Source organism: Podarcis filfolensis (genome assembly GCF_964270895.1).
Source record: "Podarcis filfolensis genome assembly, chromosome: 10".
In the NCBI taxonomy this organism is placed as follows: domain Eukaryota; kingdom Metazoa; phylum Chordata; class Lepidosauria; order Squamata; family Lacertidae; genus Podarcis; species Podarcis filfolensis.
Window position 1 is genome coordinate 38,726,170 of NC_139612.1, and position 144,179 is coordinate 38,870,348.

Below are 144,179 nucleotides of genomic sequence, written 5' to 3' on the forward strand. Positions count from 1 at the left end.
CCATACTTATATACTTTGTAAGAAAGCAACTATGTGTTCAGCTAGTTATATTAAATTGTTTTCATGTTATTTTATTTCTATGGAGGATCCAAATAATTGAATCTACTTAGAAGCCTATTCTGGCATTAAGCTACATATAGACATAGAATAACAGTAACAAAACAATAACAATAAATTAATCATCATCATAATATTATTAGTTGTATATACCCTGTGTTTCAGAGAACATAGTAGCTTCTAAATACCACAGACTTATTGATCTGTCATTAGAGGCCACATAAAAACAGAAGTTTAGTTTAGCTTCAGAGACCTGTGATGCTCTCCTTTCTGCATAACATTTAGAGAACAAAAAAAGGTTGTTGTAGGTCATTCCCCTCCCCCCAACATATTTCTTTTCTCCTTTTTTTGTACTTTAAGAATGCTTCAGAAGCTGGTATTTCCTGATAGTGTGTGGGTGGTACTGTTTCAGCGACATAAGCAATGGCACTCACAGCCTGAATATCAGAAAAAGGAGAAGCAACTTCACTCATAACCAAATTGATTAATTTTTATAGAAAGAGCTAAAAGGTAAAGGTAAAGGTAAAGGTAAAGGTACCCCTGCCCATACGGACCAGTCGTGTCCGACTCTAGGGTTGTGCGCCCATCTCACTCAAGAGGCCGGGGGCCAGCGCTGTCCGGAGACACTTCCGGGTCACGTGGCCAGCATGACGAAGCTGCTCTGGAGAGCCAGCACCAGCGCAGCACACGGAAACGCTATTTACCTTCCCGCTATAAAGCGGTACCTATTTATCTACTTGCACTTAAGGGTGCTTTCGAACTGCTAGGTGGGCAGGAGCTGGGACCAAACGACGGGAGCTCACCCTGCCGCGGGGATTTGAACCGCCGACCATGCGATCAGCAAGTCCTAGGCACTGAGGTTTTACCCACAGCACCACATGCGTCCCTCATAGAAAGAGCTCCCTGTTATCAAATCTCTTTCTCTTTCTCTCTCCTGTTGTCACTGACTCCTCAGATTGAACTAATTCTGCTGATTAACTTAATTCTGTCCTGGGAATTATATATTCATTTATTTTGCTTTCCCTGGGGGAGGTAAATAAGGCCAGGGTCCAGGTGAAAACATGGAATCCTTTGAAGGGCAAACTATATTCTCTGCTGCTCCAGAAGGTCAAATCTAATGGGTTAAAGTTACAGGAGAGATTCTGTTGGCATGTTAGTGGACCCTCTCAGGGATAGCAGCAGTTGGGCAATGGAAGCAAGTCTGCAGAGAGGTGACTGGGATCTCCCTCACTAGAGGTCTATTGGATTGTTGGACACCCATGTATTCTAGCTCTCGGTTTCCCCCAAAACAATCATTTATTATTATTGATTGTAAGCCATTTTGAATATGGCAGGATATGAATTATTATTGGTAATAAATAAATAAATAAAGTGGCTAGACATGATGGCTTATCTCTAATGGTGGTGGAATGGCTTCTACTTACACCATGGAGGGCACCTGAATTCCACCCATTCTTCCTTTCTGATGCAGAACTCCCATTGCCCAAGCTTCTCCTTGGCACTGTGAGATCTGCTGAAACAGCATGGAGTATGGCACAGAGCAGGGGGGGCCAACTCCCAAGAGACTGCGATCTACTCACAGAGTTAAAGACTGGCCGTGATCTACCCCCTTTTGGGGGGTTAAGGTCAACGTTTTTGAGCTCTTTTTTTAAGGAAGGAAAGCCCTGTTATGTGGGTGTCAGGGAACTGCCATTGGAGCTAGAGGTGGAGGGAAGGCTCCAGAGGGATGCCGGAGAGGGTCCCAGTAGGGAGAGAGGCAGCCCATCTGCTGGGGAAGGAAATCAGTGTAACACCAGTGGAGAAGGGGGGCAGATGGGGGAATCGGAGAGGAGGCTCCAAGACTCCTCGCCGGAGACCAGCGGAGAGAGTACGGGTACTCCGCTGCCCACACCCTCCCTGCGCAGAAGACTTCCGCGCAGGGAGAGTAGGAGGAGACTTGGCGTCAAAGAACTTCTTTGCTGGAAGAAGTTCAAGAAACGCCCACTGACGGATTCTGCCAGCGACTGAAACAGCCATAAAGTGAAGGGCTGTCCAGACAGAAAGGGTTCAACCAGGTAACCTAGCCAGGAGTGGCGGCAACTTACGCACGAGCAACCCCTAGAACCATTACAGTGGGGTTCAGGTCAAACTTTTTGAACTTCTTTTAGGGAGGAGGGAAGGCCCGTTTTGGGGGTTGAAGGGCCAAAATGTTGAGCTTTTTTTAGGGGAGCCAAAGTTGTTCAGCTTCTTTAGGGGGAGCCAGTGATCTACCAATGATCTACCACAGACATCCAGTAATCTACCGGTAGATCATGATCTACCTGTTGGACATGCCTGGCATAGAGGACTACAAGTGCTAGGGGCATTGATGGAAAGAGGCTACAGCTCTTTTATTAAAAAAACCCCAAAAACGCAATTGTGCACCAGAATACCTTTATCAACCAGATCTTCATGGCTCAGGTAAAGTCCTTTTACTTTGTTTTTTTTATTCATTTAAAGCGCGCTAATATCATAGCTGCACACCCACGCTGCCCAACTTTAAGCAGTGCCAATCACAAGCACCAGAAGTAGTAAAGGCAGGCACAATGGGACTAACGCTCTTATGGCAATTTGGAGCAAATAAAATATTTGGAATCAGCTATGAAATAAGAGCTTGAAAAATGTGCAGCCATGGTCACAAGCGTTTTGTGTCTTGATGTCTCAATGTGCCCGTGAATCACCCAAATGATCTTCAGCTTATAGAGCATTGCTTGATATATTCAGAAGTACATCCTGCTGTATTCAATCCAGCTTACTCCCACTGGTGGAGGAAGAGGGGTGCGGGGGGAGCGCACCAGCCCCGCTCCCACCTGCTCTCCATGCCCCCCCCCCCCGCCAGAGCATGAAACTCTGCCACTGCTTACTGCCAGGTAAGTGTGCAGAGGATTGCAGCCATTATTACCTTGAGTTTCGCCAGGCAAAGGGGACCTATTTTTTTTTACCTACAGCTCTGGAAGAGATAGAAAGAGCTGTTGAAGGGAGAAATTGGTCATTTATTTCAATTTAATGCAAAGTGCTAAGATGACTTTCTTTGTAAATAGCAAGTACCCACTTGACATTTATCTAAGGGAATTCAAAGAATGCAGAGAACAGAACCGAGTTTGACTAAGAAGAACGCAAACCATCCGTAGGACTTTTGTTTAAAGTGGATTAAAGTGATTGCAGCTTGGCTGCTCTCTCTTTCTATGCTAATAAAACTATAGCGCAAATTCATACCTTCTCTGTAGCTCAATATATGGTGTTGAGTCAGTGCCCAGGTGTCATCTAGTACAAATTTGCAACACAGACTTCCTTCCCCGCCCCTGTCCCAGGGCAGGCTGCAGCAGCAATCTTGACCCCCCAGTCTGCGATGCTGCAAAATAGTCCGGTGAGAATGCTGCACAGGGCCGGCTCAGCCAAGAGGCAAGCTGAGGCAACTACTTCAGGTCACAGGATCCACAGGGGCAGCAGGCCGCAATGTTCTTCCGATTCTTCCCTGGTAGGGAGGGGGCCCACCTCAGATTCCAAAATGCCTGATATTGCAGGTCAGGGGTCAGACCAACATGGGTATCTCAAAACCATACATAATTTCATAAACATCATAACACATTCTCCTTGTATAACATTCCCCCCCATACCATATATACAGCCTGATCCTATGCATGTTTACTGGGTGTCAGGGAACTGCCATCGGCTCAGGGGCGAGAGGGGAAAAGGCGGATGGATTACAGAGAGCCCCCAAAGATCATGGGAAGCAGCACCTCCTCAGCGGAGGAAGGAAGCCACGCCTCTAGTGGGGAGGAGATGCAGGGCTCGGAGGATGCAAGGCAGTGCCAGGATACCTTGCCTGAGCAAAGCAGGGAGGAGGGAGGTCCTCCTTTACCCAAGCCTTCCTTGCGCAGTAGGCTTTCGTGTCGAGAGGGGAGGCGCAGACTGGGGGTCAAGAAGCTACTCTGCTGGGGAAGATTTAAGGACCGCCCACTCTCAGATTCTGCCAGTGAATGAGCAAGACGTGGAATAGAGGCACTCTGCATTGTAAAGCTTTTTTTAGCACCAATAAGAACAGACTAGTGAGGCATCTTGCCTGATTCTCTCGAGCAACCACCCGATACCCTTAACACTTGGAATAAATCACAGTTATTTAAAAGGGGCTTCCTCCCTACCAAGCACATTTTGGATTGATGCCTAACCCCCCCCCCAAATATATACATTTCAATGAGGGGAAGATACTTCAATTCCCCAGTTATCCAAGTTGCTCCTTTCTGTACCTTTTCCAGGTGTTATTGATGTTATCCCATCATCCCTGACATGGCCATACTGGGAGGTAGGTGAACCCACTTGGGGTTGAGCCCTGAGTCCAGAGAGTATCTCCCTACCCCCACCCAACCCCCTGCTCTATAGTATCATTTTTGAGGTGGGGCACTGAGAACAGGAGTATTCAAAATACAGCTGCACTCTACATTTTTTATAAAGGGACCATGACATTGGCAGGTTCCAACCCCCCACCCCCACCCCTTTCTTAACAATTCCCGATATCAAACTTCCTTTCTTTCCCTGCAACTGTTCTCTGAGTTGCCATTTTCAGTAAGCTGTCTGTCACAACCTCAGTATCTCTCTCCTGGGTAATCATAGCCAGTTTGGAGTCAAACTGGTATATATGAAGTTGGCATGTTTTGACCAAACCTTGTACTGTACTATATGCCTGCTAGACTGAATGGATTTTGCCAGGTGTTTATCAGTTGGGTTTATAACAGTAACAATGTAAATTTCCTTCTTATCTGGTGAAACTGTTGGGACTGCTTCTTGCTGGGTAGATGGGAAAGAATCAATATGATCAAGATTACTGCAGTGAGACTCCAGTTTCCATCAGTAGTGATTTTATTGGTACTTCCCCAATATTCAATCTACTTAGATATTGTCTTTGCAGCTTTGGCAAGGCGCTGCAATGTTATCTTTATGATGAAAGTGATGCATTATTTTTACATTTGTCAAGGGGAAAATATAACTCAATCGTTACTAGAAATTGGGCAACCCAATATTTTCAAATTTTCTAAACAGCTTTAAGGAAGGGCATAACAATTCCATATAATATAATACTTTTAAGCAGTACAAATTGAATTATGCATACTTTTTAATGAAATGAATAATAGGAATAATTATTCTACTGCTGCCCAGACTGCTCTTTTGTTTCTACTGTAGTGTTTTGTTTTGTTTTGAAGCAGAGTTTGTGCATTCCAAAGTTTTCTTTATTTGAACAAGTCTTGCACTTTTCAAAAGATGCAATCCTTTTATGGCTTCTTTAATGCCACTGTTTAACCACACTGGTGTCTTCTGGGCTTGTTCATACTCTCTCTAATCAATTGTCTCCATTTGTAGCTGAAGCTCTTTTATAGTGGTTTAAAATAGTACCCAGCCTCCCTGAAGGGAATGGACTTTCCTGACTCCTCCCTCCACCTACTTTTTAAACAAAGCCCCTCAGTTTAAAGGATTCTTTCTTCTGAAATTGGATACAACTCTGTCAGACTTTTAAGGCAATTTTCCACTTGTATGTTCGTTAAACCGTGCATCGTTGGGGTCACAGTTCCCAAACTGTTTTATAACTGTTGGAATTTTTGTTTTGTATTTGGCTAAGAGGAAATAATACAATATAATGGTATGATAAAAGGAGGATTCCCTGGTTGCATAAATCCAGGTTGGGGCAAGTACTCTTTGGTGACAGATGTTCCAGGAGAGATGTAAAATCACAAAACATGCAGCAAAGTAAAGCATGAAAATATAGGCTGGTAAAGTAAAGTAAAGCAAAGCATGAAAATATAGACCTCAAAATATTCCCTTCTAAGTTGCTTCCAAAGTACCTCACTTCTCTGAGCATAGAAAGAAACCACGTTTGGTGTTTGGTCAGTTAAAATGGTTTGCTTCAAATGGTTTCTGGGAGACAGTGGGGGAAAGCAGACGTCTCTGAATTAAGGAATGGCTTGTTAAAATGATGTTCCCCGGGGTCGAATTTACCTCTCCTCCTGTGCCTTGTAGCCACTGTGTCTGGGGCAACAGACACTTAACAATAGTTAATGTTTGAAAGGTACAATATGTTCTGTGTAACCAGACTGCTCGTTTCCTCTTCCTAATAGCTTGATTGCTATTGCAGGACGTTGAAGATTTTTATTTACCTCATTAGACCACAAGAAACAATGCCATTAATATTTAAGCCCTGACACATTTTTAAAGTAAAGACAAAAAACCCTTAAGCCTTAGTAACCCATTAACTATACTTTTTCTTTTTTTTAAGGTCAACGTATTTGATTCTAGTGTGAAACAAAGGATGTTGGAAGCACTTCATCCTTGATCACCAGTAGATACACAAGCAGGTCCTTCAAAAGGTTTCAGGGTGGAGAGCTCCTATCCAGGGTCCTAGCCAAGCAGCCTTGCCCATTTCCAGGATACTCCATTCTGCCACCTTCCCTCTCATTTCCCCAATTTCTCTCTCCAAAGTGACACTTGGCATTCCATGCCCATTCAGCATGCTCATTCTTCATTGAACTGTTTGGAGGATTTGCTCTCTTAGGTCTCCCAGCGGGGGGGAAATCTGCAAAGCTTTGGGTTTTCATGACCCTGCTGCTATCTTCTTCTTTTGTATCTTAGACATCTTAGTGGACCACAAGCTTCACATGAATCAACAGTGTGATGCAGCAGCAAAGCAAGCTAATGCTATTCTAGACTGCATCAACAGAACTATAGTGTCTAGATCAAGGGAAGTGACAGTACCACTTTTTTCTGCGTTGCTCAGACTACATCCGGAATACTGAGTCCAGTTCTACGCGCCGCAATTTAAGAAGGCTATTGACAAGCTGAAACGTGTGCAGAGGATGACAACCAAGATGATCAAGGGTCTGGAAACCAAGCCTTATGAGGAATGGTTGAGGGAGCTGGGCATGTTTAGCCTGGAAAAGAGGAGAATGAAAGCCATCTTTAAATATCTTAAGGGCTGTCACATGGAAGATGGAGCAAGCTTGTTTTCTCATGCTCTCGACCTGAACCAATGGTTTCAAGTAACAAGATCTGAAATTCTGACTAAACATCAGGAATAACTTTCTGACAGCAAGAGCTGTTTGACAGTGGGACTCTCCTTCCTTGGAGGTTTTTAAGCAGAGGTTGGATGGCCATCTGTCTTGGATGCTTTAGTTGAGATTCCTGTATTCTAGGAGTTTGGACTAGATGCCTCTTTGGGGTCTCAACTCTACAATTATATGATTCTGGCTACAAAAGGAGCTGCCCTCAGACAACTGATTATGTTATTAGTATACAGTGGTACCTCAGGTTAAGTACTTAATTTGTTCCGGAGGTCCGTACTTAACCTGAAACTGTTCTTAACCTGAAGCACCACTTTAGCTAATGGGGCCTCCCGCTGCTGCTGCACCGCCGGAGCACAATTTCTGTTCTCATCCTGAAGCAAAGTTCTTAACCTGAAGCACTATTTCTGGGTTAGCGGAGTCTGTAACCTGAAGCATATGTAACTGAAGGTACCACTGTACATGACAAAGTATGCACACAAGTTTATTTTGTTGCTAATGGCCTGCACCATCCTCAAGGTTTAAGAATGAGCATCTGCTACCACAGGGTTTCTGCGTCTCTCTGCCAAATGAGGCCTATTTCTCAGTTTGTGTATTCAAGGGGAGCTGTCACTTATCACTTGGACAGGGGCCAACTTACAGGCACAGGCAGGCATAAAGCAGACCTGTGTTATGTGTCACAAGTCCAGATGTCATGCTAACATGCATCACCAGTGGCTTCTCCATGTACAAAATTGCTGTATCATCGTTTAGCATCATGGACATTTATCGGATAGCATGGGATTAACATTCTAGTACTGTCATTTCAATTCATTGGGCTGTGAATTTACCTCCTGAAAATGGAAGCATGATCAAAAGTGGGCTTTAAGAATAAGCTTGTGAGAGGAGGCTCGCTTACATATCGTGGAAGATTCCCGCTAATTGAAACATATTCTGCTAATTAATACCACCATAAAAGTGGCATAGCTGCACTCAACTTAATGAGCCTCCTCTGGTTACATTGGGCGAGCTGGCCCATTTCGATGAACCTTAAAAATACTTCTCTTGTTAAGAGCACTGTCTGTGGCAAGGAAAGTGCTCACGGGAGAGCACTAGGAAATATTCTATTGCCATATGTTTACTAGTATGGGGCTTCCTGAACATTGTTTTCTGTTACATTAGAGAATCCCATCTCGAATAATTGCCTGAGCACGTCCTAAATGGTTGGTTAAAGCAGAAGAGCGCAACAGATACAGCAGGTAATTAAAGGTTTATTTCTTGTTAACCCAATCCAACCGCAGCACAACTGGGGAATGGCTTCTAAACAGCTTTTAATAATCTTACAACAGGAGACATGTTATTCCCTTCTTCTGTATGCCCCAAATAGCTGAAGCCAAAGACTGAGGAGAGTGAGTTTGTCAGAGGCCTCTACTAAACTTGTGACATATAAAGGTTGTGTTGTCATGAAGATCAATACAGTCTACCATGTCTTAATGCCCCTCTGAGATAAATTATGATACACTATAGCCTGAGTTTGCTCCATGGGTGGGGGAGTATGAAAAAACATGTAGAGAATCCCAGCTTATGGCACAAGACTGAAGAAGACGACTTTCCAATCCTTCCACCCTATAATTCTGCGCATGATGGTCACAGCATTACCGGATCTGCTTCAGAAAAATGGCAAGAGCCATTTCTCTCATTTTTCACTCCAGCGAGCAAATGGGTTTTGACAAGATGCAGAATTTGTAGTTCACTGAGCAGATTGTTTGCAAGGATGAAAATAGCCACCGGAGGCAGATGTTCCAAATACTCTCCAACATTCATTCATACCTACTTCCAAAACAGAGACTCTCATTTCCTTCCATCGTGTCTCAAGGCATAGAGGATTGAAAAGAAAAAAAACCCCGAAACCCTACAGTCATTCTAACTTAAGATGGCAAACCAAATACTCTGCCAATCCGACAGAAACTAGAGGTCTAGGTCATAGGTAAAGGTAAAGGGGCCCCTGACCATTAGGTCCAGTCGTGACCGACTCTGGGGTTGCGGCGCTCATCTCGCTTTATTGGCCGAGGGAGCCGGCGTACAGCTTCCAGGTCATGTGGCCAGCATGACTAAGCTGCTTCTGTCAGACCAGAGCAGTGCACAGAAACGCTGTTTACCTTCCCACTGGAGTGGTAGCTATTTATCTACTTCCACTTTGACATGCTTTCGAACTGCTCGGTTGGCAGGAGCAGGGACTGAGCAACAGGAGCTCACCCTGTCGCGGGGATTCGAACCACCGACCATCTGATCAGCAAGTCCTAGGCTCTGTGGTTTAACCCACAGTGACACCCGCGTCCCGTCTAGGTCATATACTTGACTAAATAATTCCATCTACAAGTGTGGACGGAATGCTCACAAGCTCCAGGCACACCTACCAAGCAATGTAGCCATGTGTCTGCAGGATTCACATAGGCTTACCATACGTCTGGGTGTTCAAAGGTGGAATTGATGTTCGGGGGAAATTTCCGAAAGGCGGCACTTTGTTCTGGATCTTAAATCAGAAAATTGCATTTTTTTGGTGTTTTTGAAAGGAAAAAAAAAGCTCAACAACTTTCAGGGTGTTGTGCGTGCACACACAACATATATGTGATAATGCATTAATGCTTTCCCTCCACAGCTATGGTCAGCGGTGAACTAGGCCATAGCATTATAGAGATGGAACGGATTATGGACACAAACCTAATTTTCTACAATGGATGAATTTGCTTGACCTCAAGAGCATCTCCTCATAAGAAGGTGGCAACTAAAAACCAACTCTTGTTGTTGTATTAGGATCTAATGATGGGGAGAAATTACAATTACAAATTAAAGCATTTCCACAGCAAAGTCCCCAAATCTGCCCACTGTATACAACTGCAAATCCAGCTTCACTCAATCAATTTACTCCTTGGGCGCAACTGAATTAGTATTTGGCAGTCAATTGGGAATATTACATTTTATTTCTGCATTTGAAAAACAAAACTTCTATCCAAGCCTGATGATCCTTCTAGTCATAATAATATGCCCCAAAATTTATTCAAAAAACAAAACAAAACTGCAAGCGTGACAGATGTTTTCATCAAGAAAGAAATACTACCTGCCACAGTCTGTCCTGTTTCCTGCCTCAAAGGGGCCGGCAGCTTTAATGTTTTGTTGACAGAGATGTGAGAGGAGGGAAGGGAACATGAAGCAGCAGGCCTGCTCCATGTGCCTCCACTGGAGTTTACCTGCTTAAAAAAAAACCCCAGCTTACAGATGCTTTAGCACCTTTTGAACTTCACGGAACTTTTTCCCTGACACAATTGCTCCCAGAAACAACCGTCTGGTGCGAACATGCTTTGCTGTGCTTTCTAAATGATTTATCTTGCCACAGACCTTGATATTCAATACAGGTGAAGCAATAAAGACAGTAAAGCTTTCAGGTTCGACCATCAAGGGTTGGAAAAGCTTCAATGGAAATTAAATAGCATCAAGGTGGTTCCTGAGCCTTTCCTCTTTTGTTTCCCCCCCTTTATCTCTTCTCAAAGAAAAAAGGATTTACACAGGGGATTTGGGAAACAACCTTAGCTGGAGGTACCTTTGCTTTGCAAGATAAAGCACAACCCTATGAAAAGATGACTCAGTCGCTGCTCCTGGCATTGTCTCTGATTTCTTAAAGTTGGATAGGAGTTTATGGGATTCATTTATCTCCCTGATCCATTTTCTATGGCCTCCTTATTGAAGCTTCTTCATGGTAACATCTGGAAACTGATAAGCGTCCTAAGTGGCTGAAAGCAAGGGTTGAACTACACATTACATACAAATGGCAGCGATGGGTGCTTCTGGACATTGTCAAATGGATTTTTTGCAATGTGCTTCACGTGGGGCTGTCCCTTGGTCTTGGTGCAGAAGCTGCAACCAGCGCAGAATATTGTGGTAAAGCTGGTGAGTAGCAGCTAGTGGCAAATACGGTACAGTGGTACCTCGGGTTACATACGCTTCAGGTTACAGACTCCGCTAACCCAGAAATAGTACCTCGGGTTAAGAACTTTGCTTCAGGATGAGAACAGAAATCGTGCTCTGGCGGCGCGGCAGCAGCAGGAGACCCCATTAGCTAAAGTGGTGCTTCAGGTTAAGAACAGTTTCAGGTTAAGAATGAACCTCCGGAACGAATTAAATACTTAACCCGAGGTACCACTGTACAACAGTTTGATGAATTGCACCGGTTGCCAAGAACAGCTGGCGGGAAGGCATGCTGCCATGGACCTGGCCTCCTGGAAGTGCTGCTGCTTACTGGAGTGGTGTGGGAGCAATGTGGCAGCAAGGTTGCGCGGGGCGCATCTGTAGGATGAACTCCGCCAGGGCGTCCCTACCGCCTTGCCCTCGCCACACTACCCCAGAACTGCTATTGTTGGAGGCAAGGCCTGCAGCGCTGCTCCTCCCCCCTGGCCTCTTCTGCTTGCTGCCAGTTAACTATCAAGCCATGTGTTGATCCGTAAATGGCTTAGGGCCCAGGAAGGCAGTTGCTGCATCACCTCCTCCTCCCCTATATATGCCAGCCTACTCCTTGAGATCAAGTGGACTGGAGACACCCTCTAACAATGCCATTGGGGTGACATAGGAGAAGATATTCTTAATAGTGGCACCCCAACAGTGGAACGCCCTCCCCTCGCAGTTTGGTTGGTTCCAACAGTGATGAGCTTTAAGTAACTTGTAGAGACATAACAGGGCTTTTTTTCCAGGGGGAACTCACAATAACTCAGTTCCGGCACTTCTCAGGTGGGCACGATTGCCATTCTTAGAGAACAAGGGAGGCATTCATGGTGAGTTCCAGCACCTCTTTTTCTAGAAAAATAGCACTGGACATACTGAGGCATTTCCTTAAGTTGACTGGAGAAGTTTTGTCGCTCTCCTGGTGCTGCAATGCAAGCTGACGCATTGTTGCCATTTGATTCTTCAGATTTGATTATGTATTATATATTTTATGTTGCATCCCAATCTGTGAGGGGGTTATAAAACCTTCAAGACTGCTGCTTTCCCACTACCATTGCCCTCTGCCATAAAACAGAAGCTGCTGCTTCTATGGGTGGCAATGCAGCTACAGAAGGAAAGTGGTCATGATGAAACCACCCTCACTTCTCTGCTGACAACCATTCCTATTGAAGCCACTGGCACTTTGTTGAGCACAGGTCTGAACTTTAGTGTATCCAGGCAGAAGCCCAACACACACCCCTTATTCTACAATATCTTCTCTTTACAATGCCTCCAGGCCCAAACAAACAAACCCAAAGGAATACATACATAATTTGTGCATGTGTGATAAGAAGAATCTGGGGGCATATGCAAAGAATCTCAGCTTTAGAACACAAAAGGGCACTTTTCTAGCCCGTAAGGTTTCAAATAATTAAGAAGTTGATACAGATTTCAGTTTCTTGTAGTCAGTGAGTGTGATTTCCATGCAACTTGTACAGCCTTTCCAGGCAAGCTCCTTTTAGTCTGGTGGCGCCCAGCCCAAGGACTTTTCCGTTGACCCTATGTGCAATAATTATCCTTGAATTAAAGACCATTTATCCAGTTCCTCTTGAATACTTTAGTCTTTAGGGGAATGAAAGAAATTTGGGGAGGCAAGAATTATGGCCAATGTTCCAGCTAACAACCTGGTATGAAGTCTTGTCTTATTTTGCTCCTCTTTAAGGCAGACAAGGGGAAAGAGAAAACACTCGATTTGGTGCAGAAATGATGTCACTGCAGCATTCTTGCATGCCACGTTGTTCCTGCTCTTATACCATAGCTAGGCAAACTAAGGCCCAGGGGCCGGATCCGGCCCAATCGCCGTCTAAATCCGGCCCGCAGACAGTCCGGGAATCGGCGTGTTTTTACATGAGTAGAATGTGTCCTTTTAATTAAAATGCATCTCTGGGTTATTTGTGGGGCATTCATTCATTTTCCCCCCTCCAAAATATAGTCCGGTCCTCCACAAGATCTGAGGGATAGTGGACCGGCCCCCTGCTGAAAAAGTTTGCTGACCCCTGTCTTATACTAACTCAGATCTGCTTGTGCATCTAGCTCAGTATTCACTAGTAGTGTCTTCCCAGGGTTTCCTACCTGACAATGCTGGGTATAGAATATGGCACCTTCTGCTGCCAGATGCAACCTTGTTTTTCCCGTGAGTTAAGGAATGCCCTACATACATCAACGAGAACGCACACCATGATGCATGGGAAACGAATGGGGCAGATACTGTGGCGGCACCTGGAGAACATGCATACTGGAGATCAGCAGAGTTTTGAACTATGCTCAGCATGTAAAGGATGGGCAAATATCAGAAAACAGATTGGATATTCAGAAAAACACAAATATATATTTAATAAACGCACACACACAAAATTACATGTTCAAAATGTTATCAATGATTTTTAGGGAAATCACTTACACCAAAGAGGCACATTTTATTTGCTTCATGTCACTGTTTTGTCTTCCTGAGAATGCATTTGCATTGTTTATTTTCAATCTCTGACAGAGAGTAACAGTTTCTCTTGGTTCTCTAAGCACTCTTTCAGTTTATCTTCCGTCAAAGTCAGGCGCTGCTCCAAGATTGAGACAGTCTGTTAGGAGCACAGGGCAACAAGTGCTTGTTATTGATCGTAATGTTTTATTTACAAAATAACTTCTCTTAATACACTAAAGAAACCAGAGAACTGCAAGATTTGATTCAGATATTCCACCATTTCAGTAGCTCATGGAAACTTTAAAAATACATGGGTTTTTTTTGCCGTGCTAAACACATCATGGTCTCGGCATCAAAATAAAACCAACTATTGGAGAAGAACTCTAAACTCCAATTTATTTTTTTCTGGCAGAGCATCCCTGTATGTGCTGTGTATTCAGTTGTATCAGACTAGAGTACTGATTCGGAGAATAAAGCCTCCAGCTTCTACAACTCTGGAAACTAAAGTGTTGAGAGTTCCCCTTTCAAAGCTGATACCCAAAGGGCCGCATGAGATGTTCTGCACACACACCAGGGTTTTTCCAAATCTCTCCCTTCCCCCAAACAGGTGTAGCCCTAAACAGCTGCAGGTAAGGCATGTGATGTGGAGACTGCAGCTGGGGAAGAATGAGTGACACACCCCTCCGTACCCTTGGAAGCGCCTTCTCAGGGGGACCTCAGGTCTTGGCACGTAAATATTGTGAGTTATGAAGGGACTTCAGAAAGGGCTTGGATGGACATCACAAATGTCTGAAATACTTTGTTGTATCAGATCCAACTTTTCAGTGATCTGCTTTCAAATATATTCTCCACTCTATTGTGGAACACATTAAATTGATAGGAATGGTGTTACTGAGAAGTGTTGAGCAAGTTTTTGTGGATCTGAACACACCATGTAAGACACGTTCTGTGTTTCTCGGGTACTAGTAGAAATTGGGTAATGCTCTGATAGACCTTAATTACATCAACAATAACAAAAATTATTTTTTTTGTTAATGTATTTTTTTCTTTTTCTTGGTCATAATTGTTTTTCTTTTCACAAGTTTTACAAATTTACTTAAGTTTCAAAATACGTTTTTCTTAAAATTTTGACTTCTCACCCTTACCACAATGATGTATTTTATTCCTACCTTATACCTACTGCTTTATATAACATACTTTTATCTAATACAATTATCCTCTATTTCACCTATTATTGTTTTCATTCTGCAGTTGATGTATTTTTTCTAGGAGCTCAAAGTACTTCACATATAAAGCAGTTTGTTTTAAATCAGTAGATCAATCTACTAAGGCATTTGCTAATTGGGGTGGGGAGGAATTTGTTATCCGTTGGGCTGAGCAATTTTTTTTTATTGAGGAAAACTTTTTCGACACTATTTTAACTCAGGTATGTTAATTATGGTGGCATATCCATCTGATAAAGAGTAGCAACTTTTATTAAATTTAAAGTGCTTCTACTTCCTTCAATATCTCAGAAAGACATATATACTGGCATTGACATATGATATGCAATTTCTTTCGCTGACTAATCAAAAGTCCTACTTCACAAACATAATATTGGTAATTATTACAACTCTGTAGATAGTATTATTATGCATTTATGATCGACGAAGGGCTGAGGCAGAGAGACCGAGTGTAGCCTGCCTCAGGTCAATGAACTTGTGAAGGAGTAACCATTTGTGTAGGCCCACCTGAGAAAGTTTTTGAATAGAAAGTTTCTGATGTCAATCTTTAAAATAGATAAATGTTGAATTGAGGGCCCAGAGGCGTAAGGAGACAGGAAGAGTCCTGCTAGACCAAACACAAGGCCCAGCTGGCCCCTGAAGGAGGAACAGGGCTATTTGTCGCTTCACCACTAGCCCCAAGAAGCCTAGTGATTTATTATTTATTTGCAGGCAATCCAGTACATGCAATGGTGTTGGGGATTTACTCACAAGAGTAAGAACATCCAGCTGCTCCACAATGTGTTCCAAGGCATTAGTCAAAACTGGAGAAATGCCTACTGGCTCATCCATGGCGTGCGCAATGTATTTACTTCCGTCTTCCAAACTTGTACTTGTTGCTCTTGGTGAGGATAAAACTGAATGCTGCTGCATGTCTTGGCTGTTCATTCCATCTTGCTGCATGATCACTCTCTCTTGTTGCATGGAAGGTTGAGCTAAAGGGATACTTGGCTTTGTCTTTGATTAAAAGGAAAAGCAGAGGGTGGTAAGCTTGAAAATATTCAGCATCCTCTTTTCCCTTTCGGGAAGCAAAGATGAGTACTGCAGTTGTTACCCTGCCATACCTGTTCTCACAAAAAAACAGAGGAGGTTCCTCCTCAGCCTACATCTTTTCTCTCTCACATTTCCCCAAAAGGACTTACCAGTTTTAATAACTCGTATTCATTTTTCTTTTATTCTCTGCTGTTCTGGAAGCTCCCAGAAGTATTTTACTTGTAGCCTTTCACTATCATGAAGTGGTTTACAAAATAAATCTCCCTGGTGACTGCTAGCAGGAAGACTCACCATGAGACTGAACTCACACACGGTGATTAGAAGCCTAGTTTTGCATGCCCTTGAGGGTTGGTTCCCAAGGCCGCAAAGCAAGTTCTTTATGAGTTGGAGGGGCCTACTAGGCAAGCCCAAGCTCTCAGGGCCACCTAAAGTAGCTCTTTAGTTCTCAGCCACAGTTAGAAGTGTTACTGCACCGAAGCAGTTTTTCCTGCATGGAAGCAGTTTCAGCAGATTCCAGTCTTGAGTGTGGCAACATTTGAACCTGCAAAGTAGGCTGAGGTTATTACAGACTCCAAATCAAAATAAAATAAAAGCAGGACTGTGCTTAAATAAGGTTGTAGGGGTGGGGGGCTGAGGCATTCTGTATGTATGTTGAAACACATATGGAAATAAAAGGAACATAAAGTGAATTCTCTGTAGCTTAAATGATGAAAGCTAAAAAGATAGAGCCAAGTATTTAGCATCACAAAGCATCACAGAGAAACAAATTCTCTTCTCCATTAAACCAAGGCTAAGTTCTTATTTATTTGTTTGTTTGTTTTGTAAAAGTGATATACGGCTTGATTGTAGAAAAAACCTCAGTACAGCAGTCCTGCACGAAGCTTGTTATAGTCAGTGTCCCTGCCATTTGACAGATACAACAAGCAGGCCTAGTCAAAGAGACCAGGTGCTGCTCTCTCTGAATCTAGGCAAGAAGGAATTTCTTCCATGTAGATCTGCTATATAGCTAATGACATCAAACACTGGTACAATTCAAAGGCAAAAGCACATCCTTCACAGAATCTATTTAACTCCAAAGTACTGTATCAGTTGTAAGAATTTTGCCTGCAAATAAACTAAGTCAGTGTTTTGAAGAAAGTTCATGCCATGTTATCCGACTCAAAAACCATCTGCATTTAATCTCTGGCCAGGCATCACACACATAAAGCATATCTGACAGCTTCCTGTGGAATACCAGGAATGATCTCATGACAAACAAGGATTTGAAGATAGGCTTTCTAATGAATCATGACGTTGGTGAGGCATGTACTTTAAAAATAGGATGGCCAGCTCCCAGTTTGCCTTCTGATGTTGAACTTTTTTGCACTGCTCTGTTGCATGCAAGGTGAAAAACACACACTCTACCTCTTATTTAAGAACAGACTAGATACGTAATATGGGAGTTCATTAAGAACTAGATCTTCACAGTGATATATGCTTAAGGAGTAGCTATTATAGAAATAAATATCAGTATATCTGACTGCATTGTTTGGGAGGAAACTTATGCATTTTACTCGACAGTCCAATAGTTTATTAAATCACAAAACCAGATGATGATAATTGAATTGAATTTTGTTCAAGCAAAATAAATACAAATAGCCAGTTTGTAATCATTTATTATTACTCCTACCATATTACTTCTTTTGTAGCCATTTGGTTCTAGTCCTTTGATATTACTTTCTTTTTTCACACATTTGAAGTGTCCAAACCAACCATATCTTTATTATAGTGCCATCTGAATTCATGACAGCTTACAAAGAATGAGACAGCAGGTCTCTATCTTCAAGGCATATACAATCATACCTTGGTTTTCAAACAGCCTAGTTCTCAAACGTTTTGGCTCCCGAAAAAATCAAAACTTGGAAATGAGTGTTCCGGTTTTTTAATGTTCTTTTGGAAGCCGAACATCCGACGGGGCTTCCGCGGGCTTCTGATTGGCTGCAGCTGCTTCCTGCAGCCATTCAGAAGCTGCACTTTGGTTTTCAAATGTTTTGGAAGTCAAATAGAATTCCGGAACAGATTCCATTCGACTTCCAAGGTATGACTCTGTGTGTGTGTGTGTGTGTGTGTGTGCGCGCCATGTGACTGTGAAAGAAAGCAATTACTATATACGTTTTATGTATTCCATCCCAGCAACCCTATCAAACCTACTGGAATCAGCAATGGAAGCAAGACTTGGTGGGCTGCACCCTAAGCAGGTTAGGCTTTTAGTTGATGTCTGGCTTTTGTACAATGTTACCCAGGGATGGGACACGCCAGTTTCTGAAGTATAACACAGAGTTTTCAATTAAAGTTCATATTCCCTTGATTGATACAGAGTTCAGAAAAGTGCCTGGATATACAGAATAATAAAATGTTAGTAATAATTTCAATTTATAAAAAAGAAGTGATAAAAACTACTCTCTTAAGGTTAGGCATTTTAATATGTTCAATTTCTTGTTCGACAGACCGATCCTATGATTCAAGAAAAGGCCAAGCCTAAGGATGTTTCTACTAGCTTTACACTACAAAGATTGTTTGGCGAAGGACAACAGAGGACTCGAGAGTCCTCCTTGCACATTACAGCAGTCATACACAGCAAAGTTTGTATTGCTTTGGGGAAAGGGAGGAGAGAACATGACCAACTTTTAAAATGTGCACTGCCTTCTATTCACCTTCACAATCCACAGAAGCTCAAAGTCTGGCACAAATGTACCCTGCCTAATTCTATAAAACAGGGACTGGATAAGTACTCAAGGAAAGCTTCCCAGGGAGACAGAAGTAGAAGTCACCTCATATATTCTTGCAGCTTAAGCCCTAGGAATGAGCTGTAAATCTGTGGCAATGCAGGGACCCCCCCCCCAACCCACAAGGGGCAAGACTAACAGGATTACCAGCTCCCTTAATGAAACCAACATTTTCACAGCTCACTTTGTTATTATTACTAATTTAGCATGGTCAAGCTTCTGGAGGGCACTAGGTCATTTCAGAACAAGAAAAAAATAAAAATAAAACCTCATCGACTTGATTATATGATAACATATGCAAGGGAAATAAATTCAGCTCCCCAGTTGCTGCCTTTGCAGCTGTGGTTGGGGAAGCCGGTTTTATTTATTTACCGTATTTTTCGCTCGATAACACGCACCTGACCATAACACGCACATCGTTTTTAGAGGAGGAAAACAAGGGAAAAAACATTCTGAATGAAACAGTGGATGTATCATTTTTGTGCTTCATGCTGTGGCCACAGACATGTGATCTGATGGTGAATTTGGGGTGACCCAATGCAAAAATCCTGAGAATCCCTGTGGATCCATGCTTTGTAACCACGTTTTTGCACCATTGCAGCCCCAGGCAACAGTGGGTGTGTGATTTTGGGGGGGGCAGGCTGTAGCCATGGACATGCTATGTGCTCTGATGGTGAATTTGGGGTGACCCAATGCAAAGATCCTGAGGATCCATGTTTTGTAACCACGTTTTTGCACCATTGCAGCCCCAGGCAACAGTGGGTGCGTGATTTGGGGGGGGGGGCAGGCTGTAGCCATGGACATGCTATGTGATCTGATGGTGAATTTGGGGTGACCCAATGCAAAGATCCTGAGGATCCATGTGGATCCATGCTTTTTAACCACATTTTTGCACCATTGCAGCCCCAGGCAACAGTGCGTGTGTGATTTTTGGGGGGCAGGCTGTAGCCATGGACATGCTATGTGATCTGATGGTGAATTTGGGGTGACCCAATGCAAAGATCCTGAGGATCCATGTGGATCCATGCTTTTTAACCACATTTTAAGTGGGGAAGGAAGGAAAAATACAGAATGGACAAGGAGCACGAGAGGGGTGTGCAGAGAAGCAGCTGGCTAAGAATGCAGGAGAGGGGTATAACGGGAGGGAGGAAAGGAAGGCAAAAGTTTTCCCTCACCTACCCACCCAAGCCAGCCAGCTCTCTCTCTCTCTCTCTCTCTCTCTCTCTCTCTCTCTCTCTCTCCCTCCTGCATGTTTTCAGCAGCACCGGAGCACAGAGACGACACTCTGCTTTCCCCTCTGCTTGCCTGGAGGGGAGGGGCTTTCCCTGCTCTTTGTTCCGTTTGAGCAAACACAGCAAGGAAACAGAGGTGGGTGGGCAGTAAGACCCTGAGGCAGAATGCAGGAAAGCAGCCACTTCCTCTTTTCAGGTTTCCCTTCTCCGAGACGCGCGATTTGATTTTTGCCTGATTTTTTTTGCCATTTGGCTCCAGGGACCACACATTCGCTCAATAACACGCACAGACATTTCCCCTTCCTTTTTAGGAGAAAAAATCTGCGTGTTATAGAGGGAAAAATACGGTATTTGCTGAGGTTGACAGCTGTGCTATATTTAGCACAACTACAATGGCATTAAACAGCAGCTGCTTTTCAGCCATGGTCGATCGGAACAGTAAGTGGGTCTATATGGTCTGTTTGACAGATCTGGGTTTGGGGTGCGAAATATGGAATGCCCCATGAGTGTTGTGCTTCAGATTGCAAATGGTCTTAAAGGCAGCTTCCTGAATAGCTCATAAATCAATGGTTGTAGCTTAGCATTTTTAACACAGGAAAAAAGATCTAGCCTATTACAGGTGTGTGCAAGGGCTGTAGATGCGCACAACAGGAAATGCCAATATTCACTAGTTCTGTGAGCTTGATTAACCTGTCCCATCCTCTTCAGTGTCAAGATATGCCCCAAATATGAGACGTTGGAGAGAACAAGGCATTTTCTACCCCAGTGAAGAAATGTGCTCTATTAGAGCAATGTGTAGGTATTGGTTGCATATAATCACTTGCATAAAATTATACTTCTGTGTAGATATGAATGTTAAAACATTGCATTTTTATATTAAGCCAATGTTTTCCATGACCTTTTCATATGCTAAATTTAATTTACATTTAAGAATGCAAGCTGAATTTTCATCTATCAGCAAAACAGGTTGAGTTTAAAAAGAAAAAAGGGGGGAAAAGAGGGCACCACCAGAGACTAAAATCATCAGGCTCTGGGCTCCCAAAGGTGAGAAATTCCCTGACAGGAAGTCAACTCTAAATATAAATGCTTCAGGAAGGAGAACATACAAGTGCCTTCATAAACTACAAAAATTCTTGTGAAGACCAGAGGCGCCAAAAATAACAATATGATCTCTACAGAGAGGGGTAAAGAAATGTCATAAAGGCTGGTTTTCAGTGTCCCTGCAAACAGCTGCTGCAGGAAGCTCTTAAAATGAGAAGGACAAATAACTCAAAACCGCTGAAACATTCCCACTATTTGCTATCAAAATAAAAATGAGCCAAGTTTTATTTGCAGCAAGTTTTTTCAGACCATAGTTAAGACCTTATAGTGAGGCCTTTTGGCAAAGGTGCAGAGCAACCTATCTCTTTCCTGGTGTGGAGTTCTAGCACCTTCTCCCAAAACAGCTTAACAAGCTCTACCCCTCCTTCCTGCCTTCCCTATCTTGTCTTTGATGTACAAGAGGACATGCCACCATCTTTGTCAACTGGATTTTCAGTCTGAAATGGTGCAGAACTGATATATATGGAATCTACTCCAAGCTAAACAGTTCACCAATGCTGACTGAACATTTCCTTTCCTTACAAAAATGATTAGTTGTGGTCCACTTGAAACACAGAGAATACTTAGGAAGCAATTTCACACTCTCTTAATAGTGAGCCATCTTGGTTGCAAGTCCTGAAAGACCTGCTCCCTGCCTTGCAGGCTTTCCCTCACCTGGCCTGGGAGGGCAGCACCTGGACTGACTCCAGCTACAAAAGCTGAGTGTTGGACCTTCTTTTGTTAGCATAATGGTTCCATGATGGCCGCATGCAAGCTTGTATTCAGAATGGCTTTGTTCACAAGGAATATTAAACTTTAAGCTTCTTCCTTCCCCCCCAGCAGTCTCACCAGACTAATTTTCTGCAGTCTGCTGCAATATATATATATATATATGTACCAAAATCTAGCAGCAAGGAATGTTGAGTGTCATTTGGAAATTTTAAAAAAAGGAAAAGGTGGAGTGAAGAGTGTTAAATTGTTTGCTCAAGTTCCTAACAGTTCATAAAAAGGTACAGTAGTACCTGGGGTTAAGTACTTAATTCATTCCGGAGGTCTGTTCTTAACCTGAAACTGTTCTTAACCTGAAGCACCATTTTAGCTAATGGGGCCTCCTGGTGCTGCCACACTGCCGGAGCATGATTTCTGTTCTCATCCTGAAGCAAAGTTCTTAACCCAAGGTACTATTTCTGGGTTAGCGGAGTCTGTAACCTGAAGCGTATGTAACCTAAGGTACCATTGTACTCTGAACAGAACACTACCACTGTGGGGTGAAGAGATGATATGCTGTAATATTTTGTTGTAGGTTGAAATAATATTTTGCACAGATATGGATTTTGAATGGTCACACTGTTTTGCATCTAATCATCCTGCTAAAGCTTGCAATAGCTCTGTAAGACTGGGAGCCACAATACTAACCTTATTGCAAATTGTGGGAGGACAAGATGGAGATGGGCAAACAATAAGGCACAAGGAGAAGGAAAACTCTAGATGTACATTACAAAAACACCGCGACTCTATGATGGAAAGCAAACATATTGTTGTCATGTGTGGGAATAAGCTCAGAAGGAACAAGTTCTGCTAGTCTGAAGGACAAGGGACAGTGAAGAGCACCGACTATCTCGGTGCCTGAGATATCACAGGTGATGTTTTCTAGATTGTACAAGCTTTCTTTAAGAAAAGCGATTTAAACATGTGTTTCTTTGAAGGCATAAATGTGCAAATTGCAGATAGCTCTTCAGAGGCCTGGGGAAGACAATAGTGTGTTGAGGAAATGAGCGTCCACTACAGGGTCAGGTATGCATGGCATCTGGAGAGTGACAGCAAGGGAAAGGTCACCCTTCAGAAGCTAAATACTTTGTGAGCTTCTGCTTTGATGTAGGTCTGTCAAACCCCTGGTGATTTTTGAGCCAGAGGCAAGATTTGAATCCAGCACCTCCAGATTCACAGGCTCAGCTTGGTTTCTTTCCTGCTACACCATAAAAGATTGCAGTTTGTCTGAACCAGTTTTCAATTGTAATTCTGGCCCTACTCTAGAACCACTGAATTTCTATGCCTTAGCTTTATTGTGACCCAGAATCTTACCACTCTCTCCCACATCCTTCATAACACCACAGTGTGTGTGTGGGGGGGCCCTCTTAGATTCCAAGAGCCTTTTGGCCTTTTGTTCAAACAAGTGCATGTCTCTCATTTACCAAACACAGACTGCATGTCTTTCCTCAAGGCTGCATTCTTAACATAGGGACACAATCCAGCCAGAGAGTTTAAACTGCCATGCTGATTTCAATGGGTTGACTTCAGAGGAAAACAGGCATAGAATCGTTCTGTTAAAGTGCTCAGCTTTAGCTGGAACATGCACAAGGGGGGAATGCAACAGGTTTTTGCACCTTGAAGGCATGGGCGTAGCCACGATTTTTGTTAGGGGGGCAGGCCTTTTGTTAGTGGGGGGGCGGCAGAACTTCTGTTTGCTATGTATTTTTATTGAATTTTATTGATGGGAGGCAGCTGCCCCTCTCCCACCCCCAGCTGCGCCCACGCTTGTAGGTCAAGTTAACACACACATTCCTGTTTTGACTCTGCCCAGTTTCAGGGGATGGGTGTTTTTGGTGGCATAATTTGCAAGGGCGGGGGTGGGGGGGGAGCCTCCCGCTCCCCATCATGTGTGTGACATTTATCCTTGGCTCAGCTATATCCTATTCATTTTTAAATTATCTGAAGGCTGTGCACTCTTATATGCGGTGTGTAATGCACATATATCTAAGATTTTAAAAAGGAGAGCAGGCAGGCAGACATACACATGGTTATTCTGCAATGGCAAGGTCATTTTCCTTATCACCACCCATCTATCACCACCACCCCATTATGTGTGGGTAGGTAGGGAGGCGGGTGGCGCTGTGGTCTGAACCACAGAGCCTAGGGCTTGCTGATCAGAAGGTTGGCGGTTCGAATCCCCACGATGGGGTGAGCTCCTGTTGCTCAGTCCCTGCTCCTGCCAACCTAGCAGTTCGAAAGCATGTCAAAGTGCAAGTAGATAAATAGGTACCACTCCAGCGGGAAGGTAAACAGTGTTTCCATGCGCTGCTCTGGTTTGCCAGAAGCAGCTTTGTCATGCTTCTGACCCGGAAGCTGTCTGCAGACAAACGCCGGCTCCCTTGGCCAGTAAAGCGAGATGAACGCCGCAACCCCAGAGTCATTCCGCGACTGGACCTAATGGTCAGGGGTCCCTTTACCTTTACCTAGGTAGGGTACTGTACTATTGTCACTGAAGAGAAAAGCATGGGCTGTTGTGGAGAGGCTCATGCTTCGATTTCCCCAGAAAAATGGGCCTTACAAATATTCCTAACAGTTAACTATACAAATAGGGCAAGGGCAATGCTCCAGATTCAGATCCAGCACTGCTTCTCTCTGACTTCCTTTCATTTCAATGGGGCACATCAAGATGGCTGATGGAAGCCTTCTGTGTCCTCTTTCAACTATTTGTGCTATAGGCATCGAATGCTTAAAAAAGAAATCGTTTACATTTAATGTTAAAAAAGTAAAATTGTTTGTAAAGGGTTCCGTGATTCGCAACAATATTTTCCACTTTGGAAAGCAGGCACAATTTGCTTCCTAACCATACTTGATGGAATCTGAACAAGCTCGGCCAAAGATATGTGTGCCTACCGCATTCAAGTTTAAAGCAGGGCAGTTACAGATTTACAGAACTGCTGATTGCCAGCTTCATTAGCCGCTGGTTATGCTTACGGACTGGCAAAGGCATTGAGATCAGTAGTAAATCATCTTGTAGGTCAGCAGGAAGCTCATTATGGGCAGACAGTCCAAGTGACAGAAGCACTTTCTGAGAGTGCTAGAGTAGTAATTTCCTGTGTGAAAGGCCTGCCGCTGTTTCTGCATTCCTCAGGGTACAGCTCTCAGAGAATGTTGCTTTTCCACAGGAAGAGGAAGGAAGCAGTTGTTCGTGATGGCTGTGAGGAATTTTATATATGCCTCAGAATCAGCTGTGAGAATAATGGTCACAGCTTAGATTCCCAGAAAAATGGGGGAAATGAGAAGGTGTGAAGGAGAGAATTGGTGATGGAGGCAGGATGTCACAAGTAAAATACCCTATGAAGCTACTATGGGAAAGGAATACAGAATGAGCGTCCATGCCCAAATCCCACAGAGCCACTGAGGTGTTAATGCAGCGACAAATAAATCCCCCTGTCACACAAAGAGCTTGGTAAAGACTATTCATGAACAACACAATGGTGCATATGTTCACTTAATTTCAGAACACATATTCTAGATCTCTAAAATCTATTGGTTGCTATAACACATACTGAACTATTATTTGTCTTTTCAAAGTGACACCTTTGGTCAAGAAAATACTCCCTAGCTGCAGTATACAAAGGGGAGGTCTCACCCAGAAAAGCGGAGCAGATCTTTACAGTGGTACCTCGGGTTAAGAACTTAATTAGTTCTGGAGGTCTGTTCTTAACCTGAAACTGTTCTTAACCTGAGGTACCACTTTAGCTAATGGGACCTCCTCCTACCGCTGCGCCGCCGCCAAGCAATTTCTGTTCTCATCCTGAGGTAAAGTTCATAACCCGAGGTACTATTTTTGGGTTAGCGGAGTCTGTAACCTGAAGCGTCTGTAACCCGAGGTACCACTGTACTTGCAGTTCACTGAACCAGAGTAGCCACCAACAGCTCTTGCCCTGGCATCTTTGGCAACAGTCTCACAGGGCTGAATTAAAAACCCTAGCATGCAGCATTTATTGGTGATGGTCTACAAAAATCACATAATAAGAAATCTGAAAATAATACACCCAAAGTTTGAAATATATAGTTGCTGAGGCATGGACATCGGAAGTCAAAGTATTTAGGAAGCAGCAACATCAAAACAGAAGGAGAGCCTTTGGGCATAAGGTAATCTGTAGCGCTGGATACCCTTGTAATTTGGCTGTAATTAAATAAATAAGGCGTGAGCACCAGATGCTGTGCAGGATTTGGAAGTCAACCCTATCCAAACATATGTACAGCTTTTTAATTGCTCTGGATTAAAAAAAAAGTATTAGAATCAATGTTTGGATTATATTTTAGTTTGTAATTCATCCTTGGAAAACTTACCAGTAAAACAGAAGGTGAGGTAATATCTACGACAGGAGGGTCAAGTGTTTGCATATCTGTGACGTCATAGCTGGGATCTATCTGTTGAAAATCAGAGTTGAAAATATTATGACTGTTTCATCTACAGAAAATGGACACATGATGAAACCCTCAAAAACCACATGTCAAGATAATATTCCCCTTGTCAAACTATTAAATGTGTATCAAAATCACAGAATTGAAGAGTTGGAAGGGACCCCCTTTAATGTAGGAATCTCAACTAGTAATCCCAGTTAGTAGGAGCCATTTACATACAGAACAATTTTATTCCATATGGCTTGGTTTCTGCCAAGGTAACTGGATTTCTCCTCAAGGTGTTTTGAGCAATTACTAGTTATAAGCCACATTCTTACTTCTAAGATGAACCAGTGCTTTTAAAAACGGCAAGTAAAAAAAAGGTCTGTTGGAAGCCTTATCCACAAATGCAGAGTGCTAACAGCAGGACTCTCACCATGACAAAGCATCCTAAAATCACACAAAGCACACTAAAATATATCTGGGACAGTCAAGAACAGATCAGTCACAATCAATGACATGATGTTAAAATATCCCTCTGTCACATCAAAGCCTTTAAAAAGCTTGCTGACATAAATTTTTAAACATCAACAATTATTTGCAGATGCACACCTCACTATCAGTGCAGCAATCGGCCTGGAAAGCCCCATTCTATCCTGACATTGTTTCAACTTCTTCCATGGATGGGACTTCAAGCAAGGCCTCACAAAGCCTAGAGGAATCTAGTGCAGTAGCTTCTGGATAACTGCCAAACAGGGTCCATGTGCGCCTGTCTTCATTTAACTTGTCAGGAGAGGGGCTAAGGCAGTTGGTACCAACCGAAGCTTCCAAATTTTAGCAGCTTCTGGATCATAAAGCTATTTTAACTCTCTTTTCCAAGTCACCAGATTTAAAACAGTTTTACAAAACTGGTGTGTGCATGTGGGTGCAAAATAAAGAATGGCAGAAGGAAACTGAACAGTTTAGGAAATTGAGGCCCAGAGAACTTTTTATGGTAATCTCTTGCCTGTGGCTGTAAAATTAATCCATATCCTGATCCTTCATCACATACTATTGCCCAGGTAAGATTGAAACTATAGGACACAGTGTGACATTTCCAGTATTTAAAAACATATTCATTCTGGAAAAAAATATATTTCATACTGGGCTGTGCAAACTATTCTTAAATTTTAGTGCCATCTAGTGTCTGTTTGCCTTAGATGACAACTATTGATTTAAATTTTTTTATAGAAAGCATATAGAGCAGGGGTCATCAAACTTTTTCGGGGGGGCAGTCCACTGTCCCTCAGACCTTGGGGGGGCCCCACAAATAACCCAGAGATGCATTTTAAATAAAAGCACACATTCTACTCATGTAAAAACACACTGATTCCTGGACGGTCCGCGGGCCAGATTTAGAAGGTGGTTGGGCCAGATCCGGCCCCTGGGCCTTAGTTTGCCTACCAATGATATAGAGCTATCCTATACTGTACAGAATCTTGGATGATGATACAATGATAACATGACCTGGCCTATCAGCATTATCACTCGGCATCAAGAAGATGACTGAGAGTATTATAAACCATCTATAGTTGGTAAATATAGAATAGCTATATTAAAAGGTGTTATTTTTCATTAATGGGAATACTTAATAAACCCAACAATTATGGTGACTGCCTTTCTCTGTATGACACTGTTCCCTTCTTTTTGCATGTGTGCATGTATTTCTGTCCTTCTCTGTCTACACCTGTGCACAAATATTTATTTAGTTGATAAAGATAAGTACTGATCTATTGACTCCTAGTAAGTTAGCTCGGTCCCAGCTCCTGCCCACCTAGCAGTTCTAAAGCACGTCAAGGTGCAAGTAGATAAATAGGTACCGCTCCAGCAGGAGGTAAACGGCATTTCCATGCGCTGCTCTGGTTCACCAGAAGCAGCTTGGTCATGCTGGCCACATGACCCGGAAGCTGTCTGCGGACAAACGCCGGCTCCCTCGTCCTTTAGAGTGAGATGAGTGCACAACCCCAGAGTCATCAGTGACTGGACCTAACGGTCAGGGATACCTTTACCTTTACCTGAGTTAGCAAAAACGTATAAGACAAGTACATATACCTGCTGGAAATGTAAAGAAAAAGAAGGTACCATTTACCATATGGTCGTGTAAAGTAATAAAAGCATTCTGGGAAATGATATATAATGAAATGAAAAAAATGTTTTAAAAATGTTTAAAATGTTTAAAATAACTTTTATTTTAAAAACCAGAAGCTTTTTTTTTATTAGGAATTATAGGTACTGACATCCCAAAGGACCAGAAAAGACTTTGTTTGTATGCGACGACAGCTGTGCGGATGCTACTAGCCCAGAGATGGAAAGAAAACAAAGTCCCAAACAAAGAGGAATGGCAAACTAAGCTGGTGGACTACACCAAAGTGGCAAAACCGACCAGAAAGCTCAGGAATCAAGAAGACAAAAACTTTAAGAAAGAATGGGAAAAAAATTGTAATATATCTAGGAGGCCACTGTAAGCAGATGAAAACATTAGCAGGATTTTAATAACACTTGTAACGTAACAATCGCTATGGACAATATGGGCAGATACAAAACATGGATCACGAAATTATATGACGTTGAAAATGTTGACACTAAGACCCAAGGAGGGAATGGGGGGGTGGGGAGTCAGGCGATTCAGAGAAATCTCAAAATGTGGACATTCATTTGGTATTTTTATAACTTTATGTTTGTAAAACCAAATAAAAATTATTTTCAAAAGGAAAAAACCAGACTTGAACTGATGTACATTTCTGCATTAAAGGTAGGGATGAATATTGGGGTCTGTGCTGGTACTGATTAAACGATTACAGATTTGAGTTCCCGGGTGAACACATTAATTCTTTACTGATTTGATAACAAGCTAGTTTTTGTTGGGCTTATTTAGGAACATGGGGAAATGGACCATATAAAACCTCAGGGTCTGCAAAAGAGTAGATTGAGAGGGAACGGAATGGAATAGCCTGGAAGAGAGACTGCTTGGCTGACATTCCAGAAAGCAATATTTTGCTGCAGGTCTCACTTGCAGGCAACTATTTGTTAACTTGTAAATAGTTAGATGTTAGAAGCCATAATGTTTACCTCAACAGACTGTGGTTTTGCATCATGGCGATGAGGTGATCGAGGGTAAATATCAAGAAGGTGAGGGGGTTCATCCCCATGTAATTTTCGCATGTGATTTTTAAGAACTTTCTTGTATTCAAATGCATCAAAGTTTGTTTTCCAGAACAACACCTGTAAAAAGTCATAAATAAAAATATTGACTGACGTTTAACTCACACTTACTTTTTTGGTTTTGCGGTCCTTGCATTTGGCACGAGGACACAGGAGAGATACTGCAAAATACTGCAAGACCTCGCAGATGCGCAAACAAAGGGGCAGGGGCTCAAATTATAATAATGTCAGTAAGACTGTTAAGAAAGTATTAATAAAACACAGTAAACTCTTAATTGTTTAGAGCATCTAATAAAATTATGTTTCACATTAAGAAATCAAAATCGTTAACAAACCTGTGCATCCACACCACCAGAGACAAATGTTTCCCCACCTTTTGAAAAGGCTACAGAGAGAACAGGTCCCTAGTCAAAAAGAAGAAAAGAAGCCAGATTAAAAATAAAATTAAAAGACTTCATATTGTTTATAATTTTAATATATTTTCCTCCTCCCCCCCATAATAATGCCTATCCTTTTCTTGCCCATCATCTTTCCTATTCCTGTATACGAGTGTCTCTGCCCCCATCGTTCAGCCCGGACACTGAGGTCTAGTGCTGAGGGCCTTCTGGCCCTCACAGAAATAAGTGAAAGGACAGAGAACCAGGCAGAGGGCCTTCTCGGCAGTTGTGTCCGCACTGTGGGACACCCTCCCATCAGATGTCAAAGAGATAAACAACTATATGACTTTTAGAAGACATCTGAAGGGAAGCTTTAAATGTTTGAGGTTGATGTCTCATCTCAACTTGTCAACTCAAAGCAAAAAAAAATAAATAAAATGGAATTTTTGATTAATGTTGCCTGTGTCACAGGCAGAAATTACATTTAAGCCCCTCTCTTCTTCTACAATACAGTTTAATTGAGGCCGTAACATTGTTAGCCATTCATTAGCATGGCCTTTTGCTCCCTTTTAAACAAAAATATAAAACACGGATGATGTTCATTACCCTATCCCCTGTGAAGTCCTACTGAGCTTCATTCTAAGCTCCAGGCCTGTTTCAAAAGATATACAGAACTGAGCAAGACTGCATACAAATTGGAAGCTCAGATAAACACATTGATAACACCCAGCTTCACTTTTTCTATCCCTCCAACTCTGTTTAGGCTGTCTCTGGACTGTTTCAAGCTAAGCAGATACCACTCCAAATTGCACGGTGGCTGCATCCCTGTGATAGCGGCTCATCTCTCAAGTCATGTGTGAACTAATGCAGTCATGGCTGGCTGTGGCAGGTAGTATAAAAAAACTACAGGGCACCAGGTTGGTGAAATCCAGGCCACTAAGTAGGATAGAAATTTAATAAATGATTAAGCCCAGGTTCTGTTTCCCAGCAGAAGCGAAGTGCCTGCAGAATCAGCAACCTGCACTAGCACACTGCTCATTCATTCACATAAAACCAAACTTTATCTTCCCTTTGGCTTCACTTGATGTGTGAACTAGGCCTGTGTAACTCAGTTCAGTTCTCTTAGCCTCAATTCAGTGTTGGAAATCAGTTTTATTGTAACATGTGAAGCAAAACAGCCAGAGATACGCCTATTGAACATTTTGTGTTTTCTGAACGGTTGTATTCACAGCCCAAGCACATACATTGCCACACTTTTCACATTCCACATTCTGCTCGAAACAATTATGTCTTGCAAGAAAGCAGCAATGTATGAGGTGGTCCTTAGAAGCCCAAACAAGCAAGAAGGTAGAAGAAAGAACAACATGCTACCTCATGCCCATGAAGCGTGTACAAGAGCCTTCCTCCTAAAAGATCCAAAATCTTAACAGTACTGTCGCTGGAAGCTGTGAGGAGATAGTTGCCAGAAGGATGGAAAGACGTGCAGTTCACGCCGGCTCTGTGAACTGATTTAAGTAAAAAAGAATTCAGATTTTGATGGCAAAGAAAGGAGCCAATATCTGCACTGGCTAACACCGCAATCCACAGCATGCTTACTGAGAATTGTTTTGAAAGGCACTTACTCCCAGATACATGTTCAGAAGAGTGCAGCTGAAAACTGATTCATCAATATAAATGAAGTTCATTCTCTAATGAACAACACCTTTTGTTTTAATTCTGCAGTAATCATTAAAATATTTTCTACCTATCCCTGCCTCAAACCTTCCTGACTTATAGCCACTCTATTATCCCTAAACCAGGCATTGCCAAACTTGGCCCTCCAGCTGTTTTGGGACTACAATTCCCATCATCCCTAGCTAACAGGACCAGTGGTCAGGAATGATGGGAATTCCAGTCCCAAAAACAGCTGGAGGGCCAAGTTTGGCCATGCCTGCCCTAAACTGTGCCTATAGTTCCCCCTCAGCTGCTTTTCCTTTGTGTTGCATTGTGGTTAGGACTACTTCATTCTATTGAGCAAAACCCAGCAGAATTGCACATAAAGTTGTTAACAGATGCACTTAACAGTGCCGCTTAAGATGGAGGCATATGATCATCAACTGAGGCCCTTCTCCTTATGCCTCCTCTGCGAGAGGTCGGCAACACAAGAACAGGGCCTTTTCTACAGTGGCTCCCTTCTTGTGGAATGCTCTGGCTTGCGTGGCACCTTTGTTACATATATTTAGGAAAAAGCATTCCTCTTCTCCTAGGCCCTTGGGATACCTAAACATCCCATGGCCTTTTAAACTGTTTGTGTCATGAAGGGGGGCGGTATTGTTTCATTTGTTACTATGTTTAGCATTTTTGTGTTTTTAAATTGTAAACCTCCCTGCAATCCTTGGATGAAGGGCAGTAAATAATAATAATAATAATAATAATAATAATAATAATAATAATAATATAGCTTTGTGACTCACATCCAAAGTATTCAAGAGGTAGGCTGGGAACAGAAGGCACAGAGTTATCTAGTCCTTGGGCATGGCCTTCAAAGAAGATGCTGCCTTGCTTGCTATACTCCAGGGCAGGGATAATCAATGTGGTGCTCACCTGATGCTATTGGTCCACAAATCCCACCATTCATGTTCACTGGCTATACTGGCTAAGACTGATGGGAACTGGAGTCTGTCAACATCTGGAGGGGAAAATGTTGCTTACTGTTCTAGGGTAAAAGTCCAGAACTTACAGCTGAATCCCTGAACCAGCTGTCTAGAAACAATTTTTAAGAAAGCTAGTTAAATGAATGATTTGGAAAACCACCCATTTTCAAGGGGTTTCAAACCATCTGTAAGGGATCTGACATGGGTTTCTGAGAGAATGGCTGTACTTTCGGATTTTCCTGCCCTGGTTTTAACTGAAAGAGCCTGTAGACCAAGGTGAGGAACTTTTGGGGTTCCATGGGAAGTATCCATATTAGATCTAGCCTTGTGGACCCACCTGTCAATCACCTGACATCCCAATGCCATCAGGTGATTGGGACCTTTGAAGCATCAAAGTTGAGACTTCAAAGCACCACACAGAGCTTGCAAAGAGACCTGCAGTGCTTTAAAGTGCCTGAGGCTTCAGCTTTCTGGTTATGCAAAAGAGATCCAGACAGTTCCAGCTCTGCTACCCATCCGCTGGTGGTGGAGCCGACATCAGCTGTGTGAGCCAATCCTATAGGCTTTGGCTCTGCTGCAGGTAGTACACAATAAAATGCATCGTATAACATGAGTAAACAAGAGCTTTTGGCTTCTGAAAAAAATGAATCTCCACACACTAACAGTGAATGATTACAGGGTTAGGGATGGGTCTTTGGGTACAGAGAATCTGAACCCCTTCAACAACCAAATGCAAGAAAAGCAGAGCATAGAAACACAAGCTGATTTTATTTTTCCCTCCTAGGTCAAGCTCAAAGTATCTACTTTATTAGGGGATTGAAAAAGATACTTGTGATTTTTATCTACACTACTGTGCTGCCATCCTGTGGCTTAAAGTAGCAAGAACATTTAGTTCTTATTGAGGGAAAGCAGATGGATTCTTTTAAAGCCTTGATCAACAAGACTAAGGGCTCATCCAGACTTCTGCTTGTGCTGCCACTTTTGCCTGGGAAACTCCGATCTCTAGCACGGAATTGGAGCAAACACCAACCGGGTTTTTTGCAAGCTGGTGTTTGCTCCGATTTAGCGCAAAAGAGCAAATTTTCTAGGGGGAAACGGCAAGACAAGCAGAAAACAACTCCGACCCATGCTTTCTAGGTGCAGTATTGAGGAAGCTTGGGTGAGCCCTGAAGTTTCAGAAAGAACACGTTGGTCAAAAAGGAACGTTTCACTAAAACAAACAGCAATATCCAGACTATGCACCACTTTAAACTATAAGCAGAACCATAACTAATTTTACAAAGGCATGTTACTTACTACTTGGCTACACGTTTTAATTTTTGTTTTTGTTTTTCTTATTTACAATGCAGGACCGTATGAGAAAAATGGAGTGTATTTTTATATTTATATCTTGCCATTCCTCCAAGATGAGTGATCCACAAATTCACAAAACACATTGGGTAGCCCTCCCTGTTGTGGCATGTTTGGCAAGCTCCTGTCCTCCCCCTGAACTTCAATCTGGAGAGGAGAAGGAGAAGTTCTCCCTATGGTTGAACCGTGCATTGGAGGCACTCCAAGTTACAGCACAGTGTATCACAGACAAGCCCCCACCTTTCTCCTGCTTTTGGAGTTAGGAAGGGGTGTGTGGGATTGTTCCTGCATATGGACTGTGCTTCTCTAAAGCTCAGGGTAGCATCAGAGGGAGCTGGGGGAAGGGCATGGTTGTTTCTGCAAGTTTTTGCTAGCTACCAAGACCAGCCAAAAATCTGGGGACCACTGACACTAGAAGCATACAATGGGTTATCCTATAAAGTAAAATAGGGTTGAGAGGTTGCAGATTTTACATGGCCACAGAATGAGCTTAAGAAGAGAGCTGGGATATTAATTCCAGTCATTGTGGTCCTCTATTGTTTATCACTGCTATAGAGTTGCCATCTTTTCATATTTACACACTCAATGCTTTGGGGATCGTCATTTACTATGGTCCTAAAGTGGAAAGTGTGTCAGCATTTTGACATTGCTAAATGTGAATTTACTAGAATGGTACACTGGGCAGTCTACAGATTGAACTAATATGTTTCTCAAGAAGATTTAGTGGGCAAGAAAAAGCCCATACTGATTCAAGGACAGTGTTGACACCAAATAAAACCAAAGCAACAGCATAAATGGAACATAAGGGAACATACTTTTAAAATGGCTCATGCAATTTATATAATTACACGCTGCTATATTAGCCATATGCTTATCAAACAGTCCTCTTTTAAAATATTAGTTTTGCATTAATGTATGCTTTCAGATGCTCAGAATGCCAGATTTAAATTCCTTCTGAAATATTTAGGCCAAGTCTGTAACATAGGCTTGCTTTATTATCCCCAAGTAAAAGATAAGAGACAAAGGCTTGGCTAGTGAAGTTAGCAGCAGAGATATGATTGTAACTGGAAACTTTCTGGGACACAGCCGGCATTCTTAGTTACTAAGACCTCTACTAGCTTTTAGAGAAATTACGAAAGGAAGAGGTTTAGTAACCTTTTACCTCGGTGCTGTTGCAATAATTTGTTTATTCGAATGTCCCAGATCTTCACTGCGTGATCGGAGCCTGCGCAAGCTATACACGTACCATCAGGACTGAAATCCACATAGTTGGCAAATCTACAAGGAAACATTAAAAATAACGATTTGTCATTTGTTACAAGAACAATGCCATCCACTTGGCTTACTTTATTGGCCCATGTTTTTTAATGAGTTTTCCATCACATCCTAAGGACTCAGAGCCATGCTGTCTGCCCTCACTATTGCCCTGTGAGGTAGGCCACACTGAGATACATTTATTTATTTCATAGTACTTATACAGTGGTACCTCGGGTTAAGAACTTAATTCATTCTGGAGGTCTGTTCTTAACCTGAAACTGTTCTTAACCTGAAGCACTACTTTAGCTAATGGGGTCTCCAGCTGCTGCCGTGCTGCCGGAGCACGATTTCTGTTCTCATCCTGAAGCAAAGTTCTTAACCTGAGGTAATATTTCTGGGTTAGCGGAGTCTGTAACCTGAAGCGTATGTAACCCGAGGTACCACTGTATTATGATTGTAAAAAAACCAAAAAAACCTCAAAGCAGTTTCCATAAAGAATAAAATGAAGTTGTTAGCAGATACTGAGCAGGATTTGAACCTAGATACCCCTTGCCAAGATACAATACTTTCTCTTGACAGCCATGCTGGGGTCACTTGCATGCCAGAAAGTCCCTCTTTTCACAGCAGTGATGGGATGTTGCTTCCCTGACTTTCTGGCCTGCTTAAACTCCTATCTCCTGCTTCCCAAACTCATGTCCCACTGAGTGAGCCCCTGGAGCCTACTACTGTCAGTGTTTTTCTGTGGCTGCCTTTGTCATATTTCCTACCCCTTTCTCTTGGTTGCCTGGCCAAAGAGTCTGAATCTCAGATGCTACCCCGGGATGGCTGTGTGCACTCTCAGCTTGCCTCCTGTTCAGGGAGTAATGTCCTCTCCTTTCTTTCTTTGTGCACTAGGTTGCATGCAAACACAGTTTTGGAGCTCGAGGAAATTTGAACTCCTGCCTAGGAAGTGGCAGAAGAGGAATTGTTGATACTGGCTGTATCAGTGGGGCTGATGGTTAGAAGCACAGTGCACGCCTAGCCTGGGCTCATCATTGTGAGTTTACTGACTCCCTCCATCTATGGGGTGGCATGTGCATGTTGTCACCAAGAGTTTCTGACTGGTGAGTGTCATGCTAAGCTAAGTAGACTCTGCATGCCTCTAAGAAATCCTACTGCTGCCGCAGAGATTTTCTTCTCCATCACAGAGGCACAAACACAGATTGCATTTCCTGCACGTCACCTCCACCCACAAGGACAAGGCTAAAGTCTGTTTAGTCTTGCCCAATGGAAAATGGCCCTGATTCTAACCACTCCTTTCTGCCCACCTCTTAAGGTGCCCTGAATTTCACAAATATGTGAAACATATGCTTTTGATCCCCTGCCATCTTTCCAATGGCTGAGCTCCTCAAGCTGTCAAACATTCACCTCTCAAGTCCCACAACAAAAATGGAACAGTTTTGGCGATGTTTTTGCTTTCACTGTTGGAAACCCAAGCGATCTCCACCATGTAAGAGAATTTAGCTTGTGCAGTCTATGCTAGCTTAACGATACTTGGTGTTTCATTTTGGCCTGTACTCTGCTTATTTCTTTCCTAAGCTTTTTATTTTTAAAACAAACTCTAATTAGGAAAGCTAGGGATTGGCTTACTACTTGGCATCATCCAAATTATTATATGTTCCATATCTAAACAGCGTACCTTCCAGGAAAGAGAAGTAGGAAAGGAAGGTATCTAAACACAGCAGACTGGATTGTACTAGGTTTACATTATCTGAGACCAAGGGCTTTTCATTATAGCCCAAACATGGCTATAGAGCAGAATGGAAAACTAAAGCACACCAGAAGCACATCTAATACGTTACAGCACAGTAGATTACTCCGAAGAGCCTTAAAATACAGTGACAAACATAGTTACAAACCTTGTTTCTGAGTTTGGAAGATTGGTCGTGGAGATAGTGCAAATGGCGCTGCACCTCCGACACTCTGCTTTTCACAACAACTGAACAGGCCTCTAGCAGATCTGCAAGTGTCACTACAACACTACCACATTTCCTTTCATATATGAAGACTGCTTACCCTTCATGATCTATTATATCATCAACACAGGTTTTGTTTCTCAGATCCCAGATTTTAACAGTTTTATCATCGCTGCAAGAAACTATTAATCTTCCATCTGGTGAGTATCTAGAAAGGAAAGAAATATACCGCAGCTTTAAAAACACCGACATCCAGCATCTAAATCAATTGCCGCTTGCAAAGTTAGTGACCATTTTATCCTGAATTGAACAGACATGTGAAGCTGTTTTAAAAAGACAAAAAAAAGTTACTGCTTTTCAAACACCAAGAAGGCAAAGCATGCAAACACTCACTTGGCACAGCGCACCCAGTGTGTGTGCTGGAATAAGGTAAACAAAAGACGTTGGCTGTAAACACTCCAGACTTTTACAGACTTGTCGTTGGATGCAGTAGCTAGAAATTGACTGTCGTACGAGAAGTTCACGCTACGGACTGCTGATGTATGGCCTTTTAATGGTGTGGATTCACCGTGACTGTATATAAAATATGTTGCACGTGCATTAGTCCCACAACCACATAACAGATTAATCCAATTTCCCCGCCCCTCAACCCAAATCAAACCTAGTTTGTATCCTCAAAGAGACAGCTTCCCTTGCTTCTTTGTCCCAGCACAAAACGCAAAACCTTTTGCACAAAGTACAGAAGACGAGATCAAAGCTGGGGGACTCAAGGGCCAAATCAAGTCCTCCAGAACTTTCTGTCTAGCCCTTGGGACTCTTAGGCCGCACCCGGTCCTTTGCCTCCCCGGCCCAACAGCCTCTTTGGCTGCTTTTCCCTGGCTGGAATGTGTCTGCAAACTGTCATAATGCATTTTGCTTGCCTCAATGGAGATGTGTGTGGGGTGGAATATAGAAGCCTCTGACTTCTATGTGGATAGAACACAGCCTATTGTAGAAAGGTAAGAATAACATCCATGGCTCCACCCATATTTGCCTCTGGCCCCACCCACCACTTGCATATAACCTCCAGAAGGTTTCCCTTGAAGGAATCCAAGTGGATAGCTCAGTTGGTTAGAGTGTGGCACTGATAATGCCAAGGTCGTAGATTCGATTCCTGTATGGGACACCTGCATATTCCTACATTGCAGGGTACCTTCCCAACTATGATTATATGAATCTGGCCTCTCTGAACTAGAGGAAGCAGTACTATGCCTAAGCCCAACATCCCTTCAGAAACCAAAAACTCTGGAAATATTTAATTTTCAGTAATACTTACATACATGGAATCCATAGCCTGGCTGTCCTATCTTGAGAAGCAGATGCCAGCAAGTTTCCATCTGGTGAAAACTGTACACTGGTTACACCTTCCAAGTGACCCACAAATCGGAAGGCTTTGGTGTTTGGCTTCAAGTTCCATATCATAAGAAACCTATCCAAAGAAGAGGTAGCTGGCAAGAAATAATTATAAAGCTCCACACTTAGCTATCAATTTTGTGTTCCAACATAAAGGTCTCAGTTACTTTTACTACCAATTTCATGAACGGATATAAAAATAAGATACAGAATCTAATGAAGTCCAATCATTCTAGTTTGAGATCTAGGACAATAATTCCACAGAGAATTCAGCCAAATAACAAACCATGTTACCTATTTAGTGTTTGGATGAAGCATGGAAATGGGTAAGCAAATAAGATTGTCACCACTTATTTGCATATTTTACAAAGACATTATTGTAAGGTGACCATTGTTAAATGCACTGTTAAATCCTCTTGTCATGGAGCTGTGATACCATAAGCTTATCCTTGGTTAGATCACCACCCAAAAGGCATTAAGAGGCCTGGAGCTGCAAAACGCTCAGAAGTGTTGGGGTCTTGCCTTAAGTTGCCAGAGAAGGTGGAGGGCATCAAAGCAAAACCAGTGCAACTGAAACTAAGCCTGCAATTCTGTGTGCATTTCCTTGAACTCAACTGAGCTTATTGTTTCTCAGTAAACAGGGTGTGGCACACATTGCAGAGCAGCAATCCTATGCATGCTTATTCCAATAAGGGATTCACCCTCAAATAAAATGTGCATGGCCTTACAGCCTTACAGCCTTACAGCGCATTCTCAAGGTCACCCATAGTGCAATCCTAAAAACATCTACCAACAATAAGTCCTCCTGAGTTCAATGGGACTAACTCCGAGAAGTGTGTACAGTATTACAGCCTTAAAAGACTAGTTACCCAACACTTGCACTACCCTCCCAAACTTGCAATCAAGGCAAATAAAAGTACCCCAATAAATGCAGAGGGAGGGCTCTCATTTTGATACCTAGTGTTTTTGTTGGGAAATATATATTTGCTGTTAATACAGTCCTTAACTCTGAAGTGTTGAAGACAAATCATTTGGGGCAGAATTCCAAGGCATTCAGCCTCAGATTTACAACTGCCCAACAGGCAAAAGCTGAATAAGTAACTTATGGAATATCCAAGAGACCACACAAATCATTTGTTCATTTATGCTTCAACAAGTAAGCTTACCAAGTGCTCTAGTAGTTGGATTGAAGGCAACACAGGTGACTGCATCTTTATGGCCTTTAAAATGACGGATCAAGACCGGATCCTCCTAGAGGAGAAGAAAACCTTCTGTAGTTTTCAAAGTTTATTTTAAAGTCACCTAATCTGATCATTGAATTGCTTAAATCAATCAATCAAATAGCACAATCAAGCTGCTAGTGCCACAAGAGTTGAAGACCAGGTTTGCACATAACACTTAGCACAAATATGAAAGCTCCTGGAAATGAGATTGCAGCTGTTTTGTCCTCTTCCATGCCTGCTGCTGCAAGCTCACCTGTGGTTTGGCTTAGTGCGTTGTCTAAACCCAGGGCTCATAGTTATAGCCAAGCCTTGTTCTACGGCTTCTCACTCTGCTATTTTTAAACAAGCCAGCTATAGAAACAGAACAATGATACCTTGTAACAATAAACTTAATACATGAAATAAATGTGTTAACCTCTGTAGAAGCATGTTTTCTATTCTGTAAAAAAATCAATAAAGGTGTCTGTTCTATTCATCGTCTCCCTTCTCTTACTCTCTAATTGTCCGGTCAAGTCATTTTTGAAGATACAGTAGTGCGATCCTAACAGAACTTTCTAAAGAGTAATGTTTGAAGCATGTGTCGGACTACACTGTTAGGCACACACTATCAATGCACCTTTCCAGTCAGCCGGGTACAAGATTCTGCCCAGCAAGGCTTTCTGTATCTGTCCAGGTGGTCATGTGCAATAAGAACTGAGGTGTGCATGGGGTGTGTGGGATGGAAGAGCACAGTTCTGGGACTCCCCAACGCACTTCAAGCAACAGCAGTGACATAATAGGACCGGCCCTCCTTCCTCTGGCTAGTGAGTGAAAGGATAATGAATATTTCAAGTTAGCATAAGAGCATAATGGCCCCTCAGGATCAGGCCAGTGTCCCATTTAGACCAGCACCCTGTTTTCATAGTGACCAACCAAATGCCCACCGGGAAGCCTGCAAGCAGGACCTGAGCACAACAACACCCTTCCTGCGGTTTCCAGCAGCTGGTTTTCAGAAGCATTATAGCCTTCTCCTCCTTGAGCTAGCCCAATCCTCTTTCAAGAGCCATCCAAGTTGGTGGGCCATCACCACTTTGTGTTCACTTCTTGCAGGGAAGCATGGAGGAAGCCAGAGGGTGAGCGAGGGGGGCGGGGTGACAGCCATCCATCAAGGGCTAGGCGCTCCTTCCTTTTGGTGCAACTCCTACCCCAAGCTAGCAGCTGAAGCCGCACCACTTCTTTTGCAAGGTCGCTCGCATTGATTTTCTTCTTCAATAGTTTTTATCGAAGATTTTGTGTGTGTGTCTTAAAAAATAAAACAAATAGGTCGTTCGCATTTTTTATCAAAAGATGCGCTTCAGCTGGCTGCAGATCTTTGTTTTTGTTTATATATATATATAATTTTTATTAAATTTTCTGTTTTACAATTTAGAATACTCATTTAAACATCCTTAAAATATCAACGACTTCTCTTTCCACGGTTCATTTTCCAAATCATAAATCCCTGCGTATTTTACATGAAATAAACCATTCAGTATTCCATTATTACATCCATCACAATTCATTTACACTGTTGAATTTATCTTAATGCTGCGTTTTCAATGGCTGGAGATCTTTGTATGCGTCTCCATGCTGCACCTCCTACAAGCAACGAAGAAAGCACCGAGGGTTTTCCCTCTCAGCTCATCGCAGCCAGCAGCTCTGCTAACATCGGGGGATGGGGGGTGGGATTGAACCCAGGGCTTCCCGTGAGCCCCCGCGCTTCGTTCACTACACTCGCCGACGGAACTCCCCGCGACAAGAGAAACAACTACGGGGAAGAGGAGCCGCGCCCTGAATGGCCAGCGTCGCTGCCGGCTCCCCAGGGGACCCGCCCTAGACTCTCCTACCAGCGCCGCCGCCGCCATCGGGCTCCCGGGGCCTCCGCTCTCCCGGCCAACCACCTTCCGCGGCCCTGTCAAAATCCCCGCTCTCCAGACCATATCAGTCGAGTCCCGACCCAAGGCTGGCCCAGCCTCACCCGCGGAGATACGCGGGCGCTCGAGGCGGGGAAGGGAGCAGGAAGGAGGAGGAGAGCGAAGAAGCGCCGCTCGGCCTCCTTTCGAAGCCGAGCTAGTCCATCCATGCCATCGGCGTTCGACGCGCCCTTAAAGGGGCCGGCTCTCTCCGAGGCAGCGGAGGCGGTTGCCTAGTGACGGCGCGCGCGTCGCGGAGCTTTCGCAATGGGAGGGAGAAGAACGCAAAGAGGAAAGGGAGAAACGTCACCTAGAACTACGGAGAGAAGCGAAGGGAAGAGTTGTAGGCCCCGACTAAAGGGGGTTTCTGGCGGGTGCGCTTCGTGAGAGTGACGTTAGGTCAGTTAAGAAGTTCAGAAAAATCGTACTTCATGGATCTGGGAAGGGGGGCAACTTTTTCTCAGCTCCCCGCTGGGGAAATGCAGACGCATCTATGCATATATGTGCATATGCACATCTATGTCTACATGCAGAGGAAGCTGGAGAAGTTAAAAGGTATGGTATGACGGATGTGCAAGGCTTTTTTCTCTCTTTGCCTTAAGCATGCAAACACCACCCTACAACCTACTTCTGATATGTGCGAAGAGCCTGGAATCTCTTGCATGCAAAGCGGTTGCTGTGCCATTGAGCTTAACAATGTGGCTGTCCAGTCTAGAATTATAAGGGAGAAATTCACCTTGACCAGTCCCCCCCCCCCCCCAGAAAAAGCACCAGCTCTTTAGTTCTTGGCGCAGAAGTTTGCAAACAGGGATTGGGGAGAGGGAGTGGCAATCTCCCCCCCCACACACACACTGAAACTCTATGTCCATTATGTGTTAAATCGAATTAACATTTATATTTTCCATTTCCATGCTAAGCTGGGTAAAGTTCACCACAAAATCATTTTCTGAAAGAACAAGGGCTTTGACACTAAGAAAAAAGTGATCGCAACAGCGGCATGCTTTGGCCACCACGATGCATGCAGGGTTTAGATTAAGATTTGTTATTTCCAGCTCATTATATAAGCTTTTAAAACTTAAAACTGTAGTGTAGTTAGCCTACCCAAGTGTCTTGCCATCTAGAAAAGCTGAATTGGTGTTCATCCTCAGAGACTCACTACAGCAAGAACAGTGATACTAGGGGAACCAGAGGCAATCTGCTTGTGGGGCATGACAAAGAGCTCACTCACACCAATCCTGTGAGGTGGGGCAAGCTGGGAGGCACAGCTTCTTATATTTAGTCCTTGATAGGCTAAAAGGAAAGGTGGTGTAGAGATCCAGACTTCGCGTAGTTATAATGATCTGAGCTGCTGGTGGAGATACTATCCCAAATTCCTGACTTGTTACAAGTAGCCAGAGCCCAATCTTCAACTCCCAGCATCTCTCCTTGAAAGTTTGGAGGGTGGGAAAGCAAATTTGTTGGGTAACATTAACATGAGCAGCTCCTGCAGCTGGACAAAATGTCAGAGTTCAAATAGAAAGATTGTGTTTATTTAAAACAGTAGAAGAGTAGAAGAAAGGGGAACAAGCTTTAAAAGAAAGCACATATAACTAAAGCAGTCCAAACTATTTACGAAAAATATATATTTATGCAAAAGCAGCATAGGTTCATCCTACGCAAGTTAAGGCAGTCTTCTTCAACCTTTCGTTCGGTCCCCAGACGATGATGCAGCACAACTTCTTTTTATCTCTGACCATTGGCTGAGTTGGCTGGGAATGATGGGAGTTACAGCCCAGCAATATCTGGGGATCCAAGGTTAAAAAAGGGAAAGACAAAAAAGCATTGGATCCTCACTCCTTTTATCACAGGAAATATCTGTGGCAGGATCGGACTGGTAGGGTCCAGGATCCCAGCAGCAGGTGGAACTAGAGCAAATGGCAGGCAGAGCCAACTAATTCTGGCTTTGTCCACATCTTCCTCCATGGTGAGTTTTACAGGGATTGAGGAGGAGGAAGCTGACAGCCAGGCATCCCACCCCCCAACTGCTTGCAGGAAAGAAGGCAGGTAGGGGGCAGGCTCAAGATATTTTGAAGGTGTGGCAGTACCGTATCTGCCCTTGTGGACAGGGCAGAACCCCACTGGGTTCCATTGAAAGGCGTTATAATTTCCCTACAATTCCTGAAAATTCTCAGCTTGGTGTCCAACATCTTGTAGCAGCAAGTCATGTGAAATAGCTTGGCCAAGTTCCACCACTCTGTCAGCTTACACAGAAGACTCCTGTACTCACTTCTTCCTTCTACTGACAATCATCAGCATGGGATTTTGATGAGGTGACTCTGCTCCTTTAGGAACAGCACCGTTCAAAACTTGAGTCACCATCTCAGCAGGAAAACTTTCCTCCAGTGCTCAGATGTCATTTGACAACATTTGCCTTAAATTAATACATCATGAAATTGTAAAGAATTGCACACTTCCACCTCTTTCCACGCCACCAATTCTTTTGTACAGATTGTGGACAATTTCAGGGTGCCCATTCTGAATGGAGAATTGCCAGAAAGAAGTATGCTGCTTTCTGTACACACATGACTGCAATGGCAATGCATCTACAGCAAAATTTTGTTTCAAACGAACTTAACATTAGGAGATTGATGTCTATGCAACTGAAGTAAGAGGTCCTAATATAATGATTCTCTCCCTCCCCCAAAAAACACCTGGGCACAAAGTAAAAAGAGTACCCATTTTACTGCAAGTTCCCTAAAGCATGCTGGATAAAAACCCTAGAGAATTTACACTGATTTAATCATCATCGTTATTAAATTTATTACCCACCCTTCACCAACAGGTTCCATAGCAATGCATACCTAGTCCCATTGACTATTCCCTGCTTCATACATTGTTAACCTAAGATCATGAAACATCTGAGAACTGCTGCTGCTGCAGATATACCTGCCTGTACCAAGCTTGCCAGCAAACACTGCCCACAGACCTCCTGCATGTTAGGGAGATAGGCATCCTGTTTTCGCCACATGGTCTCCTTCCACCTCCTCAGATGTCTCACAAGGAAGGGAGTTCAGGCAACACGGGTCTATAAAGGTTCATTCTAGACTGAAGCAAGAAACCACTCAGACAGGCACCCTAAGGTGATCAGAGGGAAACAGTATATAACTGCATCATAAAATGACATTGCGCCTTTCACAGACTTTACAGTCAGGAAAGACAGCTTCAAATGATTCATTTCTGGTGTCAACTCATTTGTTGCACAGAGCATTTGTAAGCCAAAGAAGAAGAAAAACAGCCTGTGTTCAAATATTATTATTTTATAGATCCCCACCATTCCTGACCAAGTACTGTGAATGAAAAACCAGTATGTATTCTTGTGTTGTGATAAGAACTAGAAGTTTACATTCTGTAAATGTGCAGTTCATTTTATAAAAAAGTGCAATTAATATTCATCACATAGTTTCTTTTATTTGCCATACATGCGATAACTTCAAAAAGAAGAGTGAATCAGGGGGGGAAATGCAGCTCTTTCATGCCAAGATGCAAGAGGATTCCTTGTGAACAAAACTGTGTTCACCACTATGCATTATTTTTAACTTACTGGTATATGTAATGAAATGGGACAACAGCAAGCACCCTCTGTTTCAGTATTTCTAAATTATAATTTCTGAGAGATCCAACAAAATTTGAAAATGTAGTGACAAAATGGACAAAAGCAACAACTTCTAAGTAAAGATGTAAGATATGTATGAATATAGATACAAATTATTTGTATCAAAGTAACAGCAAAAATGGGACAGAATATTCTGATGAATACGGCAATCTGTGCCATCGAAGACATTATGCATGTTTAAAAGAAAGTTCCCTTAAACTGTTATTTAAACACCTGTGTACTTTAGTCACACAATATAATTTTGCAGTTAATCTTTGTTACTACAACTTCTGTTACTACTTTTTTTAGTTGTGTACCAAAATAGAGATATTTGGAAATTAAACTAAATTGGTAACAGGGTACAAATCTGCAAAATATCCCTTAATAAATGTATTTGGATATGTCAAAGATATAGTAGGATTAGTGGATGCAGAGCAAGTAAATATACTTGCAATAAATATACATTTAATCTGTTACAATTAGAAGAATTAATTTATTCTCAAGATGGGTAAATAAGTAGATTATAAGAATTTGGGAACTGGTCCACAGGGTAAAGTTAACATTGGGAGGGTACTTGAAGGTAAACAGATTACTTCATTTTTACTAGTGTAAATAATAATCAGATATTCATCCATACAGGCTATTAGAAACAAGTTAGTGGTTTATAGAATAATTCGTTTGCTTAGCAGTTTTTATGGTTCCTTTTACGTTCCTTTTGTTGTTGTTATAAAAACTAATTATACATACTTGAAAACTTTTTTTTTATACTTGTATGTTATACCAATAAAAAACCCCACTAATTTGAATAAAGCTGCAAGGTTTTTGTTATTTAAAATCTAGGTTTAAAAATAAAGTTCTCCTGAATTAATATCCATGTTTTCCCCCTTCAACGTGCTCCCACATTTCTGAGAGATGAAAATTTCCAGGGGTAATACTACAATATTTTGTTTCCTTTGGATGAGAATGTGCTAGAGACTTGGGGCAACGTTATTATTTATTTACTAATTTACGGGACAAGCATATCAGAAACACACAACAAGTAGCTAATCTTCTAGCCCTACAAAAGGTTTTCAGATCATGCCCTTGCATTCAAAATCGCTTCACTTTTAGCCAGTTTATAGCTCCTTTCTCCCCAAATATAAAATTGCAGCAACTTGTTTCAAAGTTTTTTCCTATCTTTTCTCCAACCAGGTTGGTGAGTATTTGCATTATTTGTCATTTGGGTTCTATTCATGGAACATCATTTGCCATTAGACAAAAAGCAGAGACATCACCTTGCCAACAAAGGTCCGTATAGTTAAAGCCATGGTTTTCCCAGTAGTGATGTATGGAAGTGAGAGCTGGACCATAAAGAAGGCTGATTGCCGAAGAATTGATGCTTTTGAATTATGGTGAAGAAGGAGACTCTTGAGAGTCCCATGAACTGCAAGAAGATCAAACCTATCCATTCTTAAGGAAATCAGCTCTGAGTGCTCACTGGAAGGACAGATCCTGAAGCTGAACCTGAAGCCACCTCATGAGAAGAGAAGACTCCCTGGAAAAGACCCTGATGTTGGGAAAGATGGAGGGCACAAGGAGAAGGGGACGACAGAGGACAAGATGGTTGGACAGTGTTCTCGAAGCTACTAGCATGAGTTTGACCAAACTGCGGGAGGCAGTGGAAGACAGGAGTGCCTGGTGTGCTCTGGTCCATGGGGTCACGAAGAGTCGGCCACGATTAAACGACTGAACAACAACAACATCCATAATACAGCTATGTCCATATATGAAATACAGGACAAGGAAGAACTGCATTTACACCAAATGATAAATGACCTGGGAAAGATAATGATGAGAATCTACTGAGGTTTTAACAAGAGGAAGAGTAGGATGTAAACATCAAACTGCCAGTGTCTTCTCTAAAGTGTGGTGCAATAGAGAGGGCAATTCCAAAAGGCTTCAGAAAGTGATTAAGGGAGTTGAGCAACTCCCCCATGAGGAACAGTTATAACATTTGGAACTTGCTCTCTAAAACTTAGTAGAAGTGCCAGTTATCCAAATAAGCTGAATTGCACCATATGAACAGGGCCACAATTGTTAATATAGCCTTCTTCAAGATTCTGGCTCTTTCTCTCACATCGTAATTTCTGTTTCTGTGCCCCTACAAATCCAGTTTATTTTCCCTTGCCACCCTCAATTCCAAGGCAAATATTCAACATTTCCCCATCCCCCCAACTTCAATAACCCCAAACACATGCACACAACAGAGTGCATCCTGTCCTGCTATACCCAAACATCCCAACTGATCCCAAACTTGTCAGAGAGTAGCTCCTAAGTATGTGCTACTGATCTGGTTCAGAGGAGATTAATAGTAGAAATCGCCAACATGGTGCCCTCCAGAAGTTGTGAGCTATAACTCCAGTCACTCCCAAGCATTGGTCATGCAGGCTGGGACTGATGGGGATTGTAATTCACAACATCTGGAGGGCACCATGTTGGCCACCGTTTCTGTAGCACAAATGTAGGCAATGTCTAGGAAACCTAAGGCCAGGTGCCAATATTTTCCAGTGTCTAGGGACAGAGATGACTGAACCTGACTTTGACAGGGCAATAAACACTGAGGATGATTGCTTTTAAACTTGTGGAAGTTAGGTTTAGCCAGTGCGGCGTAATGGTTAAGGTGTTGGACTATGACTTGGGAAACCAAGATTTGAATCCCCACTGGGTGACCTTGGGCCAGTCACTGTCTACGCCAACAGGTGCAGGTAACTCACTGGAACTCGCTGATCCCCAATTATGATGGGGATCAGGGATTACAATTATTCCCCATGAACAAGGAATTCCCAGGAAGTGTGGGTCATAAGCTCACATTAAGTCCCTGCCCTGACAGGATTGAAATGGGGAGGTGGAGCATGTAACACCTTAACACAGTTGGTGGTATGAACTACTCTTGGCCACTGATCAAAGAGGAGTAAACCACCCACACTCTCAGAATGTTTCCAGTTTTGCTTAAAATCTGAAAGCTGTCTAGCCTACAAATTTTTAAAATTAGCTGACAAGTCCAAACATTGACCCACCAGGTTCAAGCTTCTGTAAAGTTACTTGATGTTGCTACACCATCTAAGTGTATTGTGTCCATTTCATGGCTGTGCGAGACCAATTTATAGGTGACTATCACACACATAACCTGGAGCATCAAAGTAAACCACTGATGCTTTTTTTTTTTTTGTAATTACCAGAACGATTCTGCAAAACAAGAATATGCCTAAGATGTGAAATTATTCTAAGAGCTGGAGAAGAATGGTTATTAGCAAAGCCAGATAAAAATAAACATGGTTTTCACCTGAACAGAAATGCAAATGCATCTGCCCACACTTAGCTGGAATCTTCTTATAAAGACAAGATTAATGATGGCCAAGTACGGCGGTTTGATGAAATATATGAAATTCCAAGGCAAATAATTAAGAATTCTGGATAACAAAAGTACACAAAACAGAAGTGGCATGTTTCAAGAGGGACTATTAAAGGGAAAGCATAATATCTACTGAAAATAATAAAAAAGCAATGGCTATGCTAAGTGAAAATAACATTCATTGGTCAAATTCATTTGGACCCTAAACATAGGATTCACAGTAAATACAAGTGGGTCCAGCAAGGAAGTCTTCTAGTGTGGAATTTTCCTGTTTAAAGGTTCCATCCACAAAGGCTCCTTTCCAAGATACTCCATTCCACCGCCACCCCTCCAATAGCCAGCATTCTATGGCCACAGCATGCTCAGACCTCATTAGGGATGGACAAATCTGCCAGTTTAGGTTTCTCTCGGTTTCTCATTTTCCCCCATCTCAGATTCAGTTCTTCACATTTCCACAGCAATTTCTGAATTTTCTTTTTTAAAAAATCTTCACAAAAATCCAGAACACATTTCTGCAACAATTTCACCTTGTAAATGCTGTACGTTGCCTTCACTAAAGTCTGCAATGACACACACATTATTTGGCTGTAGAACTGCATTGTAAAAATCAGAGAAATGCAAATTTCAAAGGACGGCTTCACAATCTAGTGCGGAAGGTACAAATTAGGTAGTTTCTCATTAAAATGCAAACAAAATTGAATTTCTAACCCTAACCCTCATTGCACTGTTTGGGTTTTGTTTTGCTTTTTGGGGGTCTCCTCAGAGTTTCTCAAGTATTTTGCTTCCCCCGCCACCTTGTTTATAGCCCCTCTTGTGCATGAATTATCTGTAAAAATGATTCACACTCTGAGAATGAGTTTGGTAGATAAAATGGCTTATGTTATAAAGTGTCCTACGCTTCCTGCAAGGATCACTTCTGCTAACGGGCGAATGTAAGATACAACCAATTTCCACCCAGTCCTTCTCAGTGACAACCCCCCTCAATGCAACATTACAAGGGGATTTCCTGATCCTTAGAAGCAGATTGAAAGCATGAGATGTCTCATGGGAAGGAAGCAGAAATGCCCGTGAATGAAATTCTTTGGAACCAAGGCACTAGTTACTAATTTATATACCATAAGTGGGGTTGACGCTTACTGCTGTTTTAGACATAGTTTAGGTGTCTAAAGTTCAATGGGCAGGTCTAATGAGTTTATCTCATACTGATGTTAAGGGAACTAAATCTGTGAGATTTTAGAATATGATGCCACGGGAGACAAGGATCATTCCGTCAGCCGAGGCCTTAAAAGCATAGACTAACTACAAACACCAATACAGTCAACTAAAGTAAGATTACCTGCAAGACTGCCTGCCCCCATATACACCTGTAAGAAATTCTGTTTGTGGTGAACTATCATACGACAATGACTCCAAAACAGGCATTTCCTTCTGTTGTTCCTGTACTAGGGATACCTTCCCTCTGCCATATGTGAAGCAACAACTACCAGTTGCTTCAGATGTCTTGTAAATATCTCTTTTTACCCAGGCTGTTCCTGATCCATATGATTGGGCTCCTTTTTTTGTTTGAATTTTTGCCTGTATATGTTTATGTATGTTTTGCTGGTTTTATATTGTATTTTTGTATCAAGAAGATATTGTTTACTGTTTTATGTTGTACTTCTTGAAATATGTTTTTAAAGGCTTTTAAATAATAAATAAAAGGTAAGTGGTGCATCAGCAAAATTGAAATATTTCCGAATTCTATCAGACCATTATTTGGAGAAATGAAATACATCCTCAACCAATACTGTGGGACATTGCCCACATCTGGCCCAGATATATAGGAAGCGACACTAAGCCAAGGTTACAAGAGTTTAGAATCATACCCTCCAACATTGCAGAAGGTTGGACTAGATGACCCAACCAGGTCCTTTCAACTCTACTGTTCTGTGATTCTATGATAGTTTGATTTCAAAGTGTGAGTAATTCAGACGAACAGAGTATGTCTGTAGCTGTGATGCTCTGCATTGTGGCCTGCAGTGTTTTATTTGCAAATTACTTAAGCTACTACAAAAAAGCAAGAATGTGGTTTCAGAGAAAATACATTGCTGTTTTTGAGCAGTGACAAATGACAATGACAAATTAAGCAGCTTATGTGGGACTATAACTGGATTAATGGTACTTGGATAAATTCTATCTGTTATGATCCTAAATCAAGCTTCCACAACCTCGGCCCTCGACGTTTTTGACCTACAACTCCCATGATCCCTAGCTAGCAGGACCAGTGGTCAGGGATAATGGGAATTGTAGTCTCAAAACATCTGAAGGGCTGAGGTTGAGGAAGCCTATCCTAAATCAAAGACTAGTTGTCTATGAAAAGTGCTAGAATTTCTAAACACTGCAAGAAAAGAACAAGAGGAAAAATTATCTATCTTATGGAGAAAGCACAAATGAGAAGGTCAATGCAGAGACAACTGAGTGAAAGTTGTCATGAGTTTTACCCTTTTCTATTGGAACTACCTTATAGTCTTAATGTACACAATTAGTTTTGCTCTTTATGTACAAAGAAAAACAATTCTGCTGCAGAAAAGAATTCTGCTGAAAAACCAAGGAACAGTGCTCTAAATTATAGTCATTACTGGAGCCCACAGGTGTCATATCACTATAAGTTCATTTTGCATGGCATGTTTACAGTATTGCATGACATATTTACAATAGATAAAACACTCAGCTGGAGAAATCCAGCTTCTTGTCTGCTGAGCAACTGGATATTGTAACCATATCCATGTAGCTCACCTGTGCTGGAGGAGTCTTCTAATTTCTATTCCAATGATGGTGCAGCAGAAGAATTCTTGTATGGGGACATACCTGGAAAAATGAGTTGCCTATGTTCTAAGTTCCTAGAATGTCAATTTGACCCTTTCAAGCATGAGACACGTGCAACAACTTTCACTGAGTTCAATTAGTTCTGGTGCTAAACCTGAATCGGAGGCTTCACCAGATTTTGTGGGTCTAAAATTATGTGGATTGAGTTCTCCAACCCACTCACAAAAGAATAAAATATTTACATAAAATTTGGATATGCTGTGCGTGAGATGCAAATTTGTGTCTTCTTTTGTGAGGAGTGGAGAGTCGAAACATAAATCTGTGGTAACTCCTGTACTAAAATGTTTGACGCAATGTGAACAGGTGAAACTTTCCTCACAATTCTATTTCCATACTAGTAAATGCTTAACCTGTTTAATTATGGCCTGCCACACAGCTGTTAAAGGCATAATAATTTGCCTCTGATGCCAACCATAAACCAAAGCCTAGGCTGCAATCCTGTACCCATTTACCTGAAAATAAGCCCATGAAACACAGAAACGTACTTATGTGAAAATATGTATGCTGTACCCCATTGTACTGTAGGATCAACTATGCAGTGAATTCTGGGCTGCTTTGGGAGAAATGTAATAAAATAAATGAGTGTGTGTGTGTGTGTGTGTGTGTGTGTGTGTGTGTGTGTGAGTGCCTGGTGGTTTGGCTAAGTAGGAGATATGCCAAAGCAACTTTGCAAAGTTTTCACATTTTGTACTTTCCGTTGGGTGAGTAGAGATTATTTAACAGCCACAGAAGTATTTGCAGAAAATCACTTATTGTGAGTACCTGATGTCTCACGAACTCACCACAGCAAAACTGCATCCTGGTTGAAAAGGGGGGGGGGGAGAGGAATGGCCAACTACAGAGATTCAGAGGACTATGAGTATGAGACAGAAGCAGAAGAAATGCAGTAAAGGAGAGGAAAAACAGCAGCTCTTTAGGACTCTAGGAATCCTCCTATTGCCCTATTGCCTATCCAAACAACTCACTTGTTAGTCATAGCTCTGACTTTACTCATAAGCTAAAACACTGAAAGGCAGCAGCAGCCAGGCTGGTTCATCTCACAGAAATCACTAAGTACTTACTTACTTTGTAAACTTTCTTTGTAGAAGAGCTAGAGACTTGATAAAAAAGAAAACTTGTACACCAGTACCTCTTTGCCTGTCTCGTGGTGGGCCTGAATGTGGCTCCATTATTTAGTCAGCATTCATAAGTCATTAAAAAACTTCTGCAAACAGAAATTCTGTACAAGTTTCCATATTATAAAAATAACACAGTACACATCGCACACAACTCTTAAGAAACAGATGCAAAGCTGGTTGCTTATTTAGAATAAAGTTATATATTTCAAATAAAATAAATACTTTCAAAAATTTCAGTCCCCATCCAGAGACAGATAAACAGCACATTTATTTATTTAAGTTACATTGAGCAAGCTAAAAAAACCTTACAACCAGAGAAAGCAATGTGGGGCTCAGCAGTTGAAAAGCGGCAACGATAGTTTGATAACTAACATGTTATGGTATGTTGCTTTCACAGTAGTAATGTTATTGAACAAGTAGTCCCAATTTCAGATTACACTTACACTTGCTATAAGACTCAATGTACTGTTGGTCAACAGGATCAAAATGGATAATTTGTACACAAAGTCTACAGTTCCTCAAAAAAAGGTCTGAAATGTATAATTCACAGTAGATTTTTGGACAGTAGAGTGCAATCATGACTACCATTCAGACAGAAAAAACCCCAGGATTGTGTTCAAATAGCAAGGTAAAAATGTAACAAGTACTATTACACTGAATCTGGACAGTTAAATTTCACTTATCTATATCTGTTGCAGGAACACTCTCCTCCTGGTTACAAGATTGTCACCTTCCCAAACTGTATTTCCTCTCCACTTACAAGAAGGAACCTCTGGAATAGCTGTTACATAAAAGTACAAATGTAGTGTGACTATATAGTGAATTTTCCAGAAGGGACTAGGAGAAACCATTCATAAAATTTGAATGAGTGGTTGACAGTGGGATACAATGTGCAAAACCTTAAGGATGGCTATATATGCCCACTGAAGAGAGTTGGTCCGATACCAAAATCCTAAATATTTTACTTGAACATTTGTACATCATTTCATTGAAAAACTGAAACAATATGCATTTGATTCAGGCATTACCTCCCCAGTATGATGTCAACTCAAGCACTCTTAAGTGTAGCCATTTCATTCTCGATTTGTTTAATTCTGCACACTACATATATGGTGCGTTCTCTTCTCTTTACCTTGTTAGGTTAGCTTCCCCAGAACTACTCTCCTCCAACTAGGTCAAAACACCACCTACCATCAGAGCTGATGCATGCCAGGTTCCCTTATGAGAAAGGCACAGCTCTTACAAAAGGATTTAAAAACAGATCGCTTTGAAGAGTGAAACCTGGGCGCCTTCAGCCATGACTCAGAACACACAAAGAGCTACTGTCAAGGGTCCTGTTTCACTTTCCCACTCAGCAGTACTTTCATCAAACTACTTATCTGAGTTATTTATTCTTCTCCTCTTTGTTTGGCTTCACTGGCAAAAGAAAAAAAAAGTATCCAAGACTTGCAGGAGGAGAAAATACTTTAGATGCAGAAAAGAAATCCCAAAAGGAGGAACAGATTGTTACAAAACACTGCTTTTAGAAAAATCCAGCTTTCAGAGACTCAAGTGTACGTTTTCCAGCTTCTTGCTACCTGTACTATTTTTGGCCCCCCAAAAAACTGCTTTATAAGGATAGTCAATACTTGCCACCTGACTTTATTTCCAAGAATTCTGGTTTCCTTTTTAAAGTAGTCATGGGTAACCTTATAGGAGAACACATTTTGCTGCCAATATTTAGACCTTTAAAGCCTTGAGAACATATCCAGCCTGATTCGCAAATCTCATCTGTTGCACCAATGAGAACAGTGAGTGATATTCAGCACTGCACCAGCCAACATGAGACAGGACTTCCCCTTCCCTTGTAGCCACCTCCCATGCCCCCTCAAGCTGCTCCACTGGGACCCCTAATTCTATGGGGCAGATTCTGGGGGCATGCAGGGGGAGGAGAGTTTCAAGTCCTATCACACAAGCAAGACTCACTTGCAAAAGCAGACTGACACTGTTGGATATCACCCAGTGTATTTTTTTTTTTTTGAAAAACTTCCATTAACTTCATTCTCAACGAAGCCACCAAAATCTATTAAAAAAAACAACAATTTGTAAAGATGCTGAATCCTGTAAAAAACATTGCCGCATATTTATTTTAACAAAAGGGCCGATTTATTTATTTTTTTACAAATGAATTTCAAAACAAAAAGAAAACATTTATGCTACCTACTCATGACTTTCCAAATGCCAGCAGCCCTCATGCTGTAAAGATACTAAAGATCAGAAAAAATAAACAGCTTCACTCACAGTTCACCAAGACAGCACTAAGCTACTGTGTTTAGACAAAAACAAAAAGGACTAAGGTTCTGATGTATTTTGATTTAATCCATTTTGCCTGAGATAACAAAAGTATTTCAAGCAACTTCCATCACATTGTCCTGCATTAAACAATCCTCTACTAAATTCTGAACAGAAGTTATTCAGTAAGTTTCTCAATTTTTAAATTTTTTACAGTTGCTTCAAAACCATTAAGTAGTAAATGTTTAAGAAACTAATTAGGACAGAGGCCATAACTTCATCAGAACACCACTGCTCATGGTTTTTTTTCCCGTTTTTTGTTTTTACAAAGCATTAGTGTTACCTATTTGGCTATTAGTAGTAGCAATTTTATCTACAATATTTAACAAGGTAAGTTGCAGGCAAAAATTTAGTACAGTTTCAATAGAAACACCCTTTCCTGAAAATACAGCAGTATTTGATGGACTAATATTTTCTGCATCATTTATAAGGAAGCTTCCCATCTATGAACAGGAACAAAAAAGTATCTACAAACCTTGTAAACAGATCTGTATCATTTATAAACATAAATAATCCAAATTATTAACAGCCAACAGCAGAAATGAAAAATCATCATCAATTCAGTGATCCAGAGCTCCCTTGCCCTTTCCAGACCTCTCCTCAAAAAGGAACAAGAAACGAAAGCTCCGCTAAGACATTCTTAAGGGCCATTTTTAAGTACAGCTGATGATCCACAGGTCACTTAAACCAAGTTACTGTTTATCTGTCAGAGTTCATTATTACTCCCACCCCCAAAAAAGCACCCTCAAGTCTGGCAGAAAGCTTTTTTTAAAAAAATAAATCTACATTCGTACAAGTATATCTTCTTGTTGAAGTCCAAGACAAGAATACCATCTTGCCCATCTCAGTGAGTGAGAAGACCCAGTTTCAATTTGTTTCTTTACAATGCAGCTAATGTATTAACATTCGGCTTACAATCAGAGTGATGTTTCCAAACTATGTAGTGGGCTCCCTGGGGATGAAGAGGTAGCAGACTTGTTCAAGTCTGTTGTAAGATGAATTCCACTGTCAACCGCATTGTTATTTTTGTTGGGAGAGGGTGGAAGAGGAGTGGAGTTTCGTTTTGTTGGAGCATCATCTTCAGCATCGGTATCATCAATAAGGGGAATATGAGTCTCAGAATCTTCTATGCTAAACTCCGGATGCGTCATAAAATTGTGGATCGAACTTCGTGTCTCAGGTTTTTCTAATCCTTCATATAAGGAACTACGAAATGCATTCACCACTCGGATCTGCAAGGATGAAAAGCGTAAATGTCAGTATACAGCAGATTGCTCTCAAGGGAATACGGTTTTTATGGGTTTGAATCCACAGACAGCTAGACATGAGTGAACTGAATTTGTATGTAATGCAGTGGAACTTGCAATAGACTGTGAAAATAAAAATAAAAATGGAAGAGCATTTCAGGAGAGCACTGCCAGGCTTCAGTAGGAATAAAAATGTCAAGTGCCCTGTAAAAAATGCAAAACCCTACAAAGCTGAACTGATGCTGCACTTAAATTAAACATGGGCTAAGCGATAAAAATATATATATATATTAAGCCAATCTGAAAAATCTACTCCAATTTAAATGAGTAAAACATTAGACTTCTGAAACCATAAAGATGGCAGGAATTTTGGAAGTTACTTTTCAATCATGCTGGGAATTATGGTGTCTCCTGGATTTATGGAGCGTCCAAGTATAAGTCAATAGTAAGCAGTGTCAAAATTGCTGACATTCTTTCTAATATCAAGAAAGGGAAAAAACCCTTTACAAATGTAAATATTTGAGTATATACCACACAGAACACTTGCATAGTCATTTGTATCACAGTTTGCAGAATCAAGAAGAAATACAAATATAAATACTATAAAATACTATCTGTAAGAGGCAGTTATTTGTTCCCCCACACATCATGTATTTCAACCATGTTATATATACACACACACAAGCATTACAGTCACATTCAAATGACACCAGACATATGAAACAGCTGGTCCATGATTTATGAACACAGATTTTAACTTTCGTAAACTCTATAGTGTAATAGTCTTCCAAACAACTGAAAAGGGCAGTGATAAAAGACCTCCAATATTTTTTGCAGCTCATTTTGTCTTACAGTGAAAAGGCTACAGCGAAAAGAATTTGTACATCTCAGTTTGTCAAATGAAGTTTAATACTGTGAACAGCTATGAATGTAATGCTATCTTCTAAATCGTAATCCCATTATGACATTTCATATTATAACTTTTCTGCTATGAAAATAAACCATCTGATCCTATTCCAAATAGTACCTTTGCAAAACTGAGAATCTGTGTTATAAAATGACTGGTGTTTTCACTTGTACTGCACGTAACTTTGACATTTATGAAAACATCCTCATTACATGGAATGCCAGAACATACATTCTTTAGTCAGAATACATATAGAACCAAGGGGCAAGATTCTATTTTAAACATAAGCAATTTTTAAAACCCATAACAACTTCTTTTTAGTAGGATTATAGATTTTTGAAGCATCACCTCCTTAGATATAACCAAATGCTAGGTCAAAATGAGACAGACAACTTATGCGAAAAGAATGTTTACATGATCTATTCACATTATCAGTTTGTTTCAGGGAAGGGACTTGTGCAAGTTTCCTCCTCAATGTTTATATTCTAATCTTGTGATATGCCTGTTCATAGAAGAATTTCATACCCCAGTCAGCCCACCCTCTATGTTGCACCAAAATTCTGCATTTCCAACACGACAAGGTTTCTTTTGCTATCAGAAGAAAAGTAAGTCCAAGAAAAAAAAATTCTTGAGCTAATGCATCAAAACTACTAGGCAGAAGTCAACTGCAGACCATTTTAAAAGATCTATATTGGAAAGAGGTGTTACCTTTCAATACACGAACAGCAGCAAGCATGTTGTGTACATGTGAGTTTGCATGCATTTTTATTCCTGGACTTCTGTATCAGTATTCATATAGGGCTAAGCAGCATGTGGAGGCCAAAAGACCACCAAACGGATTTAGACTGGTCTACTGGAAAGACAAGGCACCCCATTCACAGAAAAGAGATCGTCACCAAACTATCGATAGGAAGCAACAGAAATAATTGCTCACCCCTACACTTTCAGTATTATGGACATACCATTTCTACTTATTTTTGAAATATCTGGTGTTAGTCAAATATTTCATGTAATTTCTATAAGTTTGATGTTTGAAACATACTGAAATTCAAGCACATAAAACTCTTGGACCGGGATCCAAAAACATACAAATCTCACAACATCAAGACAATAGCTGTAGACAAAGAAAACTTCCTCTTACTACAAGAGTTTGCAAACAAGCCTGTGGGGCCTTTCCATTTCTATGGGTATCATCCCTCTTTCATGCCACTCAAATACTTCATGAGAAGCAGTATTTCTAAGGAAGATTTCTCAGGTCAATGTCAATGTAATGCGGCACCTTTGTTATTTTGAAAACAAAAAAGCCACCAGGCACTTTCATTATTTGGGGGGAAGGGGGAGAGAACATCCACTTTTCCATTTCCAAGTATTTTTCAAAGTTGGCTAGAGATCGTGCTTACATATGCTTGAGGTATTTTAACCCAAGTATTTAAAGTTCTAAGTTACGTCCTTTCCATCTTAAAGTATTACTAATTTTAGAGGGCAGTTAGCACATACAATGGCAATATTGTGGGTGAAAAAGGCACAAGAAGAAGAAAGCTGAAGAAGTAACCAAACTGAGGTTTACAAATAGTTGCCAAGATAACCTAGGGGGCAAAATGCATCAAATTACCTGATATAAATAACTGACTTGAAACAACTACTTTGAATTAATGAAAATATTTAGTTTCAAGTCTCAGTAAGTAACTGAACTCCTGCAACTTTGAAGGATATCCCATGTAAAAGAAAGAATGCGGCAGCTAGACTGGTGACTGAGAGCGGCTGCAAAGACCATATAACACCGGTCCTGAGAGACCTACATTGGCTCCCAGTGCATTTCCGAGCACATTCAAAGTGTTGGTGTGGATCTTTAAAGCCCTAAACGGTCTCGGCCCAGTATACCTGAAGGAGCGTCTCCACCCCCATCGTTCAACCTGGACACTGAGGTCCAGCTCCGAGGGCCTTCTGGTGGTTCCCTCACTGAGAGAAGCAAAGCTACAGGCAAAGGGCCTTCTTGGTAGTGGCACCTGCCCTGTGGAACGCCCTCCCATCAGATGTCAAGGAAATAAAAAACTATCTGACTTTTAGAAGATATCTGAAGGCAACCCTATATCAGGAAATTTTTCATGTCTAATGTTTTACAATTTTTTATGCGCTGTAAGCCGCCCAGAGTGGCTGGGGAAACCTAGCCAGATGGGCGGTATATAAATAATATTAATAATTATTATTAAATTACTTAATTTACTCTTACAAAATGATGAACCCTCAATATTTTATGCATGAGTTATGCCCAACATGGATTTTTAAAGTTGGATTTGCAAATCGAAGTTGTTACTTTCAATATAACTAAGCTAGCTATACCAAAGTTGTAATTCAAGTTTTGTACTTCCTTTTAGCAAGGACGTAAAAGCCAGTTACTTACATTTGCCAGATTTAAACATTTAAATGAACTGTATTGTATATCTTCCTGCAAACAGTCATTCTTGAAGGCATATACTCAAATATTTATAACGGTTTCCTGAATATTTTTTAAACTCCCCTCTGCAAGAATCAAGGCACAATATGTGCAGGCTCACAGCTTTCATTGTAAATCAATAGTTGCAACTGTTCCACCTGTGTTGTAGCCCTCTACGAAAAAAAAGGGTTTCGAGGACTCCATTTTGTGAGAAAAAGTATGAAAAGTCTTAACGATGAATTTAAGGACTGAAGAAGAGAATGAAACGTTAGGTGTGTGAATTAGGAAATGTTAATTTCATGCACTTAGGAACACGCACTCACACCCCACAGTAGTAGAAGCAGTAGTAGTAGTAGAAGTAGTAGAGGAAAACACTACATGTGTAGGGGTAGAAATATTTGTTACATCATGATGCTGGCTGGCGATGGAAGGTTGCCGCCTTAGAGCCCCCTGAATAGAAGTTCCACTCTGGAAAGCATTCACTACATCCATCTGCAAGGAATCAGAGATTGTGACAGCTTGCTCAGCAAGAGAGAGAGAGAACAAGAGAAAGGAGCATCCCATCTATAAAACATATAAAAAAGTAAAGAAAAAAAAGGCACTTTTATAGAGCAGGTAAAGAAGCAAGAGGCGCATTTAGAGATGAAGTAAAGAAGGAATTTGAGGGATTAAAGAGCCAACCATTTGACCACATAGAAAAGAGTTCAGTCACACCGTTTATAGCTACCCCCCCAACCAATGGCAAGAACAACGGGAAGATTTATAACCCCCTCATCCCTCACCATCTCCTACCTGTTCCAAGACCATACCTGAGTTTGTATCCTGTTTAGGCCCCTAAACCACAATATCTGACCACGCCGCAGTTCTCTTTCAGCATGATCAATCTCCTCTACATCTTCTGCCAACTCTTCTTCTGGAATCTCTTCCTTCTGGGTTCCATGACCAGCTTCTTTAAGGAATTTCAAGTGGCTGGTTGGAATTGTTGATATCAACTACAATCATGAGAAAGAAGTTAACAGGCTTGTCAAAGCTAATTATAACACAAGCTGTGCTGAGGAATTCTGGGAATTCCAGATAAACAACTGAGATTTCCCACCCACCGACCACAACATTTACTTGAAACCTTCTTTTCTAACAAAGCAGAACATACAGTGACTAACTGGGGTGCAGGGAGATAAAGGAGTCTATGGCAAACAGTAGGTAGCAAGCAAAACAGCAATAGATGCAGCCAAGGCAGCTAAGTAACCGACAACTCACAGCAGCAGGAAAAGAGATTGCTGGCTGCATTTAACTGTGCCACTCAGTTGACAGTTCCCTACAAAACTTCAAAGTGGGAGTAATGGAGCAAGTTGCTTACAGGTGGGGAAACCACACTTGCTATAGGAGGAGTGTAGGATGTACACACACGTATTTTTTTCAAACAGAAGCACTGATAATTCCTGCAAGTGAACTGCACAAAAAGCTGTTGCTTCTTACCTGGCCCCAGAGAAGTGTGCCCATTCCTAGAAAAATCGACCAGAGCCACTGTTCTACTGTAAGCTCTGAACAACTGAAAGGTTTTCCTCCAAACTGCACAATGACGATCTGTTAAGAAAAATCACAAATATTATCACAACTTAATTTTTAAAAGTCGGTGCTGGCTATGCTGCACCAAATATTTGACCCGTCTATTCCGAAAATAAAACTCTGAGCTATTTTTCTGTTGGATTTTTAGAGCCCCCCAGAAGCTTGCTTCTGCCAATGCATCTGGTCTACTGTTTGTCGCCACCACGGGCATCTTTTGGTAGACAGCTAGGTCACGATTTGTGAAGCCCCTGGGAAACTGTGATGGGGTGATATTTTTATCTCTGCTTCCTGGAATGTTATTGTTTAATTATAGTTTTATATTGGTACTTTAATATTTTATATTATTATGTTGGATTGTATGTACATTGCCCTAGGTTTCCTTTGGGAAGATGGGTGGAGGAAAAATGCAATGAAGTAAAAAAATCACTACAAACTATGAATGTGCATTATTTGCATTTTAAGGGGCAGTTACCAGGGCAGTTCTGGGAGAAGTCATTCATTTTTTTGGAACCATACAAACATATTTAACACTCCAGTGCTGGTATCCAAAACACTAATTACTAATTCTGCCACATTCTTAGATGGATACACTTAGCTTTAGTTGACAGTGGGCAGGGTCAGAGTCAAAAGTTCAATCTTATCTAACATGCAAATATAATGCCCATCTAATTGTGAAATTAGAAGCTGGATTTAAGTCACAAGATTTCCAAACAAAGTTGTTTTAACTGATCATGTTGGACCTATGAATTCATGGGCAGAGATAAGGACCTTAACTGTCACCTGTATTTTATCTCCAAATTTAAAGTATTTCTAAAGATGTCAGTCGAATTACATACTATGTTAGACCTGCTAAGGATGCTGTATCCTAACATATACATATACATATACATATACATATATATATACATATACACAGAGAGAGAGAAAAAAACACTTTGGCAACAAAAAGTAAAAAATTCTTTATCAAGTAAGTTCAGTAACCAACCCACCTGTACAATAAATGTGCCCAGAACTATGGTACAGAATATAGCATTATTGAAAATTCCTTCAAATACATTCCTTTCACCATGGATTTTTCGGGCATTTATTTCATTAAAAAGCTGCATCATAACAAATGTATTAAACACAATAGTATAGTGCTCTGAAGGAGGTGCGTGAAGAGGTGCATTCCGTCCACTATCAATGTCAAATATTTTTTCACCTGTGAAGGGGAGATTAACACTCTCAGTATCTCGTGCTGATTCAGATTTTCATGTAAGGCATTACCATGTAAACATCAAATACTGAAGAGTTCATTTGAAAAATAAAATAGCTATTTGAGAAGCAGTCACAAAGCAAGCACTTAGCTTCTAAAAAGTTAAAGCTTAGGAATCTAGAATTCTTACCAGCAAATAGGAGTGTAAAGACAACCACAAGCTGATAGCAAGCATGGCCCAGAATATTCTTCATCATTGTTCGCGAGATGAGAGGTTTATTTCTACCGTAAGGCTTCCTCAGCAAGAGAGCTTCTGTGGGTGGTTCCGTTGCCAAGGCAAGCGAAGCCAGTGTGTCCATTATGAGATTTACCCATAACATCTGAACAGCTTTAAGTGGAGAATCCTACAAAAACGATACATTTCCTAATACATAAACACAAATATCCTAGAAACCAACAAGCCATGCAGCAGTTAAATATTTTCTCCATTGAGGTTTGGTACTGTGCTTTTAAAAATACATCTAGTAAACTCACTCTAAAAAGCTAATATCATCAGTTTATACAAAGTGTGCATTTTCACTAGTTGAAAATGAACACATAATACCTACTTGTGTAATACATGCTCCTGTGAAAGCAACAATTACTGCAACTACATTGACAGTAAGCTGGAACTGAAGGAATTTGGAGATACTGTCATACACATTTCGGCCCCACATAACTGCTTTAACAATGCTTGTGAAGTTGTCATCTGTGAGAATAATATCGGAAGCTTCTTTAGCTACATCAGTTCCAGCGATACCCTGAAAGAAAAATCCCCAAAAAGTCACAACATGATGAACAACATTCCAGCTATACACATTGCAGTTAAAAAGTGCACACACAAGTCTTGAAAACACTGGTCCAAAAATTACCATCTTCCAGTGGTCTCATCCTTTGCTTTTAACATATATTTCAGTACAAAAGCTGTTATTATGATGCACTATCTTGATAGCGAGTTTAAGTAATATCAAATGGTAAGAAGAATAACTATTGTGTCATATCCAATTGTTTAGGCTAGACACTGTCAGCATTTGTATATAAAAATCAATTGCAACAATTATTAGTTCGGGTTTCTATCTGGAGATAGAGAGTTGTTGGCACTAATATTAACTGACTTAATAAAACATCCAATCCATTCCTTTGCACATGCGGAAGAAAGTCTGATTTCAATGAGTCTTAGTCTAACGTACTCACTACAGAATTGCAATGCATAGACTCTACAAATCTTGAAAGTGAATTTCATCTGTTCCCACTAGGGATGATTACTGATGAAGTATGGCACATAAGCTAGTTAAAGCTATTCCAGTACAATAAACCCACAATGTAAGTATCTGAAATGGCACATTTTGGCTTCATTTGCCCTTTATCAATATTTTGCACATTTTTTGCTTAGATGAAAATAGCCTGACGCTCTAAAGCCTCTTTTGTTAGCCTCCAAAGCCACTAGGTGGCACAGTAGCACAGCTCCTGAATGTTCCATTCACATTAAGCAAATTCCACAAGTTCTAGCTGAGGAAAGCAATAGGTTTTGGAATCTAGGCATGGTCCCTTATGTATCATTCCAACAAGGAAAGTGGTCAGCTACTTGTGTCAAATGATTATGATCCACAAAATCAGAAAAGCTTCTAGTGTCAAAAACTGTTGGTAGTATAAAGAATGTTACTTATGCAGCAACACAGCTACTTCAACCAAAAAAGGAAGGGTAACCTTAAAATGCTACTACATATGTGAGTGGTATGGAGGGAATCTAAAGCTTCACCTGCCACAAGAGCAACAAGACCAATTCATTTCTACTTCTTGGAATGATCAATGAACCAGACTCAAAAGAAAAAAACCACACACATAGAAGCATTCATGGTTCAGCGTCATGTAAGTGACACCAAATTCTAAAGAGATAAGCTAGTCTACACTCATCTTAGTTGCAGTGGCACAATTCCACTATGACAAGGAAAAGGAACAGAAGAAACCTGATCTCAGCAATAAATGCTCAAATGTAGTATCAGCTTAGCATGAACCACATTAACTTCTCATGACCCAGCACGCTTCAGATTAAAATGGCCAAAAGTGAGTTTCATACAATCTGACCTCAAGCAGCGACAGTAAAATTTCTCTCTGAGGTTTTCTTCACATTCCGTTTTCCACTTCTTCCCCCGCTATCTGTTCAGAACAGCCCCCCGGAATGCTCAATGATGGCTTTATATGTCTTTACACAAACTAAGAATCCCAGCTATTTTAGCTGGTATTATCAAAACATAGGTTTATTGTGCCATCTCCACATTAATAGCTTCAGGTTCCTACTTTTGATTTTAGATTCAGAGACACAAGTTACTCCACATCCCACCCTTCACCAAGAAAGCTGCAACATAATATACTGAAAAATCAAGTTGTGCTTCTATCCCAATTGACACAGTGAACAGATGGGAACCCAGCTGCAGTCCTGTTTCACTTTTCATACATGTGTAATCCTGTATATGGACATTGTAAGTTTATGCAGTTTCCCTCTTCAAGGTTATTTCAGAATAGGGTTAACAGAAAGCCAAGGGAGCTGCAATCAGTTTTGCTCTTGCCACTGCTGAGTGTAAGTTAGATGTATTCAATCTTTGGTATAAATCCAAATGTTCATCACAATGAAAACTGGCAGTACAGCTCAGCAAAGGAGCACTTATCAAAATCAGTAGACAGAAGTTTAAACTTACCATGGCAAAGCCAACATCTGCTTTTTTCAATGCTGGACCATCGTTGGTACCATCACCAGTCACCGCTACAACTTGCCTCTGTTCTGAAACTGTGCTGTCTATTATACCTAAAATGGAAGTACAGATATATGAATTGCCATCAAAATACAAATCATGAGCTGCTGTTTGGCCTTGACCTAATATTAACCGTATTAAGAAGAGGTATGGCCTCCTGATCCTAAAGACCTTTATCCAGTCAGTGAATAGATGTCCTTGATTAAATGGTTGGACAAGTCTTTTCTAAAATACTTTGGTTAACACCTCTTTAAATTTTTGCCCTTTAATGCCTGCAGAGCAGGGTTACAGATCTGAAGGATGACCTTGACAGCCCTAGATACAGGATTGATATGATCAATACAAGTATCATGGGCTAAAATAAAAAGTTTATTCTCCCCGCTCCAAAGGAAAGCAATCAGTTATAGTCAACCCTTCTATTTGAGAATGCTTATTTACCTTTTACCAGTGTGTGTTTGTCAGTGGGGGACGACCTTGCAAGCACACGAAGCTTGGGCCAAATTTTGTCTATTCTCTCTTGTTCTATCTGCAAAGATAATTTAGATTAGCTTTATAACTAAGCAAACTTTCAAAAACCAAAATTCAAGGGAATAATATTAACCAAACCTACCTCTCCTTTTTCATTACGTATTCGTCGGTTGAATTCTTTGCCTTCTAGGCATAAGAAATCTTCACCAGGATGCAAAATGCCACATTTTAAAGCAATAGCACGGGCAGTGTTGATATTATCACCAGTAACCATACGCACAGTTATACCAGCACGCTGGCATTTTTTTATTGCATCTGGTACCTAATTTTTATTTTGAAAAAAGAATAGTTTATGAAGAAGCTTTGCTACATGGACATGCTTGAAACATTATTTATCCACAACTCTCTGCCCTCCAATCTCCTGCTTACTTAATCTCAAATTGTCCTTCAGTTGAAATAATATGGCTTAACACAGTTCCATAGATAATTTTGTATCATCATGTTATTAGGCATATATTCCAAATATAAACATGTATATTTGGGTGTTAATGGCAACAACTGGGCATCTGTAACATTTAAGCTCCTATAGCTTACAGTTAACTTATTAAATGCACTTACTACTAAAAACATTTGGGTGTCCCATCTTTGAAAGGTTTTAAGGCTGAGAGAGAGACTGGGACTGAAGTCTCCTGTTTAACTAATGTATAAAATTTTTCTTGCTATTTTGAGACAAAGCCTAATTCTCAGACATTTGACACAAGTTTTGTTATCAGACCCTGTAACACAGCAGACTACTTATGAGGGTTCACTTGCTATCTAAGAGAACTACGACTTAAGCTTGATCAGCAGGGCAGGAAAAAACATTCTGCAAATGTCTAGTAACTTTTAGATTAAAAGCACATGCTGTTTATACTGAATATTTCTCTCATTTGGGGTATTTAATTAGGGTTTTTTTAAAAAAAGTAGCTGATTTCCACCATCACCACCTATTGCATTGCAGCATGGATAAAGACATGTTCTTAAAGAGGCAGAGGGATCTACCCCACCTCACACAAATTCAGGATGTCATATTATGTTTCCCTAAAAATGACACCATCTGCAGCAGTTACTTTTCACTCACAAAAGGGACTTGAAGAAGGAACTCAAGCCAATCAAAATGAAGATGTGAATTTATCTTTATTTGGTTATATTAGGTCTCGGGAATTATTTTAATGCCTTGACATGCTTACACCTGTTTTCGAAGTAAAGTATGGCATTGTTTCCAAACACTGGCAGAACATTATTACTTTAGCAAATAATGTTCTAAAACACACTTTAATGAAGAGTTTCCGCCTACCTCAGGCCTCACAGGGTCTTCAATGCCTACAATAGCAATACATGTAAGCCCAGTGACAATGTCATTTTCATTGTCCCATTCTGGCTCAGGTTCTCCAGCTGGGAAGTCTCTGAATGCCAGACATATGGTTCTGAGTCCCTCTGAGGCCATAGGCTCAATCACAGTTTTTACAATATCATCACGGTCCCTTGGCCTGAACACTTTGGATTCACCATTCGCGCTCAGTATCTTGAAGCACCTGAAAACAAAATAGAAACAATTTTCAAGATTCAGAACATTCAATAAAAAAGGTCATCTGCATTGCAGGTACTTTCTGGGGCTAACATTAAATATTCCTAAATCTTGCAGCAGCTAGATACACATGCATCCCAGCACAGATTTCATGAAGAACATGGTTGCCTTGTCATCCCACCTCCCAGTATGTGAACATTTTTATGCCGATGCTTGGTGGTGGGGATAGGGAAGGTAAAGGCTAGCGAAGGCACAAAAGTGGGGGAGGGATTCACAGTACGGCATTCCTACCATGTTCTAGGAGTATCGCCCAGGAGTTTATCCTGCTCCCCTTTGCCAGCATCTCACAGCCCAGCAGTAACAAAGGTAATGCACCCAAAATGGGAAAGGTTTTCACTCAGATGTTAAAAACATTAGGACAAGGCTCAGAAGAGTAGCAAGATCCGTTCCAGTAAGAGGTGCTGTAGTCCTGGCATTGTCATATTTTATATATAGGGTAAGTGCTTAGCAGATCATAAAATGCATATTCATATATTCACAAGAATGTCAAGGCTACAAGCCAACTCTACAAGTCTTCACAAAAGAGGGAACTGTTCAGGAGCTGAATTGTCATGTTTTCCTACAGACCCCCCCTTATCTTCCGCAATCAGTTCAGTGTGACCTGTAAGATAAAGTACACAATAGCCTGAACTGCAAAAGCAAAATGACTGTTTCTAGCTCCCTTTTCACCCAGTCCATGTGAACAAGTTTGCCCTCACTGACCACCAAACTTTGCAATTAAAAAGTAAGAAAAGAATACATTTCATTCAATAGGCAGATAATGAAAACTATCATCTTAAAGGGAAGACGAGCAGGAAATACTTCACTGTTTCTATGATTAAGCGACAAGATTATATATCTAATCCCTAGCAAAAAGTAGTAATTGCATCACATGACTAATGAAAGTAAAATGCAACTTTGTATTCACCGAAGACTTGGAAAGTAACTAGCTTAAGTTTGGGTCAAGCTCTATACCAACATCTTATAGGAAAGGTTTCTAAATTAGCTAGTTCTAAGAACTCCTGACTTGGACAATGAAGAAATACAGTGCTTAAAAGCCAAGGAACAGAAGGTACCATTTCAGGAATTTCATCACACAGTTATATGATAAGAGACCACAAAAAGTTAACTTGCTTTTTAAGCACTATCTCCGAGGCACCCTTGCTGAATATCCGGAAACTGCCATCAGAGTTCTTTAACACAGTACTCATGGACTTTCTAACAGAGTTGAAGGTGTAGACTTTGTAAAGTGCCTCTTCTGGTATTTCGTTTCTAACATCCTGGTAGTCTCGTTTCAAATCCAGCAGCAGTCCCAGCAAGGCACATTCAGTTTTATTACCAACATGACGGGGCAAGCCACCTTCCTTTTCAGGAGGCTGAAAGACAGAATAAACCCTTGAGAAGGAATTTGCTTCTGGTTCAAGGAAATAAGGAATAGGCAGCAGCTTAGAATTCAGCATCTCAGAAATCATACGCTGAAGGTTTGCAAGTTATATGCTGAAACTGGATGCAAATTTTAGCTTACACACCTCTTTAAAGAATATGTCACTGCTTAGGGGCAGTTTAATGTTCATAAAGTGCAACCAATAGAAAAATTTATATTACTAATTTGTCTTCTCAAGTCAGAGCACAAGCACTAAAAGTCAGAGACAATTTCAGGAGTCATATTAGTTCTTAGAAAGCTGTTAAATTAGACTCAATGAGTAACTGAGGGTCAGTTCTTACAGACTGGCAGGATAATGGTGCAATGAGGAAGGTCAGGTGCACATTTCAATACCAGGCAAGACACAGAGACACATTTGTAGTTTGGTGTTCAGCATGGAATGGCCCTTTTACCAAGGCCAAACAAAAATAAAGGATAGTGTCATTTGTAAACATGTCCTTAAATCAGTACAACTGCTAGTTTGCAGGTATGTGGGCCTGCATAATACAACACATAAAGCCAAACTCAATTCACTAACCATGCTCTGTAAGCTGCTCAATAAACTTGTTTTTGCTGCCTACCTGAGACTGCAAAAACAGGGGGTGTTGAGCACTGTCAGGCCACACAGAGAATGGTTGGTGTTTGGCTTGGTGAGTCTGCTAAGGCAATTCTTGCATATTTCACTGCTCTTCCCAATCAGAGCAACAGATAAAATACTGAAAGGACAAGAAAGCTAAAATGACAAGTGAAACTTTGTGACTCCAGAACAGTTTCAGTAGATCATATACATTAGTACTTGAGAAATTTGAACTAATTAAGCCATGAATTAAGTAAGCCGAGGCATAAAATTATCAGTTTCAGAATTAATTGATGCTATTTTATCCAGAAAATAGACAAACTTTTAAATTATTATTATTATGCTTTTATTGTTATTGCTCTATCCCAGGAAATACATTTCAACTCAAAATGCATTAGAGCTGAGAAGAGCAATGTAGAGCCATTTGGCATTTCAAAAACCAAATGCCAAAAAATTATTTAGCCAAGGAAGCTCAAATATCATATTAACATTCATTTTAATTACCGTATTTTTCCGTGTATAAGACTTCCCCATGTATAAGACGCCTCCTATTTTGGGGGACTCCAAATTAAGAAAACACCCCTCAGCACTACCCGTATATAAGACGAGCCCCAATTTTAAACCTAATTTTTTGGTAAAAAACCCTAGTCTTATACACGGAAAAATATGGTATATTCCCAATAGTTATTCAGAAGGATCAAAGCTTTCCCATCAGCTTAGTAATCTTTCAGTAATGTACATATATGACATATATGACATTAGTAAACATGTTTATTATAGAACTCTGAAGAATTTAAATGAGAACAATCCTTCAAAAGTTATGAGACCTATTGTTTCAATGGGAGATGCTTTAACTCTACCACTGAATCAATAGTTTCCAATACACACTTACCAAGATTTTGGAAGTATAAGCAGAGTTTACAGAGATTCCTGTTACAAGGTATGACAAGGTTTTCTCAGGAATAGCTTGTGCCTCAGGAATTTTTTTATAATGTTTTTCACTGATGTAAGCTTGGACTACCGTCATTCTGTTCATTGTCAATGTTCCTGTTTTATCTGAGCAAATGGCTGTTGCATTTCCCATTGTTTCACAAGCATCCAGATGTCTGACCAAGTTATTATCTTTCATCATTTTCTATAAAAAAGAGATTAAGTCAGTCTAACAGCATTAAACACATTTTTAGAATTCACTTGTCATTGTGCATGCTGAGGTTGAGATTCCTCAATAATAAATATTCAATGGATATCCCATATTTAAGCTTTATAATTAGTACCCAGAGAGTAAAGATAAAATCAATTGACAGATGCATCGACTGTAAGGGTTATTTTAACAAGCATATTCCTTGTGTTTGGAAGAGTTACATTTAATGCTGAGTGATTACTTTATGACCACAGTGTTTGTAAAGATAGGTTGATGCAGAACAAACCAACAGAACAAGCAGATAAACCATTCAAAAACATTTCATTGATCCAGTTTCTTAGGAAAAACATCTATGAACATATATACTATATAATGTACTACCATACAAAAGCATAGGTTTCTCACACATACCTTTACAGAGTAAGCCAGTGAGATAGTAACTGCAAGTGGAAGACCCTCTGGAACTGCCACAACCAGGACAGTAACACCAATGATAAAGAACTTTACAAAGTACTGAATATATATTGGTGTACATTCAGCAAGCCAAGGACGTTTCTGGACCCAGAAGGTATCAATTACAAAATATAATACAAGAATGATGACTGTGACTGCAGACATCAGCAATCCTTTTAGGAAGAGATGAGAACCAGTTAATCATTCATATTATTGACAAAACTCTAAAAATAGGTCTCAAAAACTCATTTCAAAATTTTAATACAAAGTTAAGTTTGAGAAAAGATCTACAGTTGAATGCTTGCTCATTAAGAATCTGGCATTAAGGATGAACACTAAATAAACCATACCTGCTTTGCCAATCTGAACTGCTAGCTTAGTGAGCTTTCCTTGAAGAACTGATTTTTCTTTCTTGGGCATATTGTTTCTTTTTTTGTCATCTCCATCACCACCATCTTCACTTTTTAGGGGCTGCATTTCCATCGCTGCACCATCCTGAGCTTTTGCTAAGTTTAAGGGGGGAAATAATAGATAAACCACCACTCCTAACACTATAGAGTAAACCTCAAATTAAAGATTTAGTCATTGACATTTATTCTATATCTAGAGCAGCATGTATTTAATATTCTGAAATTAAAGGGGTGAAGAATAGATAGCAAGACTGGCTTATGTGACCAAGTGACTCTCTACTCCATGTTTGCCTGTTTTGCATGCCTCCAACAAAAATCCTGTTACCCAAATTCTGCAAACTACAGAAAACTCTAGGAAAAGGAATGGTGTTTGCTTAGCTTTAGGCACATGTCAAATGCAGGGGGAAGGCATACATGCATCCTTTCCCCCAAGTTTTTCTCCAGTTCAGAGAACTCAAGGGGTGTTTAGTGGAGTTCTCTTTATTCTCTTTATTCCTGACAAAGACAAACAGCATTCTGCACATGTCCAACACAATGACGAAGGGCACTACTCATTGCCCTTCTTACCTGAGTACTCCACAGGGTTGGGGTGCATGAGAGAGGGGTCCATGGCAAACAAAGAACTGGATACAGTTATTTGCATCTCAGGCCACAGAGAATGAAAGAAATTGCTTTGAGAAATAGACTTATTACAGCACAATGCCTTGTGATATTAAACATGGGTCTGTTGCTGAAATGTTCACTGACTGGACAACACAAGCAGAGACGGGGAAAGTACACTAAGGGAAAGTGACAGTGGGCTGCCATTTTCAGACACAATCCTGCATTTATAAGAACAGTACTATACCCTCACAGAACACGGCAATAGAATACTGACTTTTCAGACTATCAACTGGCTTGGACTTGCTATAAAACCATGGTCAGATTGAGAGGAGGCCTCAGAATTACATCCTTCACTCCGCCGCATCTGAGAGTGAGCCACTTGGAACCCCAGCTAGAACTCCGTATTAAGCAAAAGTCCAGCTTAGCTTTAACTTTGGTGAATATTGGCACTGATCGAATTCTTAACTGCAGTTTAAGCTCTGTGTTGGGGGAAGGAGCACATGAGCCTGCGGTCCCTTTTCAATCTCTTAAACATATTTAAGAATATGGGAGGAATTCAATGTTGTGCTTTAACAAGCAGCTTGCCATAAGGAACAATAGTTCCTCCCTTCCCCTCACATGCTGTTCTAAGGGTTCTCCTGGGCCACCACCCCCAGCCAATTTTTTTGGGTACAGACAGCAGAAAGGGGAGAAGGTTCCATTGTGCAAGTGGAAGTCCTTACACAGCGCTTCCACTGACAGGGTGCATTTGCTGAATCCCATCAGTTCCATATATCCTAGCATAAGATTGTGAGGGCAAGTTACATATATTAGATGCAAGATTAAGCTATGTAGAGTTTTAGAATGTGATGCACAACTTTTGCCTAAAAGTTATGGTTAATCCGGCTTGCTCAAAAAATCAAGTTAATGTTGTAAGTACTGTTAATTACCTTTGTTACGATTTTCAATAGCCCCATCTTGTTTTTTACCTGCCAATAAAAAAATAGTTGTTTTTAGAAATCTAGGATCAAAGCGCTTTTAGATTTGGATAATGAGATCTTCTGCTCAATTATCTAGTCTTAAAGGGCATTGCTGCACCAACAGCATGAAGAGGAGACTTTTTATAATTTCTCGTATAATTGCGAAGTCTGCGTAAGCGTTTATTGCTGTGCTGGACCAGGCTCTTTCACAGTAATTGAGTAGTTTTCTGGACTTCAGGAATGCATACCAATCTAAAAAGATACTAAATGTATTATAGCAACTAAATCAGGTTCTTTTAAATGCCAGGGTTGGGAAAGGGGCTGATAGCCACCAGGATCACAGCATGCAGGGAACTGTGGCTTAACCCTTCCCTCCCCAGTCATTATATCAATAAAGATCCTTCCTCACACCCCATTCACTTTAAGAAAAAAAGCTCCCATTGACACTACTGGTGGCAGGGAGCAATTTTCATTTCAACTGTGGCTGTGAAAGAAAGGGTTAAATCTCCTGCAATGTTCCCCATGAAGTTCAGCTCTCCCTGTGCCCAGTATTAAATATTAAAAACTTGACATAATTGCTAATGACACATTTAGAATTATGTCTTGCTTGATACTAAGGTGTAGATCCCAATGTGTTTCAGAAGACAGTTGGAATGTTCAGGTTTAATTTCACTTAGAATAAGCCTGCAATTCTTTAAATGTAACAGTGTTCAACTGTTCAGAGGTGCCATGTTTTGGAGGAACTTTATGCCTCTGAACATTGTGACAGGAGATGGAAGGTGATTAGTTTCATATGTAAGCTTACAATACATATGTACAGTGGTACCTCGGTTTTCGAACAGCTTAGTTCCCGAACAACTCAGAACCCGAACGCTACAAACCCAGAAGTAGGTATTAGGGTTTTCAAACTTTGCCTCAGAAGCCGAACATGCTCCTAAGCTTCCGTTTTCACTGTTGTGCAGCTCATTTGAGTCCCCTGCATAGCAATTAAGGATTTTTTCATCCCGTTTTACCCTTGTGCGGCAAATTTAAGCCCCCCCCATCGTAATAATGGTTTTTTATCCCGTTTTACCCTTGCACAACTAATTTAAGTCCCCCCCAATTGTAATTAAAGCCTTCCGTTTCTGATTGCAGTGTTCTGAGGTGATATTTGGTGCTTTTGTTTTTGCTATTTTTTGCGTTTTTGTTTGTGTGGCTTTTTCATTTTTGTGACTGTGGCTTGTTTTTCGTTTTATGATTGATTGATTGATTGTGTGACTGCGGAAATGGATAAAAGTCCCCCATCCAAATAATGACTATCATCAGGGCAGGTAAGAAAATAATAATAATTTTAATTTTTATCATCTACAATACTGTCTTATTTATTTTATAGTACAGAACATTATTATTGCTTTCATTTTATGGCTCAGTGGTCTTGTTAGATAGTAACATTCATGTTAAATTTCTGTTTTAGGGGTTGTTTTTAAAAGTCGGAATGGATCAATCCATTTTGCATTACTTTCTATGGGAAAGTGCACCTTGGTTTTGGAATGCTTTGGTTTTGGAACAGACTTCCAGAACCGATTAAGTTTGAGAACCAAGGTACCACTGTAGTTATAAGCTCAAAAGTTGAAATCTTCCTCTACCCCCAACCTCAAGGAGTTGTTACTGTATTCATGAGGAACAGGGGAAGTGGGGGATGATTATAACAAATGAGGTTCTTTTATAGCTATAGTTCAAATGAAATGAGAAGAAATGCTTCTGCTACTCCTTTTACTGGTTTACCCAGTACAAGCATGGAGTGCATACAGCCTCCTCACATTATAGTATTGCTATTAATGCAAGTCCTGACATATCAAGATTAGTAAAGGTGAGTTTGACATTAATTCAAGCAAATGTGGAGATTTCTCAGTATTGATTATGTTCACACTAAAAAAAATTCTTTTTCTGAGCTAGAGCCAGGTCATCTATGAGGTGCAATACAAACCAAAGAGGTGAATATCAGTTTCCAGGTGAAGCAGTGCAATTTTAAACAATATCTGAATACTGTCCTCCATGGCAGCTGTGGTATTATACCTACCTGTATAGGTATTGCAAAATAAAGAGTAAAAAAATCTCAGGGGCTAGAGGAGAGGGTTAACTTCAAAAGGGACACAACAAACGATATGGCCTTTCTTCAAATAAAAAAACAAACAAAAAACACCATTCATGTTTTTTCCTTTAGTATAAAAGAGTGAACACTCTATAATCTATGGAGTTTACTAATATCAGACAGGCCTCACTTAACACATCCTATTTTTGTGATACTGTTAAGAGCACTTGAGTGATTGTATTAAGTGAGTAATGAAGTGTCAGCTGAAGCAAGTTGGGAATGTTAACTTGAAAGACTTCAGAGATAAAATTGACTATTTAATTTTCAAACTTACCCGCTTGGACAATGGAATGAGTGGAAGCAGGAGTTCTATGTAGTTATTTTGCACCTGCCTACGTTGTCATTCTGCATGGTCAACACCACTTGCAGACATTCTTACAGAAGAGAAGCCAACTACAAAATGTATCTCTAAAGTCCATCCAAAAGTTCATGCTTACTTTTCTTGTCCTTTTTCTCTTTTTCTTTCTTTTCTTCTTCGTCGTCACCTCCAGCACCAAGCAAGGTAAAGATAATTCCAGTTTGTGAGTTTACACCTACAGCAGTAACTACCATTCGTCCAGAACCTTCCATTACATGAGTACCTGAAATGTGAAAGCATTCATATTCATGAAAAGTTCCAGACAGACTTCTGCTACAAGTTAGTGAGAAACTTGTTACAATACTTCCATTAATTTCCTATAGCAGAAACACACCTTTGATCAATAAAGGATATTCAGAAAATATAAAGAAGTAAAGGGTTTTATAATACCCAAGAAACGCTAAGCCAATAAAAACCATTAAGTAAGACTATAGCCATTAGAAAATTTTGTGCCTACCAACAGCCAGCTACTGGCTAGCCAATATACAGCTGATGTGCAAGATCACTGGTAAATGCCTAAAAACTGGCACTATTGCATTTATATCCCCCTTTCATAGCCACCTTTTGACTACATTCTCAGGGCAGTATACATAGGATTACTCTCATTTTAGCCTAACAATCTTTTGGGAATGGGTATGTGTGCAATTTTAGCAGTAAAGGAGTGCACAAGTAAACCCAGAACAGTTACCCTTTACATTCTGAAAGCCCCCCTGCAACTATTTTTCCCCCAGCCAAGCTCCTCCTATGCAAATCTAGCTGAAGGAAAGTCACATGGGGGGCAGGCTGCAGAAAACTAAGCTGGCAGGTGAGCAGGATTTGTGCAATCCACATGTGGGCTACATTTGTGCTTATATAAGATGCATGCCTACCAAGTTCACATGCACACATACATGTACTGGGATGCATCCAATGTAACACTAAGTTAAAGTGACTTTAACTCCACTGGTGAAATGCTTTGCACCAACAGAATGCTGTTGCACAATCTACTGCACAACGAAGTTACAACAATGTGATGTGCAACACTAAAAATCATGCATCTTTGGGACAGCTGAATATTCCTGCATCACAGGGGGTTGGACAAGATCATCCTCAGGATCCCTTCCAACTCTACAAATCTATGATATAGTTTCCTGTTAATTGTGTTGCTTATGTTTTATTCTAGATTGTTTTGTTTAATATTTTATTGTGCTGTAAATATCTTTAAGATATTTTCCTTAAAAATATGAAGTGCTATAGAAATGAAATTATTATTATTATTATTATTATTATTATTATTATTATTATTATTATTATTATTTCAGCTACATCTGGAGGGCCAAAGGTTCTCCACACTTGATGTAAAATATAGTGCTGTACTGTACTTTCTTCTTGCAGGAGAACCACTAAACACACATTTCGGAATGAAAAGTTAGTGTAACCATTTCTGGTTTCTGACCACAATATTTTAAGAATGTGGCCAAGAACCAAAGGCACATTCACTTGATCCTTCCTTGCCAGCACTATAGTAGGGCACCCTTAAGTAGCCCAAAACTGCTTTGGATAAGGTGCAGGAAAAGATGAGAGCTGCCATTGCACCTGTCTACCAATTTCTCCTTTAACTAATTTCCCATTCCCTAGGGTTTTTTTGGGGGGGGTATTAAATGTGAGATGGGGCAGCTGAAAGGAATGTTTGAGATTCTTGGAGATGTACCTTCTGAAAAGATATCTCTCTCAAAATAAAATAAAATCCGTTGTATAAACACCTTTCTCCACATTTGTAGAAATAGCCAAGGCTTATCTAAGCTGGAAGTAAGATGGGAGTAAATCTGCCATATTATGCCTGTATTATTCCTCCCTTCCTGGATTCAGAGTTTTGTTCTAGTGATCTAGCCAGCAAGCCAGGCTGCCTTGTCCACCTGTTCCAGATTTCCCAGCAATTCATATGCTGAGGGGAGTGAAAGTATTGTGCACTGTTGCACAATCACAATAGATCAGACATAAGGGGTGAGATGAAATGGAAGAAATGGAGCAAATGCTGAAAGAAAAGGAATGAGCAGATGGGTTCTGAACTGCAGAGGTACAGAAAGGAGAAAAATGAGTTGGTAACATGTTATGCAGACACTTGCAAGTGGGGAAACAGATGGGCTGCACACTTGTAGTGGTGAAGACACAGCATGTGCTATGGGGCACACAGAGAAGGAGGGATGTTTAACAGAGGTCAGAGAAAGAAGAAACAGTACTATGGGAGCAAAGCCAAGAAGGGATTAGCAGAATGCACTGAACACAGTTACAACTGTAGCAAAAAAATGCTTTTCAGTAGTTAATGCAGCTGCCATGCAGTCGTGCTGGGTTAATAAATGAAAGTGGCCCCTGGAGGAATTTAAGTTGGGCTCTCCAGTAAAGTCCTTTACACTAGAACTGCTTTTTATAAGACATTTTATTAAAGTTATACAAAACTGCAGTGTAGCATTAGACAGAACATAAAATTCTTACTATTAACACACTTATGTATTATAATAATGAGTTGCATGATATCAAGTTGATTAGGGAAGAAAGTTTCCAAAAGAAAAAAACACATTCCAAAGAAAAAACCACATTTCAGCATTCCCATAAGCTGCTAATATATCTAAATATTGCAATCAGTCCTGTATATCTGGAGCACATCTGAGTTTCTACTAAAATACTTTAAATCTTAGGCCATGATACACACTCTGACAAGCCCCATTAGGCTAGTTAAGGGTAGCATTCTAATAAAATCCATTATTTAAATGATTTGTAAATATACTGTCTTGCAAAGATAATGCCTATCTACCTCAAGTGCACTGAACTGAGCAGCTGTAAGTATCACCAACAGCAAACTCAGGCAGTGAGTGCTGACAGATATATAGCCAAACAGGGCCACGGAGAAATATTAACATGCTCAGGAGACCGTTCAGTTTGTTATTGTTCATGGCTATACTATATAAGATAGTGAACCAGTTTATTCGAGACTGGCAATAAGGTTTAAATCTGCATAGTCTCTGGGGTATAGTGGAAAACAATAGCTGCCTATTTGCACAACTGAATTCTGTCAACTGGAACACTCTGCAGTACGTCTGCAGTCTTAACCATATAACTCACTTCAGGCTTTGAATAATTTCATCTTTTATTTCATTGATGAGGAGCTAAATGAGGGCATGCTTACTTAATTCAGGGGGTCACCGCATCCATATTACTAGAGTCTAATAAAACTACCCTATGAACAGTGTTTAATAAATATGGAAAGTTGAGACATTTCAGCGATGCACACTAGCTTAAAGTAATCACATTAAAGGATGCTTGTATGTCTGAAATCCTACCTGTTGTTAAGACCCATCTTTCCGGCCCTGAGAAGGTTAAAAGCATGATACATAATACATAAGAGTACTAGATCTTAGCATGCTGTCACCTAGAAAGACAGTGTTTCACATAACCTAGTTCTTGAAGTAGGAAACTTTGTCCAGTTTCCAAAATACCTCATGCCCAGTTCTTCGCTATCATTTGATCACTCACCTGAGAGCAACATAGGATCGCGATCAGATGTTTTCTTAACATGATCAGATTCTCCAGTCAGTGAGCTTTCATCAATTTTGAGGTCATTTCCTTGTATAAGTACACCATCTGCTGGTAAAAGGTCACCTAAAAAAGAAAGAGCCCAAATGGTACTTTTAAAATACATTCAATAAGAAGTTACCAGAGATGACATCATAAATAAGTATATTTACCATATTTTACTTGTGCAATATCACCAACAACTATGTCAGCTATAGGTATCTGGATGACTTGGCCACCCCTGATGACAGTAAACTTCTGCTCTTGTTCAATGCGGCTTTGCAATCCCCTAAATTGTTTCTCTTTACTCCAGTCATTGAAAGCTGTGACTAATACCACACAAACGACAGACAGGAGAATTGCAGCTCCTTCAATCCACCCTGTTTCACTTTCATCCTCGTCTTCACCAGCTGCTACTGTTCCACATACTGGAAAAAGTAAACAAATAATCAGCATCGCATACTCAAATTTTAATATTGTTCTGCATTAATCTGAAAACTGAAATTTATCATTCAAACTTTATTACAGAACCAACCCAGTAATACTGACTTAGGCCCCATATCAAATGCACACTAGCTTTGACAGCTTTCCTAAGGTTACAACAAAGCTTGAGTTTAAAAAAATATGGTTAATGTTCATATTATGTGGCTGCAATTAAGCTACCATGACAGTGGTATCCTACCACTATATTACAAGTGCTATAGGATTATTCAGATTAAATGTGTCAGTCGACAAGGGTTATATACACACAGCAGTTTAACGTGCATTCAATGCATTCCACGTGAGCATACTTTTAATGCTATCCCATGATTCAGTCGTCATCGAAGTGGCAGTCCACATTCCCCCCAATATAATTTGGTGTTTCCACTGTGGTGCAACGGACATTCTTTTCAACGCACAGCTTTGTTCAAGTTTAGTACATGGGAAAACTTGCATCTCAATAATAAAAATAAAATTACTCAACGCACAGGTAAACAATTACCTGTGCACATACCCACAATGGCCCTCAGGTTTCTGGAACTCTGGGACAAGTAAAGAAGTACTAATTGAGGGGAGCGGACAACACCTCACAGTGAGAATGCATCCTATCAAGCACACCACACTAGTGCACACCCGTGGCTCCTAACTGGTGGTCTGCGGAGCCCAAGGGGTCCACAGCACCATTTACATAACAAAAACTACCATAACATTTTCAAAGGTAGGGTGTCCATGGCTTGGCTATTCAAAAACAGGGGGTCTGCAGAACATAGTTAATTGGGAACCACTGGCGTAGACAATAAAATACTTAAAAGAGTTCAAATGAATGCTCATGTGTAGATGAATGTGAGCAAAAGCACACACGAAAAACCAGATCTGTGTGACACACATGTGCATTAAGGCTCTGGTATGTACGCAACCAAGGTATCTATGCCCATGAAGGGTGTGTGGGTGTTTCTGGAGAAATATCCCTAAACCTCCTTCTTCTCATGCTGGGCTTGGAGCATTCAACAATTAAAGCAAAAGTGGGCTGGGAAAAACAGAGGGGTTTGCACATCACATAGAGCTTCCCTGCCTTTCACCTTTGCCCACTACAGGGGAGTACACAGAGACTATTACTAACAGGCCAGATGTCTATGTGCTGCAAACAGACCCATGCAATCTCTATTCTTCCTGTCTATACTAGAATTGCCATGATCTGGAAGTGGAACAAAGGACTGACGGGGTCCTTGCTGCTCTCGTTTCAGAGGGGTAAGTGGAGGGCTTGTTGCTAAATTATTGGCAGTTTTGGAAAGATATTCTTATGCTTGATCATTTTGTTGACATACAATGAATGTGGAAATCCCGAGGAACATGACTCCTTCCCACTTCCCACATAAGATTGTTTTTTCTCCATTTCCCAAGACCAAGATGCAACTGAACACAGAAATATCAGCAACAGAAGCTGGTATTTAACTACATTAGGAAGAAGGCTTTAACGCACAAGTAATTTAGATGTAAATCTTGATGTATTTTAATTAAGAACCAATCCTAGATAGTCAAGCCCAGGTATGGAAAACCTTTGGCCCTCCATATGTTTCGGAACTACAATTCCCATCTTCCCTGGGTACTGACCATGCTTGCTGGGACTGATGGGAGTTGTAGTTCAGCAGCATCTGGAGGGCCAAAGATTCCCCACACCTAGTCTAGTCCATAACTAGAACCTAAGTAAAAGTTCTGGTAGCAGAGCTTAGATCAATACTTAAATTTCTTTTCTTGTGATCATAGGATTTAAAGTTTCTACCTTTTCCGTTGCACGTAACAGATTCCCATATTCACTTTTTAGCAGCTATGGGCTTATAAAAAGGTAGCATGATGGGGACCAACTCTTGGCAGAGTACTACAAAATTTATGGATAAATATGTAAGCAAATTTGATCAACCAATAGCATCGCCCCTGAATCTCTTCCATTTATTTCAAGATAAGAGTCTGATCCATTCTGTCCAATAATATATTCCAGGTTTTAACAGATTAAAGCCAAGGATAAAAAGAATGTAACTGTCAGTATACAACAAATTAGAGAGGTGGTTAAGTTTTCATGTTTTGCAGCAAAATATTCACCATGAATAAGTCTGACACACACACACACACACACACACACACACACACACACACACCACTAGTGGAGGTCACGTCAGTATTACTCATTTTCGTGGATTAAGTCTATTTTGAAGTTTTGACAAAGGATAGTTCTATTTAGCCCAAAGAACTGACTCAACTGATGTCAAAGAAGAAAGAAATGAGAGAGAATGGGTATGTTTTTAAACTCTCCAACTATCTATTAAATGATTCATGCAGAACTCTAGATGTGAGAAGAATGGCAATAGTTTGACATAAAAGGTACACTGATGGGCAGTACATTCATTATGTTATCTTTTTCCAGTGCATGTATATCTGGTTCAGAGTTTAAACACATCATCCAGCTCAGATTACTTTCTGCCCAAGAATAGGGTAATGATGGGAATGCCTGAACAAGAGAACTGCTAGTCATGTTTCAGTTCTAAAATTCAGTCTTGAGCCTGTTTGAAACTCATTGGCTGAGGTTATTTGTAGGTGTGGCCTTGGATGTCTCCAATATACATATGACTTCTCGTTGTTTCTCTGCTTTCTATCAAAACTAAGTTATGCAGTGGACATTACAAATCAGTGCTTGGGCATGGTAATGAACTGAGTAAGAGGCAATAAACTGAAACTCAATCTAGACAAGACAGACGTATTATTAGTGGGAGGTCTATCCAACAAGCTGAGTGGTGCACAATCTGTTTTGAAGGAGGTTGCACTCTCCCCAAAGGACCGGAAGCACAGTCTGGAGGGTGTTCCTGGATCCAGCACTGTCTCTTAATGCACATGCATCCTTGGTAGTTCAGAGAACCTTTTTATCAGCTCAAAATGATATACCAGTTATGATATTATCTGGACAAAGATAGTCTTGCTATAGTCATCCATGTTCTGATAACTTCCTGTGGGGTTTGATCTCGTCTGCTTCTGAGCTCAATTCAAAGTGCTTGTATTAACATTTAAAGTCCCAAGTGGCTTAGAGCCAAATTACCTGAAGGATCAATTACCTGAAGGCCCACTTCTATATCTCCCTGCCAAATCAGCTGAAGTGGAAGCCACAAGGGAAAGAGCATCTGCAGTACTGGTACCCATTATGGAAAACTTTCCACCCCCCAGGAGTTTACCTACATTGTGGTCTTTTTCAACACCTTGTAATGACCTTTCATTTTCCCAGGCTTTTTTTGTTTGTTTTATTACTGAAACGTGTTGCACTATTTATTTTCTGTTGCTGGTTTTATTATGTTGCTGTTTTAACTGTTTATTATTTTAAAACCAACTTCATGGTTTTAACTTGTGTGAACTGCCTGAAGAAATTTTTTATTTGGCAATATAGGAATGTTGCAAATAAATGAGTTTGGGGTTAACCTGAGAAGAAATTTTTACTTGATTGTCCTGGATCTCACAGTTTTTGAAACCATTCAGCACAGTATACATGTGGATCACCTGTTCAGGCTAAGACAGGTTTTGACAAATCCATTCACTAGATTTAATTATGACGATAGCCTTCCCTGCTCTTGTAAATGAGGTGGTGACACATTTCAGTTTTACTATTGTTTGTGATTATTTGCTGGTGACATCATCTGGCCCATTTCTTCCATGCCTATGCTTTTTCCTTGGTTTCCTTTTGGCAATGGCCTAAGTGAGGCTCACTTTCACTATGGGTTAGTAAAATAAAAGGAAAGGAAAGGGTAAAAATCCAGTTGCTACCCCACCCTGGCTTAGTAAAAAGACAGGGTGGGGAACAGATGTCCTGCAGTGCAGCTAAGCAGGAAGTGAACTGGGGAGAGGTCCTCTGGCCCAATCAGATGACTCCTGTTCATTTGCATCTTCTTGTCCAGTGGCATGAGTGGGTGGAAATACCCCATCCAGATTTCACTCCCCTTTTGTTGATGGCATTCTTAAGTTTAAATTATAAAATTATTTGAAAGATTGTTCAAATTTACAATTAAACCCTAAAGGCTGCATTTCAGCTGTCTGAGAAGCCTTTGTTAAACTAAGGCTCATTGTGTTTTACAAGTTGAACTTTTCAAAAACAAGCAGCCTTAGAATCAAATTACGTAATTGGGAACAGCTAGAAATTAGGTAGTGTTTTATCAATTAAATAAAACAGATTTCTCTCATCTCTTCTCCTTTAGAACACTGTTCCTGAGAGACATTAAGAGCACAGTGATATGCTTGACATTGCATGATTTAGTCAGATCACTTGCCATAGTGGTTGGTGGAGGAAACAAATCACCATTCTGAGAACCTTAAATCAAAGACAACACACACCAAAATTTGTTTCATCATTAATTCCATTTAAAAGCAACAACCCCATTCAGTTGGGGGGGGGGTGACTGCAGCTGATAAATACAATCTAGTTTATGGGGGAAAACTTTAGGGTAATATTCACTAAGTTTTACTCAGAATAAACCCATTTAAATTAACGAGCATGATTGTTAGGTCCATTAATTTCAATTTTTGTAATAAAAATTTAGGTAGAAAACAAATAAACATGTTATTGGTCAAATTCCATACTTTCCCCCATATTCTGCAGTATAGTAGAAAACAATCCAAGTATCCAATACTTGAACTATAATTGTGAGGGAGGAGAGAAACCATTTAAATCAACCTACATGAAGCCTGAGCTACTTAATTTCAAGACAACTTCTGCTTTGATAAATTTGTATGTTGTTGTTCTGTCTAAGTGTGACTTAGACAACCTGCAAAGTCATGGCTTAGAAGTTACACTTTATTTCAGTGACTTCAATACCTATCAGGCAGGAGTCAGCTGCGGAGCGAGGTATGCTGTATGATATTCTACAAAGTTCCATCTTCTGTCATACTTTTTAAAATTTACATGAAACAACTGAGAGATACTGCAATATGAAAAAAGGGGGGTAATTACATCCTATTTCTCCTTTTTGGTAGATCCACTAGGTACTAAATTCTTTAAATGGTACCTATGGATAACAACTGAATGCATGATAAAAGGAACTGAAGGAATAATAAATGATAAAGAAATCTAGGCTAGACTGATTTTATTGTTGGCGATAGCTCCTACAGATGTAGGAACCAGCAGTTCTGGAGAGGACTTAATTTCCTTGAATAGCATGCAAGAGATGCTATTCCTAGAATCTCAGTTAGTCACCATAGCCAAGAATGCTTTATACCTTCTTAGGTTTGTAGGCCAACTACACCCACTCATAGAAGACAGTATTTGCTTCATCAAACATGCTTTGATAACCATCAGGGTAGACTCTGTTACCACGTTTAATCAAATCCTGGCTTAGAAAGTCAGGATATGCATGAATCTCATATAGCCCATTCATGTGATCCAATCCTGGGTTCTTCAGAGGTCACTAACACCATAATTCTTGGTTCACATATAATGGAAAGCCATGGTTAACTGCAGCTGCCTGGTTTGTTTTTCCACTTGATCAAAGAAAGAAGTGGAAGCAAAAGGGCTACATTTGAGTGCATGATGGTTGTGCACATCCAGATTTATTAATCAATTATCTGATTGTCTAAACTAGGCCATCATATGGGTGCATTCAGATAACATCCAAAAACTTCAGTTAGTTCCAAAAGCAGCAGTGCATTACATAGCCATTGGTAACACATTCACACCTGTAATGGCATAACTGCAGTGACTTCAAACCTATTTCAGTTCACAATTTGAAGTGCTAGTTTTAACCTTTAAAGCTGTAAATAGCTTTGGTCCAGATTACCCAAAGTAGCAGCAGAAAACTTGTAGTTCTCCATATGTTGTGGGACTATAACAACATCATCCCTGATCACTGGCCATAGTGACTGGGGCTCATGGGAGCATGAGTCCAATGATATCTGGAGGGCTATGAGTTCCTCACAACTGACCTAAGGAAATGATTCTCCCCACACCCAAAAATCGTCAGGAGCGACCCTATTCCAAACATATTCTGAGACCAGATTAATGTATGAGCAGTAGTTTCTTTTCAACAGTATTACTGCACGCTGTCCCAGTGCCGAAGTCATAGTCTCTTCTTCTAGAAATAGGGTGAAACCTTTCCCACTGCTGCCCTTCAGATCTGTGGCAAAATAAGGCCTTTATTCAATGAGTGGGCTTTAAAACAATACTGACAGCCCCCCCCCGCCCCGCAACACATTTTGCCTGCTGCTGCTGTTGCTATACAATATACAAAGCAAGCATTTTAGGATGATTTCTGATGCTTGGGCATGGTTGTATCAAGTTAATTGGAGTGCTTATGCTTTATTTTAAATAGCTGTGAGGACTCTCTAGAGCTACATGGCTAGGCACAACTTCCACTGCACCCCACCCCAGGAAAAAAGCAACCATATCTAACAATACACAAAATAAAGGCATGTGCAGAAATGCAACATGCTTGAGACATGTAGGAAGCTCAGTTTAGCGGATCTTCTAAACCATAATCTAAGGCAAAAGAGATTAAAGAGAAAAAAGTGTAGGCACTGATTTTAAGAAGGGCAGCAGTTAATTTTTAAAAGGACAAGTGACAAGGTGACTTATCTGAACTACTAGCATGCCAGTTCAGTCATATTTAGCGCACCAGCCTTTGCCATGGTAGTCACCATGTAACTTCTGAAATCTGAATCTCTAAACAGAGTCTATGGTGCACATTCACTGCATGCTTGGAGACACCTATCCTGTCATCAAGATTTCATGTTAAAGTGTGGAAAATACTGGAAAAAAAATGTATCAGCCTTGGTACAATTGTTAAACTGTTAAGACCAACAATTTAGCAGATTGGTTTTATGCCAACATTTGCTTTTTACTGGAAGAACAGGAAGTAGTGCTTATTTATATGCTGCTTCTGTGTCAAAAGCTCCTAAGCGGTTTACAACTAAAAATATCAATTATAAATTTTATACATAATTACAATGCACAACACAACTTGAATGGTGCATGAAAAGATTCTTAAAGTATGCAGTCATGCAATCCCATTAAAAAGTATAACAACTGAACAAGGAAGAGAGAGCATGAGCTTAGGTTCGCTCCAGGAAGGAAATCTGAGTACACCTTATATTTAGGGAAATTAAAGAGTATACCTCAAAATTACAACAATCTCTTAGCAAATACATTGTGACAGAACTTTAAATATTTGGTTCAAGTGCTGACTAGAAGTCATTCTACTCAGCACTTGAACCAGAATTTGCTTATCATACAATTGTACTATGAAGCAATTATAATATGAAGCAATAAAACAACTTAATGGCTTCATGCAGACCAATTCTGCAATACAAAGATTACTGCAAACGAGACATGAAGGCTGGCAACATCAAGCCTGCCATGTGGGAATCTCTTGCAGACAACCGTAGTGCCTGGAGACAGACAGTCAGGTCGTGTAACCACACCAGAGGAGGAATGACCGCTGGGAGGAGTGCAAAAGAAAAGAAAAGAAAAGAAAAGAAAAGAAGCACCATGCTGCATCTGCAGCAGCACAACCTTCATCTGCCCCAGCTGCAACCAAACATGTCTCCTCCATATCAGTCCCTACAGCCACAGCAGCTGCTGTAACTTTCCGATGTTTGACTTCACCCACAAAGGCACATGCCTCCATTGTCTCCCAAGACAGAAGGGTATAAACAACAACATAACCAATACATAAACTGGCAGACAATACCCAAACTCTGAAATACATTTTGAGGTACACAAGTATAAAGAAACAAACTCTTTACTTACATGCTTCATTCCCTCCTGGTGGTTGGTAAAAAGAAAGGCCCAATGATACTATGGCTGCAATTTCTAATATAATTAATGTAACATCCTGTAGTGCTTCCCATACTAACTGAAGAAATGTTTTTGGCTTTTTAGGAGGTATAAAGTTCTTTCCAAACACAGCTGCTCTCCTTTCTATATCTGCTGGGTTTCCACTTAAGCCTAAATATTAAAAAGAAAAATACAATTTTAGAGCAATTTCATTATCTATACATGACTTAACAAATCCCTTTTTGCTACGTAATTCTACAAACACCTTAAGAATATGCTGCACAGTTGCTCTTTTGGTATTTAGTGAATTTAACAGGACTCTTTATGTCCTATGCTTTCTAGAAGTTACAGTATCAATATCAAGTGGAACTCTACTGTAGGCGTTTCTAACATGGAGAAAAGATAGCTGCAGATTTCTCCTACCCACAGTGTTACTTGAGTAATAGTGGTTTTATTTGAGTTTTCCCCACAAATATATGTGCTGCAGAGTCCAAACAAAGCAATTCCCAAGAAAATCAAGCATTTGTTTTGGAGCACATCATTCCAGTATATGCTGAAATTCCTAGTCACTTCAGAAACTTGAGTTCAACAAACACGAGAGTTAAGCAGAAGTCTATTTCTGTTTTCCCAATACAAAAGTAATTATTTTTATAACCACAATGCACAACATGGCAACACCCACCTAGATGCTGAACATCAGGAGGAAGCAAAGCTACATCTCTAAGGGGTCTTTTCCTTATTACATATTACACAGAAGCCCACAGTGCAATAACAGGCAGGGCCAAGACATAAGCTTCAAATACATTTTTATTTTAAGGATAGCGGAAATTGTATATCTGGCCTCAACAATTAGATCTACATGGTTCACCTTTGAACTAATCCTTCTCATGTAGGAAAGGATCACTCAGCAAGTCATTCGGTGAGCCAGATTCTGCATTTCTGCTAATTCATTAGTTCAGTACTAGCTGGAACAAGTCCAGGTTTCTCCCTTACACATCTTATCACTTCCCATCTGTGGTATTTCAGTACTATTCAACTGGACCTCATACTCATCCACATTTCAAGATGAGTGTAGTACATATAGAAGCAAGTTGCAGACTCACTGGGTAACCTTCACCATGACTACTGAAAGCTTCTTGGGTGTTTAAATAGCTCTTCAGTTAAAAGCTTCAGTTGACAGCCCTCTCACAAGAATCATTTCTTATCCAACATGGATGATATTTTTAACACAATTCAGGCCAGACTCTGTATCCCTATTGAAATGAGTTTACAAGTTCCATTGTATTATTTTCCAATGAATTATTAAAGACACAAAAAAAGGATTCTCCCCACTTTTTAATGTGGAAATCCCTGCAAGCTGGGATATCCTGTCCTATTCTTTCATATAAAACTTAATGGAGCAATATTTATTCATCACATTGTGTCTCAAAATTCTGCTCCAACGATTAATGAGAAAAGGGAAAAAAAATACAAAAGCTGGAACAGCAATCACTACATTTTTTTCCTGCTACAGGAAGGAATTATTCAAGAAGGAATTATTAGCAGCAGGAAAAAGGAAACACTTCTCTTCCTTCAGGCTACTATACCATAAAAAGCAACGGTCCATTCAATAGAGATAAAAGGGTTTAGCAAAAGATACCTAAGCATTGCAGGGTGCTAGAACCTGGAAACAGATACTACCTTGCAGAGTTTGGTGCCTGTACATTTCAAGACAAAATTCTTTTCAACCAAACATTAGAGATATCTCATTGGAGACACTCTGCTCCAAGAAAAACAACAAGCACACCTCATAGATATGCCTGCTCATTTTCATAAGTCCGTGATTTACAAGGTATCTGTTTTAACACTTTTGCATTTGTCTTGTCTTTCTGGCTGTTCTGAGTAAGTAATACAGACTACTAGCCCCAAACAAAATTCATTTAGGGAGTTTCAGATTCCACAAATTTTGAGGGGAAACAAGGCAGTCTGTGAACAATGAGTTTAAGAACATTAAAATGTTATCCAGCATGGCACACAACTGATATTAACACAACTGAAACTAGAAGTGTTTACAGAAAAACATTTGGATTGCTGGAAGTGCAATATTGCACATAAAAGGTTTCCTCCTTTTTTCTGGAAACTAGTGACTGGTGGAATTTCAAAAACAAGAACAGTGATCTTAACCTGATGGCATTGAGTGTCTTCACCCATTGAGAACTTGTTTAATGCCCAAACATAAATTGCCAATTATAAAGTCATTTCAAATCCTGCTAATTATGGAAAGGCTGGGATAGGCATTGGACAAATTAACTGCTTTACTACATATTAAGAAGTTGGGTAGTTGTGAAACCCTTCCCACAGGCAACAAAGGTTTAGCAGAAAAGCACCATCTCACTATCTTGAATGGTTTATTTAAATCTTTATCTTATTTTTTCCTCGAAAGAAAATGTTTAAAATAGTATATTTAAACACATACCACAAACTAAGGTTGAAACCTACACACCTACACACACAAGTTCCCTAGACTGAAAAAAAATCAACATTGTTTTCCTCAAATTCAGTGCATGTGCCTCTTGCTCCAAGGAAACCCCTTCCCCAAACCTGGTGCTCTCTGGAGGTTTAAGACTACAACTCTCATTGGTCCCAGTCAGCATAACTAATGGGAGTTTTAGTCCCAACCTGGCTGCAGAAGACTGCTTTAACAGCTCATTTTACTTTGTTACCTTTACCAACATGCAGACACGCAAGATTTAAAGGATTTAATTTGAAGCTCCTATCAACAACCCTAGGTGTCGTTCTAACAACCATCCCCTTAAATATTGACATTCCATAAGATGTAACTTCTGAGTGGATTTTAAGTACAGCTGATTTAAGTTACAGCTGCAAGCTGCGAGGCATTTGTGCTAGGTTAACCTTAAATATTCAAGGAAGTTGAGATATATATTTCTACAAAGTTTTTATGTACAACACCTTAAGTTGTCTAACATTTGTAACTTCACAAACTTCTTCTAAACTAATGTGGAAGATAACAGTGGGCTTTAATCAACATCTTATTAAAAACCTGGTACAATCAAAAAAGACTAACCAAAAATGAAAATGTCAAATTTTACATCAAATGTATTATGTTCTTCTACCTCAATAACTATTGTCCCAAATTTTGTTACTATCTCTTAAGTGGTGTCCAATTGTATAAATGTACAATTTAAAATATATATATATAGTAGATCCAGGCCAGGAATTTCAGTCACTGGCCAGTAAAACATCTTAGGCAAACAATGAATGCATCTATACAGACCTAAATATTTTTCAATATAAATTTCCCATATAAATGAACCCACATTTTGTAACTTTTTGAATTGAGATTCGTACCTTCATTTGGAGAAGTTTTCAATCTTGTACAGATTCCATGTGCATCTCCATAGCAATCTTGTATTTTATGCAAAGCATCTGCAGCACGCAATTCCATAAGATCACGAAGCTCTTCAAGTGTAATGCCAAAGTCTCCATGATTGGAATCTTTTATAGTGTATTTTACACCACTGTATGCTACCGAGTTGTTAGCCATGTCTCCCATGATGTATAGCGTTCAAGGAAGAAGTTATTTCCAAGGAGTAACAATTTTTTTTATTTGAAATATTTCCAAAAGGAAAATCCTTCAGATATGAAAACCATCAAAAGTGCAGATATAAACCACCAAAAAAGATGAGAGCCATTAGATACCCTTTCCAGGAGTGTTATCTTGAGTGCAATCCCATTGTTGGTTCCTTCATTCCAATCCAAATGAAAGGGGAATACAATCTGCAAAAGAAAGAAGATCATAGCAACAAGATTCAACATTGCTCACAGAAGCATCACAGCCTTTTATTGTCTGCTATGCATCTGGCTAAGCAGCACTATGACACTTCTGATAAACAGTGCCTCTTCTCTACCTCTGATGTTCTGCCAAGGCCTACCCCATCATTTACCCATCCACTCCTTGTTCTCTTACCAAAACTTTGCCTCCTCGAGGCTTCAATACCAAACTAGCTTTCCAATCTACCTTCCTGCCCCCTACCAGTTGCCCATCTTCCTACTCTTCCCTCTACCCACTATTTTGACTATAGTCACCTAACTAATCCGCTGTCCTCCCATTTCCTGGTTGCTATCTCCCTTACCATTATCATTCCTCTTGTCCACATAATCAATCTCTTTGCCCTCTGGCTCTTTCCCTCCTGCATTCATTCTCCCTTATAAAAACACTCCTTAGTCCATCTTCCCTCTCCACATCACCCCAGTTCCCCTTTTCCTTTGCCTCCATAACTTCTAGAATGTGCTTGCCTGTTTACTCTGAACTTTTTGACTTCCCTTCCAAATCTACTCTTGCCCCCCCCCATCTGGTTTTCACTCTTTGCATGCCACTGAAACTGTTCTTTTGCTCTTTAAAGCAAAATCTTCAGTCCTCATTTTTCTTTATCTCTCTTGCATTTGATCAGTTGGTCACACACTCTCTCTTTATTCTCTTTAAGCCATAGGTCTCTGCTATGCTGCCCTTGCTGGTTCTCCTCTTACATACTGCTTTATTGCTTGCCCTGCCTCTCTTCCTGTTTCCACTGTGCCAAAATTTTAAATTGTAAATGCCTCTCGATCTGTCCTCTCAATCATCAGAATGTACCAAGCATACCAATGGTGTTATATAAATAATAATTCAATAAGTTAACAAATGCAGCACTAAGGTGGTGAAATGAAATGCTCAAGTTTCTTAGTAGTAAGATAATTGAATAAAGGACGCTTTAAGACTCAAACTAATATACCCTTTAAATCTTTTAGTCTCACCATTCACCAACATGCATTTCTTGGTATCAACTTGAATAACTTTACATTAAATTGAAAATATTAATTAAAGGTACTCAATGGGGACAACATGGAGATACTTTTACACTGAGATTTTGCAGATCCAAAGCACACTCACTCAGCTTACTCAGTTGTACCCATATCCTGAGCTTCTGGCTATAAGCTGAAGTCAGGACTGAGCTTCCTTTATGACAGGGGTATGAAGTGGTCCGCAGAGGTCGTTTGACCAGCCCACGAGCCACCCCAAATTGAGCTACCGGCGCAGAGCGGAGCGGAGACTCACTTCCGCGGTGCCGGAAATCGCATCTGCGCAGACACCGAAAATCACAGGGGGGCGTGCTCCAGCCCACGAAGGGATCTCCGCAGAACTGATCTGGCCCAGGCAAGATGAACCTTGCTGACCCCTGCTTTATGGACATGCTCTAGCTACCATAAGCCACCATGCTATGTAAATAACAACTAACTTACAGGCCACGTTAACCAAAGCAAGGCAGTCTTCAAGCTATTTTACCTCTGAACAACATATCTGATATAATCAGTCTTAAAATTAACTCCAGAAACCTTCCTCCCAGCAGAAACGCAAAAGGATTCAAATGTTTCAACATTTTCAACTTGCCATATACTAAGAAGAGACACCACTCACAACATCAATCTCTCGCAGCAATCAACAGATACCACCCTATCAAGAGTTCCATTGTGCATGATGCTGGAATCAGGTCCTCAGAGTGGCAACATCTACCTTTGTGACTCCTTCCAAATATAATTCAGCCAAGTGTCATCTCTATTGTATTTTCAGCACCTGCTGAAGACTTTCCTTTTTCAACAAACCTTCTAAGTGGAGATTGTAATACCAGCTGGTATCTCTATTGGATTTGAAATTGATTTTATATATGTAAATGCTGCTGCTGTTGTTTTTAAGTTGATTTATATGTGCTTAAAGGTAAAGGTAAAGGGACCCCTGAACATTAGGTCCAGTTGTGGCCAACTCTGGGGCTGCAGTGCTCATCTCGCTTTTTTGGCCGAGGGAGCCGGCGTATAGCTTCCGGGTCATGTGGTGAACCAGAGCAGCGCACGGAAACACTGTTTACCTTCCCGCCGGAGCGGTACCTATTTATCTACTTGCACTTTGACATGCTTTCAAACTGCTAGGTTGGCAGGAGCAGGAACCGAGCAATGGGAGCTCACCCCATCGCCGGGATTTGAACCACCCACCTTCTGATCAGCAAGCCCTAGGTTCTCTGGTTCAGACCACAGCGCCACCCGCGTCCCTTATATGTGCTTAGCTGGTTTTATGTATGCAATTGTGGACCAGGTGGTAAGACAGGAGCTACTTTTTTGAGCTTTGTAAGGAGAACACTACTTTCCCAGATGCTGTATGGAACACTCATGTGGGCCCACTCACACATTGCAGTATTGCAAGCAGTACAACATAAGTTCTTATCCAAAATATTGGGGGTACCTAGATCTATTCTAAGGACCTAGACAATTCTAAGGAAATTGCCTAATTAAAGATGGCTTTTCATTCAGTGGGAATGCTTACCCAGAAAGTGGCCATCACCTTTTGGCTTAAGACAGCCTTTTGGCTTCACATTTGGTTTTATTGGTATCTGAGGATTTGAGGAGGGATTCCTGAGAAGCTATGATGTATGCACTTTTTACTATTTGGGCTTTTCATCAGCCCACTTGATTATGATGGGCTGCAACTGTGCTCAGTTCTCCAGATGACTTGACTGAAGTCGATTTTCAGACCACTATGGAACTGACTGCTGGGTGCTGCTCCAATACAATATATAAAGATTTTGTCACTCTTCCTGGGAAAGTGCCCCCTTGCTCACATGAGCTAAGATGGCTCCTGATTAATCATTTCAGCTGACGATGGTGAAAGGAACTATGGGACTCAATATGGTGTGGCTAGAAATTGCCCAGCTGGATGCCCCAAAGTAGAGGACTTGGCACACTTTTTAACAGAATGCCCTTTGTATTCAGATTTAACTATTTGATATCTCAAGCCCTTAAATGTGGGGATGAATAACATTTCTCTCTAACTCCATTCCTATTGGCCACTAGAGATCACAACAAGTCATACAAGGGCAGCCAAATGTGTCAGATTGGCTCATGAATACATTGAAAGCAACTTTGATCACCCAGCAATGGCTATCAAGTTATATAACCAGTCATCAATACCCCTTTATTGGCAGCGCTCACAAGAGATTCTGGGGATCGAAAACAACATTGGGACAGCCTGATAGCATCGATATAACTGGAAGCATCTAACATTTTTTCAAGAAATTACAAAAATATGCAGAGTGTATGATCAAAAGGACAAAAGTATGCAAAACAATAAAAAATAGCTCTACATACGCATCAAGAAAACTGATTTTTTTTTACTACCCAGGAAAAGATTTTGAAAGGTTCACTGAAAACATCAACTTAATGTGCTGCAGTGGAGAAAGAAGTAAATCCAGTTTGGGGAATGATTAGGAAAGCAATTAAAATGCCAGATAATATCATAATGCCATTAGATGAGTCCAGCCACATTAAGAATACTGTGTACAATTCTTGTTCTATGAACCATAAAAAGGAACATATAAAATTATCAATGAATTACAGTACCTTTACACTGAACAATGGTTGAAGAGGATGCTATGGTTTAGTTTGAAGAAGAGACACCTAAAGGGGGGGGGTAACATGGAAAAGGCTTATAAGGTTACAGAAGTAGTAGGGCATCTAAATAAAATTAACTGGCAGTAGGCTCAGGACAGGAAAACAATACTTGCAGAACTTACAGAGTTTAAAAAAATATTGTTATTATTGTTATTTCAAAAATGGTAAGTCATATTCATGGAGGTTTAGCAATCATCATTAGCTATGGTAGCTAAAAATACAGTCTCCATGTAATAAGGCAGCGTAAAAAGAAGTGTGAGCAACACAGCTATGAAAGATAGATAGATCTCCTCCGCAGCACATTTAGGTATTATGCCCCATTGTCATCGACAAGGTATAAGGGGAGTTTACTACTCCTTTTAACAGGATTATGTTTTAAAGCAATGTATTACTGCATCTCATCTGGAAGGATTTGAGAGACAAAAGTGGTGGCACAGAGTTGGTAGTGCCCACACCATGTCACTTAAGCTGCCTTACATAGTTCCCAACTGAGAGTAATCCACCTCTTGGAAAGTACCCCAGACTACTCCACTCACAACAGTAATTTGTTTTCTTTTTGACACTGTAGCATAGCGTAAGTCAAAGAAAAAACAAAAAAGGTTTACTTTTTAGCTGGTTTGCTTAGTGATACACTAATGCAGAACAGAGAGATATTTGCATATGTGACAGGAATTTCTACTCAAATATCACAGTGCTGGCCTTTACTGCGCAGTTGGTAGTATGGAAGAAACACCAGGAGCAGCTGTGAAATTATTATTTTGGAGAGAATTTACTTTAGCTGTGGAGCCAACAAATTATCTCTTGAAGTGTGTACACAATTCTGCTGATGGACTCTAAGGAATCCATGTTCAACCTAGGTGATTGTAATAAAGTATGAATGGGGGAAGATACAGGGTGTTCAAGGCTGACTTTGTAGCACATGTTTAGTGATGTAGCAGTTTGGAACCCCCAAAGGTGGGAGATGAAGTGTGCGTCTGTGTGTGAGGATTGAGGACTTAGAATACTTAAGTTGCCTCTATGCCTTACTAGCTCATACATTCTGCACGTTAACAATATTATATTTAAAGTTTAACACTACCCTTCTAAAATCATGTCTCTCTTCCCACATAGGGATAAAAGAGATCCCCTTAAAAGCAATGACTAATTTCATTTGTAGCAGTGTCATTTTAATCAATATATATTTCATGGGTAACCAGAATCCAGACGCTATCCATAGACCCTGGCTTCACATCTTGTCAATATCGCCAATTCTGATGACAACATGCTGCAAGCTTACATAAATGTATCAAACTTTGTGTTCCCAAAATGAATTGTACTACTACAACATGCTATTTTGCTGACTTTAGAAGTAATGTGCCATCACAAGTAGGTGAAAAGCAAAAGCTTTTAACACCCACCACCACCACCGGTGTCTGAGCTGCAAAATATTTTTTGAAACATTCAGGAATTGAAATATTCTAATAGTTCATTTCATAACCCACAGTTTAATCTTTGGAGAATACTATGTAGAAGGTTTGACCTTCAGCTACACATTATCAGCAGCCCGGCTCCAGAGAAGGCTCCCAAAGTGATTATCTTAGGAAAGCCTTTGCTTAAATCTAATTAGCTCAAAAGTCCTTACAAATCTGTGAAGCACCACATTGCAGCCGTCAGATAGTATCTTAGTTTTGCTTTCTTCTTAGTTTTCTAGCATTACTAAATACAACTGCTTACTCAACAAGTGTTTAAACAATGTTTTATTAACATTTAAGACTGCCACAGTGCAGTCTCAACACAATTAGTGTTTTCAGCCAATTTCAACAAAATAAAAATAAAATAAAATGAGAGCCTGTTCATTACTTCCAAACATGAATCAATTTCTATTGATGATTCCACTACTGAGCGGTATAGAAATTTAATAATAAATTTGGTAAACATTGGCCAATTTAATAGAATGAATTATATAACCTCTCCTTCGCTTGGTGCCACTTATATCATTCTTACTGAAGCATGGCAGTTTCATGGAACAAATCTATTTTGTGCAGACAGTAAGGTGACATGAGGTATGTGATATTATCAACACTACTAAAATTAATAAACTTGTGTACATCTTTCATTGTCCCATAAGTATTTACAAAGGCAAAATGAACCTGAAGTGCTCGATAAAGAAATCATTATTCCACCAAGTAACGTTTAGACTCCTATAGTACTTCTGAAGGTTTTCAGATTGAAATCAATCTGCTTCCATTTCAGAAAGCAAACCAGGAAGGCCCAAGTAACTTTTTTTTTTTTTACTGGGCAAGGACAGTTACATTCTTGGTCACTACTGAAAATTGCTGAATCCTAGCCTAAAGGTAATTTAATTATGTGAAGGCAAAATTGAACTCTTAGACCCAAGCGTTCAATCCCATGACTATCTCCCAAAGATGCTGGTACTCAGATCAAGGCTTCTGGAAAATCTAAGGAGGCGCAAGATGTTTGCCTGTAAGCAGTACTTTCCGTGACAGTACTCACCAATACGGTGTACCAGCACTTCAGGTTTTTGCTGCCTTTTTAAGCACTACTTTTGGCTACTGCTTTTGTCCCAATGGGCAATGCTTTAGAAGACTTAAGATTATGATAAGCAAAAACAAAGAAGAAAAATGGTAGCATATAGTAATTCTGAAATCCATATTAGGCTACAAGAGTAGTTAGCTGGCTGCCTACATTCTGTATGTCTATATGGTACACTATACTGCCATTCTTTTAACTGCAAATACTGAGCTTTAATATTTTAACCATACTTGTTTCTAGCCCTAAAAATCACAGACTAGAGCTTCAAAAAGTATACTAAGCCTGAAGAATCCAAAATGAAGTATTTTTGTCACCCACAATCTTGTTCTCTGTTCATCTGTACATCTGTTACTATATCCCTCTACCAAGAGCAATCATTTCAATCCAACTAAGTGAATTTTATTCTATATATTTATGGTATATACCACTTCTATTATGGTGCTAAAATATTTTCCCACATTAGTCAGAATCAAGATTACCCTGGAGGAAGAATACCAGTGTAGCCTCTGCTCAAAGCAGCAAGGTTAATAAAACAGAAGTACTTGGGAAATGTGCAGTAATCTCCTCTCAACTAGTCACATTACTGAAAGCTAAACTTAGTGATAACACTGTTGTCAATACCGCCTGAGAAACACTCAAATGCTAGGTAAGCAAGCTACAAAAATATTTCCATTTCTGCATCTAAAAAGATGGAAATTTATAAATACTGACGTATATAAGGGTCAAATAAGCTTTCTCATCCAGCACCAGTTTTGTCATTGCCTCTCAGAACCTCTGCAACTCCTTTTCCCATGAACAACCCAAAAATGCCCCTGTCCTGGAACAATATAACTGAACTACTAGACTTTAAAATCCAACAAGGCATCACAATGTGGGTTTACCATTTTTTCTGAATTGATGCAGATATGATTTAGCATGTTTATCTGAATTACTATTCTACATAGATCTACAGTCACGGTTCCTTCAGCAAAAGGATTTTCGTTTCGCAGTAGTTACCAAACACTCTAGGATAGTTAACTCTTGCAGTAGGTAGACAGAAAAGCTTTAGTTAGAAAGGTATTCTCAGGCAATTGATGTATTACAATTTAGTACCAAACAGTATGCAGAGTATTTTCAATTTTTGTGAACTTATGCTGAGCAATAACATGCATGGTGGAGAAATCCGTTTAAATGCAAGTAGTTTCTATGCACAGCTTTTTTGTGGCAACATATACAACTTTAATGTCGACTTATCCAATTATTCTCCATTAAGCTAATCATGCAAGTTCCCACTCATTCCAAACAAATGACTTGCCAGATTATCCATTTGGGCTGGTTCAACCAACTACAGTCAAACAATGTCCAATATTTCATGAAACAGAAAGCAATGGTTACCAGCTTTGGAATTAAAAATATTTTTGTTTAACTTCTTTATCTTCCAGTTTCTAAAACTACATATAACAATTATATATCCCTTCCCACAAGAAACAGTCCATGCATATACAATGCAAATAATATCTCCAATATTGAACAACCAAAACCAGGGCACACTGATTTAAGTCAAGATATATATGGTCATCTAAATACAACCAATTACTCTCAGGTACATTGACTGATTGCCTTGAAATCAGCAAAAACGCATTAAAGTGATCAAAATTTTACCATGGCTATTCAAGAACTGACAAAAATGCAAAAGTTAATTTCTATTCCATACCAAAGTGCAGGCATCTTTTCAAGTCATTCATCTGTAAATCAACTGAGTAATGCACGCTCCTTTACAGCTTAATATAGTTAAAACAGGGAGCTGCTGCACAGGTATCACATAGTTGTAATTGTAGCTACCCAACAGCTTTTAGAGGATGTCAATGGCAACATGTTAAAATTCAAATAAAGCTAAGTAGTTCAGACAAATGCTTCAGACTATTTTAGAAGAAGAGACTCGACAGCAGGCTTCCTCAACCTCGGCCCTCCAGATGTTTTTGGCTTACAACTCCCATGATCCCTAGCTAGCAGGAGCAGTGGTCAGGCATGATGGGAATTGTAGTAGTCTCAAAACATCTGGAGGGCCAAGGTTGAGGAAGCCTGTTTTACAGCATCCAATAACCTTCTCAATACACTATAAGAGTAATACAAAAGTACAAGCCATGACATTCCCAAATAGTTCAACACACATTCACTAGAGGTGTACAATTTAGCTCATACATGCATTATATATTTGTTTGTTGGATCTGTATTCTGCCTTTCCATCAAAGGATGCTCAAGATAGCTGTGTTTGTAGACAGAGCTGGAAACAGCAAAATTCTGTGATGATAATATGTAAGAATATTCAGCCATTGTGTGTGTCTGTATTTCAACTGGGGAGAAAGGAACACTGCCTTCCCATAATTAGTTTGCACAAGATGGGAAAATAGAACTTTTTCACATATGCTAAGCAAAATGAACAGCACCTGCCAATGGGACTTCATGTACTCCTAGAAACTAGAATCAAAGTCATCTGAGTGTTTTGAACATCCTCAGAAAGAAAAAAGGTCCATCTGGGAGGGAGCAGAAAGCAACTGTTTTAAGGGCACTGTGTTGCACAGTGAGCACACAGTCAGGTTTGAAGGATTAGATTTCTATTAGTAAGTGGATATAAATCTTAAAAGTACACAGCTTTCTAAAAAAATTTCATCCTTTAAAAATGTGGAAGCGAACAAGTGCTGGCACACAGCTTTAACTTCCCAAGCTCCATTGAAACCTAATACTATAATTGGCAAAACTGAACAACCTGACACTTCATCTTATTACTAACAAAACTTCTCTATTATGCTTTTGTTAGCATATATTCTTAGCTGATATATATTTAGATATATTGTCTCCTAACTTTCAAAGCATAACCAAAATTGAAGCTCACTGATGTTACCTATTATGTATCATTGTAAATATATGCCACAGCAGAAACTGAACATTTAGTTACCAACTTTTGAAAAGCCAGTAAGAGGGAGCACACACGTTCTGTGGTATTTTTGTCCTACCAAGAGGTCCCCTTGAGGGTGGGTAGATTTCAGCAATATACGTGACATGCAAATACACACACACACACAAACACACAATTCTAAACTTATTGGTAAGAATGAAATGTCAAAATAAAGTGGGTTTGTGATCTAGTCAACAAAAAAATGAAAAGAAATCTCTTCATCATGTTTTATTTTCTAATAGTTATAAGTTAATAGTTTTACAAAAAAACCCATCTGGCTATAAAGCTGAGGTTACAAGTTCCCCTTTGAATTAAACTCAAAAGAATTGCAGAAGCCACTCTCTACAACTTTGACCCTGCTTTAAACCCAGTTACGTTATACAGCTTGCCAATTTAATTAAAGATACTAATTTCAAATTTGGTTTTAATTAGGCCAGACCACCTCCCCCAATACAGATCAAGTCAATCTTTAATATTTTCAGAGAAGTCTTTTCACTATCGACAGACTGCCATATGAAGAAAAGTCAGACGTAGGCCTTTGAAATACCCTCCAAAATGCCTTCCCTCAGGTAATTCATAGGGGGGAATCTTGACTCTTAATTTGTTATTTTTCTGTTCTGTGCATTGCTCTGTTTTATATGATATATAGTTTTGCTTCATCTTGACTTTAGCTGGTCCAGGAAATTCTATGGACTGTTATGGTTGCACTTTTATTGCTTTTATGTAAACTGCACCTTAATTGCACCATTTCTGTTGCTATAGTAACCAAATGACTCAAAAGTTCTAAAAGGTGGTTGCCAAACTACAGTCCATGAGCTTCATGCTGTTGGTCCTCTTTGTGACTGAGAAGAACTGTGGGAGCAACAGCTCCTCGGTCATTCTAAGGCTTTGCACTGCATGCTGTTGGAGGCAGAACCTGTTTTGCAACCCAACTCTTCTGTGGCTAGTGGAACAATTCACATTCCCCTTCTCTCACATTCACCCTTCCTTCTAAACTGATTTCATTTTCGAAGTGTGGAAGGTTACTGGATGAGAGCAGAGGAGAGGTAGCAACTTATTTTACCCAGTCCTCCAACTCTAGTTGGAGTAGCAACTGACATCAGTTCCAGTAGCCCTTTCCACCCGCTCCCTCTTCTGGAGTATGTGCCTGTGCACCAAGGATGTGGCAGTCACAGAATATTAATCAGCCAAAGGCCTGGTTGAAGAGGAACGTTTTCGTCTGGTGCCTAAAAATATATAATGATGGTGCCAGATGAACATCGCACAAATGGGGAACCACTGGGGGGAAAAGCCCATTTCCATGTTGCCCCCCTCCAGACCTCACATGGAAGCGGCACACAAAGAAAGGCCTCAGATTATAATTGCCACAGAAGAGTAGGGCTTATTTTTGAATACAAGTGCATGCGATCAAACTTCTAAGGCTGTAACCCTATGCATATCTACCACTGATCTCAGTGGGGCATGGGAACTGCTACAGGATGAGGTGTAGGGAGAAAGAGAGCCAAGTTGCAGTTATGTTTAGAAGGGAAAAGTGGCAGGGGAAAATAATAACAAGTTTAAAGGGATTTTTGCAGATAGCAGAGATTACATCTGGAGTGCTTTGAGTAGAAGTCTTTTCAGTCCACCCGCTTCACAGATGTCTTGCCTTTTGTAACCAATCCCACCTACACACAAATTCCTCAATAAATTCCACCCATTTCTGTTCCATATGCATCCCTTGAATTAAATATTTGCATTGATTACAATTGTGTTCTATTGCTTCTTTCAATACTTGTATATTGTATAATTAAATTCCATGAAAACAGTATTACAACAAAATAGATAAATAAATAAACAATTAAAAGACAATTAAAAATCATACAGCACCTGACACAATGCACTACAACTGTTGCAGCTGGTAGAAAAACCCATTGTGGCCTTCCAAGATCCTCAGCAAGTTTCCAAGTGGTTCACAGAAAAAAATGTTGGGAACCACTGTTCTAAACTCACCAAAGAGTCAGAGACAGAAAGGCAACATCTGTAAACCGATGAAACATGAAAGAATAATAGCATCTAAGCATCTAGTAATTAATTTCCAAGAAATATTTTAAGTGCTCACTATGAACAGGTAACCTCTGAACTAGAGCTGAAGGTTGGCCTTGTTTTACCCTTCACAGTGATACACAGCTACTGATGTAATCAGGATCCACCAATGGATGTGTGTCCAATGTGACACCAACAGGTTGATAAGTAAAATTCTGACCATGGAAAATGTAAAGAGCTCAGATAAGTGTCTTATTTCTATCAATTCTATAGAATTTTATAAAACAAAATGAAATTTTGTATTATACAGTGGTACCTCGGGTTACATACGCTTCAGGTTACAGGCTCCGCTATCCCAGAAATAGTGCTTCAGGTTAAGAACTTTGCTTCAGGATGAGAACAGAAATCGTGCTCCAGCAGCGCACCAGGCCCCATTAGCTAAAGTGGTGCTTCAGGTTAAAAACAGTTTCAGGTTAAGAATGGACCTCCGGAACGAATTAAGTACTTAACCTGAGGTACCACTGTATAATGAAGTTTTACACTACAGTACAGCTTGAAACTTCTGTGTTGGGGACTTTCCTCTTGCCTTTCTCTGCTCAGACTGCGAAGGCTAGAGAGACTATTTAACTCTTTCCCCTCTCTTCATCCACCTTTCCCACACTCAAGTGGCTGTCTGCAGAGGCTAATTTTGACTAAGCAATAACAGAAGACAGCAACATGGAATTCTGTATAGTAACTAGTCTGGCTTTTAAGGAGCTTAAAAACAGGATGAGCTGTAGTGTTGTATTTGCAACTAGGACAAAGAAGGAAACCAAGCATTGAACAGGTGTCCTAGCAAGTTCTAACTGTGAACGCTGAGTTCAACAAAATTGCTGTTGAAAATATATAATAAACACAGCCATTTTGTATCACCCTTTTAAATACCACCCCAAAACAAGTATTACAGAGGGGTTATGAAAGCTTGCTAGCTGTGATAAAAATATATTTATTTCTACTAATTTTAAGACACAGGAAACAGTTCTGAACACACTGGAGGCAAGAAAATTCAAGTTCAGCTTTGTTTCCACTTTGTTGGAGGACACATGATTTTCATGTACCCTGACCATACTGGCTGAGCTACAAAAACATGGTGTCAATAGATCCAAACAATGTTAATTGGATATAATGTAGGATGGAACTTTTTAACCCAGAGAACAGTGGAATAAAGTTGCATACCTGTAAGGCTAACATTTATGTGACCTGGCTCCCCTACTGAACAGTTTTCCTTTGCAAAGCATCCCTTTCACTCCCAATCAGAAGCATGATAAATGACTATTTTTCATGTGGTAGTATTAGAGAACTCCCCCAATTCCTGGCTCTTTTGCACCATTTCACAGCACTGTAAGTTATACCCACAGTTGTATTCAACAAAGTAATCCTGTTAGCATAATGACTTTCTGCCTATGCAACAGGATTTTCTTTTCTGTTCCTCCCCTCCCACCCCCAGCAACTGATCTAGAGGGTTAGCAGGAGCATGTCAGGATGTTTAGCATTGAAGGATGATTTTTATTCAGTTATGAAGTGGTAGATTCCCAGGCTACCACCAGGTGAACACCTGCATTTTCCTGGATTGCCTTGTTCTGTTTTGTTATTGGTGTTTTTCTTCTCCACTTTCTGAGATTGTATCCATGCAAGATTTAATTGGAATACATTGGTTTCTGGGAAATGGTAGATAAGAGGAAGTACTCTCCCCACAACCCTGAAGAGTGTTACTTGCTCTCAAGTAAAATCAGGGTATTGAAAGAGATTACATAGGCTTTTCTCTTTTTAGAAACGGATCTAGAGATATCTCTTATTACTTCTGTGGGAAGTTAATATAACTAATAACATAAGTAGATTTTTTGATAGACGATTCTATGATGTACCACCTTAGATTAATTTATCATTATTAATTATTTTTAAATCAAGACATTGCTAACAATTTTTATTTTATTAACTCTTATTGTGAGCATCTTATATCCTATTAACCTCTTATATTTCAATAAACTAGTTGATAGAACTTTTTTATTTACTTGGGAACTATAAGTAATTAATTACATTTGCTATACCAAAGAAGGCAAACAGAAGGTTAACAACAACTAATGCAGCAGTGGAGAATTTCCAGCCTGCAGGCCTCAGGTCTTGCAGCCCCTGCAGGCTATTCCCCCCCCCCAAAAAAACCCCCACCCATCTGTCAATCCGCTGACATGAATTGCATGGGCTGATATGTGGGAAGGAAGTTCATTTCTGTGCTTATTGCACATGTACCCTACAGAGAACTGGCAAACACACTACAAGATTTAACCCCTGCTCATCAGCTCACAAAGGAGGTTGAATTCTGCTCAGTTAGGGTGACCCCCACACACTTTGCAAATCTGGCCCACAGTGTGAGATGAGAAAAAGATCTGGCCCACCAGGCGAAAAAGATTCTACACCTCTGAATTAGCAGAACAGAATAGGGCATTTCTATGGTTTTTTAAAACGTATCCATGCTTTACACTATTTGAGAAGCTATTGTCTAATATGGATCAAAGACTGGTAATACAAAATCAAAACCACCATATAGATAAATTAGAACAATGGTTTGTGAAAACCCCATTAAATGCCTTAAAAGGATGAGCAAGAAAGTCTTAAAACATTTTAAATGGGCTTAAACCATACAACCAGTTATCTGTGTTTTTCATTCATACAGCAGTTAAGTTGAAATACACTGTAAATGCTAGAAAACTGAAGGATCAGAGTCAGTATAGTATATTTTTGAAAATAAAGGTTGGGGTAACGAAATGACTTTTATAATACACACACACGGTTTACTTGACAGAAAACTTTTAAGCAGATTTCTTACAACAGATGACGTGTGTAGAAAATGGAATGATTAACACTATGTATGTTTGTTTTAATTTGTATGGGAACTGTTGTTACTTGTTGTACAATATATTTCAATTCATAATAAAACTGAAGGACACCAATGTATCTGTCATGTGAAATGAGCACATGCCATGAATTCGAAACCTTAACCTTTCACATGTTCCACTGGTGTTTTTGAAAGCTTTTAAAATATGAATCCTTAAGAAAGGCATCAACAAAACTGCTTGCCACATTCAGCAAGGTGAGTGTGACTCTGCTGACTGGTGAGCACAATGAGAGAAGCAAGCCTCAGCCTCAGCACTGAAGTCGCAGAACTGAATAAAAACTAAACAACAACCACCTATTAATTACAAAACATGAAATGCTGGAGTTAGTCTGGCAGGTACCCAAACAGCCTTGGTGATATAGGTCCAAACCTCAAAGTCAGTCCCTGCCTAAAGGCACTTATGATCAATGTCCAGCAATGCATTCTCCCCACTTCATCTTTCCTTCAGGAAAGACAGGTGTGCTTGGGACTGGACCCCTGTGCTTAATTTACAGACATAACCCTCCCCCCAAAAAAACCCAAAATATCTGAAGGTTACCAGTTTGGGAAGGCTGCCCTACATTCCCTCAAAGCCACACACAAGACCAGGAAAATCTCCATAGTAGTATTCAAGGGGGTGTGAAGAACTGCAGCCAGCTACCAACTTCTGTGCAAGTATTTTGAGTACACAGGTTCCTGTGATTCCAATTGTACCTGTATACAGAACTAGCAAAAAACCAACCAAAATATTTCAGTTTCTGAGTGAAAAAAATGTCAAGACTGAAATAAAGCTAGAGATTCCTGTGCAAATATCCTAGTATAAGGTAAAATAAGGTAAATGACCCCTGGACGGTTAAGTTCAGTCAAAGGCAACCATGGGGTGCAGTGTTCATCTCACTTCAGCCGAGGGAGCTGGTGTTTGCCTGCAGACAGCTTTCCGGGTCATGTGGCTTGCACGACTAAACCGCTTCTGGTGCAACGGGACATCGTGACGAGTGCCTGAGCGCATGGAAAACCATTTACCTTCCCGCCATAGCGGTACTTATTTATCTACTTGCACTGGCAGACTTTCGAACAGCTAGGTTCACAGAAGCTGGAACAGAGCAGCTGGAGCCCACCCTGTTATGCAAATTCGAACTGCCAACCTTCCGATCAGCAAGCCCAAGAGGCTCAGTTGTTTAGACCACAGCGTCACCCGCACAGCGCTGTATAAATCAGTTTCCCCACCTACTTAAGTATCAGAAGGAAAAAATTATTGCATTAACTTAGCAACATCATTGGTGCATGTACAAAAGTTTAAAAAGTTCTACTGTTTAATAATCTGAAGATTACACTCAAAAGTGCTTCTACATTTGAGATGACACACACACACACACACACACACACACACACACACACCCTAAATATTAAAGTTACTAAAAGCAGATTTGCCTGCAACAAGCAAGTTTGTAGGAATGAATGTTGTTTCATGTCAGAATACCAGTATTAAACAGTCTAGTTACTGACTTCAGCTGAAAACATGAGGTCTCACTAGATGGCATCATTTGTCTCCATTTCCTAAGATTGCAATTACTATATTGATTTAAGCACTATTTGTACTACTGAAGCAGGTTCTAAAACACAGCCATAATATACTAAAACCAGTTGCTGTCCATTACCCCTTCCCGACTATTAAAGGAGTACTGTGATGACATGGAATGTTTGCAAACATCCGGAAGCTTAGGAAAAACTTGCCAGGAGAAAAGTATTCACGAACAGTGCAGTTTCCATATGGAAAGATATAGTTACACTTGAGAGAAAGATTTCACACTAGGCCTACAGACCAGAGACATGCTTGCTGTTGGCAGTAGAGGCAGAGACAGGTGTGCAGAGCAGGTAGTTTTAAGGCTGGAAACCAGTGTGACGAACACTGGAACTACAGCAAGGAGGTTCAGTGGGCAGTGAGCTTCAAGACAGAAGGCCTGAAGTTCAGGTTAGTCATTTGACCATTACATAACTATCCAATAATGGTCAAGAATTTAAAGCACCACTTTAGAACTGCAAGACACGCTATGAGCCCAGGTTAGCTGTGAAATTAACTATTTGTAGCTATCAGTGATACACAGACAAGGAGTTTTGTTTAAAATGAAATAAACACATCACATTTCTTACTCTAACGGCCTCAGAGCAAATTTAAAGGTAAAGGGACCCCTGACCATTAGGTCCAGTCGTGGCCAACTCTGGGGTTGCGGCGCTCATCTCGCTTTATTGGCCGAGGGAGCCGGCATACAGTTTCCAGGTCATGTGGCCAGCATGACTAAGCCGCTTCTGGCAAATCAGAGCAGCGCACGGAAACGCTGTTTACCTTCTTGCCAGAGCGGTACCTATTTAACTACTTGCACTTTGACATGCTTTCGAACTGCTAGATTGGCAGGAGCTGGGTCCGAGCAACGGGAGCTCACCCCATCACGGGGATTTGAACCGCCGACCTTCTGATCGGTAAGTCCTAGGCTCTGTCCTAGGCACAGCGCCACCCACAAACTTAACAGCCATTTAAAAAAGATGTTGGCTTTTAAACATGTTTATCGACCTAGTACAGTAGTACCTCCGGTTGCGGACGGGATCCGTTCCAGAGTTCCAGTCAGATCCCAAGGTTTCCGGAACTGGAGGGACCACTTCTGTGCATGCACGCACGCATGGCGAAACACTTCTGGGTTTGCCGCTTTCGCAACCCAAACTTTTCGTTACCAAGGGTAATGTAAGCCAAGGTGCTACTGTACAGGGAAGGGATCGCCTACACCTAAGTAATGCATGTAACACAAAACTCCTCTTGAATTGGTGAGCAGGCAGGTTTTACACCTAACTTTTCCATCACATTATGCCACTACAAGGTGCAGATCTCCAACTAGAAAAATCATTTTGCTTTATGACATAACTTATTAAAAACACTCTAACACAATAGGCAATATTTGACCAATTTACAAGGCTAACCATCTATTCATTGAGGAAAGTAGGAATGAAAGGGGCAGAGGGAACTAGTGATACACTGGACATAGCAATGGGGGGTGGGAGTGCTTTGTTCTATAAAGAGGAAGGGGATTGCTTGCTTTTAAAAGGGAAAGAGCCTTCAATTAAAATACTTATATCCTACCCAAAGTTTATAAAGATAACCAGCCTCTCAAACACAGAAACTTTCCATAATGCTTTAATTTATCCATTCAACATGAAAGGTAGTTTTCCTTTCTCCAAACCACTTCTAAACTACAGCTTTTTGAGTCAAAAGAGCCCAAATTATTTAAATGTTTGTACTGACAAGAGGAAAATTTCTACCCCTAAGGCACAACCATCCAGTTTAAACCAAAATTAAATTTCTCTTCTGCTTCAACAGGGTGTATAGTCAAAAAAACCCTTTTCAAGTACCTACTACTACTGATGAGCTTTGAGCTATGGCTGCAAATACAAACACTTTTCTAGTTCCCTTTCTTACAGCAGCCACATCCTGTACCCCAAAAAGTTGCTATTCAACCAAGATTCAAACAAAGTGCATAAGGATTCGACCAGAGGTTTTAAATCACTCACAGGTGTGCTACGATAATACACTGGAGCAGGATTTGATACCTGCCCAGGTATTCTACGCTCTTTCCTCAGACTACACTAGTCTGATTTTAGAAAAGCCATTATTTTAAAGACTGAAAGAGATTAAGGGCAAGCAACACATGCATGTACATTACTATTACTGCAACATCAAGCAATGCATGCTGAAGTGTTCCCTTATCACCTCAAACACTATTTTTCAATAAAAGTAATTCAATAGAAGTAATTCACACACTAAGCTGCAAATCAGAGACAAAACAAATATGAAAGGATTCGCAGGTGTTAAGTGGCCCTGATGTCAGAGACAAACATATCACCTCAAATCAGTATAAATTATACTACAACCTTAAATAGTTGTTCAATTAAATTAAAAAGGTACCTCCAATTAATCAGTCAGCAGATTTTAAAGAACGAACGCGTAACATAAACAGCATTCTTAAACAAACAAAAATTACAATTGCAAGGAAAGTAACAGCGCCATCTTTATTCTATTTAAACATGTTGTATACAACTTAACTACAATCGTCTATAAATACTGTACAAGAAATACAATACAGAGGCATTCCTTTCTATACATGAGAACGCTGAGATAGAATTGATAACTGATACATGCACATATATAGAAATTCTGACTCTTAAGTGGATTAAGCCAAAGGCCCATCTGGTCCAGCAACCTGTTCTCACAGTGGCCAACCAGATGCCTATGGGAAATCCACAAGCAGAACCCAAGTGCAATAGTACTTCCCCCCCCACACTGTGTTCCCAGCAACTGGTATGCAGAGGTATATTGTCTCTGACCCTGGAGTGGTAAGCTTTAAACTGGCATGTGGAAACCTGAGTATTTTAAATGTACATATGGCCAAATGTCTGACTCAGCTTTCTCAAATGTATAGTATATGGCAGTTAACCTGATTAAAGCAATCTTAGTTTGTCATGAACTTGTCAATAGATGAAGTATGAATAAATTTGCTAACAAGGAAAAACCCATTGTTTTTAATAATGTATTTCTGGTACCACTTAATAGTCACTTAATAGTCAGAATGCCAATAGCAGGTGTGTGTACTATTGACCAAACTGCCAATTTAGACTTTATGGTCATTGAAGCACCTTTCAGGTAGCAGTCAACACAAAACCAGCCTTAGTACCGAGCCTGATTACAAAACCCAGCACAAAAAACTTCAACCATCTACAATTTAAGATGTGCAAGCGTATATAGCCAACAGAATTCATCTGTTCTCAAAATACTTTGAATAAAATAGCATTTTCCTTAGGGAAAGCACCCAACTATGATATAATGGAGTGTTTCCCAAACTTGGATCTTCAGCTGTTTTTGGACTACAACTCCCATCATCCCTAGATGTGGTCAAGAATGATGGGAATTGTAGTCCAAAAACAACTGGCAACCCAAGTTTGGGAAACACTGGTTTAATGTGATATGCTAACCAGGCCACTGACAAGTATTCTAACATGGAGGTGCTAAAGCTGAAAAGGTGCTTATTGTAAACTTATTAGAGAAAAATACAAAACGTAAGGGATTAGGTGGCAAGATCAAAGGTTCAACTCACTCCTTTAACAAAGATCACCTCTGCCTTCACAACCCACAAACTGCAGAAACATAGTGGAAAGCAGGAGTGTTTGTGGTGAGCTTTTGCAAAAAGCAGTAAAAAGCTGCATATGCCTTCTGTAGGAGTTTAGCATGATGGCCACATAAAATGCCTCTCCCTTTCCACAAGCCTCTGCTGATGTCAAATGTTTGACAGGCACCAGGACAACCACAAATAGTGGCTGGCTATCATGCAAAATAAAAGTCCTGCCGATGTCTGCAGAAAGATACAGCGGTACCTCATCTAGCATCTGCCTTGTCGAGCGCCCGTTCCATTGAATGTCTGCGGCATACCCAGAAGTACCGGAACGGGTTACTTCCGGGTTCGCCACTTGCGCATGTGCAGAAGTGCTAAATCGCACTTTGTGCATGGCAGAAGCGCAATTCACTCCGCGTGTGTGTGCTTTGTCCAGTGTCCTTTTCGGCCAGTGACCGGGGCTCCAGAACAGATCCCGGTCGCAAAATGAGGTACTACTGTACTTTCTTCAGATTGAAGGGATCTGTCATCAGCCTCTGGATATTTGGAATCTTTTGAAAGGAAAATGCAACATACTGACAAAATTTGCTTTGTTCCATGATGCTTTCCAGTAGAAAAACAGCATTAGACAGCAACTCGCCAAAGGCTACCTGAAAATCATGGTTGAACAGTCAGTTGACACACTGAAGCAGGAAATAACTCGGTATGACTTGGGAGGGCCTCAAAGACTAGAGAAAATGGAAAAGGGCAGGTTCAATAGTTATTAACTGGACACAAATGGATAGTTGGGTTATCAGAGAAGACTTTAAGTATAACATTTTTGTGATGTCTCAAAACAACTACACGTCAAGATTGTCAGATCTGAGAAAAAAGATTTTAATATTCTTATCTGATACATTAATTAAGACTCACAGGCCGCAAGCAAGATCTACTCTCCAAGCCTTTCCTCTTTCTCAGGAAGGGTGTGGGGACACGTTTCAGTGGCAAAACCTGCCTAACGTACATCATGCAAACCAACTACGTCCCACTCCTTGGATATGTACAGCCCCGGACTGCCAGGGAGATTCTAAAACTCATTGTTTGCAGTCTTATTTGTGAGCCAGGCTTCAGTGTCATATCGACACACTTCAGTTATGTTTTGTGTTTTTCAAACAGTTTTCAGTAGAGTTGGCATCAGTTTTTCCATTGTGTTTCAACCAATCAATTTAACTATGTGCTCTACCTGTTATATGAAGATCTCACCATGTGAACTGCTGGAAGTCTAATCTGCCATTCTGGGAAAGTAGGGTTTCTAGCTCTTCAACTGATCAGGCTAGCTGTGCCTTTAAAGGCAGATATTATTAGGTGCCATTGTTTAATAAAGATATTCAGCCTAGTGCACTAGATTCTGCAGAAGCTGCTGTTCAAGGCTGAAAAACAGGCCAGCATGGGTTGTCTGGTCAGTTGGCAACCCTAGAAAAGATAGATTTAAATATGTGAGTGAAGAAACCAATGGAAGTACGGAGATATAAACAACGATGTAGATGTACAAGAAAGAAAAATGGGTAGCAAGCTCTCAGAGTAGCACATTAAGGAGTGAACAAAAAAAAAGAGTAAATGTTAAAAGATGTAGGTGCAGATAGACTTTGCGGCAGAAAAAGTGAAAAACAGAAAGGATGTGCAGAAAAACCTGCTGGTATGGAAACATGAGAGTGCCACAGAGTGCAAAGAAAAAAGAAGGATTAGAGGTAGAGGCACAGAGACCCCAGGTGGAAAGGAAATATAAGGAGATGGCAACAGACTGTTGAGAAAAGTGTGCATGCTCCAATGTGTGGAGAGAGAAATATAGGGAGAGAATGTTTTAATAGGTTAGTACAGATAGAATGTGTTATGTGCAAAAGATTGTCAGACTGAATTGTATTCAGACACAGACTGTTCTGAAATTAAAATAGCTGTGCAGCCCTCTTTTAACAAAAATAAAAATAGCCCTCAGTGCTTTGGGTTGTCTCTTCCTACTCTGAAGCATCAGGTGTATCACAAATGGAGATGGGGGTCTGATCTATGATTCAAAAGGTTTCCTGGGGACAAATGTATGACGTGAGTTTCCCTGGACAGTTGGTATATTACACCACATGGACATGGTAACGTATATGAACATCTACTTTCTTGAACACTTGACCACAAGTTTGGAGATAGGAATTTATGCCTAGCATGAAAGCACCTAGTGCAGCCATGCAATTCCCCACTCACCTGCTTGCTGAAAACTGCACACTGCTCCATCACTGTGAAGAACTACTCCTGGCACTTTAAATCCTGGAGTACAAGAAAGTATATGTGCAGCCAGCAACAGAATATGTTTTCTATACTTAGAAATGAAGCAAAGGTATGGGCAGCAGCTCTACAGAAGAAGTAGGGCAACATGAGGTACAAGTAAAAAGAAAAGAGAAAGGCAGCTGGGAGAAAGAATCCTGTTAAGTGAAGGAGGGAGCTGCTAAGTGTTGCTTCAAAACTTAAAAGGCAGAGTTAGCAACTCTGAAGGTATTTGCATTTCTATTGCAAGGCCTGTCAACTTCTGCTTTTCAATTTTATGGTATATTTGAGATTATATTTTACAACATCAGGAACATACAGGCAAGACGATAGCATAACTAGGTACCAAATGAATGAGATCCACAAATGTGTATCTGTATACCCATTTAAATTTAGTTCAGAAAGGCTTCCATAAGAGTTCAGAGCACATAACATGAGAGGTTATTATGTACATTGGGGGAAACTATCTAGGTCCCAACCATGTTTAAAGCGTTATAGGCCCATGACCGGTACCTTAAGTTGCCTTATACTCTAAAAGTACCCCAAACCTATGCTTCTACTTGATTAAACGTTGGATCCATTCTTCTGGACTACAAGATCTGCCAACTATTATCACCATGATCCAGCATCCAGTACCTTGCCAGCATCCAAAATGGCTGACTGAGACAGACAGACAGATACACACACACCATTTTAATATGAAGTTCAGATTAGATATAAGGTATTCATTAGCTCTGATAAATGGAAGTTACATGAAATATAAGAGCTACAGCTTTTCTACTTATAATACGTAGCATGATGGTGGTCTTTGGTGCTAGATAAGCTGCCTCCTCCCTAGATAGAAACTACACAACAGTGCAACCCTATGCATGCTCACTCAGAAGTAATTCCTAATGTAATTCAATAGCACTTACTGCAAGGTAACCACACATAGAATTACAACCCAATTTGCAAGATCCAAACATACATGGATAGCAAGTACTTTCTACTACCATCACCAGTTGTATAAGGTGTGTATGCCCATAAACTCCAGTGTTCAAGGTAAAATGAAACCATTTTTCTTAGCATACAAAAGATTTACATTTTAAGGAAAATTCCCCATTACAACCTGCAACACACACACACACACACACACACACACACATGTGTGTGTGTGTGTGTGTTTATATATATATAGGTTTATTATGCAAAGGATAAGGGACAGCATGCCTTATCAACAAGCAAACTAAACCATTAAACAAGTATTTTCATATGTACAGGGTTAATCTTTTCCACTACGCACCTAAAATATACAGTCCAATCACTACCAACTATCCAAGAAGAAACACTGTCTCTTGCCTTTATTAGAAACTGGATCCCGAGGCAGTTGGACAATAACCTACCAACATGTGTGCCCAATAATAAAGTGTTTAAATCTTCATGAGAGTCACTTTTGCTGGTTTTTAGAATCTTACAAGGTTTACCACCTGCTATCTTCATGCCAAGACTAACTGTATCATGAGTAAAGTATTTCAAAAGAAATATTGCTGAACACAACAGATAAATCTAGAAGTTTTTCCTTCAAAAAATAGAATTTAAATTCATTGTGAACAAATCTGTTTTTAATCTCATGTCAAAAACCATTCGGAATGAGCCACAGTACTCAAGTTGTCACCTGTGAAACATTTATAAATGAGGTTGCTACAACCATTTCAGAACAGATCACCTAAAATAATCTATATTTACAAACCCAACAACCAATGACTGCTTGCTATTACTTAATTTCGCAATACACAAGGATGGGATTTCAGCGTATTCAGTTGCAGTTATAGTCTGTGGAACACAGCCATTAAGTAGAGGCAAAATGCAAAGGCATCTGCTTCCCTCTGGCTTGATTTTAATAGAAATACAACTTGCAAGGTAACACACATTTTAGTACAAATATTCACTATTATCGTTATTGTGTATTTGTAACACCAGTGGTACTGCCCAGAAATAACTATAGAGATGATAAGTATAGATATCATGTAGCCTGTGTGTCATTTTTGAAACACACCATGCACCTTGCTAATTCTGAGTTTTAAACTTTGACAGATGAAAGATAGTGAGCTCATGCTAACCAGAAACAGTCATGGGGTTTCATATTGGAAATATGTTGTAGAAACTTAGGAAGCTGCATTATGCCAAGTTAGATTACTGGTTCATCAAGCCCAGTCTCCTTTAGACAACTGAGCGACCCCAATACTCAATGTTATAAACTCAATAAGAAAAAGTAGTACTATAATATTAGAAGGGGCACTGCTAATCAATAATAGGAAATGCTCCCCTTGTCATAATCAGAGCATCAACACACATAGCTATGCTCCTCTTTCTCCATAAAGACAGCCATCTAGGTGATAGATTTGCTACCACTGCATCAATCCACACAAGAAACTGTTTTACAAATAGATCAACACCTAATTCAGAAACAGTTTGATCCATCTTTTATTTCAACTCATTTTTCTATTTGCATCCACTACGCCATAAATACTGTCACGTCTGATCTGATGATCATGTAGACTTCTACAATTGGAACTGAAGTTCTAAAATGTTAAGGACCATAAGGTACTGAAAGGTACTTATTCCATGTGTGATTATTTCTTCATACTTAGCCTAATTACTATAAGAAAAATACTAAATATTAGTATTTAAGATCAACTGCCAATGGGGGTTGTTTTGAGCAAGAGACAAAAGACCAAGAGACTACATCGGGTATGGATGTAGTGTGCATTTCTAGTATTCCTATGGTATCTCTTGTATGAATATAAATTCTACATAGTGATGCACTGTGCCTTTTGACACCCTTCGCTTTGTTCTCATTGCCACAGGATCTGCATTTGGTTGTATACATATACTATGTGAGTGTCATATCTATCCCCAGTTTCTATGGCTGCCTTTCACAATGTGTTGGCCTATGAATTTCATCCAACAGTAACTCCCATCAGCCTCAGTCAGCATAGCCAATGGTCAGAGATGATGGGGATTGTAGTCCAGCAGTATCTGAAGGGAACCACACTGAGGAAGATTGCTTTATGGCATAGTAATATTTTACATTTCTGTTTCTTTTGGAAATTGCTAAAGAATTATTAACCTCACATACTTCATATATCTTTGGCAGGGGGTAGGCTGAAGCTACAATAATAGAGGCATGTTTTAAGGGCAACAAGTGAATTAATGGCAGAGATAAATTTTCAACCAGGGACTTGCAGGCTCCCAGTCTCAGCCACCAACTCTTAAATGGATGAGCAACCTAAGCTTGATTTACAATGATAAAAGGCAAGGCATACTACTCTGTGAATCAGCAAATACCTTGAGTTCCTATACTTGCATTCGTAGAATGCGAGCAAAGCAGTTCAGTTATCTTAAACATCTCAAAGGGGTGGGGGTGGGGGATAAGTATAGCACAAGGAAAAATGACATTATTCAAGACTCTTACAACAGAATTTAATCAAATCTGCAGACCAAGAAGAGATAGGTACTTCAACCAGGAACCTCCTACCTTGTTTTAATGAAACTGGATCTTTGCCAGCATAGTCTTCTACATTAGGAGTGGTTACAGTAGGTACAAATTGGCAACAACAAGGTCAGATACTCCAAACGTTTATCAGTTAGTTTCCAGGTAAGTTGCTCACAAAAGTTTTTCCTCCAACTACATCCAACTTTTTACATCCAGGAAGTATACGTGCCAGCTGTCTGGAAGATGAATGTGAAGATATTCCTGGTCACCCATCTAAGTTCCCTTTGGGCAGGTAGTAGTGTGGCAAACAGGCAGCACTTTCTTCCTATGAAGTACACGCAGCAATCTTCCCCCTCAATCCCACACCTCATCCCACTACTGGCACCGAGAAGGCATCTTCATGAACTCACGTGGTGGTCACATCCAAAGCTTAGGCATACCACTTGGCGGAGATGGCAGGGTCATGAAAACTTTCGATGAAATGGGATAAATCCTAACGCCACCTTCCTCACATACAGACGCTTGCCCCGGGGAGGCTGCTTTGGTCAGCCTCGCCGGCCCACGCGGCATTCGAGGGCGCTTCCAAAATGTTCATAAGCGACACATGCAACTAAGCCATTAGTAAATCACTTTAACGTCGTGATAAACCACACAGAGGGGGAGAGAGAGAAGCCTGACATTCCGCTCTATTCCCAACCACAACCCCGGACTTGAAAGCAAGGAGTCAGGCTTAGCAGGTAGGAGCAGGAGGACCCTCGGCTCCTCTGCTCCCGACTCCCTTCCCCAAGAGGAGAGAGGCTGGCCGGGCGGCTGGGCGCCCCGCAGGGCGGGTAAATAGAAGCTCAAGGCTGCCGAGGATGATAATGCCGTGCATTGGCGGCGGCGTAATCCCGGCTACTTAGCCCGGCAGAGCAAACCGGAGACCAAGAAGCACCTTCACCTAACGGGCGCCCGGCGGCCCATTCTAAAGAGCAGCAGCAGCAGCCGCCGCCGCGCGTCGGCGGACGGGGAGATGAACGCTGACCAACCGGAGGGGCATGAGGGGAGAGCTCTCTCCCTTTCCCTCGCCCAGCTGCCGGCCCGGCGAGAAGGTGGCGGGCGGGCGGCCGGAGGCGCTGCTCCCGGGCTGCCCTCAAGGTCACGCCGCGCCTGGCTTCGAGGCGGCCGGCGTGGGCTCCCGTGGGAAGGAGCGACGCGGGCAGGGCCCAGGTCTCCTGCCCCTCACCCCCACCCCGCGGCCGCCTCCTTCCGGCAGGCTAATCCCCCAGCCCGCCTGGCCTGCGCTGCTCCGCGGCGCCTCGCCACCTGCGCCTCCGGAGGTGCCCCGTCCGACGCCCTCGCCGCGTCCTCTCTTGGGGCTGCCCGGCCGCACGCTGCCCACCCTTCCGCCTCTTACCTCAGGGTCCGCCGCCGCCGCCAAGCCCCACACGCGGCCAGCGCCGCCGCCGCCGCCTCCACCTCCAGTGCCTGCCTGCTGCACAGGGTCCCCCCACCCCGCCCCAGAGCGCGCGAGCCCCAGCCAAGCCCGCCTGAGACCGGGAGGGGACGGAGGGAGAGAGGGAGGGAGAGAGGAGGTGGCGGCAGCAGCAGCAGCCGGAGCGAGGGAGGGAAGGAAGGAGGGAGGGGGAGGAGGAGGAGGGAGCCGGGCGCCCTGCCCCGCCCTCCGCGGTAGCTCCCCAGCAGCAGCGCCTCGCCCTCGCTAGTCAGCGGCAGGCAGGCGTGCGGGCAGCGCTCGGCTCCCTTCGCCGAGCCATATGCCGCGCGGGAGGGAGCCGCTGCCTTCGCCGCCTCCCAGCCACAGGCGGCCCGGCTCGCTCTCCCTCTCCGCTGCCCGCACGCTCGCTCGCTCGCTCTCCACCGCGAAGGTCGGCCACTTACTAGTCCGTTCGCCCGCTTCTCCTCAGGCGAGCCCTCCTCCCCAAAGCGACGGTAGCCACCAGGTTCCGAACCGGCCCGACCGCCCCCCCTCACTCACACACTCACTCACACACTCTCCCCGGTCCCCGTCACGTGACAGGGTCTCGCTTGGGTTGGAGGAAGAGGCGGGGGTCTGAAGGCGCGGCGCCTTCACGGGTGAGGGGGGGCAGGCGGGGGAGAGAAAGGGCGGAGCCTCCGATTGGCACTGGCGCCTGAAGGGGCGGCGCGTGCCGCTTTCTCCGCCTCCCCGACCTCCCGCTATTGGTCGGAGTTGCCTGACGTGCTTGTTTCCATGACGTATGTGGGTCGGGCTGAGGCGTTTGATGAGGCCCGGCGGGCTCCGGGTCGTTGACTTTGCCACGAGCGTCTCCCTGGGGAGGGGTGGGGGGGAGGCTAAGGCGCTTTTGCCCCTCCTCTTCCACCTCACTTGCACGTCCCCGCCTTCCCCCCCCAGGAGGGCCACCCCCACTCCACAAACTGCGGGCAGGGGGTCGTCTGGCGCCCGCGCGGGTCGCTCTGGCAGTTGACTCACTTCAGGCTGGGAAAGGCGAGGGGCGTGTGGAGGAGGATTTGGGGAGGAAGCGGGGGGAGGGGGCGGTTAGAAGACCCAACTGCCAAAGGAGGCGGAGGTCACCGTTTGTCAGCTCGCGAGCGCGAAATATGCGCCCTCGAGGAGACCGCAGAGAAAACCCCGAGCGGCGGCCGTTCGCCCTTCCGAGCGGCGCCTGCGATTGAAATGACAGCACGAGAGACGGGACTTCGACGTGCCTGAGCGATGGGCCGTCTTAGGGAGGAGCGGGAGGTGGGCCTGAAGGGGTTAGAAGGCAGTGCACACAAGCCAATGCACACGACGTTCCCTCAGAGGGCCGGCATTTACAGACAGAGACCACGGAGGAGGGAGAGGCGACCGATTTCCGTCACTGACACTTGATGATGATGATGATCGGGGGAGGGGGCGCTGGGAGAGACCGGATCTCTCGCTCTGCCGCCTGTCATGTCCTCCCTGTCAGAACAAAGATGACGACGCGTGCTGCTGCTTCGTGTTTAGTCACTTCCTCGCCTTGCCAGAGCAGTTGCTTTTGAGGAGCCTCGCGGCAGCGTGTGCGTGAGAGGAAGGGGGTGAGGGACAAAGTGAAGAGCTGCCGTTTATATTAGAGATCATATGTATAAAAGCGTGGTGGTGCTCAGCCTTTAAATCCGTTTTATTCTCCCTCGACGTCGCTAGCCCAGTGCTAAACTGTTTGGTCCTGGGGATGCATTATAGCTGGGTGGCTTCCATGTTCTCTGGGTCAGCTGCACACACGGAGTTCAAATGAAAGTTGAGGTAACAGGGAAATTATGTTCACGTTTGGAGGAGAATCCTGCCTGTCTTTCACCAGACATCATACAAAAACACTGTGCCAAGTTTGTTTGAAGGTCTATGCCTGTGTTATGTATAGACCTGCACCAGGTCTGGATCTGTGTCTGGAAGTAGGAGGAACAGTGATCCACTGTATGGTTCCAATGTGATACAGATGTCAAAAATTACAGGAAACACATCCTGGTACAGACAGAGCATCAATGATGACAGTATTATGGAACCACAAGGCTTCCTAATTCTATTCATCATAAGTGGTACCTCGGGTTACAGACACTTCAGGTTACAGACGCTTCAGGTTACAGACTCTGCTAACCCAGAAATAGTTAAGAACTTTGCTTCAGGATGAGAACAGAAATCGTGCTCCGGCGGCGCAGTGGCAGCTGGAGGCCCCATTAGCTAAAGTGGTGCTTCAGGTTAAGAACAGTTTCAGGCTAAGAACAGACCTCCGGAACGAATTAAGTACTTAACCTGAGGTACCACTGTATTGGCGCCTTACTGAACACAGCTTCCACCTAAATCAGAGCTCCTGATTTAAGGTACACTTAAGCTGTTATTTCCACCTTCTGCTCATTGGCACTGTATTCCTGAAGAGGGGCAGATACTGCCTTCAACATGTTCAGTTCTCACACACCGGCTTTCACAGGGTTTCCCTATTCCGCATCCTCTCATTTTGCCAGGTGCAAATACTATAATGCTTATCCTTAGGCTGGTCCACACCCATTGTCTTCCAAGACACTTGTACTAAACTTAGAAGCCACATGAATGGAGTGCACTCTGAAGTAGTGCTACCTCTTGCTCAATCTTAACACAATGCTCTTCACATACAATTGCAATAAATGTTCACATACAAAAATGTGTCATAATATGTGACAGAAAAATGTAAATGTTACCGGGGTGGGAACACTTTAAAATATTAGGCATCCTGCTTCATTGCCCCCAGCTCATCCTAAATCTGCCTCTGGAGTCTGACTGTTGAAACTTGTGCTTGGCACATCTGAGTGATCTTTCATGTTCTTCAGTAAGTCCTAGCCTTATAACATTTTTCTTCTCTTGTGTCTTCTCATATCACTGGCAAAGCTTCCTGGGTGAGGTAGGGCTGGCTAATCTTCACTGTCACTGTCCATGGATGGAGCAAAAGATGCAATTTCAAAAGCACAATATTTACTCCAAAATCAACAACACAGAGGAGACTTGCTTGATTTCTCACAATACTCTTTTGGATCAAAGAAAGCTTTTTCTGACCAAAGAGATGTGGTGAAAGGGTTGTGGAGAAAGGCTAAGTTCCTTGTTATGTCTTATACAATGAAAGACAAAAAAGGACATGATAAAAGTTTTTCCTAATCATAAAAAAAATCATAGAATCATTTATTCTCTTTAATCCCATGACTAGCACAAGAAGAAAGAAATATGGAGGACAACAGTGGAATGGAAAGAAAACAAAAAAGGAAACAAAACCAATTTAACTAAATGTTTTCTACCTGCATTATGAGTTGGGCACTCTCATAAAGAATCCCAGCACTTAATGGGGGTCCCCATCAATAATTAAAGTAGTAATATTCCAAATTTATGTTTGAGATTCTTGGTGAATTTGAGCATATATAATTCAATAGAACAAGTGATATAAAAATAGGCACCTTTTTCTACCTTATCAGATTTCCTCTGGTAAGCTACCCAAATACTTGGGTAGTGAGGACATGATGGGCCCCGGACTGTAATGTTTCTTTTAAATTCTGTGCCTTATGCACACATACAAATGATTTTAAAGAAACACGCCTGGGGTGTTTGAAGTTATGGTGATAGGTTGGGGCCCAGCAGTGGGTAGGGTGAGGAGAGGCAATGCAGGGCACACTGCCTACTATAGAACAGGGCCCAAGAGTCAGTCAAAAGAATCCTATCAGATCTGTTGAAATGGCTATAAACTACTTTATGCTGTTTCTTATTTAGCCTCAGTTTGCCTCCCTCCCTGCATCTTTAAAGAATGCAATCAAATAAGAGTCACTGCAATATTTATTTCCTTTCTGAATGCAGCTGAGTATTACCTTATGCCAGATATATTTAGGTCAATTGAAAAATCAAAACAATGAACAGACGCATCCTGCAGACTAATTTATGTGATTCTCTTGCATGTCTTCCCAGTAGGAGAGAGTAAAAATACATCACATATACAAAATTCTCTTTCTCTCTGCAGGTCAGTGTCCTCATCTGTACTGATCACTGTGGCTCAGCAAGACTTTCCCAGACATTTTAAAAATTGCATTTGGGAACACAGCTTTTTGGGACTAGCAGATGTGTTCCACTCAGTTCTTCATTTTCTAGCTCCTAAGTGGAAATGGTAACTATAAAAAACTAATGAGATAAGTTCTTAAGGTTCAGACACTGAACCTGGTGATCTCGCTCTCTTTGAAATGCCATTTTTAATGCTACAGTTTTGCTTCTTCCCTGGAAATAATTATATCCTTTTGTTCCCATAAACAAGAGAAGAAGGTAGCAAATTCAGATACACATTTCCTCTCATCTACCAGGAGGCCTTAAATACAAAGCTGGCAAACCCTGTGGTCTGGTGGTGTGGTTTCTTAATTCTAGATCAGTAGTCTAGAACAATATTCTCATCCACAATTTTATTTTATTGTGGATGAAAAAGTTCACCTAATTCGGCACTGTCCACCAAGGTTTAGTACCCATCTGGCCATTTTTTATAGAAGCACCATCTCCCTGACCAGAAAACCTATTGATCCTGGAACAGGCTTAAAGAGTTTGCACTCTTTAAGTGTTGAGCCAGAGACACAGATTGGGGATATCAACCACATTGCTGCCCAGTGCCCTTCCTGACCAAGTTAGCCAAGATGGTATCTGGCATGGTATTGGAACGCCACAGGATGATAATTTTAGGTGACCCCAGAATCCATATGGATGCTGCTGTTGGGCTGGTTTGGGACTTCATGCCCCCATGAAAACTGGGGGGTTTCCTCAAAGGGTCATTGGTCCAACACATCAAGCAGGGTATACCCTTGATGCAGTCTTCTCCAAGTGATTTGAGGGATGAAGCAATGAACTCCCTTGCCACAGCCACACCATTATCTAGTGACCTTTGGATTGGTGGTGACAATTTCCCTCCCACTCCTGCAAGAGTGGAGGCCTTTGGGTAGTGTTTGGATAGCCTGCCCCCAGAGACTGATAGGACATGACACATTCCTGAATGCTCTAGGGTTCTTTTCAGAGGGGAAAGGTGATGATTTTGTCTCAGCTCTAGTCTCACGATGGAATGGTGAGATGAGATGGATGGTTGACACTTGAGCACTGTCTCCAATGGCTCCTTGATACTCTGGGCAGCTGTAGGATATGAAGCAAGCCAGATGAATGACTAGAGTGCAACTGACACAAGTGAAGTCAATCGAGAGGAGGTCACTGCACATAATGTGGCAGTGCAAGTAGTGAAGAAGGCTCAATCCACAGTCTCTTGTATCCTACAGCAGCCAGCAGGCAGAGATTTTTTGGGTGGCCCAGAAGTTGCTGAGAGCTGATAGGACTGGGTCTGGCTTTAGTCATCCTGGTGGGTGACCTTGGCTGAGAGTGAAACAAGGGTTGCACATTACCAAGGTCCACCCCTGTTGGGAGAGTGTTTCTAATGTCCCAGGCAATTACACTACAGGGTGCTGCAAGGCATTATCTTGTCCCCTATGCCATTTAACATCTACATGAAGCAACTGGCAGCAGTCATTAGGAACTTTGGGGCAAGGTGCCACCCGTGTGTTGATCACACTTTGTTCTATTTCTCACTGACATCTGGAGCAGCAGAAGCTGTGCATGCCTTGGACTGGTGCCTGGGTGCAATGGTGGGCTGAATGAGGGAAAATAAACTGAACTTCAATCCTGGCAAGATGGGGGTCGCTGTGAGAGAGTAGGTCCTGTGTCTGACAAATTGGCCGGTTGCCTGCTTTGGATGGGGTTGTACTCTTACCTTTGGTCCCTTACCTTTCCCGCCCTGATTTGGCCACAGTGATCCATGCGATGGTCACCTCCCGGCTTGACTACTGTAACTCACTCTACGCAGGGCTCCCCTTGAAGTTGTCCCAGAAACTCCAGCGGGTACAGAATGCCACAGTGAGGCTCCTTACGGGGTCCTCACCGAGGGACCACATTCACCCAGTGCTTTTCCAGCTGCACTGGCTCCCGGTGGAGTACAGGGTCAGGTTTAAGGTGCTGGTTTTGACCTTTATAGCCCTTTGTGGCCTAGGACCCTCGTACCTATGGGACCGCCTCTCCTGGTATGCCCCGTGGAGGACCTTAAGGTCCATAAATAGCAACACTCTAGAAGTCCAGGGCCCTAAGGAAGTCAGATTAGCCTCAACCAGGGCCAGGGCCTTTTCAATACTGGCTCCGGCCTGGTGGAACACTCTGTCTCAAGAGACCAGGGCCCTGTGGGATTTGATTTCTTTCTGCAGGGCCTATAAGACAGAGTTGTTCCACCTGGCCTTTGGCTTGGAATCAGCCTGATCCCCTCCCCCTCTTTCCTTTTCCTTCTGTGATGGAACCTTTATTTGGGGACTTCCCTGGCTTTTTTCTGGCCCACGTAGGACCAGTCTGGATAGTTGACCTTGGTGAAGATTTGATGTTTTCTTCCCCCAAACAGTTTTTGATCTGGGCTTCCACTGAAATGAGGCTGCATTTTAAGTTGTATTTTAATCCTGTTTTTAAGTTGTATTTTAATCAATTGTTTTTATACCTGATGTTAGCTGCCCTGAGCCCAGTCTTGGCCAGGAAGGGTGGGGTATAAATAATTTTATTACTACTACTACTACTACTACTACTACTCCCTTTGAAGGATCCGATTCACAGTCTGGGTGTGCTTCTGGAGCCAGCTTTGTTACTGTAGCCTCAGTTAGCCTCAGTGGCTAGGAGTACCTTTTATCAGCTTCAGCTGGTTTGACAGCTATGGCTGTTCCTGAATAGTTTAGCTTGACAATGGTAGTTGGTAACTTCAAAACTGAATTACTGCAACACACTCCATGTGGGGCTCCCCTTGAATTTGGGCCTGAAGCTACAGTTAGCACACTTGCTGAACAGAATGACAACCTGACACTCCTGTTCGGAACTCTGCACTGCCTGCCAATTGTATCCATGCATCTATGATCTTAGGACTGGACTACTGCAATGCACTCTTTGTGGGACTGCCTTTGGACCTGATCTTGAAGCTTAAGCTAGTGCAGAATACAGTGGTTAGACTGCTGATAGGGGCAGACAGCCAACAGCATGTGACACCTCTGCTAAAATATCTGCACTTGCTGCCCATATGCTACTGGTCCAGGTTCAAAGCCCAGGACAACTTGAGCCCAGGATATCCTAACGGCTGCCTGTGGCGTTACATCCAAGCTCAGTCACCAAGGCCACCTGGGGAATAGATGTTAGTTGCCTTCTGTGTTTCAGAAGGCTGACTAGAAGCTTCATCCAAAAGTTGGGCATTTAGAGTTGCTGGTCCCATGCTATGGGAATACTCTTCCAGCAGAAATTTAGCAGCCATCATTGCGGCCAACCTTCAGACATATCTTGAAGATATTTTTTATGTTGAAAGGCTTATTCAGTTGCTTAAACTTTTAAAAAGTGAGCCAGCCATTCTTATCATTTTGTATTGTTTGTATGGTGCTTTATGCCTTATATACTTTAAATTTTGTTGCATAATACCCTGATACTTTATTTGAGAGGTGATCTATAAATATTCCAACAAGCAAGCAAGCAAGCAAGCAAGCAAGCAAACAAATAATAAACTTGCAGTAGCTCATATTGGTAAAGCCTATCTCCAGCATTCTCTGTCTAATAGGCAATCCAGCACCAGTTATGTCTTGCAGATTTGCAAAAGTCAAAGAAAATACTACATATTGGTACAGCTAATCAGTACAAATCCTGGATTAAGCCTAGTACAGCAACTATGCTGGCACATCTCTACTTTTTAAACACTTTACTCCAATATTTTTAATGTGGATCTTGTAATCATATTACAAAATCTAGAAATGAATGTTATAAGATTAATTTGACAAGGTTGCCTCAGCCTTCTTTTATTACTCCTTTATTACTCTACATGGTGGTGGGCAGAAAAGAGGGTTTATCACATAATGCTTTCCTCTTGAGTAAGTGGGAGTAGAGATTACTGTCTTCACACAAGCTTGTTGTCAGCAAGAATAGCTTGCCATAATTAATTGCTACATGAAGTAATTTATTCCTTTTCTGAGCTAAATGGGTACCTTGAAGTCAAAATGCCTCTTGCAGTAGCTCCTGGGGATGTATGATGGTGTGATGCACAATCCATCAGGAACATTAAAAAAAAACCTAGTGTATTGGTTCACAAGGGGGAGGGAACCTCCAAAATCCACTGTGGGGAAAACCTTTATTTGGACTAACCAGAATGTTACAGAAGCTTCTGAGTTTCCAGAATGCTTCATCAGGCAGGATGTTACACAAAGCAGGGGTGACAGGGAGGAATAATTATAATAATCCTAATAATAGTTTAAAATTAGGCCAATGTTGTTGCCTATCCTGACCCTCACTGCTGAATTTCTGTTTCTACCAAATTCTTTAATGCACAGATCTGATTGATGCATAGGCAAAGCACAGCTTGTGAATTACATAGTTAAGTGTGAGCTGAAACATTGACCCAACAAGCTACACACACTCTGTCTCTTCCTATTCTACAGTGGAGTGGGCACAAGCCTTAGCATGGCAAACAACAGGTGTCTGTGCTCTGGGCAAGCAAACAGGCACTTCTGTGATTGGGATGAACCTGTGAGCTTTGTTTGTGCCAGTGCTAGCATCTCCATGTCCTTGGAGCTGGCTCAGTATCCTACTTTCTCTCAGATGCCTACTCCTAGCTTTGATTCTGATGCTGGTGATCCCAACATTGGGAAGCAGTGATGTCAAGGCACTATGGCCTTGGAGCTGAAGACTTTCACAACCCCTTTCCCCTAGGCTCAAGGAACAATGTGCCTCTCACACTAACTTGTAGTTCAACAGCACAAGGGACAGGTCATGGCCATGGAATGTGGGATAAGCAGCCCCTTTAAGACAGTTCTCCAAAAGAGGTCAGAGGTAGACTGGTAGTCTTCATTTCTGAACCTCTCTGAAACAAATTGTTAATTAGGAGCTCTCCTTGGTCCTGTAACCAACCAACCTTCCATGCTGCTTCCTCCATGGGACCAGTAGTGGACAGGAAGGGACAATGTCCGTTTTTTCTCTTGAAAAAGTATGACGGTATTCATTAGTGGTAGATCTATTACTGCTGCTATTAGTACTACTGTGAAGTATTTAGTTAAACTATCTTGTCTGAACTGCACTGGCTACCAATTAGTTTCTGGCCCCAATTTAAAGTGCTGGTTTTGACTTATAAAGTCTTATGTGGCTCAGGACCCCAATACTTCAATGCCTCTCCCCTTACGAACTGACCTGGACCCTGCAATCCTCTTCTGAGGTCCTTCCTCTTCACATGGGAAGTCAAAAGAGTGGCCAAAATCTCCCTGAAGGTGTTGAGACGTCATTCCCGGAGGTTGGAAGCTGCCCATGATTGAACATGCAAGCCTGGTAGACCTTTATCTTGTTCTGTGTTGCACATTGCCTGGATACCTATGTTAAAGGCAGAACATAAGTTTTTCTAAGGGATAAATAAACCAGATTGTAACATCCTATGGTGTACATTTAAATTAGTTGCCTGTATTGCCTTGCCAAGTGATGATGAGAACTTCTGATCAGATGCAGAACTGTGGTGTGATTTTCTTATTGCTTGGCAGGAGGTCTTAATACAGTTTTTCTTTTGAAGTTGTGATTCATGCCATTGGCTGACAGTGGTGGTGGTAAAACTTACAACATGATGTTACTGCATTACATAGGGATGGCTTCCAAATGTTACACCAGAGAGAGGAAGAACTCACCACAGGGATGCTGTTTTCACCACCCTTTGCTTAGTGTGCATACCATTTAGCTCAGTTTCAAGACTCAACAGACCCTCACCAGTAATCCTGTTCCAGACATAGGGAGCAGCATGGCAGAAAGTACAGGGGCAGGAATGGGACAAATGGAAGGCCTAACCTGTGCAAGAAAGGGGGGACTGAGATTGAAGAGCATGAGGAGAGGCAGAGAGATGGAGTTTTAAATAAAGGCCTTGCTGGTAAATGTTGGAATGAAAACTAATGCATCCACTGCATTGTGTGTGTTTTTTAAAATGAAAGCAAACCTCTCTGATACTGTCTGTTTGATGAGATCTCAACAGTTCTCTTCACAATAAACTGCTTCTCTTTTTGATAGTCTACGTCTGAGGAGATGAACTTTCCCCCCCACAAGCAACAAAGAGCTATAATTATGTCATTGATTAAAACCCCTTCAGAAGAAAATACACAAACTATACGAGATAAGAAGATACAAAATATACCGAAGCTACGCTTGTAAAAGAATAATAGATTCACTGCTAACTGGAAGAGTAAAATAGATCACTTGGATGCCTCTAAGTGCAATCCTAAACATCAGGGTGGTCGAACACATGGCCTGTGACCCATGAGGCCTTGCCTTCAGCCCTGCTAGCGCCCTTCAGCGGCTCTGCTCTTCCACCCTTTCCCATAAGAGCTTCTCCTCCCGCTGGTTGGTTGCTTGGCCCCTCTTCCCTCAACAACAAAAGAGTGCTGCTCTCTTTTGACAGCTGGGTGGTGAGTGGCTGCCTGCCAGGGATTGCAGGAGTCTGGGCTAGATGACCGTTAGGGGTCCCCTTCCAATTCTAAAGATCCCCCCACTCAGTTAACGACTGGCCTGACGGGGCCACATGTGTGGGGAAGACGGTGGTGGCTGTGGCAACTGGCAGGCAAGTGAGGTGGATTAGGCGGCTGTTGTCCCCCTCCTCCCCCAACCCCATGCACTCTTCTTCATGGGGCTCAAATCATTTGGACTAGAAGGCTTCTAAAATAATGTCATTATTACTGCTGTTGCTATTATATTTATTTATACCCCGGTTTTTTATCCTGACAGGGACTCAATGTCCCTGACAGGGAGTCGACCTATTAGTTGTGTATTTAATCATATATATTCAATTTAATATATTAAATGTTTATATTAAATAATATTAACTATAATGAAAACACTTTAATTCATGATATGTAAATCTAATTCCATGTGTGACCCACAGGTTCTGTGGTGAAGTACTCTTGTGGCACACTTGGTCTGAGAAGTTGAACCACCCTGCTGTACATCTCTACTCAAAAATAAGTCACATTGAATTCAGGAAGGCTTAAAGGTAAAGGTACCCCTGCCCATACGGGCCAGTCTTGACAGACTCTAGAGTTGTGCGCTCATCTCGCTCAAGAGGCCGGGAGCCAGCGCTGTCTGCAGACACTTCCGGGTCACATGGCCAGCGTGACGAAGCTGCTCCGGCGAACCGGCATCAGAGCAGCACACGGAAAAGCCGTTTACCTTCCCGCTATAAAGCGGTACCTATTTATCTACTCGCACTTAAGGGTGCTTTCGAACTGCTAGGTGGGCAGGAGCTGGACTGAACGACGGGACCTCACCCCGCCGCGGGGATTCGAACCGCCGACCACGCGATCGGCAAGTCCTAGGCACTGAGGTTTTACCCACAGCGCCACCCGCGTCCCTATGCGCCACCCTATTCAGGAAGGCTTATGCTCAGGTAAATGAATTGCAGCCAGATTTTCAGTTCTAGTGTGGTGGAGCTCCCATGATTTTTGGAGGATGTTTGCCCAAATTTGCAGTAAATTTCATCTGATAGAAATTTAGCAGCAGCTGCCTTTCCTGTCACTTCACCTCTATAAACTTCATTAATGAACTCCTGAATATCAGGATAGATAGAAAGAAAGATGGCAGTCCTACTGTTGGATTTTTGTAGACTTGATTCTCACTGCTTAGAAACTGCAAAAGCTAGCACTCCTTACCAAAAAGATATGGTTTGTTTTTTTCCTGAATCCACCAGTTAGACAGAAGAGCTTCTCCTGAAACAAGATGGCAATTGTTATATATATTTTTCTCTTTTTCCTTGGTCCCCAGCATTTTCATATGGATAATACATGAAAGCTGTTAAGCTAAATGGTCTGTATGAGTAAGGCTGAAACTTTTATTTGTTAATTTTATAGAGCTGTTAGTTAGAGATAAACACTTTGACTCCTACACTCATCCTAATCTCCATATGTTCAGTTATCATAGTCACATAAGCACACAAGAGAATAAAATTTCAGGAAACAGTTATCTGCATGTCACAATAATGTTTCCTTGGAGGTACTAATTTCTATCAATATATTTGACTTTCATAGCCTTACTAATAATTACTCACAAAATCTATATACTTAGTACCATGTTCATAAACAATAGAATCTCTACTTCTCAGTAAAGGTTTAACAGACAAAATAAATTGAGCTTTCAGCAATGGGACTTTATTACTTTTTCAGTGTGCAGCATAATATTTTCACCATGATGGTATGAAATATGTCAAATAAACTGCTCTAAAATATTTTCACTTACATTCCTAAGATTCCTTTTTGCCTGGTGCCCCAACTAAGCCAATGAGCCCTACCCACTACTAATACTTTGAGAATAAGTCTCTCTGTGATTTATCAACCTTAGTTCTTTTTTATTAAATGTTTTATTTACCAGAGAATTGGAGAAGGGGTGGTCGTCCAGCAATTTTTCCTTCCACCAAACCACCAAATATCTCATTGCATCTTTCATTTATTCTCTTTTAAAATTAAGTGTGTCATATGTTTGAAAAAAGCATTTAAGGATGGGGAGGGTACTATGTAGAGTTAGTTAAAGGAACTGTCTGATGCTATGCATGTTTATTCTGAAGGATTGAGTTTAATGCAGTCTACTTCCAAATAAGTGTGCCTAGGATTGCAGCCTTAGGGAATGTTGATGTGGATTCACAATGGGTCATTAACATTACCATTTTCTCCTGCTACAGAGAATCAGATCTTTGCATACCTAGTCTTGAAGATTTTCTAATGTTTAGGCCCGACAAAGAATGAGAAAGACTCCCATTTCTCCTGGTCCAGAGAGCCATGATACAGTTTGCAGGAAAGGGAACATAAGTACAGTGGTACCTCTGGTTAAGAATTTAATTCGTTCTGGAGGTCTGTTCTTAACCTGAAACTGTTCTTAACCTGAGGTACCACTTTAGCTAATGGGGCCTCCCACTGCCACTGCGCCGCTGCCGCCCAATTTCTTTTCTCATCCTGAAGCAAAGTTCTTAACCCAAGGTACAATTTCTGGGTTAGCGGAGTCTGTAACCTGAAGCGTCTGTAACCCAAGGTACCACTGTGCTGATTCTATAAAAATAATTAATGAAATGCTTGTGTAGCATAGAATTTATTTTATGTTTGAAGTGAGTCAAACATAATATATTCCCCCTTCCTCCACTTTCCCTCAGTGATGTAGATTGCATTTGATTTTTGAAGGCTCCATTTTCTGGTGACAATGCACGCTAAAAAAATTGTTTCTAATGACTCAATCATCCTACACATTGAATTTAAAACAAGGAGGATGCCTCATACCTTCAAGAATCTTTGCAAATGGTCTGACACAAACCTCCATCCTTATACAATTATCCATGTATTTGGCAAATCTTTCCTGCATATGGTCCCAACATATTAGGGACTCTGGCCACAGACCAGGGGCCTTTCATATATTAGCATGTGCTTAATTCAATAAACTCAGCTGAACCACTACAAATAAGCCTGCTGCTTCAGCCTCTGAAGTACATTCTCTTGATGAGCCCAGGTAACACACACCACTCATGTTTTCTGATAAATAAAGTGTAATCATTAACATTAATCCTCTTTCTTATGAATAACAACCTTTCCTTGACTGATTCTCCCTTAGGCCTCTAGCCATGCCAGTGTTTTCTCTTGACTTCCTGCCACTTGTTGTCTTTACCCACCCCCCCTCCCCAAGCAAGTAGAGATTGTGATAGGAAGATGCCTCACCACTTATTTGTGTCATCGGCTTAGTTCTCAGAATTTGGTAAGCCAAACATGTGTAATCTCTCTGAGCACCTCCTAGCTGCTTTGCTCCTTCACTGTCCTTTTTGCTCCTGCACTGTGCTAAGCTAAGGTTTGGGCTTAGAGTGTCATGCAGTGGCACAGTGGCACCCGGTGCAAAGCAAGTATTGCGCCCCCTAACCCGTGTACCCTGCTTGGCACACTCCCAAACAATGTATATAATCAGTGTAAAGAGCACCTAGGTACTGATAGGTGTAGGCCCTGGTTGTCGTTATCAATTATATGTGAGTTGACAGAGCATGCACCAGCCCAAGGCTTACTCTATATGCTTGGAGTGTGAGAACTGCCCAAAGAGACACAGATTAAAACAGAATCCCATCCTTCAAATTCTGTAAATCGCTTATAGAAAGCAATATGTAAAGTAGAAAGGGCTAGATTAAGGAGCCAGGAAGTTTATAAGGAGCTATTGTATATGGCAGTTCTCCAAGATTTCAGGCAAATATGTTTGCTTGCTTGTTTATTATATACCCCACCTTTTATCTAAAAAGTTCAATGTGGCTTATGGAGTTCTCCTCTTCCTATTTTATCCTTGCAACAACTTTGCGAGGTAGGTTAGGCTGAGAAGCAATGACTGGCCCAAGATCACCCTGCAAGCTTCATGGCTGAGCAAGGATTTGAACCCTGGTCTCACAAGTCCAGTCGAACCACCCTAACCACACAAGTGCACTCTAACCACTGTATCACAATTATTCTTCATTGTTATTTTAATTAGAAATTTCAAGTAGTTTTCAACTACTTAACTACAATCTTATGAATTGAACCTGAGAACATATAAATTCAAAGCATGTGCTTTGAGTCATGCGTTCTCCCTATGTTGCTCAGCTACTTCTCTACAATGTTATCAAATAAATGTATTTAGCAAAAATCCAGACCCTTTTACTCCTTTATAGGATCTGATAGGAAATGAACAATGGTAGTATGGCTCTAACAGAGAGCTGAGACTTCGCATCTACAAAAGAAATACTATTCTGCACAGACCAGAGTCAGTTGTCTGATGCATGTATGACAGGTTGTGCAAAGATGTAGTGATTATTGTGGGGACTGAAATCCACACATGACTTGTTAAAAGTCAATAAACTTAGAAATAAAAAACCCAATCAATTTTATGACCCATCTACAATAATCTATAATAAACCCATGTTAACCACATTCTTTTCTCTCTCTCTTTTTTGGAACACATAAACTATAATTACTTATTTCATTGGAGCAGTCTATAGCAGAGTGCCTTCAGGAAATGACTTACATAGAGAAGCTGCATGAGAACAAATCTCCTAATGCTAATTTATCTATCCTGATCTTTAACACAGATTTAGCACATTCTTTTGCAGACATAAAATAAAAAGTGCCTATTTACCCAATTTCCCTGAGGTCTGAGCAGCTATTAGAACCCAGTCCAAGTTCGTCCTGAAACTTGGATTTTTGGGAAACAAGATGAAAAACATAACAAAATCATTCCTAAAAGCACACCCACTTCTTATTTGTGCAGTGGTTTCCATCATGCTAATATACGTTCTCTTTCATGTGTTTTCTAGGAGTGTGCATTAGCTCTCTGTTTACCCCAAATAACAAGACAAATCAGGGTGCTCCACGTCATCTTTCATGCTACCAAGCTGGATCACACCATGGGCAAGATGTGTTGAGGAGGATTAGCAGAGTCCACAACAAACAGGAAGTGTTGCCTCAGTTTGCCCATAAGGTTTTCTGAGAAACAAAGCCAAGCACCCAGACCTCTAAAGGGGAAGGGCCAGAAAGGAGATGGCTGGGCTGTGGAGACTGGTCTATTAGGGTATATGTGGCATTGCCCCATTAACCTGTCATTAACCTGGGCAGCCCCTACTTACCTGCTTCCTTACAAGCAATCAGGGGAGGGTCTTCCTGTCATTGGCTCTGGCTCCACCTACTTTGGGCTCTCTGGCTTCTGCCCTACCAGGCTCAATGGACAATAATCACTAGAGGGTCCAGAGGGGCCATGGCCCCTGCCACACATTTTTGAGGGGGCACAATCAGGCACCCCCACAATAAGCACAGAGCCCTGGCAGCGGGTGAGTTGGTCTAGTGGTCAGGTGGATGGAGGCAGCAGGCGAGGAGCCTGCTGGAGGCGGGCTCCGTTCGCCCTCCAAGTGGACTCCACACGCACCCCCCTAGCATGTGCCCCCACCCCAGCTGCCCAGTACACCAGGGGAGTGCAACACGTGCCCCGTCCCGGGTGCCAGCAACCCTTGCTACGCTGCTGATAGCCACCACTATGGTGGTGGGTGGAGGGGTGAGAAGTAACTGGTTGTCATAAAGATTTAGGACAGAAGTAGTCAATGTCATGCCATTGTTTCCTGCGAGTCTTAAGCCTGTCTAAACAATGGATATCACACTGTGAAGAGCAGAGCATAAATAAAAGAGTTCAGAAAATGTGCTGCTTTAGGAAGTAAATTATATGATATGGACCATAATCCTTTTGCTTCACCCCATATATGTCACATCTGATTGTCAGAGTATGGGTGGCATAAATTAATTAATCGTAGATGGTAAGTTTTCACTTGCCAGCATTGCCACCTCTGCATTCTTGTTTTAGTGATAGCAGTATTTGTTTTGAAATGTGTGTGCAGGAACACTCAAAATATGAGTCCAAAACTATTATATGTGCCATCTTTGCTACCCTGAAGTGCTGATCTAGGGGAATTGGTTGAGGGCCCACTCACCCAGCTGCATGAGCTCATAACAAATCTGCATGTAGTAAAGCACACACCACACACCAAACATGCTTGTAAATGCCATTCTTGGTTAGAAGGAAGCAGGGGCAGAGAGACCCACCTTTGATAATTTGTTCTGGTCTGAGAAAGCAAGTCAATCTCAAGGTTAGCCAATGGACAATTTTCAGCTTCAGTATGTTGAAATAAATTAATATATGCAAGTAAGTGCATTTCCCTATGGGCAATGCTCACTGGCATTACCATAATTTGTCCTAGTAAGTGAGGGAGAAATGATGGTGATCTTGTGCAGACACAGTGAAATTTATAATGGATAAAAGCAAAATGAAGGGGGATGAGGGTGGGGATAAAGCCGCAGTTCTATCAGGACCCGGTTTGCAGGATTTAGATGTTACGTTAATCTCCTAGGTGCAGTGAAAGCATGTCATGTGCTCCTTTTTATCACAACCCAGCTAGTTTTTGCCATGGCTTTCCTGTTTTGTTGCAATGCTAAAAATATGAAACTGATGACTCATCAGTTCCAACCAACATATATTTCACTTGTGTGGTTACACAGACACACTGTAAATAAGCAATTACCATTGTTGCTGGGAGATTTATTTTGTTGTTGCCGTGCCAACAATACAATTCTAATCTTTGTAGTTACGTTTACAAGAGAGGTGCTGGAGAATCTGAAGATCAATCAATGTTGATCAAAACATTAGATGGTTACTTGGCATCTTTACATAGATTTCTCTCACCTTCTGGTCCAGATTCGTTTGTTCAGGTCCATTAGTGCCCTGTTATTGAAAGCAGGAACGCGGGTGGTGCTGTGGGCTAAACCACCAAGCCTCTAGGGCTTGTCAACTGAAAGGTCGGCAGTTCGAATCCACACAGTGGGGTGATCTCCCTTTGCTCTGTCCCAGCTCCTGCCAACCAGGTGCTTAGCTAGCTGCCCTGGCACCCAGAGCAGCAAGGGCCTGGCGAGCCACCCACAGGGGTGTTGCGGCAATCCGCCCGGGGGTGGTGGTGCGGCAAGCTGCCCACGGAGTCTGCCTGGTGTACGCAAGCCCCATGCTGCCATTTTGGGCAGAGTGGGGCCCCGAGCCACTGCGTCACTCTCAGGAGAGACACATGGCTGGGGCGCGCTGAAAATCAGACCCCACAGTAAGTGCCGCCCCCCGTGGTGTGCCATTTTGTCACCCCCCTCAAGGATGACACCTGGGGTGGACCGCATCCCCCGCACTCCCCTTCCTACGCCCCTGCTGCCAACCTAGCAGTTTGAAAGCATACCAGTGCAAGTAGATAAATAGATACCACTATGGAGGGAAGGTAAACAGCGTTTCTGTGCACTCTGGTTTCTGTCATGGTCCTCCTTGCACCAGAAGTGGTTTAATCATGCTGGCCACATGACCAAGAAAGCTGTCTGTGGACAAATGCCAGCTCCCTTGGCCTGAAAGTGAGATGAGCACTGCATCCCAAAGTTGAATTTGACTTGACTTAACCTTTATTGTTTAAAGTCCTTGCACACCTATTTATACCAGTGCAAATTCAAGTCCAAAGCTGGTTTCCAACACTGCATTCTAATTGTGCAGATTTGGGACTCATTTCACACAGGCACATTTAAAGACAATTACAGACATTATGGTTGTCAAAAGGAGTGTTAAAGCATAGGATCTGAATGAATTGCATTACAATGTTAGTGTTGCTTGCAGCATGTCATCTTCATTGTGATGAGATTTGTTTCCATGCAATTGATCTGTACTGGGTTTTTCACCTTACATTGGAGTTGAATATAGCCTTAGAAAATGTCCTTTATATCTATTACATCAATCATATCTATAGGTATTATCTGTGTGGATGCGAAGAAGGAATTTCTGTTTAAAGTATCATTGGGACATTTTAAAAAAATAAAAAAATGGCATGTAACTTTACAAAGAAATATATTTGTTTAGAAAGTCAGGGTAGGAAAAGAAAAGCTTCACTGACATTTTAAAGCTATTAAATTCATTGTAGAAAACCATCAATATGCATACGATGCTAAAATGCATTTTAAAGGATAGGCTGCAAGCAAAGTGATATTTTGTATGACAGAATTTTTAAAAAGCCATCTGCTGCATTAAGAACATTTGATATTTCACCATGGTATAGGCATTTGTCATCAGTGTGACTCAGATGGCATGTAATTTGCTCTTGAAAGTATTCTCCTGCAGCCCTGTAGATTTCAGGAGTCATTAAATGGAATTACCAACAAAAGTCTAGAGAACAGCAGTAGGCTGCCAAATAGCTGGGCTGTAGATCTTCAAAGCCTACCTCTGGTTCCTTGCTAGGATAAAAAAAAAAAAAATCTTAATGTGTCAGCTGTAATTATACTCAGAAGTGGCATGATCCTAGGAGATGCAAGTATAAAAAGGCCTTTTGCTAGTGCTTCTTGTTATAAGAGACAGTTGAAATCCTTTTGGATTTTTCTCATGGTGGTATATGGAAACGTAAATATACAGCCTTCACACTTGTATATGACCAGCAGTGCTAAAAGCAAGAAACACATTTTGCAGCAGGCATCTATTAGCTTGGAAGGAAGGTTTCAAACCTCACAATGCTCATACAGAAAGCTCACACTGTTTGTGTCCACACCATATGGGCAGTTCATAAACAGTTCTTGAGAACTCTGTGTCCTATATTTTTCCATCCTGCATCCCCTTTCATCCTATTCTAACCCTTATTAAATTAAATTTAGCAGGCCAGGGACTATAGAACTTTCTTTATTCCTTTTATTAATTAAGCAGTGTTAGGCAACCACCCTAATAATGAAGAGATGCCCAGGAATTTTGGCAATCCTTGTTCATGAGACTGGAAATTGCCAAGGCCAGATTCTTGACTGTCTTCAGTAACACTTCACTGGGGATGAATTGGGCCCCAAAGCATCATACAAAACATGGCATGATTCTGGGTGATTGATTATGGTCAAATCTTCAGCAATGGAAAAAAAGGGAATGGATACATTTTGGCTGCTGGATGTTTATATTTATTTATTTACTTACTTACTTACTTAAAGCACTGCTCAACCACTTACTATTTTAAAATCTCTTAAGCAGTATAAAAAAATACAATACATTTTTTTTTTTTACAATTATCATAAAAAGAGATATCAGCAGTGAAAAAGTAATATAAAAGAAGAAATCCAATACAGTGATAGCTCAGTTTTCAAATGTAATCCATTCCAGAAGACTGTTCAACTTCCAAAACGTTTGAAACCTGAAGGAGTCATTTCCGGAAGCATTTACGTCCAGAAAACTCAATATGGAAGCCACGTGGCATGTCTGGCTTCTGAAAAGCATTCAAAAACCAAAGCAGTTACTTCCGGGTTTTCGGTGTTCGAAAGCCGAAACGTTCGACTTCCGAGAAGATTGAAAATTGAGGTACCACTGTAATAACAGGATCCAATCATATGGGTCTGGGTAAGACTGGGTGAAAAGGTCTGTCTCTACAAGACATGTGAAGCAATTAACGGATAATGCTTTGTGTATGGCAGAGAGAAAGGCTTTCTAGAGTGCAGGAGCACTGGTGGAAAATGCAAGTTTTGGGATCACTGCCTTGTGATATTCTGTAGCAAGCAGTTTTCCAAGTAAAATTTTCCCAGCTGATCGAACTGATCCCACAGGTCTATAAATGGCCAGGTGGTTCTTTAAGTAACCTGGTCCCATATTGTTCAGGTCTTTAAATGTTAGTAACAAGATCCTGAAAATTGCCCAATAGCTAACTGGCAGCTGCTGCAGTTCCCTCAGCACACAGCTGTAATATGTGTATATCCAGGTGATCACTCTATAACCTGAACACAATGCTCTTATCAAACTTAGAAAAGTGGGGAATCCATCCATTCTTCCTTCCTTCCTTCCATAATAAAAAAATAGAGAGGGTAAAAGCCTGAAGAAGATAAAGTTAAAATGGAACGGAAGGAAATCCTCTTAGAATTTTCTGATCAAGTAACACAAGGTGTGCATTAATGTCCCAGTGGTGTTGTTCTGTACAACCTGCTGCTGCCGCCACAATATTTAAGGTACCTCCAGTTCATAGTGATGAAGCAACATCTCCTCAATAAATTCCAAGAGGTTGTAGCATGCTACAATTGCAAGGACCCTGTCAATCACATAGGTTTCCTACTTTAAAGCTGTCATCCAGATGGGATTGATTTAACTGAAAGTATATGAGTGATTGCTATGCTCGCTAGTTTCTAGTTAATCCTAGTTTCTTCTTCATTATCATATTTAACTGAATCTCCTTTGCAACCTTGACCTCTCTCCCCTCTGCCACAACTCTGAGGGCTTTTCTTCAATGTCACCGTAGCCTTGGCTATACAGTTTTATGGTAGCTCCTCTGCGTAGCATTGGGTGAACTGCTCTGATGTCACAAAGAGGCTTGCCAGATTTGGTCTCTGAGGAAATTTTTAGCTTAGGGTTTTAAAAAACACAAACAAACAAACAAACAAACCTCCTTATCTATATTCAGAGATTTGTAAGGAAAGTATATAAATTTTAAGCATTTCATGAATGTGAGCATTCAAAAGCAATTTTGTGGGTACAAATTCATCCAGGACTTTCAAAGTTCTTTGATAATATTGTATTTCACACTTAAGAACCTGATTAAGGAAAATCCAGGCCTCTGTGTCATATGATTCTTTTAGCTGATACAAAATCAAGGCACGGGTGAGTCACTGGAAGCACATTGTATCTCTGCTGCAACTTCTCCTTTATTCTCTAGCTACACTGGTAGGGAGAAAAAAGACACCCCCCAACCTGCTACATGACTTTTACATTTGAATGTCTGAAGACCCATTAAAGAAATGCTACTGCGAATTCAACCCAGTGCCACAGTATGCTAATGACTTAGGCACATGATAAGCCTTGATCACATTTTCATAATAAGGCCTGCATTCTATTCTCTAAAGACATATACTGTAGCAGAGAATCTAAATGAAAAATGTGTTCGTGAAATGTTTCTTATGAACACCTACCTGCTCAGATGCCTTTTTATGTCAAATGCTATCATAATTTTATTGAAAAAACTGCATATTCAGCTTCTTGCTTCTCTTATGCTTTATACTAAGCAGAGCTGCTGGTCCATCTAGGCCAGCGGTTTTCAACCTGTGGGTCCCCAGATGTTGTTGGACTACAACTCCCATCATCCCTGAGCTCTGGCCTTGCTAGCTAGGGGTGATGGGAGTTGTAGTCCAACAACATCTGGGGACCCACAGGTTGAGAAAGGCTGATCTAGGCCAATGCTGCTTTCTCTGGCTGGCAGCAGCAGCAACCCACAGATTCAGAGAAAGATGTTTCCAGCCCTACTTCCTGAGAGCCTAGTGAATGGAAATGGAAATTGAAGCAGGGACGTTTTGCCTAGAAAGCATGTGCCCTACCACTCAGTTGCAGCCTTTCGGTTAGTACTACTTCTGGTGTGAGGGCATATTTCTTTTATACTTTATTTTATTTTTTAAAAAGATCTCTCTGTTGGACAGGATCAGTCAGCGATTCCCTGGCTATTCAACATTTGCACACAAGGCATTACGTGCTACACAAAACATGCATACTCCTTCCCCAAAGGTTAAAAACAAACCCCAAAATGAATACTCAGAATTATCACAAGCTACCAGCATGAGTTTGACCAAACTGTGGGAGGCAGTGGAAGACAGGAGTGCCTGGCGTGCTCTAGTCCATGGGGTCACTAAGAGTCGGACACGACTAAACGACTAAGCAACAACAACCACACTTTTCAGTCTGCATATCCAAATGCTTGCATGGGGCATCTCTTTAAATGAATGAATGAATGAATGAATGAATGCTAGTATGTGGGCAGGTCATTGGGATGAAGCTCTGAGAAGGTTTGAGGGGAAGCCAGGAGGCAGAGGTCATATTTTGGTTTCTGTTAGCTGGAAGCAAAGAAAGAATGGTTATGTCATTTTGATTTGCTGCTAATGGTCCTGCAAGGGGAAAAAAGGCAATGGAATAGAGAAGTGAGGGGAAATTAGGCTCAAGGCAGAAGAAAGTAAGCAAGAAATAGCCAACCTTTAAACAATATGCTCGAAACCCTCATACTGCATGTATGATATCTATAAAGGGAGGGAAGCTGCTTTGCTGTGGAGGGCTATTTTTCTCCCCTTTTACACGTTGGCTCCATGTTCACATAGCCTATGTTTTAACTAATTCAGAGCTCCAAGGATAAAAGGTGTCTATAAGCCAGCAAATAGACTACACTCATCCCTACAGATCGCTCTGCGACAGATTGAAAAATAGTCTTCGTTTTCTTTCGTATCTCCAGAACACCATCTGTGAGAGAACACAACAGAATGGAAATTGCTCATGCAAAATGAGTGGGGGAAGGAGAAATGGCAAAATTTCACAGTATGTGGCTTAGGGAAGTTGTTTGGCTGGTTCTTGCAGCTTGCTGTCTTAGTCTCAAAGAGTGAGAGAGAGAAAGGAGGCAACTTGGCATTTTGGAGAGCAACTTCCTTTCATGAGTCAGCCAAAACCAAGGCTATGAATGATACTTCAGCTCGTCTATCAATGTATGTGACTGCATTTGTTCAAATGCTCAGGAGCCATTTAAAATGGAAGATTGAGCAGTCCAAGGAGTGATAAAGACTACAACAACAACGTCCAATAAATAAATAAATCATAGACTCCACATTCTGAATATTGGTAGTCTGGTGTAAATCAAAACACAGATGCAGAATCATGGTTGATGTTGGCTTGAGCTCCTTGATGAAATGAGGTGTTGCTATGCTGACCGAGATTATTGTTCTTTCGCACACCATAGACTTGTTCTGCCATAAAGCCCTCCATGTTCTTGAGAGTTTGATTACAGAGATCTAGGATTGTTCTTCAAAGCAGTTTGCTTTGGTTGAATTTCAAAGTTGATAGTCCTGGTTGTGGCTGTTCTTTGGCCCACTGAGAAGGGGGGCACAAGGACATGACTGTGTAGCAGCAGCCTGATTAATACTCTTGAAAAGAATAAGAGGACCTACCACTGTGAGTGGGACGTGGGTGGCGCTGTGGGTTAAACCACAGAGCCTAGGACTTGCTGATCAGAAGGTTGGCGGTTTGAATCCCCGCAACGGGGTGAGCTCCCATTGCTTGGTCCCTGCTCCTGCCAACCTAGCAGTTCGAAAGCACGTCAAAGTACAAGTAGATAAATAGGTACCGCTCCGGCGGGAAGTTAAACGGCGTTTCCGTGCGGTGCTCTGGTTCGCCAGAAGCGGCTTAGTCATGCTGGCCACATGACCCGGAAGCTGTATGCCGGCTCCCTTGGCCAATAAAGCGAGATGAGCGCCACAACCCCAGAGTTGGTCACGGCTGGACCTAATGGTCAGGGGTCCCATTACCTTACCACTGTGAGTATGACAACAAGTCAATGCTTTTAGCTGTGTGATTCTGAGGTGAAATATGTAACTGAGGTGAAATATGTAACTGGACAGAACAGGGTGGTCTTTCATAGTTTGCAGCCCATCTATTGTTTGTATAGCTCAAAATATGAAGTATGGTGTTTCTACACTGTTGTGGTTTTCAGGTGGGCTTCAATCACGTACCAGCAAATTCAGGGCATGCAAATAAAAGTTGATATGCAGCTCTTGCATAACAAAACTGCTGCCTACATTCTCCCCAAAATAAACTATTGGTGATAAGTGATGGGAAAAGGCACCAAAAAGTGTATTTGTTTGATGTATCATTGCCTAACTTTCTTGCAAACATGAACGACTGCTCAGTAAATAGTGGATATCAACAAATCTCCCTACAAATGAATCAGGATGAATGCTCAATAAACAGGTGATTTGGAAGCGTCCATTGTTACTATATATTCATAAAAGGTGAAATGATAGAACTTGATAGAACAATTTGGAATTCATATTTAGACAGGGAATAGGTGGTGACTATGGAATAATTCTGCAATTTCAGGGATGGATGAAAGAGGATCAGGGATAAGAAGTGCAAGTATCCAGATTTCTAACTATTGGGACCCTTCTGATTTCTGAGCGGTTAACATACTGCCACTTATTTTTATGCTTTGCTCCATTGAAAATGAAAGGAAACATTTTCAGACTTGATGGTATCACTGGGAATTTTCCATCAGGATCCACTATGGCAACACAATCCCAAGGCCACTGGGCAGGATCATGGCCATAGATTATATTTTGAATCCACATCATACCGTAGAGCTTTGGTTTTAAATGCTGATGGCCCAACCAGAATTTCTACAGAGAGAGTGCCATTAGCATGTCCTCTTCCAACCCGATGGTTTCTGCATTGCCATACAAATGTATTGTTGGAACCTATTGGGATCTGTCAAATGTTTCTTTTTATGAACACTTAACAGATTCTGAAATAGAGATCATTCCCTCAAATAACAAAGCATAAAGCACCATTACAAGACTGCCTATGAAATTGCTTTAGTCCAGGGGTCACTAAGGTTTACCTCGCCTCGGCCGGTTCACTCCAGCGGAGATCCCTCTGTGGGCCGGATTGTGCGTGTGTGTGAGTGCGCTCGCCTGTGATTTCCGGCGTCTGCCTCCGTGCAGTTACAGATAGGTAGCCGTGTTGGTCTGTCATAGTCAAAAAAAAAAAAAAATTTCCCTTCCAGTAGCACCTTAAAGACCAACTAAGTTAGTTCTTGGTATGAGCTTTCGTGTGCATGCACACTTCTTCAGATACACACAATTTCCGGTGTCTGTGCATGCGCAGATGTGATTTTCAGCTCCGCAGAAGTGAGTCCCTGTGCTGCACTGCGCCAGTTTAGCGCAGTGCACAGGGACTCGCCAAGCAGGCAGCTTGGTTCGGGGGTTAAACTTGGTTAAATGACCCCCTGGGCAGCTTGTGGCCCATGGGCCTTAAGTTGCCTACCCCTGCCTTATTGCAACCATTTCCAGATGTTACTCTGAACACTCACAGAAGGAAGAGTGGGGTAATTCCTGTTGGCTCCACCTCTGTGCATGCTGACCACAATGATTGTACATGCAGTCAGGGGCCCTGCTTATTTAAGGTTCCCTGATTATACACAGAGAGCCTACACATGTAGTATCTATGCACAGAGGATATTTTATACATTGTAGTGAATGAGTGAATGGTCTCGCTTCTGCCATTTCTCTGAAGTGGCATCTGCTGCTTTTCAAAACCAAACCAAACCAAACCAAACCAAACCAAACAAACCAAAAAGCAGCCAATGTAAGTGATCTAGGTATCACTTTTACACTTCAAGCTATAACAGAGGTAGTTACAACCCCTCTTTAAATTAGCATCACCTTTGTTTCCCCTGGATCCTATTTTAGACATTATCCTATTTGACTTTAACAAAACTAAAAGGCAGGTACGATATATTTAATATGAAGCTGGGTATCATTTTCACTCTGCTTGCACTTGAACCAGTGTTGTCAAACTGACTCCCTCAAAGACTTCATAAAGGGATTGAATAATACGACAGATGAGCAAGCCTGGTGGGAAATCTACAGATACTTTTTAACATCACCCCTTTTAATTAGAAACTCATTCCTTGCAGGCCTAATGGAAGGAGTAGGTTTTAATGTGTCTGGCATACAACTGCATAATAGGCTTCCATTTACACATACTTAAATAATTAATTATGAAGAGTCGTTAATGGCAAGACTAGAACAACATCATCTAAAGCAAATGCTTCACAGTTGACTTTACTGAGTAGGCAATGGTAGGCTCCTAATGAACAATTCATTTTTTATAGTTCTGCATATTGTTTTTAATACTCTTTACTATACTATTTCTTGTCATTTCTCTCCTATAAATATTGCCATTGATTGATATCTTTTAAGATCATAATTTGAAATGTAATGTTGAAGCCTTGGGTCTCATAGCTTCTGTGACATCATTGCAGCTCAGCAAATGGCTGATAGGAAAGCAAATTTCAATGAATTGTTTTCCTCACCCAAGTCCTGAACCTTGAATGGTGCAAAAAAAAAAATCACCCTTTCTGTGCAGGTGAGTCCAGAGGGGTTCTCTGCCATAACCAGGCCCAGACCCAGAGAATCCTAAGTCCTTTGATCCGCCCCCCTCTTTCAGATCAGGGTCCCAAAGGCATGCATACGAAGGGATACAGAAAATCTCAGAATCAGAATCCAAGCTGTCCAATGAGGAATTCTATGAGAGAACTTACAAAACAGCATCTGGAGAAGGTGTTGAAGGGCATTCCGAGTGCTGAAAAATATTGCTGAGGATTAACCTTTTATGAACTTGCATGAACTTGAGTTGAACTAGTTCATTTTGTAAAAAGAACATGCCTGAACTAGCTCCTATTTTGGCAGGATGAACTATAACTAATTCCTTTTTAATATGAACTTCTCAAGCCCTGTGTGGCATCCATATTCTTCAAATTAGGCTCTGCACCAAACCAGAGAGATAATGTTGCAGTTGCCGAGGCCCCTGATGTAATCTGAGCAAACTGAAGGTTTGTGCATAGATGATACATTGCAAACCAAAATTCCTGCAAACCACTGTCTTTTTCTTTAATCCATCTGGGGTGCAGTATAAATGTAGGATGGAAAATTGTATCCTCAATGATTGAGAAGATCAGAATAAGAAAACTCCTGCTAGATC

The 144,179-nt window shown here is 41.2% G+C and overlaps 2 protein-coding genes and 1 long non-coding RNA gene across 13 annotated transcripts; 1 reads left to right on the forward strand and 2 right to left on the reverse strand.

Moving 5' to 3' along the window:
- Nucleotides 1-13,441: 13,441 nt before the first annotated feature.
- On the reverse strand, nt 13,442-41,564 carry POC1B (POC1 centriolar protein B). 3 transcript variants are annotated; one of them, XM_083573457.1, is made up of 12 exons: nt 41,425-41,564; nt 39,372-39,456; nt 38,129-38,300; nt 37,207-37,386; nt 36,914-37,021; nt 34,764-34,879; nt 30,990-31,123; nt 29,577-29,645; nt 29,149-29,301; nt 25,987-26,067; nt 15,522-15,767; nt 13,442-13,705 (listed from the first exon to the last, which is right to left on the reverse strand). In XM_083573457.1, the coding sequence occupies exons 1-12, from the start codon at nt 41,527-41,529 to the stop codon at nt 13,607-13,609; spliced, it is 1,548 nt and encodes a 515-aa protein (XP_083429583.1). In that variant the 5' UTR covers nt 41,530-41,564; the 3' UTR covers nt 13,442-13,606. The 3 variants fall into 3 exon arrangements, with proteins under 3 accessions (XP_083429583.1, XP_083429584.1, XP_083429585.1); XM_083573458.1 differs by having other exon boundaries at nt 41,294-41,428; XM_083573459.1 differs by lacking the exon at nt 41,425-41,564 and having other exon boundaries at nt 38,129-38,281; nt 39,372-39,452.
- Nucleotides 41,565-41,662: 98 nt separating this feature from the next.
- Nucleotides 41,663-54,377, forward strand: LOC310743338. The gene is made up of 2 exons (XR_014538964.1): nt 41,663-41,914; nt 48,209-54,377. It is a non-coding gene; the product is annotated as an uncharacterized lncRNA (long non-coding RNA).
- Nucleotides 52,614-117,618, reverse strand: ATP2B1 (ATPase plasma membrane Ca2+ transporting 1). 9 transcript variants are annotated; one of them, XM_083573408.1, is made up of 24 exons: nt 117,458-117,586; nt 115,622-115,815; nt 110,466-110,543; nt 90,138-90,566; nt 86,763-86,960; nt 78,685-78,939; nt 78,473-78,598; nt 75,042-75,185; nt 72,444-72,482; nt 70,852-71,007; nt 70,460-70,674; nt 69,800-70,042; nt 68,042-68,283; nt 66,638-66,875; nt 65,444-65,623; nt 65,272-65,359; nt 64,780-64,886; nt 62,653-62,844; nt 62,235-62,448; nt 61,839-62,050; nt 60,760-60,867; nt 60,093-60,275; nt 59,689-59,775; nt 52,614-55,927 (listed from the first exon to the last, which is right to left on the reverse strand). In XM_083573408.1, exons 4-24 carry the CDS (start codon nt 90,340-90,342, stop codon nt 55,613-55,615), a joined length of 3,747 nt encoding a protein of 1,248 aa, XP_083429534.1. In that variant the 5' UTR covers nt 90,343-90,566; nt 110,466-110,543; nt 115,622-115,815; nt 117,458-117,586; the 3' UTR covers nt 52,614-55,612. The 9 variants fall into 9 exon arrangements, with proteins under 9 accessions (XP_083429534.1, XP_083429538.1, XP_083429533.1 ...); XM_083573412.1 differs by lacking the exon at nt 59,689-59,775 and having other exon boundaries at nt 117,567-117,586; XM_083573407.1 differs by lacking the exons at nt 110,466-110,543; nt 117,458-117,586 and adding an exon at nt 116,976-117,455.
- Between the last annotated feature and the right edge of the window lie 26,561 nt (nt 117,619-144,179).

Excerpts from the sequence above, each read along its gene's own strand:
- POC1B (XM_083573457.1), bottom strand. The coding sequence starts at position 41,529 with ATGGATGGACTAGCTCGGCTTCGAAAGGAGGCCGAGCGGCGCTTCTTC. Across the intron at positions 29,646-30,989 it reads ACACGCTTCATGGGCATGAG|GGACCTGTTCTCTCTGTAGC; the intron begins GTAGCATGTTGT and ends CTTTTTGACTAG. Across the intron at positions 29,302-29,576 it reads CTGGTGGTGTGGATGCACAG|GTGTTGTTCTGGAAAACAAA; the intron begins GTTTGTTAACGA and ends GACTTTTTACAG.
- ATP2B1 (XM_083573405.1), bottom strand. The coding sequence starts at position 90,342 with ATGGGAGACATGGCTAACAACTCGGTAGCATACAGTGGTGTAAAATAC. Across the intron at positions 68,284-69,799 it reads CTTATACTTCCAAAATCTTG|CCTCCTGAAAAGGAAGGTGG; the intron begins GTAAGTGTGTAT and ends TCTGTCTTTCAG. Across the intron at positions 55,928-59,688 it reads TCGCCAGCCAGCATCATGAT|ATCCGAGTGGTGAATGCATT; the intron begins GTAACAAATATT and ends TCATCCTTGCAG.